This window comes from Carcharodon carcharias, chromosome 4 (genome assembly GCF_017639515.1).
Source record: "Carcharodon carcharias isolate sCarCar2 chromosome 4, sCarCar2.pri, whole genome shotgun sequence".
NCBI lineage: Eukaryota > Metazoa > Chordata > Chondrichthyes > Lamniformes > Lamnidae > Carcharodon > Carcharodon carcharias.
In genome coordinates this window covers 170,444,653-170,588,831 of record NC_054470.1, presented here as the reverse complement: position 1 = coordinate 170,588,831, position 144,179 = coordinate 170,444,653, and the positions used below count along the sequence as shown (strand labels likewise).

The following is a 144,179-nucleotide window of genomic DNA, read 5'->3' as shown; positions in this document are numbered from 1 at the left end:
CAGCAAGCAGTCAGCTATTTGACTTTGGAAGCATCAAAACCAAGACCAATCCTGGTTTCACCCAACCACTCTGTTAGCAGGGATCAACAATGATGAGTGGAGACCAGGGCCCAATTCTCCTTCCCGAACACTGCCAGGCGAATTTAACTGGAAAGCTTGGTGCAATAGGTAAGAAGGATTTCCCAGAGATCCAAATCTTTAAATCATGTCAAGCTATTGAGAGGGACATTTCATACCTTGGTGTTGGAAACCTTTTCTATCTCTGTGAGGACTGAGAGAGAGGCTATTTAAAAAAAACAAACCAAGAGGGAAATTAAGGAGCAACAAGTTGCTTGAAAAACTATGAGGCCGCGATGGCTTTGCTACCGGACCAGTGATCTGAAGACATGAGTTAAATCCAACCATGGCAGCTATGGAATTTAAATTCCATTATTTAAATAAATCAAGAAGGAAAAAAGTGACCTTGAAGCTACAGATTTGTGGTAAAAACCCACCTGCTTCATTGTGTCCTTTAGAGAAGGAAAGGGTGAATTGTGTTACTTGACATAAGATAATGATAAGATAATAACTGTGGAGAAATGCTGCATTTTGAATAATTCATTCATGGGATGCCAGCTACGGTGGCTGGGCCAGCATTTACTGCCCATTCCTAGTTGCCCCTGAGAAGGTGGTAGTGAGCTGCCTTCTTGAACTGCTGCAGTCCATGAGGTGTAGGCACACCCATAGTGCTGTGAGGAAGAGAGTTCCAGGATTTTGACCCTGTGACAGTGAAGGAACAGTGATATATTTCCAAGTCAGGATGGTGAGTGACTTGGAGGGGAACTTCCAGGTGATGGTGTTCCCATCTATCTGCTGCCCTTGCCCTTCTAGATGGTAGTGGTCGTGGGTTTGGAAGGTGCTGTCGAAGAAGCCTTGATGAATTCCTGCAGTGCATCTTGTAGATGGTACACACTGCTGTTGCTGTGCGTTGGTGATGGAGGGAGTGAATGTTTGTGGATGTGGTGCCATTCAAGCGGGCTGCTTTGTCCTGGATGGCTTCAAGCTTCTTCAGTGTTGCGGGAGCTGCACTCATCCAGGCAAGTGGGGAGTATTCCATCACACTCCTGACTTATTCCTTGTAGATTGTGGACAGGCTTTGGGGAGTCAGGAGGTGGGTTATTTGTCATATGATTGCTAGCCTCTGATCTGCACTTGTAGCCACAGTATGTATATGGCTAGTCCAGTTCAGTTTCTGGTCAATGGTAACCCCCAGGATGTTGATCATGGGGGATTCATCGATGGTAATACCATTGGACATCAAGGGGCGATGGTTGGATTCTCTCTTATTGGAGATGGTAATTGCCTGACACTTGTGTGGTGCCAATGTTTCTTGCCATTTGTCGCCCAAGCCTGGATATTGTCCAGGTCTTGCTGTATTTGGACATAGACTGCTTCAGTGTCCGAGGAGTCACGAATGGTGCTGAACATTGTGCAGTCATTAGCAAACATCCCCACTTCTGACCTCATGATGGAAGGAAGGTCATTGATCAAGCAGCTGAAGATGGTTAGGCTGAGGAACACCTGCAGTGAGTCCTGGAGCTGAAGTGACCGACCTCCAACAACCACAACCATCTTCCTTTGTGCTACGTATGACTCCAACCAGCGGAGAGTTTTCCCCGATTCCCATTGGCTCCAGTTTAGCTAAGATTCCTTGAAGCCACACTCGGTCAAATGCTGCCTTGATGCCAAGGGCAGTCACTCTCACCTCACCTCAGGAGTTCAGCTCTTTTGTCCATGTTTGAACCAAAGCTGTGATGAGGTCAGAAGCTGAGTTGCCCTGGCAGAACCCAAACTGGGCGTCAGCAAGCAGGTTATTGTTAAGCACATGCACCTTGATTGCACTGTTGATGATCCTTTCCATTACTTCACTGATAATCGAGAGTAGGCTGATGGGGTGGTAATTGGCCGTGTTGGATTTGTCCTGCTTTGTGTGTACAGGACATATATGGGCAATTTTCCACATAGCCGGGTAGATGCCAGTGTTGTAGCTGTACTGGAAGAACTTGGCTGGGGGCGCAGTTCTGGAGCTGAAGTCTTCAGTACTATTGCCAGAATATTGTCAGGGCCCATAGCCTTTGCAGTATCCGGTGCCTTCAGCTGTTTCCTGATATCACGTGGAGTGAATCAAATTAGCTGAAGACTGGCATCTATGATGCTGGGGACCTCCGGAGGAGACCAAGATGGATCATCCACTCAGTACTTCTGGCTGAAGGTAGGTTGGGGAATATGCCGGGCCTTATCTTTTGCACTGATGTGCGGTGCTCCTCCAGTGAGTTGTTTAATTGTCCACCACCATTCACGACTGGATGTGGCAGGACTGCAGAGCTTAAAGTCATTAGCAACCAGGATTAAGGAAAATCCCAAGGCCTTTTATACATATGTAAAAAGCAAGAGGGTAGCCAGGGAAAGGGTGGGCCCACTCAGGAACAGAGGTGGGAATGTGTGTGTGGAGCCAGAAGAAATGGGAGAGATACTAAATGAGTACTTCTCATCAGTATTCACCAAAGAGAAGGACTTAGCGGTCGATTTGTCTAGAGAAGAGTGTGTGGATAGCCTGGATCATGTTGAGATCAAAAAAGAGGTGTTGGGCGTCTTGAAGAATATTAAGGTGGATAAGTCCACAGGGCCAGATGGGATCTACCCCAGAGTACTGAGGGAGGCAAGGGAGGAGATTGCTGGGGCCTTGACAGAAATCTTTGTATCCTCATTGGCTATAGGTGAGGTCCCAGGGGACTGCAGAATGGCCAATGTTGTTCCATTGAGGGTAGCAGGGATAATCCAGGAAATTACAGGCCGGTGAGCCTTACATCAGTGGTACGGAAATTATTGGAGAAGATTCTTCGTGACAGGACTTACTACCATTTGGAAGCAAATGGGTGTATTAGTGAGAGGCAGCATGGTTTTGTGAAGGGGAGGTCGTGTCTCACTAACTTGATTGAGTTTTTCAAGGAAGTGACAAAGATGATCGACGATGGAAGGGCAGTGGATGTTATCTACATCGATTTTAGTAAGGCCTTTGTCAAAGTCCCTCATGGCAGACTGGTACAGAAGGTAAAGTCGCATGGGATCAGAGGTGAGCTGGCCAAATGGATACAGAATTGGCTTGGTCATAGAAGACAGAGGGTAGCAGTGGAAGGGTGCTTTTCTGAATGGAGAGCTGTGACTAGTGGTGTTCCACAGGGATCAGTGCTGGGACCTTTGCTGTTTGTAGTATTTGTAGTAAATGATTTGGAGGAAAATGTAACTGGGCTAATTAGTAAGTTTGTAGACGACACTAAAGTTGGAGGAGTTGCAGATAGTGAAGAGGATTGTCTAAAGATATAACGGGATATAGATCGGTTGGAGAGTTGGGCGGAAAAATGGCAGATGGAATTTAATCCGGACAAATGCGAGGTAATGCATTTTGGATGGTCTAATACAGGTAGGAATTATATAGTAAATGGCAGAACCCTTAAGTGCATCGACGGGCAGAGTGATCTGAGTGTACAGGTCCACAGGACACTGAAAATGGCAACGCAGATGGATAAGATAGTCAGGGAGGCATATGGCACGCTTGCCTTCATCGGCAGGGGTATTGAGTATAAAAGCTGGGAAGTCATGCTGCGGCTGTATAGAACCTAGGCCACACTTGGAATATTGCATCCAATTCTGGTCGCCACATTACCAGAAGGATATGGAGGCACTGGAGAGGCTGCAGAGGAGGTTGACCAGGATGCTGCCTGGTCTGGAGGTTATTAGCTATGAGGAGAGGTTGGAGAAACTCGGATTGTTCTCACTAGAGCGACGGAGATTGAGGGGCGACCTGATAGAAGTTTACAAAATTATGGGTGGCATGGACAGAGTAGATAGTCAGAAGCTTTTTCCCATGGTGGAAGAGTCAATTACTAGGGGACATAGATTTAAGGTGAGAGGAGGAAACTTTATAGGAGATGTACGGGGCAAGTTTTTTTACGCAGAGGGTAGAGTGTATTTGGAATGCGCTGCCAGAGGAGGTGGTGGAAGCAGGTACAATAGTGGTGTTTAAGGGGCAGCTTGACAAATACATGAATAGGATGGGAAGAGAGGGATACGGACCCTGAAATGTTTTAGTTTGAAAAGGCAACATAATCGGTGCAGGCTTGGAAGCCGAAAGGCCTGTTCCTGTGCTGTACTTTTCTTTGTTCTTGTTCTTTGTTCTTAGATCTGATCCATTGGTTGTGGGGTTGTTTAGCTCTGTCACTTGCTGTTTATGCTGTTTAGCATGCAAGTAATCCTGTGTTACAGCTTCACCAGGTTGGCACCTCATTTTTAGGTATGCCTGACGCTGCTTCTGGCATGCCCTCCTGCATTCTTCATTGAACCAGGGCTGATCACCTGGCTTGACGGTAATGGTAGGGTGGGGGATATGCCAGGCCATGAGGTTACAGATTGTGTTCGAGTACAATTCTGCTGCTGATGGACCACAGTGCCGCATGATCTTGAGTTGCTAGATCTGTTTGAAATCTATCTCATTTAGCCAGGTTTTTATTGAATTTAAATTCCACCATCCCGTGGCGGGATTCAAACCCAGGTCCCCAGAGCATTACCCTGGGTCTCTCGATTACTAGTCCATCAACAATACCATGCGGTCATCACCTCCCCAACAGATAACCAGAATACCGTACATCAAAACATCTTGGCCCCATCCTTTTGCATTGCAGGGGAAGCGAAAAAGGCTGCACAGCCTTAGCTTCATTCATTTGTATGCACACAGCAGTTACTAATTTTAAGCCTTCAAAACAACATTCCAAACCTGTCTTATCAGCCAATTTCTTCTTTTGGGATTTTGACAGCTGTTCTTTTTTCTCCTTTTTCTTAGCCACAGAAGTATTAGATGTTACAGTATTTTCAGTTACTGATATGGTCTGTAGGGAACCCCAAAAATATACATTGGCTTAAATTCAATATTTTTATGCTAATTATTTTAACCTCTTCTGTAACAGAACATATAGTACAGAGGAACTATTCTTGTAGCTATAAGCATCTTATGTCTGGAAACAGCTGACTGAATATCAATCATTTGGTTAAATGATTCATAAAAGATCCTGTGGCACTTTTCAAAAAGAGTAGAGGCATTCTGTTCCTGCTTAACATTTATCCCTCGACCAACACATCTGAAAACAGATCTCATAATTTATATCAATACTGTTTACGGGACTCTGCTGCATTCAGATTGGGCGCAGTTTCCCAAACTACAACAGTGACCCCACTTCAAAAGGATATCACTGGCTATGAAGTGTTTTGGAACATCCCAAGGTCATGAAAGACACTATGTAAATGCAAGTTTGTTTGTTCATGTTAAAATGCCAGCTAACTTGGTTACAACCTGCAGCTACCCCCTCCACCTTTTCCTGACTTCCTGTCCATCCTAAATATCATGTACCCTTCCATATTCAGGTCTCACTTTATGTCAACCTGCAGCCATCTCTCTGTAATGGCTATCAGATCGTACATATTTATTTTTATTTGTGCTCTCAGTTCATCTGTTTTGTTTTGAATGCTACGTGCAATTAGATACAGAGCCTTCGGTTTTTTTGTCCTTTTATTATTTTTGTAACCTCTAGCCTTATCTCTGATTTAGTCATAGATTTGTACTCCCTGCCATGGTCTGTTTATCATTTCCCACATTCATACCTGTCTCTCTTGTCTTTTCTCAACTTTTTGATTTACCAAATGTTCCAAATTTGATCCTTTGCCCCCACTATTTAGTTTAAAACTAGAAAATGGAAGCTGATCCTCTATCTCAACTCCATGCTCCCGCTCTGTCCCCATACCCCTTGACGCCTTTAGAGTCTAGAAATCTATATAGCTTGCTAGAACACCAGTCCCAGCACAGTTAAGGTATAGAATGTCCCAGCAGTGCAGCCCCCACTTTCCTCAATACTGGTGCCAGTGCCCATAAACCAGAACCCATTTCTCCCACACCAGTGTTTGAGCCATGTACTCACCTCTCTAATTTTATGTACCCTATGCTAATTTGCACGTGGTTTTGATGCTCTGCTTTTTAATTTAGTGCCTAGCTCCTCATACACTATACAGAACCTGTTTCTTAGTTCTACCTATGCCATTGGTACCTACATGGACCATGACAACTGGATCCTCCCCCTACCACTGCAAGTTCCTCTTCAGTCCTAAGGAGATGTCCTGAACCCTGGCTCTGGGCAGGCAACATAGCCATCTGGACTCTTGTTTTTTGCTACAGAGAAGAGTGTCAATCCCCCTCACTATACTGTCTACTACAATTACTACTACTACTACTACCTTTTTGCTCCCCTAGTTGAATGGCTCCCTGTACCATGGTGCCATAGTCGGTTTGCTCATCCATCCTGTAGCCCCCACTCTCATCCAAACAAGCTGAAAACACCTCAAACCTAATGGACAATTGCAAAGGCCGAGGCTCCTGCCCTCTGTGTCCCCTTACCTTCCTCACTTGCAGTCACACCCTCCTGTCCCTGACCACTGTCCAAATCAGGGGACCCTATCCTAATTGGTGTGACTGCCTGAAGAGGTGACTAACAGAAGACAACATTCAAGATTCAAAAAGGTTTAAAAATCTTGAAGGTATTTTAAAACAAATTAAATTTTAATATTAATTCAACTATGAACATGAATGCACAATAGCTTCCTTATATTGCAGCTGCATAGTCACAATTCAAAAGATTAAATTCAAAATGCAGCATTTTAGTAGAAACGGAACACTTAGGAATTAAGCATCTCAAAGTTAGAACATTCTTTAATATCAGACTTACCACTGCATTAACTTTTGGGTGGTGATTTTCCATGAGCTGCTCTTGGTTCTCTTTAGCCCATTCAAAGAGTGTGTACACCATGGCCGTCCCCAGGTTTGCTTCAACCTGTTCATGCAGCTTGGCTGATATATTCTGTTTTACTGATGAAGAACTGAAGAGCACACAAACACAACAAAAAAGATGTAACCAGATTGTTTACCAAAACGAAGAATTGAGTGTGGTTAAAACTTTAGTTATCAGTTTTACTGAAAAATATGATCCAATACATTGTACCAGTTCTTTACCTATCTAATTGGAACTTTTCAACTAAAAGTATTAGGTGAGACATAGGTCATTAATAATGGAACCAGCTAGCAAAGCAAGGTCTTGCTTTCATTGGCTGGTGAGGGGGTGGGGGGAGAGAAAAAAATAAGACTTTTAATTAAAGCTTCATGGTCAACTGTTTGTTTTTGCCACAATGTACATAGGGTAAAAGTATGGGAATTAGTGTTAGTTTATTAGCTGTCTTAGCTAAGTTTGCATTAACTTCTCTGTTTAGGCTTTCTTTTATAGGTTGGCTATGAGGCACCTTTCTGGGACAGTCCTATGGCACATCAAAAATAGCTCAACAAAATCTGGCAATATAGAATCACAGAACACTTACAGCACAGGGAACGGACCTTCAGCCTATCATGTCTGCGCCAGCTGTCCATGGGAGCAATTTACCTGCTGCTACTCTCCTGCCTTCTCTCCATAATCCTGCACATTCTTTCTTTTCAGATAAGAAATCAATTCCCTCTCGAATGCCTTGATTGAATCTCCCTCCACCATACTCTCAGGCAGTGGGTTCCAGATCCTAACCATTCGCTGTGTGAAAACATTTTTCCTCATGAGGCCATTGTTTGCTTTGCCAATTAACTTAAATCTGAGGCCTCTTGTCCTTGATCCTTCCATCAATGGGAATAGTTCCTCCCTATCTACTCTGTCCAGAATCCTCATGATTTTGAACACCGCTATCAAATCTCTTCTCAACCTTCTCTTCTGCAAGGAAAACAGTGCCAACTTCTCCAATCTATATAGCATAGTTCCTCATCCCTGGCACCATTCTCATGAATCTTTTCTGCACTCTCTTTAATGCCTTCACATCCTTCCTAAAGTGTGGTGCCTAGAACTGTATGCAATACACCAATTGAGGTCAAACCAGTTTAACATAACTTCCTTGCTTTTATACTCTATGCCCTATTAATAAAATCTAGGATGCTGTGTGTTTTTTTAACGACTCTCTCAACCGGTTCTGACACTTTTAATGATGTACATATACACCCAGGTCTCCCAGCTCCTACAACCCCTTTAGAGTTGTACCCTTTATTTTATATTGTGTCTCTCTCTGAATTCTTATCAAAATGAATCACTTCACACTTTTCTGCATTACATTTCATCTGCCACCTGTCTGCCCATCCCAACAATGTGTCTATGTCCTTTTGAAATTCTACGTTATCCTCCTCACAGTTCACAATGCTTCCAAGTTTCATATCATGCACAAATTTTAAAATTTGTGCCCTTTACACTAAGGTTTAAGTCATTAATATACATCAGGAAGAGCAAAGGTCCCAACACTGACCCCTGGGGAACTCCACTACAAACCTTCCTCCAGCCCGAGAAACAATCATTAACCACTACTCTCTGTGTCTTGTCACTCAGTCAATTCCATACCCAGGTTGCTACTGTCCTTTTTATTCTATGAGCTAAAATTTTGCCCACAAGTCTGTGTGCAGCACTTTATCAAATGCCTTCTGGAAGTTCATGTACACCACATCAACAGCATTACCCTCATCAGCCTTCTGTTACTTCATTAAAAAACTCCAGCAAGTTAGTTAAACACAATTTGCTGTACCAATATGATTTTAGGCAGAATCAAACTGAAAGAGATCTTGTACCAAAAGGTGTGTGTTATGTGATTTTTTTTAAAATTACAGAAATCTTAAATACAGAGCACTTGTATTCAAAGAATAAAGTTGGATTTTAATTTACAAATCAATTAATTACAGATCTCTTTAAAGTTGCAAGGAGGATAAAATAATTATCCAGCATTTTCTGATAAATAGAATTGGAACTCTTACATGCTATTGTTGAAGAATGCATTCAATGATATGTTTGGGGGCAGTTCTGGATACATTTCAGGCCATGAAATTTCTAGCAAGAAGGCTTTAGGGTCACCAAGGTTACCTACCTAAAATAAAATAGAAAAACAAAAAAAAGATTAAAAACAGTCAACATTCAAGGCTATGGGCCAAGTGCTGGTAAATGGGATTAGGTAGGTAGGTCAGGTGTTTCTCACGTGTCGGTGCAGACTCGATGGGCCGAAGGGCCTCTTCTGCACTGTGATTCTGTGATTCAGTATTGGCAGAGAAGGGAAGACAATCTAAATTCAACATACTTTATAGTTGACTACTGAATACATTGGATATAACTCCTTCAAACATTCAACAATCGCCTCTAGTCATTTGTTTTGCAACTATCATTACTCTAAGTCAAAAGTTACATCTGGCTTCCTTTTTTCAGAAAACAAGGGGCACAAGGGGTAGGTAGAATTTCAACCTCGTCATCTGAGTGACAACACGGTGGAGCTGATCCCCTCCAACATCTGAGCAAATTGCTTCACTAAGTTTATTGCCCTGGCGACAATGCTCAAATTTATCCCCAGTGTCTCAAACGGCTGTGCCAAATTTCCATGGCAAGTTTTGGGGGAAAAAATTACATGTTTTGAGAAAGAGTCAATAACTGTAATAAAACTGCACCAGAAACGTCTTAGAGGAAGAAGATGCCTCTGAGCCTATCAATCACAACCTGGCTTCAAGATCAATCTGCTGACAAATACATTGTGTATATTGTGCATTTTAGCTTCCTATAATTCAGAACACCATTGCACATGTGGATACCACACAGAAAGTCTGCTCTGCAAATGAGTTAATCCCTAATGCTCCTACATCACTCACGTAGAATCCAGGTATAATACTCCAAAGTGCAAAAACATTAACTTCAATGCTAATCAATGCAAACTCAAGTGCACCAAATGGCTTACTATAACTCACCCTGTATTGAAAAGATGCTGGACTAAGTTCCTTAAAACATTCATCTCCTTCATAAATGGAGCGAAGAGCTTCAAGCTCCATCTAAAAAAAAAAGTCCAAAGCCAGTTATAAGGTCATTAAAGCAGAGAGGAAAACACTTTATATTTCAATATGATCTCCTGATACCCTACTCAGGTTAGATGATTAAATGCAAATCTAATTTCATCTGAAAGAATGCTAGAGCAAGCGAGATCATAAGTTCTGACCAGAGGTCAATAACCTGAAGCATTAACTGTTCCTCTCTAAACAGTTACTGCCAGGCCAGCTAAGTATTCCCAGCATTTTCTGTTTTTATCACCAACTGTTGCATTTTGCTTTTGTTGCAAGTTTCCTGGATGTGCAGCAGTATGTGCATAAGCAATGATATCATGAAACAACCGAAGGTTCTGGATACTGCAAATGTTATGGGTGCTGACAACACTCCAGCAATAGTAATGAAGATTTGTGCTCCAGATTGAGCTGCACCCATAGCCAAGCTGTTTCAGTACAGCAACAAAACTGACATCTACCCAGAAATGTAGAAAATTGCTCAGGTATGTCCTGTCTACAAAACAGGACAAATCCAACCCAGTCAATTACTGCCCCATCAGTCTTGCAACTTATCAGACCAAGCCTGACGGCTGTCTTGGCCTTACTGCTTGCGGACATGGACTTCTTCAGTAACTGAGGAGTCATGAATAGACTCCTTTCAAGTGAAGCAGCATTTCACTTGCAATTACCTCAATTCAGTCTACTGCATTCGTTGCTCCCAATGTGGTTTCCTCTACATTGGAGAGACCAAACGCAGACTGGGTGACTGCTTTGCAGAACACCTTTGGTCTGTCTGCAAGCATGACCCAGACCTCCCTGTCGCTTGCCATTTCAACACTCCACCCTGCTCTCATGCCCACATGTCCATCCTTGGCCTGCTGCATTGTTCCAGTGAAGCTCAATGCAAACTGGAGGAACAGCACCTCATCTTCCAACTAGGCACTTTACAGCCTTCCAGACTGAATATTAAGTTCAACAATTTAGAACATGAACTCTCTCCTCCAACCCCATCCGCTTTCCGATACCCCTCCCTTTTTTTTTTCAATATCCCACCTATTTCCATTATTTTTAAATGTATTTCCATCCATTGTTTTATCTCTGCCTTTTAGCTTATTTCATTTCCTTCACCCCACCCCCACTAGGGCTATTGTAAATTGCTTGTCCTGCTTTCTACGCTTAATTAGCACCTTCCTTAGATAATATCATCACCTTCAACACATCTTTGTCCTTTTGTCTATGACATCTTTTCGTTATCTCCACCTATCACTGGCCCTCTATCCAGCTCTACCTGTCCCACCACCACCCAACCCCCCCCTTAAACTAGCTTATATTTCACTTCTCTTCTATTTTTACTTAGTTCGGTTGAAGAGTCATACAGACTCGAAACGTTAACTGTGTTCCTCTCCACAGATGCTGCTAGACCTGCTGAGTTTTTCCAGGTATTTCTATTCTTGTTTTGGATTTCCAACATCCACAGTTTTTTGCTTTTATCTTAGTGTTTAACTGACTGCCACTTCTCTTCAAGGAATGCCTACCTTAAAGAAGTATTGCTCTTCTCTCTGACAGGATTTCTGTATCTCTCTTTTGCCTTGTTCATTTTCATTGCTTTCCATTTCTCTCCTGGTGTTTGACAAGGTGTTTACCAAAACCCGCTTTCACAGCCATATTTCTTTCCTCAGTGACTGTCTCCATCACTGACTTACCCGATGTGGATTTCAATTGAAGTTCCATCCCTCATGTTTTGAACCCACCCAGGATTGCAGGTATCTCCTGGACATACAACACTCCTCGGACTCTGAAATCCACACTCAGTGCCATGCGCTCCATATGAACGCACTCGACCTCTTCCTCCAGCAGCACCGCCGCACCCTTTTTCTAAGCTGCGCATGCCCCCAGTTTCATTTTATTCTTCGTCTCATCCAATGCCTCAACAAGAAACTTTGTCTCTTCCTTTCAGGTGCAAAGGAACGCAAGCTCCAACAACTCATCGACACCAACACCCATCCAGGAGCCTCCACCCCTGCCTGTCCCTCTGTCCCCATCCCCTCTTCCAATCCCAGCCCTGGCCGTGTATTCACCATAACCCCTGACCTTCCCCTCTTTGATGCTGAACGTTCAGTGCTCAGCAAAGGACTTAGTTTCATACCTTTATGCCCTCATCTCAATGAATTTCGGGCTCGGCACAATGCTGAACTCTTCTTCCGCTGCCTTCGTCTCCGTGCTCACTTCTCTGGGCAGGTGTCCTTTCCCCGTTCAACGGATCCTTTTACCCACCTTCAATATTCCCTCTCCACCTGGACCCCTCCCTCTGGATTCTTATCTTTTGATCTTTTCATTGAGAACTGTCGGCGTGACATTAGTCAACTCAATTTCTCTGCTCCTCTCACCCACTCTAACCTGTCCCTCACTGAACCTGCTGCACTCCATTCTCTCAGGTCCAACCCTGACATTGTCATCAAACCTGCTGACAAGAGTGGTGCTGTTGTTGTCTGGCGCACTGACCTCGAACTCGCAGACACTTCCTCCTACCTCCCCCTGGACCATGACCCCACCACTGAACATCAAGCCATGTTCCCAGGGCTGTTACTGACCTCATCTCCTCTGGAGATCTTCCTTCCACCGCTTCCAACCTGATAGTCTCCCAATCTCGGATGGCCCGCTTGTAATTCCTACCCAAAATCCACAAAGAGGACTGTCCCGGCAGACTGATCGTGTCAGCCTGTTCCTGCCCTACGGAACTCATTTCTTGCTATCTTGACTCCATTCTCTCTCCCCTTGTCCAGCCCCTTCCCACCTACATCAGTGATTCCTCTGACTCCCTACATCATAACAACAATTTCCAGTTCCCTGGCCACAACCACCTCCTCTTCACCATGGACGTCCAATCCCTCTACACCTCCATCCCCCACCGGGATGGTCTGAGGGCTCTCCGCTTCTTCCTCGAACAGAGGCCCGAACAATCCCCATCCACCACTACTCTCCTCCATCTGCCCGAACTTGTTCTCATACTGAACAATTTCTCCTTAAACTCCTCTCACTTCCTCCAAATAAAAGGTGTGGCTATGGGCACTCGCATGGGCCCCAGTTATGCCTGTCTCTTTATGGGGTATGTGGAACATTCCTTGTTCCAGTCCTACTCAGGCCCCCTCCCACAACTCTTTCTCCGGTACATCGATGATTGCTTGGGTGCTGCTTCATGCTCTCGCCTGGACCTGGAAAAATTTATTAATTTCGCTTCCAATTTCCAGCCCCCACACCCCCCATCATTTTCACATGGTCCATCTCTGACACTTCCCTTCCCTTTCTTGACCTCTCTGACTCAATTTCTGGTGATAGACTGTCCACCAATATCCCTTACAAGCCTACCGACTCCCACAGCTCCGCACACCCCGCTTCCTGTAAGTACTCCATCCCATTCTCTCAGTTCCTTCGCCTCCGTCACATCTGTTCTGATGATGCCACTTTCAAAAATAGTTCCTCTGACATGTCTTCCTTCTTCCTCAGCCATGTCCGGCCCAACTCCCGCACATCCGCCCTCACACCTTCCTCTCCCTCCCAGAAACATGATAGGGTCCCCCTTATCCTCATTTATCACCCCACCAGCCTCCGCAATCAAAGGATCATCCTCCGCCATTTCTGCCAACTCCAGCATGATGTCACCACCAAACACATCATCCCTTCACCACCCCCCCCCCCCCCGCCCCACTGGCATTCCACAGGGATTGTTCCCTCCGGGACACCCTGGTCCACTCCTCCATCACCCCCTACACCTCAACCCCTTCCCACCAACCGCAGAAGATGCAACACCTGCCCCTTTACTTCCCCTCTCCTCACCATCCAAGGGCCCAAACACTCCTTTCAAGTGAAGCAGCATTTCACTTGCACTTCCCTCAACTTAGTCTACTGCATTCGCTGCCCCTAATGCAGTTTCCTCTACATTGGAGAGACCAAACGCAGACTGGGTGACCGCTTTGCAGAACACCTTCGGTCTGTCTGCAAGCATGACCCAGACCTCCCTGTCGCTTGCCATTTCAACACTCCACCCTGCTCTCATGCCCACATGTCCATCCTTGGCCTGCTGCATTGTTCCTGTGAAGCTCAACACAAACCGGAGGAACAGCACCTCATCTTCCGACTAGGCACTTTACAGCCTTCCGGCCTGAATACTGAGTTCAACAATTTCGGATCATGAACTCTCTCCTCCATCCCCAACCCATTTCCGACCCCCCCCCCAACTTTTCTTTCCAATATCCCACCTATTGCATTATTTTTAAATGTATTTCCATCGTTTTATCTCTGCCTTTTAGCCTATTTCAATTCCTTCACCCCACCCCCACTAGGGCTACCTGTACCTTGCTTGTCCTGCTTTCTACGCTTAATTAGCACATTCCTTCGATGATATCATCACCTTCAACACCTCTTTGTCCTTTTGTCAATGACAACTTTTGGTTATCTCCATCTATCACTGACCCTCTATCCAGCTGTACCTGTCCCCCCCACCCCTTAAACCTGCTTATATTTCGCCTCTTCTATTTTTACTTAGTTCTATCGAAGAGTCTTATGGACTCGAAACGTTAACTGTGTTCCTCTCCGCAGATGCTGCCAGACCTGCTGAGTTTCTCCAGGTATTTTCATTTGTTTTGGATTTCCAGCATCCGCAGTTTTTTGCTTTTATGAATAGAGTGGATTTTTTTCTGGACCCTCAAATACAGAATGTAGTTTCATGGGTCCTTCACTTCAGGAATAGTAAAGGATAATGCAGAAAATGAAAGAGCCATATTAACTCAATTTCCATGTGATCCAAATAGGTTTCAAAAAGTCAGAGACACACACGCACACGGAGACTTTTACTATATATGCCCATTATGTATTTTCATTTATTCACTCACAGGGTTTGGGCACCATTGGCTAGGCCAACATTTATTACCCATCCTAAATTGTCTTCTAGAAGATGGTGATCAGAGTCGCCTTCTTGCATTGGCTAGGCCAACATTTATTACCCATTCCGAACTGTCTCCTAGAAGGCGGTCATCATAGAACTTTCTTCTTGTACTGCTCCCGCCTATGTGGTAAAGATATTTCTACAGTGGTATCAGGTTGGGAATTTCAGGATTTTGACTCAACAATAAAAGTGGATCAGCAATCTATTTCCGTTGGTGGGATAATAATCACCGACGTACTCTGTGAGCATTGGGCATTCCATAGGCCAAATTTATTGCATTTCAAATGTCCTATGCGTCAATGCACCAGTCTCAGGAACAGCATTTGTACTGAGACAAGCGTGAAAATCTACAACACACCTACTCCAATGCTTCTCCTGCTCCATACCGTCACAGTTGTCAATGCTACCCCGCCACTATTTGGTAAGAAATAAGAAAGCCTCAACATTCACATTCCTGGCTCATGCCGGGTAGCTTCATCATTTCCAATGACCGGGGCCATTAGTTTACAAGGACTCAACCTTCAACAGCTTTAGTCATGGGCTCGGGCATGATGTTTGCCCAGGTGTCAAATTCCTGCCTCCCTCAGGAACCCCCCCTCCCCTTAAAGCCGCCACAAGGCTGGACAGAGCCACCCACTTTCCGCGCCCCCCGATCCACAGGTCCCTCGCTCTCCGGCACAGCCTGTTAAACACGGCCCCCGGCCCTGCTCACCGTCTGCTCCTCGTTGGCCGCCATCGCGGTTACCCCGGCTTTTGAGGAGCGAAAAATTCACGCGGCCAGCCTTAAAACCAAGCGGCCTCCATCCAGGCTCCAACCCCCGAGGGAGGGCAAACTCTCCGCTGCCGTTAACACCAACCAACCAACCACCCCCCCCCCCCTCCTCTTCCTCCTCCTCCTCCTCCAGCCCCGCGTTCAACTCTCACCCTTCCCCTACGACCTCCCAGGCCATTGGTCGGGCCGCACGATCAATCCGTTGCCTCAAGCCACGTGACACGCGCCGCCCCCAAACCCACCTCCCGACCAGGCGACGGGGGGAAGGGTCTGCGCAGGCGCATTTTGTTCAGCGACGTCTCCGGGATTGCCTTTGCCAGGGCGTTTCCGAAATGGCCGTTGCGTAGCCTGCCGTGACGCCATCACGCAGCAAGGAACTCCACGTTGACCACCGCATACGGACTCTTGCGGGGTGACGTCACCCCCACACGCACCGTGTCCTTCCTCAGCAGCCCTGGGGAGAGGTGGGGTAGGTGGGATATTGAAAGAAAAACAGAATTACCTGGAAAAACTCAGCAGGTCTGGCAGCATCGGCGGAGAAGAAAAGAGTTGACGTTTCGAGTCCTCATGACCCTTCGACAGAACTTGGGTTCGGAGTTCTGACCTCTTAGAACCTAAGCAATAGGAACAGGAGTAGACCATTCGGCCCTTTGACCCTGCTCCGCTATTCAATAAGATCTTCTTGCGTTTCGATTTCCCCATTCCCATCTAACCTCGATAACCTTTGATTCCCTTGCCTAACAAGAATCCATTTGAAGAGTCATACGGACTTGAAAGGTTGACTGTCTTTCTCTCCACAGATGCTGCCAGACCTGCTGAGTTTTTCCAGCATTCTTTGCTTTTGTTTTCAGAATCTAGCCACCCCCAGTGTAGTTTAAGGGACAGCATCTCGTCTTCCAGTAAGGCATTTTACAGCCTTCTGGACTCAACTCAAATTGAATTCAACAATTTCAGACCAATTAACTCTGTCCCCGGTTTTGATTCTGATTTTTTTGCTATGTGCTGATCTGAATCTTGTTCTTCATCTTTTTGCTTTTAGACAGACTATTCATTATTCTGGCATTCACACACTCTGGACAAATGCTTTGTTTCTCTACCGCAACCATTACCATTCCCTTTGCCTTTTGTTCATGACAACTTTGTTTTTTAACCTCTCCTGCCTTCTACCCAATCCCACACCATACCTAAACAGAATTACCTGGAAAAACTCAGCATGTCTGACAGCATCGGCGGAGAAGAAAAGAGTTGACGTTTCGAGTCCTCATGACCCTTCGACACCATACCTTTTGTTCTTCCTCCCCCATCAATGGCATAAATCTCATCCCATTTCTACCTTCCTTCAGTTCTGAAGAGTCAATGTAGACTTGAAAAGTTAACTCTTTCTCACCACAGATGCTGCCAGACCTGCTGAGTATTTCCAACATTTTCTGTTTTTATTTCAGATTTCCAGCAACTTTAGTATTTTACTTTTATTCCACAATGGCTACAATGGTCTAGAAAACAAAGCAAATCGGCACCACCCCTTCCTCCCTCCTTCCCCACCCCAAACTGCCCCTCCCTCTCCCTCCTTTCCCCATCGCCCTTGATCCATCCTTTCTTCTCCAACCCCTCATTTCCTCTACCTGTCTTCGTTCCTCTCTCTCTGTCTCCCTCTTCTCATCCCTCTCTACCATCCCCACCATCCCCTCTGGGATGCATTATGTGCCCCCCCCCCCCCCCCCCCCCGCAATCCTGGACACCCCTGCCCCCCTCTGTGATGTCCCCCCCAACTCTCTCCGGCTTGGCTTCCACTCTCCATCTGGCTCCGCCCCCTCTCACTGGCTCCAACCCCCTCCCTCAGCTCCTCCCCCTCCCTCCGGCCCCACCCACACCACTCCATCTGGCTCTGCGCCTTCTCTCCCTTTGGCTCCATCTGCCACCCCTCTATCAGGCTCTGCTGTCCTGTCCCACCGGCTCTGTCCACCCTCTCCCTCTGGCTTCACCTCCCCCCACACCTACTGGCTGCAGCCACCACTCCCTCATCTCCGACCCCTCTTCCTCCAGCTTCCCTCCCCCTGCAGCTCCACCTCCACACCCCTCGGTCCAGCTCCACCACCCAACCCCCACCCCTGTCCCAGCTTTGCCAACCACCCTCTCCCTCCGGCTCCACCCCCTCCCACACCAGCTCTGCCATCTCAACTCCCTCTCCCGCACTGCCACCCAACCTCCCTCCCCATCCCCCTCTCTCCCTTGCCCGCGTTCCTCTCTCCCTCCCTCTCCCACCTCCCTTCCCTCTCCAGCCGCCCCTCCCGCACTCCCCCCACCCTCCCTCCAACTCCGCCCAAGCTCTCTCCCAACCTCCCCTGATCCCCCCTACTCCACCTTCCCTACTGCACCCCGTCCCACCCATCCCTGCCCCCCCACACTCTCTCCATCTCCCACCCCTCCACCTCCCCCTGCTTCCTCACACCTTCCCCTATTTCCCCACCGTCTCTCCCATCCCCCCTACTTCCCACTCTCCCTCTCACCTTGTCCCACAAACTCCACCCTCCTTCACCCCACTTCCACAACCTTCCTCCCTCCCTCTCCCGATCTGCCACCCTCCCTCCTCCCCCCACCCTCCCTCATTCCCTCCTTCACCCCCCACCCTCCCTCATTCCCTTCTCCACCCCCCACCCTCCCTCATTCCCTCCTCCACCCTCCCTCATTCCCTCCTCCGCCCCCACCTTCCCTCATTCCCTCCTCCGACCCCCACCTTCCCTCATTACCTCTCTTGCCTCCCCACGCTCCCTCATTCCCTCTCCCACCTCCCCACCCTCTGTCCCTCTCCCTTTCCTCCCTCTCTTTCCCACTCCTCCCATCCCCCTCCCTCTCCCTCCCTCCCACTGGCCTGTCCCAACCCTCCATCCCTCCCCAGACCCACACCCTCCCCCCTCTCTCCCACTCACTCACCCTCCCTCTGCCACTCCCTTACCCTCCCTCCCTCTCCCACTACCTCACCCTCCCTCCCTCCCCCACTCCCTCCCTCTCCCACTCCCTCACCCTTCCTCTCCCACCATCCTCACCCTGCTGCTGTCCCTCTCCTACTCCCTCTCCTGTCCTCCCTCTCTCGGTCCCTACAGCCCCCTCCCTCTCACGCCCCCTCCCTCTCTCTCCCTCTCCTCCCTTCCCTCTCTCTCCTTCGCTACCTCCCGGCCCCACCTCTCTCCCTCTCCCACCCTGCCGCCCTCCCCACCCTGCTATTGTCCCCCTCCTATTCAGTCTCCTGTCCTTCCTCTCCTGCCCCCTCCCTCTATCTCCTCCCTCTCTCCCGTGCCTGTCCCCACTTCTTCCCCTTCTCTCCTCCTCTCCACCCCCTCTCCGCTCCCTCTCCACCCACCTTCTTCCCCCTCTCCACTTCACCTTCTCCCCACGTGCCACCCCCCCTACCCCCTCATCCCCCCTTCCTCCCCACCTCTTCCTCCTTCTCCAGCATCCTCCACCCAATCATCCACCACCCCTCCCCCCCACTCCGTTCCGGCTCTCTCTTGCTGCATCTGGCTTCCCTACCTCACTACCTGTCCCTCAATCCTCCCTCCCTCACTCCCCCATACCCTCTGGAACCCATCCCTCTCTCACTAATCCCTGGACTCTCTTCCTCTCTCATTTGCCCCTGGACACTCTCCTCTCTTGTTCACCTACCCGTGCCCCCCCCCCGGATTCCTTCCCCCTCCTGACCCCACCCCCTCGACGTCTTCCCTGTTCCCACCCACCCCACTCCCACACCCGTAGACCCAGTTCCTTTGCCCCCTTTCCTTCACCTCCCAATCCGTGAGGTTGTCCTGTTCCTGCTCTTCCACCCCACCCCCACCCCACCACTGTCCCCTGCAGATTCTCTCTCCGCAACACCCCCATCCTTGTCCCTGTCTCCACCGCAGAATGCAGCTAACCAATTTGTTTGCTGATGCGGATCCCACCCCCATTGTTCAAGACAGTGAACTTCCTGGCAAGATCAAAGTTAGAGGTCAGCAGTAGTTCAGGATACCACCGCCCATTCTGGGAGGTTATAGAACATGAGAACTTTCCTCTTAAAGGCAATACAAAACAAAGGATACATTTCCCAAAGGGATGTGGGAGCAGCGAGACCAGGGTGTACATGTGTGCAGTTCATTAAAGGAGGCATGGCAGGCTGAGAAAGCAAGGAATAAAGTGCATGGGATACTGGGCTTTATAAATAGGGGCATAAATTGAATACAAAAACAAGGTAGTTATGGTGAACCTTTAGAAAACCACTGGTTTGGACTCAACTGGAGCCTTGTGTCCAATTCTAGGCATCACACTGGAGAAGGGTTTGAAAGTGTGCAGAATAGATGCTTGAGAATAATTCCAGTGATGAGGAACTTCAGTTATGAGGATAGATTAGAGAAGCTGGGTTATTCTCCTTTGAGTAGAAAAGATCGAGAGGAGATTTGAAAGAGCTGTTCAAAATCATGAGGGGTCTGGACAGAGTAAATAGGGAGAAACTTCCCATTAACGGAGGGGTCGGGAATGAGTGGACACTGATTTAAGGTGGATGATAAAAGAACTAAAAGCAAGTTGAGGAGAACCCTTTTTAATGCAACGAGTAGTTAGTGTCTGGAAAACACTGCCCGGGATTCAATTGTGCCTTTCAAAAGAGAAAAAGAATTGCAGGGCTACAGGGAAAGGGTAGGTCAGTGAAGCTAACTGAAATTCCCTTCCAGGGAGCTGGCACAGCGTAAGCAGACCGAAGGCCCTCCTTGTGTGCTGTAACCATTCTGTGATTTTCAAGCTGAGCTCCATATCTGATTGCAATTTATTTTCCAGATACCCCACAGTGGGCTGCACTACTTTCAAGCTCATTGAAGACTCACATGCAGGTCTACAGGCATTCGATGCAAATTTTACCAATGAGGCTGTGAAGAAGATGCGGAAAAATCAGTGTAGCCTGCGTGCAGTGATCATCAGCAGTCTCCACTGACTTTTCCTCTCCATGTCTGCCCACTTCTCAACAGCAGCCCTTTTCTCAAAAGCATGCCACATTGCGGGGAGCCAGACAGCTGAAGGACAATGATGGAGGAAAGCATTGCTGCTTGCAGACAACCACCAGCTTCTTCACAAACTCTGGAACGCAAGACAACCATGCAAAGTCTTTGAAGCTCCATGGTTCTTGGCTGGTGTATGCCAACTGGCAAGAATGCCTAAAGGGGTCGAAGACCTCAGGAACAATCATGAAAAAGAATCAGCTTGGTGGGGTGGGGCGAATTCACAAGGTACACCCTGAAGTTTCTGCCTACCTGGGAAATGTAGCTGATGCCTTTTCATTTACACTTGAAAGAAATGTTGGATTTAAACTTTGATGTAACAGAAAATAAATTAATTTTGAAATTAAAGTGTATTGGGAATTGTCATTTTGATACAAATGTGGATATTTTTCCCCCGCAGTGAATGGCCCCGTCAACTGATGGGCATATGTAAGAAGTTGGGCAGAAGGGGATTTTTCTCTGTTTTCAGGAGCTGTATCTAGCCCTGGAGATAAGAAGAAATTAGTTCCATGAGGCAAGAACAGACTAAACTGATGGCTCTACCAGGGCAGCCCTCTTGGGAAGGAGGGAAAGGCGGGCTGTGCTGAGTTGGAAGACTGAGATTGGAGGTTGTGGAGATCTCCAGAGGAGGTGAGGTTAGTGCCTGTCTAGGAAATTATGCCTGGATGTTTGGTGGTGGGGCCATGTTCCAGGGGGAGGCAGGAGGTGTCATCACAGAGTTAACATTCAGCCTCTCAAAGGCAGAGGTAGGTCTGCTGAACAACAACACCCTTGTTGGCAGGTTTAATGACAATCTTAGAGTTGGACCTGAGAACAGAGTGCTGTAAGTTTGAAGGGTTCGGTTAATCCAGAATGTGTGTGCAGAGTAGAAAAATTGATAGAGCTGATGACACCCTGGCAGTTCCCAATAAAAGATCTAGAGAGGGTAAGTAGCTAGAGGAAGCGGTACAGATGGAATGGGAATTCTGAAGATGGAAGAAAGGGTCCACTGTGCAGTTGGGGAACTTCTGGCCAAAAGAGGGTGTAGGGGCGATGATCATGGGGGAAGCTCAGCACTGGGCCGAGATCACAATTCATTGAGGCGGGGCTGTAAGGGGATGAAGTGGAGACCTTTCCCGATGACTGATCACCTGGATTCAGAGAGCAGAAGGTCAGAGAGCTCAGAGAAAACATGGCAAAGAATGAGATTGCAAGTAGGGATGGGGCCAATAGGAAAGTGGAGAGGTAGAAGGAGTGCCTATGTAAATATATCTGGATAAGGACAGGATCAGTACTGACTGATGCCTTCAATAGATGGATATTATGCTGACACTGCCAAGGTTTACACATGAATAATGCCCACTTGGGTAAGGTACTGGAGGGTGACACACCCCATTTAATTGTACTGCATTTTTGCATTCAGAAAAGAGGGGAATGGGTAAAATCATTTATGTTTATTTGTTGAAACAGACAATTTTTCAAATATCAAGTTATTGTTTTAAGTAGCATTTTGAAGTAGAAATGATTTTATTGGCGTCCCTGCCCCCTTTCCTTCATATGGCATTAATATCTATAACACTCTTTGTTTTTGTGAGTACAGTATTCTTGCACATGAATGCCATAAATGTTGATTAATTCACGTATTTCCTCAGTTATTGTTCAGCATTTCTAGAATCACCTTTTCATATATAGTTCAAATCTGAATTAGTAACAGGGTTGCCAATTTTTGGCAAATCCTAAACCAAATGGGTTGAAAGTTCTTTTTGAAGTTCAGCGAACATGGAAGGAATGTTTGTTAGCTGCATACAATAGTTCAGTAAGAATTCATGATGATGCAAGACTTCCTGAATACATGGTGGGCCATGAAAGGAAGGAATATTGTTCAATCATAATGTCTGTTCCTCTTTGCCTTTAGTGTTTTTGTTAACCCTATTTTAAAGGTATGAAGGAGAGGGATATCTGTGCTAAGCAAAATTACATTGTTTTTCAATTTTTTTCACCCTTTGTCACTATTGAGTGCTTCTTGATTCAATGCAGGATAAAACTTTCCCCAAAATATCATCTCAATCATTCCCTGTGACCTAAGCAAGCCTGCCAATTATAGCCCACAAAACTTATTTATGTGGCATAAGCAAGACCGGCAATCAAATATGATAAGTGCAAAATCACTGATCAATTTGGTGCTGTGGATTTATGATCAGTAGAAAATTGATTAAGACTATCCAAGCTCTGTTGCTTTAGGATTTGCAGGCGCAATCACCTGTTTAAAAACCTCTTTCCTTTAGTCTTGAAAGTAGACAATTGGGATCCTTTTGAAACATACAAGATATTAGATGGTATTGATATCCTAAATCCAGGGTTCTACATTAAGGTAGTCAAGATGATGACCTATGCCCATATGGCTCACCAATCCCTCAAGGGCAATTAGAGATGAGCAATGAGCGCTGGCCTAGCCAGTGATGGCCACATCCAATGAATGAATAAATGAAAAAAAGATACTAAATATGTAATGGTCATGCATGAAATCATATTCAGTGGAGAAGGTGGCATAGTAGTAATGACACTGAACTAGTAATCCAGAGTCCCAGGCCCTGGGGACATAAGTTCAAATTCCACCATGGCAGCTGGTGGAATTTAAATTCAATTAATAAATCTAGAATATGTGTTGCGAAAATTCATCCAGCTTACTCATGTCCTTTAGGAAAGGAAATTACCATCCTTACCCGGTCTGGCCTACAGCAATGTGGTTGACTCTTAACTGCCCCCTGAAATGGCTGAGCAAGCCACTCATTTCAAGGGCAAGAATCCATATTCTATGCCATTCTAATGGCATTACCATCGCTGAATCCCCCACTATCAACATCCTGGGAGTTACCATTGACCAGAGACTGAACTGGACTAGCTACATAAATACTGTGGCTACAAGAGCAAGTCAGAAGCTAGGAATCCTGCAATGAGTAACTCATCTCCTGACGCCCCAAAGCCTGTCCACCATCGACAATTAAGGCACAAGTCAGCAGTGCGAAGGAATACTCTCCACTTGCTTGAATGAGTACAGCCCCCACACTCAAAAAGGTGGGCATCATCCAGGACAAAGCAGCCTGCTTGATTAGCAACCGTTCCACAAACATTCACTCCCTCCATCATCAACGAACAGTGGCAGCAGTGTGTACCATCTACGAGATACACTGCAGAAACTCACCAAGGCTCCTTAGGCAGCACCTTCCAAACCTAGGACCACTACCATCGAGAGGGACAAGGGCAGCAGATAAATGGAATATCACCACCTGGAAGTTCCCCTCCAAGTCACTCACCCATAAGACGATAAGACGTGGGAGCAGAAGTAGGCCATTTGGCCCATTGAGTCTGCTCTGCCATTCAATGAGATAATTGTTGATCTGATAATCCTCAACTCCACTCTCCACTTTCCTGCCTTTTCCCCATAACCATTGATTCCCTTACTGATGAAAAATCTGTCTAGCTCAGCCTTCAATATAAAGACCCGCCCTCTTTGGTGAAGAAAACCGCAGATTCACTACCTACTTAGAGAAGAAATTCTTTCTCATCTCGGTCTTAAATGGGCGACCCCTTACTCTGAGATTATGCCTTTTGGTCCTAGACTCTCCCATAAGGGGAAACCACCTCTCAGCATCTACCCTGTCAAGCTCCCCTAAGAATCTTATATGTTTCAATAAGGTCATCTCTCATTCTTCTAAACTCCAATGAGTACAGGCCCAACCTACTCAACCTCTCCTCATAAGAAAATCTCCCCATACCTGGGATCAACCTAGTGAACCTTTTCTGGACTGCCTTCAATACCAGTATATCTTTCCTTAGATAAGGGGACCAAAACTGTTCACAGTATTCTCACCATCCTGACTTGGAACTATATTGTTGTTCCTGTCGCTGCGTTAAAATCCTGGAACTCCCTCCCTAACAGCACTGGGTGTGCCTACATCACATGGACTACAGTGGTTCAAGAAGGCAGTTCACCACCACCTTCTCAAGGGCAACTAGGGGTGGAAAATAAATGCTAACCTAGCCAACATCCTGCAACTGAATAAATAAAATTCCATGAAAGAATAACAAAAACAAAATTAAATAATCACACACAAACTGAAAATGATGATGGAAAGGATATGCCCAAAACATTAACTTCTCTTTTCTATAGATCAAAGCAAAATATTGCGGAAGCTGGAAATCTGAAGCAGAAATACAAACTGTTGGAAAAACTCAGCAGCATCTGTTGAGAGAGAAACAGAGTCAACATTTCGAGCCTGTATGACCCTTCCTCACAGCAGGACTTCAGAACTTATCTTTTCTTCTTACTTATGTGTATTTCCAGGACATTCTAGTTTCATATTTGCAGTTTTCTATTCTTTTTCGTTTTTAAAATAATAGAACCATAGAAAAGTTACAGCACAGAAGGAGGCCATTCGGCCCATCTTGTCCATGCCAGCCTGAGGACACCCAGGTGCCCTTTCTAATCCAACCTTCCTGCACCCGGCCCATAGCCCTGCAGCTTACAGCACTTTAGGTGCAGATCCAGGTATTTTTTAAGATTTAAAATTTTTGCCTCTACCACCAACTTAGTCAGCAAATTCCAGACACCCACTACCCTCTGCGTAAAAAAATTCTTCCTCATGTCCCGCTACACCTTCTGCCATTTACCTTGAATCTATGTCCCCTGGTTCTAACATTATATCCTTACTTTTATATTCTATACCTCTACCAATGAAGGAGAACATTCCATATGCCTTCTTTACAACCTTGTCTACTTGAATTGCTGCCTTTAGGGACCTGCATACTTGTACGCCAAGATCTCTCATTATATTGCTATTTATTGTGTAATCCCTGTAACTGTTTGACCTCCCTAAATGAATTACCTCACACTTCTCTATGTTAAAATCCATCTGCCACTTTACTGCCCACTCCACCAACCCATCTATATCATTTCGGAGATTATGGCTATCCTCTACACCATCCACTAGTCGGCCAATCTTTGTGTCATCTGCCATTTCCCAATCGTGCCCCCCACATTCATGTCCAAATCGTTAATACATAACACAAACAGCAAGGGTCCCAACACTGAGCCCTGTGGAACACCACTTGAGACAACTTTCCATTTGCAAGGGCATCCATCGACTATTACCCTTTGTTTCCTGTTACAAAGCCAACCATTTATCCAGTTTGCCACATTACCCTCAATCCCATGGGCTTTTACTTTCCTGACCAATCTGCCATGTGGGACCTTGTCAAACGCCTTGCTAAAATCCATGTACACAACATCCACTGCACTACCTTCATCAACCCTTCTTGTCACTTCCTCAAAGAATTCAATCAAATTTGTGAGGCAAGACATTCCTTTAACAAATCCATGCTGACCATCCCTGACTAAGTCCATGCTTTTCCACATGACAGTTAGTCCTATCTCTCAGGATTGATTCTACTAATTTGCTCAACACCGACGTAAGACTAACTGGCCTATAATTGTTTGGAATTTCCTTTGATCCCTTTTTAAACAATGGAACATATGCATTTCTTCAGTCCTCCGTTACCTCCCCTATATCTAGTGAAGATTGGAAAATCATCCTCAGAGCATCTGCTATCTCCTCCTTGACTTCCTTTTAAATGATACAAGTGAATAGGTCAAATCTGACCTAATTCGTGAGGCCCTTAACTCATGTAAAGTAATTTTCACTCCTGAGTTAACTCATTAAGTTAACTTACTTCAGAGTCTACTGCATTTGTTGCTCCCAATGCGGTTTCCTCTACATTGGAGAGACCAAACGCAGACTGGGTGACCGCTTTGCAGAACACCTTCGGTCTGGCAAGCATTACCCAGACCTCCCTGTCGCTTGCCATTTCAACACTCCACCCTGCTCTCATGCCCACATGTCCGTCCTTGGCCTGCTGCATAGTTCCAGTGAAGCTCAATGCAAACTGGAGGAACAGCATCTCATCTTCCGACTAGGCACTTTACAGCCTTCTGGACTGAATATTGAGCTCAACAATTTTAGATCATAAACTGTCTCCTCCATCCCTACCCCCTTTCCGATCCGCCCTTTTTTCCCAATAATTTATATAGATTTTTCTTTTCCCACCTATTTCCATTATTTTTAAATGTATTTCCATCCATTGTTTTATCTCTACCTTTTAGCCTTTTTCGATTCCTTCACCCCACCCCACCCCCACTAGGGCTATCTGTACCTTGCTTGTCCTGCTTTCTACCCTTAATTAGCACATTCCTTAGATAATATCACCACCTTCAACACCTCTTTGTCCTTTTGTCTGTGACATCTTTTGGTTATCTCCACCGATCACTGACCCTCTATCCACCTCTACTTGCCCCCCCCCCCCCCTTAAACTAGCTTATATTTCACCTTTCTTTTATTTTACTTAGTTCTGTTGAAGGGTCATTCGGTCTTGAAACATTAACTGTGTTCCTCTCCGCAGATGCTGCCAGACCTGCTGAGTTTTTCCACGTATTTTTGTTTTTGTCTTGCTGTTACACATTCTGTTTATGACAGCTTCGTTTCATAGAAAGGAAAAGCCAGGAAAAAGACCCTGCACAATGCATTAGTTTTGTCAGCCTGTATTGACAGTGCCCCACCGACGACCTCCCAGCACCAGATGGCGAAGGTGAGAAAGCCTGTTCAAAGGATTGCATCATGATTTGCGACGTCACAGCGTTTTAAATCACCTAATCCCCAGTGTACAGTGAGCGAGTGGCAGAGCCTTCTGGCTGCTGATTGGACAAATCTGCCAAGGCGCGGCCGTGAAGGCCTACGCGCTGATTGGTTAGTTCTGCAGTCAATCAAAGAAGGACAGCTATGCATAATTGCGTCATGACGCAGTGTTTTGAGGGGATTGCAGTTCGAGCCTGGGGAAGTGAGAAGCGGTGACTTGGTCCGTCTGGGTAAAGTATCCGGGCTGCAGGGCGGGTTGGATTGGGCCTCAGTGCCGGTGACTGTTCCTGTGGGTTGGGGGAGTTAGACTGTTGTCTTCTATAACCATAGTCAGTTTAGTTACCACAACACAGGCCATGACACCAGCTGTCAGATAATAGTAAGAACTTAATGCGTCTGATCAGCAGCTTCCTCTATAAAGCACCGCCCTAGCTCTGAATTCAAGTTGCTCTAGTTTCTCTCATTGCCACCAAACTACTGACTGTCCAACTTCCTTCTTGATCCCCAAGTTAGCAAGTATGGCCATCGCTCCCTGCAAACTGGTTATCTCTTTCTCCCACCCCCTAAACACCCTTGACTCCTCCCTCTTTTTGAAGTATTACCCCATGTCCAACTCCCATTCCTCTCAAATCCTTGAACGTGTTGCCTCTCAAACTGCATATCCAGTTAGCCTCCAATTCCATGTTTGAATCCCTCCAATCAGGTTCCCCTCCCTGCCATAGCACTGAAGTGGCCCTTATCAAAGTTACATTACATTTGATGTGACTGTGGTAAGATATCCATCCTCCTCCTCATTCTTGACTTGTCTGCAGCCTTCAACACAGTTGACAACACCATCTCCACTAGTGCCTCCCTACTGGTGCCCAGGTGGATGAGGCTTCCCTCACTTAGTTCCATTCATATCTGTCAAATTGCAGTCAGAGAATCAGCTGCAATGGCTTCTCTTCCTGTTCCCACATTTGCCTCAGATGTACTCCAAGGATCTACCCTTGCCCCCACCTATTTCTTATCTACTTGTTCCCTCTGGGGACATCAGAAAATTTGTTGGATTCAACATGTATGCTGACAACAGCTCTACCTCACCACCACCTCTCAATTCTCATCTTCCGAAATTCCTTAGATTCTGCAAGGGTCCCAGGGGTTTGAGAAATAGCAAATGTAAGACTTCCCTTCAAGAAAGGTCTGTTAGCCTAGCATTTGTCATGGGAAAATTGCTGTAATCCATTATTAAGGAGGTTATAGCAGGATGCTTAGGAGGAAATCGTAATGTGATCAGGCAGAGTCAAATGGTTTGTGAAAGGGAAATAGTGCTTAACTAAATTATTAGAGTTTTTCTAAAGGAGTAACATGCAAGGTGGATAAAGGGGAACCTGTGGATGTGGTGTACTTGGATTTCCAAAAGACATTTGATAAGTTGGCACATCAAAGGTTACTACACAAGATAAGAGAACATACTGTAAGGGGTAACATATTAGCATGGATAAAGGATTGGTTAGCTAATAGGAAGCAGAGAGTAAGGATAATTGGGTCTTTTTCAGATTGGCAAGCTTTAACTATTGGGAGTACCAAAGGGATTACTGCTGGGGCCTCAACTATTTGCAACATATATCAATGATTTGGATGTAGGAACTAACTGTATGGTAGTTAAATGTACTGATGACACCAAGATAGGTAGGAAAGTAAGTTGTCATGAGGAGGTAGTGTCTGCAAAGGGACATAAGATAGGTTCAGTGAGTAAGCAAAAATTTGGCAGATGGAATATAATGTAGGAAAATGTGAACTTGTCCACTTTAGTAGGAAGAATAGAAAAGCAGTATACTATTTAAATGGAGAAAGATTGCAGAACTTGGGAGTTCTGGTACATGAATCACAAAAAGTTAGTATGCAGGTACAGCACTTGATTAGAAAGGTAAATGGAGTGTTGTTTTTTTTTGCAAGGGGAATGGGATATAAAAGTAGGAAGGTTTTTCTGCAGTTGCACGGAGCCTTGGTGGGACCACATCTGGAGTACTGTGTACAGTTTTGGTCTCCTTTTTTAAAAAAAAAGGATATAATTGCAGTTCAAAGAATTTACACTCAACATTTGCTGGGATCAAGGGCTTGCTTTATGAAAAAAGGTTGAACAGGTTAAGTCAATTGGCGTTTAGAAGAATGAGAGGTGATCCTAATGAAACATAGAAGATCTAGAGGGGACTTGATAGGATAGATACTGGGAAGATGTTTCATATGGTGATGAGGAAAATTAATTTTCTGAGGGTAGTTTGTATGTAGAATTCTCTATCCAAAAAGCATTGCAGGCTGGGTCATTGAATTTTTATTCAAGGCAGAGATAGACAGATTTTTGATAGACAAGAGAGTCAAGGGTTATGGGCAAGACTGGAAAGTGGAGTTGACGCCATAACCAAGTCAGCGATGATCTTATTGAATGGTGGAGTAGGCTTGAAGGGCCTAATAGCCTATTCCTGCTCTTATGTCCTATGTTTAAGCTCAGCAATTTATTTGAGGCTATACTTGCAGCTTCCCTTCCAGTCCCTGGCCCTCAGTTTCAATTGCCTGCAGTGTGGCAGTGAGTGGGTGAATAATGCACCCTAACTGTTGCTTGCATTTGAAGGCATTTGTTGTTCCATCCTTCACAGAACTGTTTCAAGAAAGCATTGGGATTGACAACAGGTTTAACTGGGGTCATCTTCAGTGTCTGTCAAACTTCTTTCTCAGCCAAAAGAAAACTTCAAAAAAAAACAGCCATGTGATGCCATCTAGGATGATAACTGTACCTAGCCAATAACTCAGTGTTGAAGTGGTGATTAGACTCTTCTGAAGGGTTATCACAATTGTACCAATACCTAGAGCTTTGGCTTCAGGTATTGGAGCCTTAACTCTGCCTCCAGGCTCCTGAGGACTCGGGCAAACAAAAAGAACAGAAAAGAAAGTGTAGGAGCAACATTAAAAATGAAAACGACGGGGAAAAAATGGAGGAAAACTAAAGATAAAGAGGGGGAGACAAGCAGAGGAAAGAGGAGGCAGGAAAGGAGACAAGTACACAAAGATCTAGAGGACAGTGAGAGACTAACAGCCAGAGCGAAGTGTCTACATGCACATGGAGTTCTAGAAAGGGACAACCTCATTATTTTTATCCATGTGCAATGCTACTGGAAATTAACATGACAAAATAGGAAGCGTTCCAAGACTGGTTGTTGGAATGCCATCCAGCCAGTAGCTGCAGCATGGTCAAACCTACTGCATTCTCACCTGACATTCGAATACATGACCTTTCCAGCATGCATCACTAGATAGCAATCAGGAGTGGTCACCTTGACTTTTTTTTGCACCCTTAAGTGCAAAAATGTTCCCATGCATCGGGAATGTCCCCTGCATGACACAATCAAGCCACAACAAACAGCAGTCCCTATTTCCATCATTGTAACATGGCCCAACTGCGCCCATGTCTCAGCTGATCTGCTGCTGTAACCCTAATTTGTGCTTTTCTTACCTTTGGACTTGGCTATTCCAGTGCACTCCTGGCTGGTCTCTCTCATTCTACCCTTTGTAAACTTGAGGTCAACCAAAACTCTGTTGCCTTGTGCCTAAACTTGCAGGGTTCCATTCCCCTATCACCCCTGACCTACGTAGGTCAAGCAATGTGTTAATTTTTAAATTCTCATTCCTGTTTTTCAAATCTCCATGGCCTCACCCACCCCTATCGCTGTAAGCTCCACAGCTCCATAAACTTCTGAGATATTTGCACTTCTCTAATTCTCCATCATTCCTTTGCTTGCTTAGGTCCCAAGCTCTGGAATTTCCTCTCTACCTCACTTTTTTATCTTTTAAGACGCTCCCTAAAGCCTACCTCTTTGATCAAGCTTTTGTTTATCTGACCTAATACCTCATTATGTGGCTCGGTGTTGTACTTTGTTTTATAGTGTTCCTGTGAAGCACAGAATGGGTGTTTCATTATGTTAAAGATGCTATATAAATATAAGTTGTTGTTGTTCAGATGTGTGGCCGCATGGAAACCTTAAAGGGAACGCACAGTGCAACAGATGAGCCATACACAGCAAAGGGGAATTAGAGGGGAAGTCAATAGCGATATCCTTTCAGCTACCCTGATTAAGAGTTAATCCAGTAACTCAAATTCATTGACAAGAGCAGTGAGCACATTGCTCACATGTAAGTTGCATGCAGAGGGAGATTCCTTCTCATTTCCTGAAATCGTGCAGGTGAGCCTTTGGTTCCCAGTTAAGAGTGCCTGCTTCGCTGGTATATCATTGAGGCTTTGAGTCAGATACGTGCTGACAGCTCGATACTCATAAGTAAGCTTCAAGCAGGATTCAAACCTGCTCATCGAAGCTTGATTGGATTTTAAGGCACCTTGGTCTTTTGACCATCGCAGCTGTCTAATTCAGGAATGATTGTTGAATAGAATCGGAAACCTTGTTTGTATGGCTCATTTGCATGCTTTCTTCACCAACTGAGTCATGGGGCATAAATATCAGAAAGCTTTATTTCATGGAATATAAAATGTATTCACTGCCCATTTAGCTGCCCTAATCCAGAAATGATCGAATCAGGAAATGTAGATTTGTTTAAAACTCTTACAGTGCAGAAAAAACTTTATGGCTGATCAGTGATGCTGCCTAGCCTCCGCTCTGCTAACAGTGTCACTCTGTCTTTTATTTCAGCTTATGTTTCATTAGTCTGCACAATGAACTCAATGCAATGGGATTTTCCTTTGGAGCTTTGTTGCCGGCCTATGGCCTTTGTAGCTCTCACAGGCCTTGATGTGACTTATAATGCCGTACATCGAGCTATTTGGGATGCATTTTGTGCTAACAGACGGGCTGACAGAGTCCCTATATCGTTTAAAGTACTTCCTGGAGATCATGAATACCCGAAATGCAGACAAAAGGTAAGCAACTTTAGCAGTAGGATTATCTTTAGTTTGTAAGTTGCAAAATGGGAAGTTTGGTATAGAGGTATGCGGACGTCATTGATGAGACTGAGTATTATGAAGTGAGGTTGAATCTATATACCATGAATGCAATATTGTGCTGAAAAGGTACACTTGTTAAAACAAAAAATATATAGCTGTGATTTTTTTCCTGACATTAAGGGAATAGTGTATTTAAGTTTAACTCTCTTCTTTTATATACAAAACCTAAACCGTTGGATCCCTTGATCGGTCATCGGGTTAATCCATTACACAGAACCACAGTTTAACCAATGTCAACTAGTGTGCCAAGGGGGATTTAACTTGGACTCCATGCCCCCAAGCTTGGAAGTGGAGAATCCCTACTCCTGATTATTTTCTAGTGTCCTTGTCCTAAGTGGGCATGTACATCATTCTACTTGGGATAATAATTCTAGCTTGGGATAATAATGAGGCAGTAATAGTAGGTGATTTTAACTGCCCAAATATTAACTGGGATAGTTTTAGTGTGCAATGTAGGGAGGGAGCAAAATTATTAGCTGGCATCCAGGAGAACTTTTGTAGCCAGTACTAGAAAGCCCAACAAAGGAGAAGGCAGTACTGGACCTAATATTCAGAAATGAGCCTGGGTGGTGGAAGGCCTATCAGCAGGGGAGCATTTTGGAGGTAGTGACCATAACTCAGCTAGCTTTAGGAATAGTTATGGAAAAGGATAAGGTTGGGCCAGGAATAAAAGTTCTAAACTGGGGAAAGGCTAAATTTACTAGGATGTGATACGGTTTGGACCGAGTAGACTGGGAGCAGCTACTTGCAGGTAAAACTGTCAGAGCAGTGGGAGGCAATTAAGGACGAAATAGCAAGAGTACAGGGACAATATCTTCCCATAAAGACAAAGGGGCAAAAGTGGGCACCAAGTCTGGAGAACCCTGGATGTCAAGGGACATAGAGGTTAGGATTAAGGAAAGAAGTGAAGCTTATGGCAGATACCAATGGCTCAATACAGCAGAGTCCCTAGAGGAGTATTAAAAGGAGCAGGGGGGAAATTAGGAAAACTAAAAGAGCGCATGAGAAAGCATTGGTGGGTAGAATAAAGGAAATCCCAAAGGTTTTTTAAATATATGAAGAGCAAGAGAATAACTAGGGAAAGAGTAGGCCCAGTTAGGGACCATGGTGGTAATCTGTGCGGACCCGGAAGATGTGGGTACAGTCCTCAATGAATACTTTGCGTTGGTCTTCACAATGGAAAAGGACGGCGCAGGCATAGACATCAGGACTATGAAATATTAAGAGGAAATTAACGTAGAGAGAGAGAGAGAGGAGGTACTAGAGGGTTTAGCGACCTTAAAAGTGGATAAATCCACAGCCCCGGATGAGATGTATCCCAGGCTGTTGAGGGAGGCAAGGGAAGAGATATTAGGGGCCCTGGCAGTAAATTTCAAATACACTATGGCCACAGGTGAGGTGCAGAGGACTGGAGGACTGCTAACGTTGTCCCATTATTTAAAAAAAATGGAGGAAGAGATAGTCCAGGAAATCACAGACCAGTCAGTCTAACCTCAGTGGTAGGGAAATTACTAGAAAGAATTAAGGGACAGAATATATCTGCACTTGGAGAAACACAGATTAATCAAGGATAGTCAGCATGGATTTGTTAAGGGAAGGTAGTGTTTGACAAATTTGATTGAATTTCTTGAGGAGGTAACCAGGTGTGATAGGGTAATGCATTTGATGTGGTCTACATGGATTTCAACAAGGCTTTTGATATGGTTCCTCATGGCAGACTGATCAAGACAGTAAGAGCCCATGAGATCCAAGGCAAAGTGGCATGTTGGATCCAAAGTTGGCTGAGGCAGGAAGCAGAGGTCAATGGTAGAGGGATGTTTCTGACTGGAAGTCTGTTTCTAGTGGGGTTCTGCAGGGCTTGGTGCTGGAGCCTATGCTGTTTGTGGTGTACTTAAATGATTTGGACTTAAATGTGGGGGATATGATCAAGAAGTTTACGGATGACACGAAAATTGGTAGGGTTTTAACTAGTGAGGAGGATAGCTGTAAACTGCAGGAGGATATCAATGAATTGGTCAGGTGGGCAGAGCAGTGGCAAATGGAATTCAACCCGGAAAAGTATGAGGTAATGCATTTGGGGAGGGCTAACAAGGCAAGGGATTACACTATGAATGGTAGGACCCTGGCGAGTACTGAAGATCAGAGGGACCTTGGTGTGCATATCCACAGATCCCTGAAGGTAGCAGGGCAGGTAGATAAGGTGGTTAAGAAGGCATATGGGATACTTGCCTTTATTAGCTGAGGTACAGTGTACAAGAGCAGGGAGGTTATACTGGAACTGAATAAAATGTTGGTCAGGCCGCAACTGGAGTACTGCGTGCAGTTCTGGTCACCACATTTTAGGAGGGATGTGACTGCCCTGGAGAGAGTGCAGAGGAGATTTACTAGGATGCTGTCTGGGCTGGAGGATATGAGCTATGAGGAAAGATTGGATAGGGTGGGGTTGTTTTCCTTAGAGTAGTGAAGGTTGAGAGGGGACCTGAAAGAGGTGTATAAGATTGAGGGGCATGGATAGGGTGGATAGGAAGGCACTTTTTCCATTAGTAGAGGGTCAATAACCAGCGGTCATAAACTTAAGGTAAGAGGCAGAAGGCTAAGAGGGGAGATGAGCAGAATTTTTTTCACTCAGAGGGTGGTGGGAATCTAGAACTCACTGCCTGAAAGAGTGGTTGAGTCAAATACTCTCTTAACATTTAAAAAATGTTTAGATATTCACTTGCATTGCAGTAGCCTTCAAGCGCTGGAAAACGGGATTAGTGTAGTCAGATCTTTGTTGATGTGATGGGCTGAATGGCCTCCTTCTGTGCTGTAGACATCTGAGTCTGAGATCTCCATTGTTAAATAGACAGCCATAGGTAAAATTGGCCGGTAAAGACTACTTGGGCTGCTGGTGTACTAATATTGTGGAAACATGCTCCCAGCATGATGTATCCAAGGCATAATGGCTAGAAGGAGAAAATTGTGTTGGCAAAGTAGAAGGGACGGAAAAGGGGTATGGTGGTAACAGGCCTTTTCTGAAATACCTTCATGCTACATATATGCATGTTGACAGCATTGCCACAAGTTGTTATAAAGGGAAGAAAAGCTCTAAGTTTTGTTTTCCAGTCTTACTATACTTCTGGTTCCTGCAGTCAACAGTAATCTTAAATCCAAGATTGATAGATTTTTGCTGGCAAGGACATTAAGGGATTTGGAGCAAAATGGGTTAATGGAATTAGAATGCAGATCAGCCATGATCTAATTAAATGATAGAATAGGCTTCATGTTGAATGGCCTACTCCTGTTTCAATATATAAAAAAAAACTTGCATTTTACAGAGCCTTAAGAAATCCTGAATTTCTCAAAAGTGCTTCAATGAGTCATTTTAGAATTAAATTACTATTGGGTAGGTAAATTTGACTGTTTGTTTTTCTCATTACAAATTTCTCCAACAGCAGTGAAGAAGTCCCAAAGTATGTCAGAATCAATGAATTAGTTCCAGAGGGAAGCATGGCAAATACTCTAGCAAACAGCAAAAGAAACAGCACCAGGAAGAATTACTAGTTAGTCTGTTTTCATATTGTTGGTTGGGGGAAGAATGTTGACCTGGACACCAAGAACTTGTTACTTAACATCTGCTGAAACCATTGCGACAGGCAGATAGGGCTTCTTGTGAATGAGCAGGCCCTAATAATACAGTTACTTTCCCAGTATAGCACACGAGTGTCTCTCCAGATTGAATGTTCATACAACTCTCAGCCTTCTGATGCCTGTTTTCCCCATCCACTCAAGTTCTTGTAACTGTTGTCACCCTCCCAACAATTCTCAGTTAAATCATTCAGTCTGATTTCTGCCCTGCCCATGACATGTAGGCTGTAAGTCATTAATGGTTTCTTGGGATGAATGTAATCATGACGCTTGATCCTCCTTGACCTCTGTGGTCTTTGATCAGGTGGAATTCCCCTCCACAGTTTACTTCCATGACAACACGCTCATTTGATTCCATTTGTAGCTGTTCCATTGCTTGCAAGTTCTATCCTTGTATTCCCCTTCTATATGTTGCTCTGCAGTGACATGTTCCCAAGCTTTCTTATGAATCTCTACCTCCACCCTTTGTTCCAGGACTGTTGCTGTGTAGTCTATTTGACATCAATTTATAAATGAGCCAAATTTCTTGCAACAAAACCAAAACTTTACCCTGTTAAGTTCCCCACCATAAATTCATCGTCCTAGCTCCTGATGCCATTGCCATTTTTGAATTTTCACTTAAGTTCCATCCCACTAAGCTGTACCTCAAACTCTATACCTAGTCCATTGCCAAAATTGCCTGCTTTGTCACTGAAGTATTGTCTGTATCCACTGTGGCACCCAGCTTCTGCTTAAATCCTCATACATAACTTCACTTCAGGACATGTCTTTCCAATACTCCCCTTGTTGACCTCCAAAATTGCATATTACAGGGCTTTAGCTTGTCTGGAACTCCAGCACCTGGATGTTATACTGCACAAAATCCTGCCCATCTGTCTGCTGGCTTTGTTCTCAAATTCCTTTGTTGTCTTGGCCCTTCTTATTTCTACAGCCACCTTCAGCCTTGCATGCTGACCTGCACCCATTACTGCATTTTTACTCTCTCTCTCTCTGTGACATCACTGGCAGAGACTTCAACAGTCTTGTCCCCAATCTGACACACGGGATTGGCATGTGTCAATGTATTATTAATTACATTAAGGTTTAATGGCAATTACATTTTTAAACAGGTGATGGGTATTTGTTCGCCAATAAATGGGGATAGCTGGGACATGGGGCCGGGATGGTGGTGGTTGGAATAGTGTTGATTGTGAACTATGTCAATAAACTCTCTCCAGCAAAGAAAGTAGTGTGTCTTTTAACTTCGCCAATTGGGATGGATCTGATTAACAGCAAGATTTAAGAATGTATGAAATAGAAGTGGAACATTTGGCCGTTTGAGCCTGCTCTGACATTCAAAAGATTAACCACCCTCTGAGAGAAGAAATTCCTCCGTATCTCTGTCTTAACTGGAGACCCCCTATTCTGAAACTGTGGTGCCTAGTTCTAAATTCCCCCAAGAGGGGAAACATCCTCTCAATATCTACCCTGTCAAGCCCCTCAAAATTTTGTATATTTCAATAAGATAAGGCCATAAGATGTAAGAGCAGAAGTAGGCCATTCGGCCCTTTGAGCCGCCATTCAATATGATCATGGCTGATCCTCTATCTAAATGCCATATTCCCGTCTTATCTCCATACCCTTTAATACCCACAATAACCAAAAAAAAACCTATCAATTTGTCTCTTGAATATACTCAGTATATTCAGCCTCCACAGCCTTCTGTGGTAGAGAATTCCACAGTTTGACCATTGTCTGATTGAAGAAATTTTTCCTCATCTCAGTCCTAAATGGCCTGCCTCGTAGCCTGAGACTGTGGCCCCTGGTTCTAGACTCTCCAACCAGGAGAAACATCCTCCCTGCATCTAGTCTGTCCAGCCCTGCTAGAATTTTATACGTTTCAATCAGATCCCCTCATTCTTCTGAACTCTAGTGAATACAGGCCCAGTCGAACCAATCTCTCCTCATACAACAGTTCTGCCATCCCCAGTATCAGCCTAGTGAACCTTCGCTGCATTCCCTCTATGGCAAGTGTATCCTTTCTTAGGTAGGGAGACCAAAACTGCATGCAATACTCCAGATGTGGTCTCACCAAGACCTTGTATAACTGCAGTAAGACAACCCTTCTTTTGAACTCAAATCCTCTTGCAATGAAGGCCAACATACCATACCATTTGCCTTCCTAATTGCTTGGGATCGAATAGACTTGGCCATATTCTCTGGAGTTTAGAAAAATGAGAGGTGTTGGGTGAGGTTAGAGGGTCAGAGGGCCGTGGAGGAGAGAGTCGGTGATGTCAGTTATATAGTTACCCAGGAGCTTGCCCTGGTTTTTCTGTCTAAAGTTTCCTGTGCAGTTACTATTAATATTATGCAATTAAGTAAGTCAGAATCCTCCAAAAGAGTTGGAGACTTTTTCGGAGGCTCCCATGGAGCAGGGGAATTGCCCATCGGAAGTTGAAACTTACTGACCAATTACTGTGGAGTCAGTCCGTTTGGACTTCTGAGGAGTCCTAGTGCATCTTCCGTGTTACATACGGTCTCTGACCATCTGGAGACTGGAAGATCTGGGTCATAGAATTCTCAGAGTTGACAGGGTGGATGCTGAGAAATTGTTTCCTCTGGCTGGGAATCTAGAACAAGGGTTCAACTGTTTAGGACTGAGATGAGAAATTTCTTCAACAATGGGTCAGATTCTTTGGAATTCTCTACCTCAGAGCTGTGGATGCTCAGTTGTTGAACACATTCAAGGCAGAGGTTGATTTTTTTTCTGGATACTGAGGGAATTAAGGGACATAAGGATCTTGTAGGAAGTTGGAGTTGAGGTAGAAGATAAGCCATGATCTTTTGAATGGCGGAGTAGGCTCAAAGGGCTAAATGGTCTACTGCAGTTTATAGATAAAAGCAAAGTACTGAGGATGTTGAAACTCTGAAATAAAAACAGAAAGTGCTGGAAATACTCAGCAGGTCCACAGATGCTGCCAAACCTGATGAGTATTTCCAGCACTATCAATTTTTATTCCAGCTCCTAGATCTTGCGTTCTTTACTTTGCTGCATCTCTTGCCCCCTCACCCCCTTCAGAAGCTTCCTTAAAATCTACTCTCTGCTGTACTTTTGGCCAGCTCCATTTCCTACATTAGTTTGGGTCTGACTCTGAAGCTCCCTAGGACTTGATTAAATGCACCATATAAATGGAAGTAGTTCCTTTTAGCAAGATGAACAGCAAAGGTTGCCCTCTACTTCAACAACAAGAACTTGTATTTATATATCACCTTTAACTTAAAGAATCGCCCCAAGATGCTTCACAGGAGCATTATAAAACAGATTATCATACCGAGCCAAATAAGGAGCTATCAGGTCAGATGACGGAAAGCTTGGTCAAAGAAGTAGGCTTTAAAGACTGTCTTAAAGGAGGAAAGCAAGGAAGAGAGGCAGAGTGGTGTAGGAAAAGAATTCCAGAGTTTAAGACCTAGGAAACTAAAAGCATGGCCACCAATGGTAGAGTGTTTAAAATCGGGGATGCTCAAGAGGCCAGACTTAGAGGACTAGAGATATCAAGGAGGATTGTAGGGCTGGAGGAGATTAGAGATGGTGAGGCCGAGGAGCGATTTGAAAACCAGGATGAGAATTTTAAAATTGAGATGTTGCTTGGCCGTGATCCAGCGTAAGTCAGCGAGCACAGGATGATGGGGGAACAGGACTTAGTGTGAGTTAAGACTTGGGCAGCAGAGCTTTGAATGACCTCAAGATTACGGAGGGTAGAATGTGAAAGACTAGCCAGGTGTATGTTGAGATAGTCGAGTCTAGAGGCAACAAAAGCAAGAATGGGGGTTTCAGCAGCAGATGAGCTGAGATGGGGTGAAGTCGGGTGATGTTCCAGAGGTGGAAATATGTAATTTCAGAGATGGCATGATCATGTGGCCTGAAGCTCATCTTGAGGTCAAATAAAACACCAAGTTTGCAAACAGACATCAGACGGTTGGAGTCAACAGCTAGGGAAAAGAGTTTGGAGTGCGGGCCAAAAGCAATGGTTTTCAGTCTTCTCAATATTTAATTGGAAGAAATTTCTGCTGTTGCAGTACTGGATTTGAATAAGCAGTCTGATAATTTAGCAACAGTGGAGAAGTCAAGAGAGGTGGTGGCGAGGTATAGCTGGGTGTCGCAACTTGCAAGTGAAAACTATGCTGCACTTTCGGATGGTGTCTCTGAGAGGCAGCATGTAGATGATAAATAGTACAAGACCAGGGATAGATCTTTGGGAGATACCAAAGGGAGCAGGAAGAGAAATCAATGCAAGTGATAACCTGCTTATGATCGGATAAGAATGGAACCACGTGAGAGCAGTTCCACCCAGCTGGATGACAGTGGTGAGGCATTGGAGGAAGGTCCACTGTGTTAGAGGCTGCAGACGGAATAAGCTGGACCTGGAGGAATCGTTTATTGTTGTCACAATCACATTGGATGTACTGCACTGTAACGGTGTACTTTTCTCAAATTATTGAATTTTCCCTTTTATAGAGGACTTCTTATGAGTGGTACATTCCAAAAGGAATCCTTAAAACTGGCTGGATGAACAAACATCTAAACCTTGTTCCTGCACTGGTAGTAGTATTCTATGAACTGGACTGGGATGAAGCTCAGTGGAAGGAGAAACAGTCAGAGTGTGCTACCAGAGTAGAAATTGTCAGGTTTGTAATTGAATATTCTTTTAAGAATCTGTTTAAGAAAAAATCTGTAAGGAATGTGCCTACATAAATAACTCCTTGGGTGTTTAACATCTCTTCGGATGATTTGAAAGAGAATCTAACCTGTGAATTATAATGTCTTGACCAGGAAATGCTACAGATCTACTTCTAAGTATCTAAGAACTACCAAATCACCATAATCTAAAAAAGAACATAAGAAATAGGAGCAGGAGTAGGCCATTCGGCACCTCAACCCTACCCCACCATTCAGTAAGATCATGGCTGGTCTGCCCCAAGCCTCAACTCCTCTTTCGTGCCAGCCCCTCATAGCTCTCAACTCCCTGATATTTCAAAAATCTACCTACCTCCCTTTTAAATACTTTCAGTGATCTAGCCTCCACGACTCTCTGGGGTAGAGAATTCCAGACATTCACTATCCTCTGAGAGAAGAAATTCCTTCGCATCTCAGTTTTAATTGAGTGTCTCTTTATTCAGTAACTACGTCCCCTAGTTTGAGATTCCACCACTTGTGGAAACACCTTCTCAACATCTAGCCTGTCAAGACCTCTCAGCATTTTGTATGTTTCAATAAGATCACTTCTCATCCTTCTAAACTCTAATGAATAAAGGCTTAACCTGTTTAGCTGTTCTTGATAAGTCAAGCCCTTCATCCCAGGAATCAGCCTACTGAATCTCTGTCGAACTGCCTCCAATAAGTATATCCTTTCTTAAATACGGGGATATAAACTGTCACAGTACTCCAGGTGCGGCCTCACCAACACCCTGTACAGTTGTAACAAGACTTCGTTGTTTTTAAACTCCAAGTCCCTAGCAATACAGGCCAAAGTTCCATTTGCTGCCTTAATTACTTGCTGCACCTGCATGCAAATTTTTTGTGTTTCATACATAAGAACGCCCAAGATCCTCCTCTGCCGCACTTTTTTGGAGTTTCTTTCCATTTAAATAATAGTATGCCATTTGATTCTTCCTATCAAAGTGCATGACCTTACACTTTCCTACATTAAACTCCAAGTTTTTACCCACTCACTCAACTTATCGATATTCCTTGTGTCATTGTCACAACATGTGCTCCCACCTATATTTCTATACTCAGCAAATTTGGATACATTACACTCTGCCCCCTCCTCCAAGTCATTAATATAGATAGTAAATAAATGAGGCCCTAGGACTGATCCTTGTGGCACTCATTCCAACATCTTTCCAGCCTGAAAAAGACCCATTAACCTGACTCTGTCTTCTGTGTGTTAACCAATCCTCAACCCATGCTAATACATTACCCCCCAATACCGTGGGCTCCTATCTTGTGCACTAACCTTTTATGTGGCACCTTATCGAATGCCTTCTGAAAATCCAAATACACTACATCTACCGGTTCCCCTTTATCAACTCTGCTTGTTATATCCTCAAAGAACTTCAGCAAATTTGACAAACATGATTTCCCTTTCACAAAACCATGTTGACTCTGTTTGATTGCGTTAAGCTTTTCTAAATGTCCTGTTATTTCTTCCTTGATAATGGACTCTAGCATTTTCCCAATGACAGATGCTAGGCTGACAGGCCTATAGTTTCCTGTTTTTTATCTCCCTCTTTTCTTGAACACGTTCATCACATTAGTGGTTTTCCAATTCGCCGGGGCCCTCAGGAATCTAGTGAGTTCTGGAATATTTTGACCAATGCCTCGATTATCTCTGCAGGCATTTCCTATAACATCCTTGGATGCAGGCTAGCAACTTACCTGCCTTAAGTCCCATTAGTTTGTCAAATACAGTGCCCCTCGTGATAGAGACTGTTACAAGATTTTTCCTTCCATTAGCTCCTTGCTTATTTGATATCTTTGGGATGTTTAGTGTCTTCCACCGTGAAGACGATGCAAAATATCGGCTTAAATTATCTGCCATTTCCCTGTTCCCTGTTATCAATTCTCCAGTTGCATCCTCCAAGGGTCCCATGCTCACTTTGGCTACTTTTTCTTTTTATATATCGACAGAAGCTCTTGCTGTTTGTTTTTATATTTCTTGCCAATTTACTTTCATAACCAGTTTCTCCCTCTTTATTAGCTTTTTAGTCATCTGCTGTTGGTTCCTTAAAAAAAAATTCCCAATCCCCTGGCCCAACATTAGTTTTTGCTGCTTAGGATGTCTTAGTTTTTGATTGGATACCCTCCTTGACCACCTTTGTTAAACATGGGTGGTTCATCTTTCTCATTGAGTTCTTCTTTTTGATCGGGATAAATTTTAGCTGAGTGTTTTGAAATATCTGCTTAAATGTCTGACAAATGCTCATCCACTGACCTTCCCCTTAATCTATTTTCCCAGCCCACCTTAGACAGCTCTTTCTTCATACCTCCTGTAATTGCCCTTATTTAAGTTGAGGACACTGGTTTGAGACTGGAGTTGCTAGCCCTTAAACTGAATTTGAAATTCTACAATGTTGTGGTCGCTACCCTTGAGAGGATCCCTAACCACGATATCTCTTAATCTTACCTCATTACACACTATTAGTTCTAAAATAGCCTGTTCCTGGGTAGGTTCTGCAATGTATTGCTCTAAGAAACAATCCTTGAAGCAACCCTTGTGCCGAAGAGTCGTAGGAATTTAATTCAATTAGATTTATAACCCAAACACAGTTGTGTAGTGTAATTCAACCGAATATATAATTCATTTCATTTCCTGCTGTGTTATATCCAAATGTATTTCTTAGTCTAATGTTAGTTTTCACTCGCAAGCTCTTTATTCTAAAAGGTTGTAAAATTGAACTGTTCCTTGAAAATATGACGATATATTTAAAAAAAAATCCAGAAATTGAAATGAGATTTTATGCTGAGGCCTATTTGTGAAATAAATTTGTTGTATTGCTTTGTTGTAAAGATGATACTTTTAGCATCTTCCTTTTCTGAAGGGAGATATTGGGGAGAGTGGGTGATTTGTTGAGGTTGGTTTGTTGGAATGCAGACTTTTCTGCTCTTGTATTTTGCTGTACTATAATTTATAATTTGCAAACTTCTGTGCTATGGGATACACAGACAGTATTTTCATCCTAAACCTTAGGAAAATAAGGCATTCTTCTTTTGTCCAGAGTAAAGGACCTAAATCAGACTCTTTACCTTATGTGCACAATTCTATCAGGTTGCTTGATTTCTTTCTTTTGTACTTTTTTCTATCCTGCTCTGAATTGTTTTATCATTGCAGGCAAAGTTTACAGGGAAGAAACACAAAGGTTGCTGTTGTACTGATACAGAAGAAAACTCCCTTACCTCCAGGTACTTTCATTGCAAGGTCTTTTAAAAGGAAAAAACAATTTTTAAAAAATTCATTCATGGGATGTGGGTGTCACAGGCTGGGCCAGCATTTATTGCCCATCTCTAGTTGCCCTTGAGAAGGTGGTGGTGAGCTGCTTCCTTGAACCGTTGCAGTCCATGTGGTGTAGGTACACCCACAATGCTGCTAGGGAAGGAGTTCCAGGATTTCGAGCCAGTGACAGCGAAGGAACGGCGATATATTTCCAAGTCAGGATCATGAGTGGCTTGGAGGGGACCTTCCAGGTGGTGGTGTTCTCATGTGTCTGCTGCCCTTGCCCTACTAGATGGCAGTAGTTGTGAGTTTGGAAGGTGCTGTCGAAGGAAGTGGTGAATTCCTGCAGTGCCTCTTGTAGATGGTGTACACTGCTGCCACTGTGAATCGGTGGTGGAGGGAGTGAAGTTTTGTGGATGTGGTGCCAATCAAGTGAGCTGCTTTGTCCTGGGCGGTGTTGAGCTTCTTGAGTGTTGTGGGAGCTGCACTCATCCAGGCAAGTGGGGAATATTCCATCATACTCCTGACTTGTGCCTGGTAGATGGTGGACAGGCTTTGGGGAGTTTGGAGGTGGGTTACCCATTGCACAATTCCTAGCCCCTGACCTGCTCTTGAACTACAGTATTTATATGGCTAGACCAGTTCAGTTTGTGGTCAGCGGTAACCCCCGGGATGTTGATAGTGGAGTATTCAGTGATGTTAATGCCATTGAACATCAAGGGGCGATGGTTGGATTTCTCTTGCTGGAGATGGTCATTGCCTGACACTTGAGTGGCGCGAATGTTACTTGCCACTTGTCAGCCCAAGGCTGGATATTGTCTGGGTCTTGCTGCATTTGGACATGGACTGCTTCAGTGTCTGAGGAGTCGTAACATTGCTGAACATTGTGCAATCATCAGTGAACATACCCACTTCTGACCTTATGGAAGGAAGGTCTTTGATGAAACAGCTGTAGATGGTTGGGCCGAGGACACTATCCTGAGGCACTCCTGCAGTGATGTCCTGGAGCTGAGATGATTGATCTCCAACAACCATAACCATCTTCCTTTGTGCTAGGTATGACTTGAACCAGTGGAGAGTTTTCCCCCTGATTCCCATTGACTCCAGTTTTGCTAAGGCTCCTTGATGCCAAACTCTGTCAAGGGCAGTCACTCTTACCTCACCTCGGGAGTTCAGCTTTTTTGTCCATGGTTGAACCAAGGCTGCAATGAGGTCAGGAGCTGAGTGGCCCCTGGCGGACCCCAAACTGGGTGTCAGTGAGCAGGCTATTGCTAAACAAGTGCAGCATGATAGCACAGTTGATGACCCCAACCATTACTTTACTGGTGATCGAGAGTAGACTGATGGGGCGGTAATTGGCCGGGTTGGATTTGTCCTGTTTTTTGTGTACCGGGCATACCTGGGCAATTTTCCACATAGTTGGGTAGATGCCAGTGTTGTAGCTGTACTGAAACAGCTTGGCTAGGGGTGCGGAAAATCCTGGAGCACAAGCCTTTAGTACTATAGCTGGAGTATTGTCAGGGCGCATAGCCTTTGCAGTATCCAGTGCCTTCAGTCGTTTCTTGATTTACATGTAGTGAATCAAATTGGCTGAAGACTGGCACTGTGATGCTGGGGACCTTCGGAAGAGGCTGGGATGGATCATCCACTCTGCACTTCTCGCTGAAGATTGTTGCGAATGCTTCAGCCTTATCTTTTGCACTGGTGTGATGGGCTCCTCCATCATTGAGGATGGGGATATTTGTGGAGCCTCCACCAGTGAGTTGTTTAATTGTCTTCCACCATTCATGACTGCATGTGGCAGGACTGCAGAGCTCAGATCTGAGCCTTTGGTTGTGGGATCACTTAGCTCTGTCTATCACTTGCTGCTAATGCTGTTTGACATGCAAGTAGTCTTATGTATAGCTTCATCAGGCTGACACCTCATTTTTAGGTATGCCCGATGCTGCTCCTGGCATGCCCTCCTGCACTCTTCAATGAAATAAGGGTTGATCCCTGGCTTGATGGTAACGGTAGAGTGGGGGTTATACTGGGCCATGAGGTTACAGATCGTGTTAGAGTACAATTCTTCTGCTGCTGCTGATGGCCCACAGTGCCTCATGGATGCCCAGTCTTGAGGTGCCAGATCTGTTCGAAATCAATCCTATTTAGCACGCTGGTAGTGCCACACAACACGATGGAGGCAATCCTCAATGTGAAGGCACAACTTTGTCTCCACAACTACTGTGTGGTGGTCATTCCTACCGATATTGTCATAGACAGATGAATCTACGGCAGGTTGGTTGGTGAGGACGAGGTCAAGTATGTTTTCCCTCTTGGTTCCCTCACCACCTGCCACGGACCCAGTCTAGCAGCTATGTCGTTTAGGACTCGGCCAGCTCGGTCTGTAGTGGTGCCACTGAGCCACTCTTGGTGATGGATGTTGAAGTCCCCCTCCCAGAGCACATTCTGCACCCTTTCCACCCTCAGTGCTTCCTCCAAGTGGTGTTCAACAAGGAGAGGCACTGATTCATCAGCTGAGGGAGGGTGGTACGTGGTAACCAGCAGGAGTTTTCCTTGCCCATGTTTGACCTGATGTCATGAGACTTCATGGGAGCTGGAGCCGATGTTGAGGACTCCCAGGGCAACTCCCTCCCGACTGTATACCACCGTGCCACCATATCTGTCCTGCTGGTGGGACAGGACATACCCAGGGATGGTGATGGTGGTGTCTGGGACATTATCTGTAAGGTATGATTCCGTGAGGATGACTATGTCAGGCTGTTGCTTGACTAGTCTGTGAGACAGCTCTCCCAATTTTGGCACAAGCCCCCAGATGTTAGTAAGGAGGACTTTGCAGGGTCGGCAGGGCTGCGACTGCCATTGTCGTTTCCAGTGCCTAGGTCAATGCCAAGCCATATCAGAGGGCATTTAAGAATTCACCACATTGCTGTGGGTCTGGAGTCACATGTAGGCCAGACCAGGAAAGGACGGCATATTTCCTTCCCTAAAGGACATTGGTGAACCAGGTGGGTTTTTACAACAATCAACAATAGTTTCATGATCATCATTAAACTTTTAATTCCAGATTTTTATTGAATTCAAAATTCCACCATCTGCCATGTTGGGATTTGAACCCAAGTTTTTTTTATTATGCAGAGGATGCGGGCTTCGCTGGCTGGGCCAGCATTTATTGCCCATCCCTAGTTGACCTTGAGAAGGCGGTGGTGAGCTGTCTTCTTGAACCGCTGCAGTCCATGTGGTGTAGGTACACCTACAGTGCTGTTTGGAAGAGAGTTCCAGGATTTTGACCCAGCGACAGTGAAGGAACGGTGATATATTTCCAAGTCCTCAGAGCATTTCCCTGGGCCTCTGGATTACTAGTCCAGTGACAATACAACTACGGCATCGCCTCGCCATCAATGAAACGGAAAATGCTGGAAACGTACGACGACGTCAGCATCCATGGAAAGAACAGACAAATTTATATGTAGGTTGCAAACCATTGTTCAGAACTGTTCGAAAGAAGCGTCTACATCCAAAATGTTAACTTGTCTGATTTTGCTATGGATGCTGACTAAGCATTTCCAGTATTTCTGTTTTCATTTCTTTTCAAATAACTTTACTTTAGTGTTTCTGTAAGTAAGTTATAAATATTTTAAATTACTTTAAAGTAAGTATTTACCAATGCAGTTATTCTATGATTTCAATATTTTATTTGAAACTTAAATGGCAAGAAATAGGATTTAGAAAAGTTTTTGACTGTGGATATATTACTTTGCGGTCATTGCATTTTTTTGTTCAGGATTTTGTTTTGAAATAAAATGTTTAACTTCCCAATGTTGCTTTCTGTGATGTCTGATGAAACTAGTCCTTCTGTTTTAGTGAAGGAAGTACAAATTCTGTCACTATTCATACAATGTTAAAATGGAGTTCTGATGAAGAGTCGTACGAACTCAAAACGTTACCTGTATTCCTCTCTGTAGATGCTGTCAGACCTGCTGAGTTTTTCCAGCCATTTTTGTTTGTTTAAAATGGTTCACTTTATTTTGTTAGCTTTATAAATTGTTTCAACTACCCCATCCCCCCAAAAAACTGTTTGAAAATAGTTGGCTGTAACACATTCAGAAATCCAAAGTGTGTAAAGCTTTAATTGTGGAACTGTATTATAATTTTCATGGCGAGGATTTGGGGGAATGTGATTTCAGTGCATGCTTTTAGTTTTTTACTTTCAATGCTCCCCGCACCTCCGCTAGCCCACTACCACCCAATCAGTTTTCTCTTTTGGGGGTACTAGCTCTTGCTGCAGCCATTCTTCATACATGAGTCTAAATGATGAGTGTTGCAGGACTATTTTATCATGACTGACGTTGCAGCCCGACCCCATCCAGAATTGACCTGATGCACATGGTTTCCTGTGGGAGTTACTAGATAGTTATCTGAAGTGGGAACTTAAGTTACATTATTTAGTTACTTTATCTTGCTTTGCCATTTCTTAGTTGCTGATTCTTTTCCGCTACTAGCTGATATTAGCATTAACCGCAGTGGTTTGATGAAAGCTGCCTTTAACCACTAAAGCATCAGATGATTGAAACTTACTTGGTCACAGCCATACATCGAATTTAATCTAATATGGATATTTCAATGAAGCAATCAGGTTTCTTAATGATGCATTTTGTTGCTGGCCTTCCCTGTTTGCCTGGAACACGAGGTAGTTGTTTGCCTTCCTGCTACAACAATCCAGAAGGTGTTACCAGGCATCACAAGTCAGCTGATCTGCGTGGTTTCATGTTATACAATTTCTCCTGACCAAAATATAAAGACTATCCTCTGCTCTCCCCACAGTGCATCTTGAGTAGATGTGAAGGCAAAATGTACTTTATGCATCGCTAATTATTCTGTTAATTTTGTTTTGATCAAGTTTTACGACTGATAGTTAAGCTTTAGAATGGAGCTATAATTTGTTTAAGTATTCGGTTAGTAGGAAGTTTGTTTACAGTGTCCAAGTGATTGCTCCGTTCTGTTGTTCGCTGGAGTCTGGACTTGATCACTTCTATAACAAAACATAAAACGCTGAAAGACACTCAGCAAGTTGGTCAGCATCTATAGAGAGAGAAACAGAGTTAACATCAAATGTTAAAGCTGTCTCTCTCTCTCTTCACAGGTGCTGTCTGACCTGCTGAATGTTTTCTAGCAATTTCTGTTTTTGTTTTAGATTTCCAGCTCTGCAGTGTTTTTTACTTTTTATTATTTCCATTTTGGTTTTCTTTTCTGAAAATAAAGTTACTATAATGGAAAAGTGAAAGAATGCTTCTGTTTGAAATGGTTGGCTTATTGCATGAGGTGAACTACATCAATATGAATTATTAAATGTGTGATCTGCCAAAACTCCAAGATTCAACCACATTTTACACTTTTTTTGTATTCTTTCATGATATATTAATGTTGAGAGTGGAATGAAGGCTGCCAGCTGTTTACCAAACAAGCTAAGCTAAATTAAACAAGTCTCTTAAGTGCACTAGAGAAAACTGGGGTGACTGGGATGACATACACACTGAGAAGGCTTGTGTTTTTATTTTCTTTATGTGGGATGTGAGCATTGCTGGCAAGGCCGCAATTTGTTGTTCATTCCTAATTGCCCTCAAAGTTGGGGGTGAGCCACCTCCTTGAATCCCTGCAGTCCATGTGGCTTAGTTACACACCCAGTGCTGTCGGGAAAGGAGTTCCAGGATTTTGATACAGCCAGTGAAGGAATGGTGATATAGTTCCAAGTCAGGATGGTGAGAGTTGGAGGGGAACTTGCAAATTGTGGTAGCGTTCCCATGCATCTGCTGCCCTCATCCTTCTAGGTGATAGAGGTGCAGGTTTGGAAGTTATTATAGAAGGAGTGAGTTGCTGCAACACATCTTGTAGATGGTACACACTGCTGCCTCTGTGAGGTGGTGGAGGAAGTGAATGTTTTAGATGGTAGATGGGGTGCCAGCTGCTTTGTCCTGGGCAGTGCAAGCTGCTTGAGTGTTGTGTGAGCTGCACTCGCATCCAGGCAAGTGGGGAGTATTCCATCATACTCCTGACTTGTGCCTAGTAGATGGTGGACAGACTTTGGGGAGTCAGGAGGTGAGATACCCACTGCAGAATTTCAGCCTCTGACCTTCCCTTGTAGTTACGGTATTTATATCGCTGGTCTAGTTCAGTTTGTGGTCAGTGTTAATGCCTCAGTATGTTGATAGTGGAGGATTCAGGATTCATTGAATGTCATGAGAAGATGGTTGGATTCTCTCTTGTTGTGATGGTCATATCCTGACACTTAAGTCGCAGGTTACATCCGTACCATATATCAGCCCAAGCTTTGAATATTGTCCAGGTCTTGCTGCATATGGACATGTACTGAACATTGTGTGGTCATCAGCAAACATCCCCAACTCTGACCTTATGATGGAGGGAAAACCATTGATGAAGCAGCTGAAGATGGTTGAACCTGGGACACTACCCTGAGGAGCTCCTGCAGCAATGTTCTGGGGTTCAGATTATTGGGCTCCAACAACATTTTTCTTTGTGCTAGGTATTACTTCAAACAGTGGAAAGCTTTAACCCCTGACTTCCATTGACTTCAATTTGCTGGGGCATCATGCCAGCTTGGTCTAGTACTACCTTGATCTCAAGAGCAGTCACTCTCGCCTCACCCTCGAGTTCCGCTCTTTGTCCATATTTGGATCAAAGCTGTAATGAGTCAGGAGCTGACTGATCTTGGTAACCCAAAGTGAGCGTCAGTGAGCCAGTTGTTGCATTATAAGTGCAGCTTGTCAATGATACTTTCCATCACTTTGATGACGATGATCGAGAGTAGACTGATGGTGTGGTATTGGCAGGGTTGGATTTGTCCTGGGGATGGGACATACGGGTGCAATCTTTCACAGCTGCCAGTATTTTCACTGGAACAGCTTGGCTAGGGGCACAGCTAGTTCTGCAGCACAAGGCAGGGCCCATAGTGTACTAAACTGTATTGTGATATTTAGGTAGCAGTTTGCACTGCATGCAAGTAATTTTAAAATCTATAATTTAAAATGTTTCTTCTTTTCATTACAGACCTTGCACAATACAGCAGCTAACAAGAAATAATGTTTCAATGAGCAGCAACAGAGCAGTGAAATATCCCCTTGCATAGCTACTTTGACTGATTTTCTTTCCAAGCTTATTTTTAATAAATATTTTTAGCCTATTTTTTTTTCTTCACCCTGGACTGCTTTTTAAAAAAAATCCAGCTTAAGCCTGGTTCAGGTGTTTAATTTTGTTTTTATCCATTTGAACATTCACTTTGTCTTGAAACATTCGAGAAGAGACTTTCTGCTAATTTCTGATGCTCAAGCATAATGAATGGACGAAAAATACAAAGAGAAGTGGACCTTTTGCTGCTTTATAGTATTTTTAGAATAAAATCCGAAATGTAATCCGGTTAAAATATTTCAGTTGTACTCTAAGATCTATCCAGTGCTATGTGGCTCATCAGCCTTTCTGCAATTCATTACCACACAGTTTTTATGCGGTTATAAAAAGTTTCTCACTTCATCACCACCTCATTTTGGATTAAATGTTTTTTTCTATTTATTGTTTCTTAGGTGAGGACTTAATTGCTTCAGAGAGAGCAGCGGCACTGTGCAATGCCTGTGACTTGTCAGGAAAGTCTTTGTTTGTGCTACCACATACTGATCATCTCGTGGGATACATTATCAGGTAAGTGCTTTACATTTTTGACTATACCCCTCTTGCTAGACCTAAAGTTTAAATGTTTTCAGAAAGGTTTTCTTATAACCTTGCTTTTGGTGTACTAGTTTAAAATAATTGTCCTCCTAAGCTGTTGTTTTGCTTTAAATTGCAACTAAGACTATGTTTGATTCAAATGGGTTAAACATTTCCCCTGTTTTAACAATACTGTATCCAACACGTGAAGAACAATTTGGGTGTGTGGATAGTTTTTATTTTGTCTACAGGGGCTACGCGGCAGCTCCCTACTGAATGTCAATGGGCAAGCACTTAAAGCCGAAATCATACATGACACCTAGGAAGATGAGTGTGTTTTCTGGGTAGCTTTGTGCTGCTTATAACCTCATTGGGACCTCACCCGCGATGCCACACTGCTGCTCCATGCTGCTTTAACTTGTTTGGGATCCCTCATTTTATTGAAGTTCATGAAGCTGTTTAATAAAAAAGCTAATGGAATTCTTGGTTTCATTTATGTTTTATCTAGAGGTATAGAATATAAAAGTGAAGAGGTAATCATGAACCTGTACAAGTTAGGATGTTGTGTGCGGCATTGGAATTCACAATATAGGAAGGATATGGTGATCTGTTTTTAACGAGGGTGCCATAACGCTTAATCAGGATGCTACCTTCTATGAGGAGATGCTAATATGAATAAAACTTGAAAAATTGGAGCTTTTTCTAGCTGATTTATTGGTTTTAAAACTAAGAAAGGATAGGGCAGAGTAGCAGTTTAGGATCATTGGCACAAAATTTATTGTACGAGATTTGGAACTGAGGAGACGCTTCTTTCACAGACTTTTGAGGTTGGAATTGACTTTCATGGTTAGTGCTTGAGGCATACTATTAACATTCAATCTTAGATTAAATCGGTGCATGAAGAAAAGAGGGATTAAGGGATATGGTAACAAGGTGGGTAAATGTGATTAAGATTATTTGTTGAGTTGAGTGGTAAATGCTGACATGGACTGGTTGGGCTGAACATCCTGTTTCCATGTTGTAACTTCTATATATTTTTGTACAGTAGAGGTTTATGGAGAATGCCTATACAGTTCAGGTGGCTAAGGGTATCATATCAATGGGGCTTTGTCAGTATCACCCATGTCCTGAGATCAAATTGCAAATAAATTCAGTTTATATTCTTTCGGGGTCCTTCATTTAGAATTCCACAATCTTGGGGCTGTGTTTTTTTAATGTAGTTAAAAGCTCTTGAAGTTTAGCAGGCTGTCTTTTTATTTAAACAGTTTGCTTGGTATTCATAAACCATGTTAACTCTCCATTATGGCCTTAAACTGATAACCTTGTACCATGGCCAAACTAAGTCCAGAAAGAATTATGGTTGAATAAAATTAATGTTTCTAGCATATTAGTGTCTCCCACAGTTTTAATATAATGCTTCATTGCTGATAGACTTTGCTTGCTGGGAAGTTGATGTTAAATCATATCAAGTATTTACATTTTTATTGCATTTTTTTACACATTAACAATACACATTTTTGTTTTGTCATTTTGTAGGTTAGAGAATGCTTTTTATGAGCATGCACAGACATATTATTACACGGAGATCCGGAGAGTTAAATCTCACAAAGAATTCTTGAACAAGACAACTCATCAGGTAAGTAGAGTTGAGGGCATGGGCAGGGGAGTGGAGTGGAAGTGGTGGCATGTCCTGTCATTCCCAGTCTGAATGCATTAATACTTGTATGGTTTCCTCTGATTTAGGGTGGGGACTGTTCGTTTTAGACTAGCTATTGTTAATAATGTAGAGCACTAGATGGTTGGGAGTATTTTACAAAGCTGTAGCTCTGATGCCAACCACAGTTCAGCATCAAAATTTCAAAACTTCTCCCTGGCCTTAGACATGAGAGTTTTCACAGAATGCTTACAGTTACTGCGTAGGAGGAAACCATTTGTTATACTTTACTGCAGCCCAAAGTAACTCCACCCTGATCCTTTTAAATTCCTCCTGTTCAATTTATCCCATTCCCTTTTAAATGATCTAGTCTCTGTCTTAATCACAATTTGTGGTGAAATATCCTATAGCCTAATAGCCCTCAGTGGCAAAACCATCACCACCTTCCCCATTTGCCCACCAGTGGATGCCATCTTTTACTAGCTACCTGCACTAAAGCCCCCAGATTTCTCTTGCTCCTTTGTCTCGATTCCACTTCCATTCACCATGTTGCTGTCCACTTGGCTTTGTCGGAAATGCTGGGCCTCACGTGTACCTCGTTCCCCAGTCTCCCTCCCTCTTGCCTGTCTGAGCCCCAATGACCTAACTTCTCTCTTCTCACCACTCCCCAACCACTCATTCTTCTGGTTCCCAAACAGCTGTCACTCTTTCCCTACTCCCACTAAACAGCCAGTGTTATTTTTGGTCACCATTAAATACAGGCTGGCTCTCTGCAGCAAGTGGATGTGAGGTGACACTTCTGTGGCAGCAGCATGTAATGGTTGGTGTTACAGAGCAGTGGGAATCCATTCAAACACACACTTCTAGGCAATCTGGTAGGGGTGGCAATCTTAATTATGATTGGAAGAGTAGTCAAAGGGTTGTTTTGCTTTGTTAATTGCATTACATAATTAGATGTTTTGGAAAGCTTCAATCATTGACTATTTTATATAAAAGGGTTCAGTTATTACTAAGGGATCTCCCATGCACCTGGTGTTGCTCAGTGGGCAACCTGGGGTCTGGAGTACAAAGGCCAAGCATGCCTTTTTAAGATCAATGATGTGCACATTTGCTATTTGAATTCCCATAATGGAAGTAAATTAGAGGCAAGTTAACTGCTTGAAAACTTCAGATCCAGATCAGTGGCTTTATTTTGTAAATTATTTTGCATCTGTAGAGAAATGGGACATATGGGAAGCAATAATAAATTATTTGGATTTATTACTTTGGGGCTGTGTAATACCTGTTCATTTGCAAACTGTATATCAAAGTAATTTTGGAATTATTGCACTTCATATAACCAATTAAAACTCCTTGGAAATAATTAATACATTAACAGCATGCATCTAAAATTGAAATGTGACCCCATTGTGGAATCTATTCACAGTTAACAGGCCAGTAAGCAGTGCGTTGCATTGTACAATCTGATTAGGTCAGATCTTTCTGATTTGATGAATGTCAACATTCTTTCTTTGTAGTTTAAACATGTTCCTATTTTTTGATAGCTTTTATTTGTGAGACATCAATTCAAAACGGCTTTCTTCAGCGAATTGAAACAGGACACACAAAATGCATTAAAGTAAGGCTTTTATTAATTGGTAATATTCTTAGTTTTTGTTATATTTACTATTATAATTGGTTTCTATTTATTTTGTCTAACTGTCTGGGTTGTAATTGACCTGAACAAAAACCTGACTGGGGGAGGAAAAATTATTTGTCGTTTTTTTTCCCATTATTTTTTTCCCCAGTTTTAGAGGCAGTGGCTTGTTCATGAGTGGTAGTGGATGCAAGAAGACGCCCAATAACTTACCCAAGTGACAGTTGATAAGTCAGCCTACATGGTGATTGTCAAATACCTATTTGAGGTGAAAAGGGGTGTATAACAACTAAGAACAGATCAGCCCTCAATGGACATTCAGTCTAAGGGGCGATGAGATGAAATGAAATTCTTCACTATTTATATCTGTATTGAAGTCATTGTAAACCAGCAATTAATCTTGGAACCTTTTGGTTTAATGTAGCTCATTACCATAGCATTCAGTATATTTAATTACTTCCAAATTGGGGAATTTTTTTGATTTTAATTACCTCCAATCATCTTTCATTCTTCACTAGAAGCTAAATCATTTTCATACTTTGGAACTTGTGGACCTTTGCAGAGAAATAAACAGGAGCAACTATAAGTTCCATCTCTATCCAGTGAACAAACATTAATAAAAACGCATGTCTTCATTCAGAGTTTGGAGTGGAAATAGCATTCAGCTTTTCATCTTTTCAGTTGCCAACGTGACAATTTGTTGCATCTTCTCTCCACTCTTCTAGCACAATGCAGAATTAAATTAGTATGTTTGAATGTTCGGCTTTGTGTTATGTCAGCATTACGCCTGACAAAAACTTGGCAATTGTTATAACACTGCTTCCTAACAAAATACTTGCTGAATGTTCATTCTAACCGCGTCGTACCTCGGATATCTGTTTATTTGAAGGTATCTTCATTTTCAGGAACTACAGAACGGCCTATAACCTTGTACATGAACTGAGAGCCCATGAGACCAACATGCTTGAAATCAAGACCATGGCTGGATTCATCAACTATAAGGTGATTATGCAAATGATTAATTATAGTGTTATTTTGCCAGCTGATTATGGAGTTAACCACATTGCCATAGGTGAATGTAATAGTTAGAAGTAACTAATGTTTATTTATTACAGCAGTTTTGAAACTTTCTGCCTGCTTTTCAAAAGAAAGCAGTGGTATTAATCTTGAAAGCATTGAAAGGTGACAAAAACAACTCTTTTGTAAGTTAATGTGCGGAGAATCTGCAATCTAATGACCTTGTGGATTTTTAACGTTTGAGTAGTCTGTTTTGAAAATCTAGCATCTATGACACAATCTCCATTGTTGCTTGCCTAGTTCATTTTAGTTCTATTTTATCTTGCATAGACCAGTTTCAAATTCTATAGCCTGTTTTACTATTTGATGCAAGCATGTATTCTATCATGAACTAGATGTTCCTTAGGAATGTGCTCAATTGGAAATTATTATAATTGCTTTTATGGAAAACAAAAGTAAATAGTGAAGCAAGCATTCAGTGGTTGGATAAAGTAAAGTTGGGAAGATTTATATTTTTCACTCAACGGTTTATCTCTAATTACTTTCAAAAATAAAATTCATTTCATTCATTAATATATTGCCTTCCCACTGTAAGCTGAACAAAATTTCATCTTGTGAAATTTTGGCCAGGAATCTGGTTTAGCAAGTTTTATTTAAACAGTAACAAGGGAGCACAAGTACATCTATTTAAAGCATGAGTCGTGATTGATGTATTTACTTGCTTTGATGTGGTACCAAACCTAAAACAGAGATAGGAGTTAGGATCACAAACAATTTGTGAATATTGTGAGTGCCTGGAATACCTTGGGATACAATTGACAAGGGTGTGAAGATTTCATTTTTCTTTCTGCTTCTTCCCCCACCACCCCTCACCAGATTTGTCGTTTATGTTTCCAACACAATGCTCCATTGGATGCCATCGCGCAGTTTCGTAAGCATGTGGATTTATGCAAAAAGAAGATAGGAAGTGCAGAACTGGCATTTGAACACACAGCCTGGATGTCTAAACAGTATGATCCTAGTGAATTTTTGACTTGTTATTGTTCCCTTTACCATGGATGGTTATGTGCATAAATTGTGGTGTGTGTGATAAACAAAAGTTTATTTCTTTATGTGCGTGTTCCTCACCTACCACTATTTATAGATTTATTGATGAAACCAGCCACTGGATGTTTTCTGGGAACTTATTTGTAATGCTTCCCTTTCTCCCCTTTGTAAGATTTCAAGCATTTGGAGATTTGTTTGATGAAGCCATTAAACTTGGCCTCACAGCAATTCAGACCCAGAACCCTGGCTTCTATTACCAGCAGGCGGCATACTATGCACAAGAACGCAAACAACTGGCGAATCATCTCTGCAATCATGATGTATGTAAACTTTCCAAGAAATATGGGGTCAAGCTATCTATGGTAGTTTGTGATTTATTAATAAAATGTGTTCATGCTCCATTATTTCATAGAATGTGCTTTGCCCTGCCATTGTGAGCCATTTTTTGAATATCAAATTTGTGGCTGGTTAGAATATAAGATTGAAATGTTTTTTTTACTTATGCTGAAGGTACTCATAGATTTTTGTGTGGGGAGGGAAGAGATCATTAACCACGAGGAAATAAATTTGTGGCTTAAATTAACTGTTTCGAAGGATTTAATTTGTGTTTCAAGAGAATTCTATTCTAAAACATCACCTACTGGAGGGAAGATTTCTCTTTATTGAGCATTTGACCCATGCATATTTTTGACTTTACAAAGACAGTCAGTGGGATCACAGCATAGTGCATAATACTTCTGAATTACTTAATGCTTGTAACGTCAGGTATGTGAAATCCATAGGGCAGAATTTTCTGCCTGTCGGGCGGGCGGGCCCGACCCAATTGCCGGCAGCTGCGGAGCTGATTGCCGCCAGCGAAGCGAGCCACACTGCCATTTTATGTGGGCGGGCCAGTTAAGGTGTGACGTCCACCGGGAAGTGCTGTGTGCTCTCTGTGTGGACGGGGGTGATTTCCTAAAATCAAGAGTGCGCTCTTTCGCGCATGCGCACGAAAGAGCGCACATCCCCCTGAGGCTAAGCGCAGCCTCAGGGAGATCGCTTCGACTTTTAAAACTATTAAAAATAGAGAAAAGAAAAATCCCTTACATTTCCCCTCATGTGACAATGTCACGAGTTGGGACATGTTCATAATTCACAGAATAACTTCATTACAATTTTTTAAAACCCTGCATGAAACCTCATCCCACCGCTGGATGAGGGTTCATGTTTTCTCTATTTGTTGCCAGAGCTTCTGGCCTGCCCGCCAGCCTTAAGGTTGGACGGGCAGGTCCTTTAATTGGTTACATGATCCTGTCAATGGTCTCAAGTGGCCATTGACAGGACGGCGGGTCCGCAGCTGATTTTGCTGCGCCCCCGCCTTCCTGAAAATTTAAAATGGGGCAGGATGACATCGGTTCTGCCCGACATCATCCTGCTTCATTTTACGCATCGGTGAGCGGGCCCCACCCTCTGCTCACTGATGGCAAAATTCTGTGCATAGCATTTGTTTGTATCCTAAATATTTTGTAAATTGCAATAGCTGTATAGTGGCACATTAATTTTCTTGTGCTCCTGCTATCCATGTTCTTGATTATTTGCAATCATTTTGTGACTAATGGTAGACCCGTGCAAGTTAGGCCAGAGTGTTACTTTCTTCACTCACCTTCGCCAAGCTCTTGCAACTTGTAGAGCACTGATCTCAAAGAGCTACCGATGTGGCCGTTTAAATGAACACCTGCAGAAGCAGAGCACTTTCAGATTCAAACTTATTCCACTTGCCTTGTTTAACATGAATGTGTACAGTTTTGGCCCCTGTATTTAAGAGAGGATATACTGGCAGTGGAGGTAGTTCAAAAGAGATTCATTAGGCTGATTCCTGGGATGAAGTGGTTGACTTATCAAGAATGGCTAATTAGGTTAGGCCTTTATTCATTCGAGTTTAGAAGAATGAGGAGTGATCTTATTGAAACTACAAGATTCTGAGGGGGCTTGACAGGGTGGGTGGATGTTGAGAAAATGTTTCTACTGGTGGGGGAATCTCGAACTGGGTACATAGTTACTGAATAAGGGGGCACTCAATTAAAACTGAGATGCGAAAGAATTTCTTCTCAGAGGGTAGTGAATGTCTGGAATTCTTTACCCCCAAGAGAGTTGTGGAGGCTAGATCACTGAAATATCTAAAGAGGAGGTAGATAGATTTTAAAAAACTTGGGGAGTTGAGGGCAATGAGGAGCTGGCATGAAAGAGGAGCTGAGGCCTGGGGCAGATCAGCCATGATCTTATTGAATGGCGGAGCAGGCTTGAGGGGCTGAATGGCCCACTCCTCCTATTGCTTATGTTCTTATGTTACCTATTAAATTTAAAATCCATTCCACTGAGGAGGCTGCCAAATAAGTCATTGGGGCTGAGGAATAAGGAAAGGATATGGTTGGCAGTTAAAGGAACATTTTTATCCAACTGAGTTCAAAGGTCTTCGATCTGGAAGATTAATTGTTCATTCAGCAGTTCCAGCTCCATTTGATTTTGCTGGGAAGAGCTGGGCAACCAAGGAATTTGCTGATTTGGAGAGACCAACAGGGGGATAGAGACAGGATATTCGGAGTCCAGCAGCAATTGTTCATACAGTTTAGGTACTTTCAGTTATCTGCAGGTGACTTACCTCCTGGTGGATTATCAAGGCTCCACTCTATATGCACATGGATGCACCTCTGTTGCTTTGCTTATTAACTAATGTAAAGCATATCCTAGTTCCTAAGTAAGGTCCCATTTGGGTGTGTAACTGAGATGCATATTGATAGCTACACGTGAATTGGAGTACTTCAGTCCAATGTCTATAAACTATTCAATTTATATTGCATGTTTATGTTGAGAGTCCATGATATTTTGTAGGCTGCCAGCAACTTAACTGAATGTAAAGCATTTAAGATTGAGGGAGTCAAATGGAATTCTCTTGTTTGACATTTTCACATTTTGTCACTTGAAATATTTGAATGGATAGTTTCTTGTGTATTTATTCTGTTGTATTATGTTTATTCTTTGTAGTCCTCTACCACCTATCCTAGTCCTGACCCGTTGGAGACGCCTGCTGGAGTGTTGGACTTTTTTGGGCAAAGACCTTGGAGGCAAAGTCACCAAAGTAAGGCAAGAATTACCATCAAAATAATTTAATGAAGTGAAAAGTTTTGGTGTGTGCAAACTGTGATCTAGGAAAGATTTTTTTTTTTAAATCTTATGGTCAAAACATGATGAATTCCTCTCATTGCTCTTAATTGCCCTAGTTTTAAATGTATGTTCTGGTCAGAGATGAAGCAAGTTTAGTGCGTTTGTTTGGCTTGTGAGGCTGTCCCAACATGCTCAAAGTGTTCTGTCACCATTAGTTATTGTGTATTTAATTATGTGCCACTGCTGGCCAAGACCTCATTGGCTCATTGCTTAGATTTTATCAGATGTCAAAAGTTGTTTTGTTAACGAGTCAAACCTCTAAGCTATATCATAGCTCAAAAAAAGCCTTTCATGTTTTTGTTGAATCTGAAAGCCCTGTTATTTACTAAAAGAAGGAAGCCACAGGGTTTATGGTATATATCAAAAAGATTTTAACACAAAAATCAATCAGATACTTTAAAGATATTAAAAGTACAATGAACTCGGTTACTTGTAATCTAAACCAAATTATTAAATCACATTTCCTTCTACCCCCATTGTACTTACATCTCCAATAAACTCAAGTCAAATACTTATCAAAAATTGGAAGATTAGCCACTTGATCTGAGTACTGCTTCGAAGATTCATGTAAGGGTTGAGATTTCTTGGATCCTTTGTTTACACCTGGCAAAGGTGTCACTTCAAGCCTTTTCCAACCTCCTTATGTTTGCAAACTCTCCGTTCAGCTCAGGTATCTTAAGTGCAACCACCGTGGGTCAGAACTGTCCTGGTTCTAATACTCTTTTTAACTCTGGAGTTTGCATCTAAAACTCTCACTGTCCTCAGCTTGGCTATGCTTGAAGTCCAACTTGCTGTTTGGAGTAAAAGCAAAATATTGCAGATGCTGGAAATCTGAAATAAAAACAGAAAATGCTGGAAAAATTCAGCTCTGAAGAAGGGTCATACAGACTCTAAAAGTTAACCATGTTTCCCTCTCCATAGGTGCTGTCAGATCTGAGTTTTCCCAGCATTTTCTGTTTTTATCATCTCTGTTAAAAGTCCTTCAGTTAACAAGAGTTTTAAACTCCTTTAACCAACACACAAAATGTCAACTAAACTCCTTAGAGAGATGCTTTCTGTAACCTGCTTATAAACTTAAAACTAAGCTGTTCAAACACAGAACCACCCACAGGGACTACTTGCCCTATAATTAACTTCTTGACCCTTTTTTTTTATTAGTTACCTCCCAGGCAACTTGGTTACACAATCATTTACTGGAAACCAGCTGCTTTTTTTTTTACCAGAAATCAGATCCTAGAGAAACCTAATTCTTGAAGGGACCAGATGGATTCTCCCTTTGCTTCGATGGATGAATGTTCAGCAAACTATACTCTAGGCTAATATTGTCTCGTGTGACACTAGGCCCTGTCTTGATTTGTATAACCAATTGCAAATATTGCACATGAAGTCAGTGTTGGAAGGATGGATGGACATCTGTGTTTCTGGGATTTTGTCTTGCCACCTGATGTTGCAAATAGATCTCAGACAGTGAAGATGAAATGCTTCTAGTTGTTTTATGTGAGCTGGTAGGTTGTCCAAGTCTCGCATCCATAATGAAGTCATGTAAGAACCACTGCCTGGTAGGCTTTGATCTTTGTTCTGAGACAAACTCCATGCTCTTTACAAATTTTGTAGTGAGCCTGCAAAACGCTGAACTTGCTTTTGCCAGTTGATGGTTGCTTTCGTCAGCCAACGAAGTGTTATTGGAGAGGATACGCCCAAGTTAGCAAAACTTCTAGAATAGAGGAGTGTGTTGTTGATAGTGATTGTAGGGTCTTGGAGTATGTGGCCAGGGGTGGGTTGATTAAAGATCTTGGTCGTCTTCAAAATTAATGTCCGGCCAAAGGCTAGGGCAAAATGATCAGTAAGCAACTGAGTGTACTTGAGTTTGTGTTATGAGAGCTCAGTTGTCTGAACAAGCGCTCATTCAGTAGCTGTTCAGTAAGCTAAGAGGTTGCCATCTGTCCTGAATTTAATGTGTACCCCTGTGTCAAGGTCTTTGAGTACATACTGGAGCATGGCTGAGAAGTATATGGCAAACAGAACCGGAAACAATGCACAGCCTTGCTTAGTGGGCGTTGATAACAGGAAAGGCATCCAATGACATACCACTTTGCATCATGCTGACCATCGTGCCGTAGTAAAACGAGCGAATGACACTGATCATCTTTTCAGGGCAACCATATTTGCACAGGGCCTTTCTGGTTGACTGTGTCAAGAACTTTGGTCAGGTCAACGAACACCATATTGAGGGGCCATTACCCCACGTGAAATATAGGGTTTTCTCCCCAAAAGCACATGGGCCATCACATCACATCCAACAGACATCTCAAAGCACTTTTCAGCCAATTAGGTACTTTTGAAGTGCAGAGGAGGTGATGGTATAGTGGTATTGTCACTGGACTGGTAATCCAGAGACCCAGGGTAATGCTCTGGGGACCTGGGTTCAAATCCCACCATGGCGGATGGTGGAATTTGAATTCAATAAAAATCTGGAATTAGAAGTCTGATGATGACCATGAAACCATCGCCGATTGTCATAAAAACCCATCTGGTTCACTAATGTCCTTTTAGGGAAGGAAATCTGCTGTCCTTACCTGGTATTCCAGACCCACATAAATGTAGTTGACTCCTAAATTCCCTCTAAACAAGGGCAATTAGGGATGGGCAGTAAATGCTGGCCTAGCCAGCAATGCTCACATCCCATGAATGAATACAAAAAAGGACTTATAGGAACTTAGGGAGTAATAAATAATAACTCAGTACTTTTTTCTTTCAAAATTTTACTAACCACTTTTCCAATGTTTTTAAAGTCTTAAACAAGAAAGGTTGTATGGGGAAGTATTTCATCACCCACAAGTTATTGAATATCAAAGACAGTTAGATTGTAGTCTCTCTCTTCTAAATGTTGAATCTTTACCGCCCTCCTCCCCCAAACTCCCATGCCCCCCATCCCCAGCACTCCTGAGATATGTTGTTTACAGTCTACTTTGGACTAACAATTAGATCAGAGTCAATTACATCAGAAAGCAACCTGAAATTTTGTGATAAATGACAATCCACAGATATCACATAGGAAAGCATCAATTGCATGTGTTACGTACCCAGCTGACCTTTAACGTTTTTCTGGTCTGGATATCTTTGGATCAGGATTGGGATAATTTTCTGGCTTCAAAGAAAACTATTCCCCAAGATTATTATGGACTTCGCTTTCATGCACACAGGTTGTGAGCACCTCAAACCTGTTTGACAATTGCAAAGCCTGAGGCTCCTCCGCTACTGCCTACTTAGTCCCATTATCTGCCTCACTGACAGTCACATCCTCCTGTCCCTCACTGCTGACCAAAACAGATGACCCTATTTTAAGAGGTGTGACTGTCTTCTGGAAAAAAGTATCCAGGTATTTCTCCCCCTCCCTTATGTTGCGCAGTGTCTGCTGGAGTTCTTTGAGTGACAAATCAATGGGTGAGGCTATTCAGTGGATATATTTCATGTGTATTTTGAATAAAGCATTTTGACAAAGCTTTGCTGTGGGCCTTTTCAAGAATTGTGGAATTCATAAGCCATGTTACCAGCCTGAAAACTGGCAACAGAAAGCAGAAACTGGTGATAATGCAAGATTGATATGGGGAGGGACAGCAGAATAAATATGTTTGAAGAACCAAATTGAATGCTATAATAGGCCAACATCATTGTAGTTGCATTGCACGATCTGTTACAATGCTAAACAGGCCTGAATGGTACAAAATTCCCTGTTTTTTTTTCAGTTATCTTTCTATTCTTAGGAGGTTTTAACTCCTAATCATTGCCAGTGACCACTAGTGAATGCCTAACACCTTACGTAGAGGATCCAGTTGTGCTTTTGATGTTGCTTGAACAGCCTGTCAAAATTCACTCACTAACGACTCACCTGGAGGCTCTTGGAGGAGCTGATGGTTACCGGTGGCCAGAGAACCTTGCTCTGCATGAACCTTCAGGAGACCATAACTAGAGAAGACATTAGACAAAGCTCTCATTACCAAAGACATTTCCTTTGTACTTGGGACATGCTTGTTTTCTTTTGTGGAAAACAATCAGTTGGATTGAACAGTTCTATTGAAGGTCTACATTTGTTTATATTTGATTTGAATGGCGTGAGTCTGTAGTTTTGCTTAATTATTTTTGGTTGTCATGGGGAAATTGAATAGAAAGATAACTTCAAAAAGCAGGGAATTTTGAACACCAAGGTCTGTTTAGTCGTGTAACATGGATCATGCAACAATATATTAAATAGTTTGACGAGAATCACAGATAAGGAAACTTATGCATCCTCTTTGGAAAGGATGAGAAGAAAACTGTAAATTCTGGAAATGCATTGGAGGCATGAATCTAAAATACAGGCACACTAGGCTGGGACTCATGATCAGAACTGCTGTCTAAAAGAGATCATCATTTATAGTAGGATATTAAACAAAGATCAGAAGTACAGAAACATTAATAACCTTCAAACAGAACCAGTAGCATTTTTTGTTTTTTAAATGAATCACAGAATTATTACAATGCAAAAAGAAGCCATTTGGCCCATCATGTCTTTGTCGACTCTCAATGAGCAACTTGCCTAGTTCCATTCTCTTCATAATCCTGCACATTTTTCTTTTTCAAATAACATTTAATTCCCTTTCAAATGCTTCAATTGAACCTCCCTCCACCACAGTCTCAGGCAGTGCATTCCAGACCCTAACTACTATTGCTTGTTATACTAATTACTTTAAATCTGTGCCATCTCGTTTTCGACCCTTTTCCGAGTGAGAACTGTTTCTCCCTATCTGTTCTAAAGGAAGTTTTTTAATAGCATTTTGGCAATGGTTTCATGGTCATTGTCAGACTTTTAATTCCAGCTTTTTATTGAATTCAAATTTCACCATCTGCCATGGTGCGATTCGAACCCTGGTCCCCAGAGCGTTAACCTGGGTCTCTGAAATACTAGTTCAGTGACAATACCACTATGCCACCACCTCCCCCTTCTCCAGTCTATCTTTGTAATTGAAGTTCGTCTTCTCAGGAACTATTATTGTGAATCTTTTCTGCACTATCTCTAATGTCTTCATATCCTTCCTAAAGTGTAGCAGCCAGAACTGAACACAATACTCAAGCTGAGGTCAAACTAGTGATTTACACAAGTTCAAAATGCTCAAAGGGTTGTGTATTATTGAAAGCACATGATGGATGTAAAGTTAAATATGTACAATTTTAAATTTGTTTACCCCTTTTAAAAGATAATGATGGTATGTTGAGTGCATTTTGTTTTTAGAACTTTTAAGGTGATAACAATGGAAATGAGAAATCGCCCTGAGTTCCTAAAAATTAATGCATTCCATCCCCACGGCAACAGTGGTTGTCATTGAATTTGAATGGGCTGCAGTGTAACTGAAGCCCAGCTTTTACTAATGGTGAAATTGTCCCACTGTGATAGTATGACCACCCAGTAGGTTCCCCCCACTCTATTTCTTTCCAATGCCGTTGATTGTTCACATGTAATGGATTACAAACTGTCTTATTCAGGTATTGAACCACCAGATCCTGAGAAAGAGAAAGTTGGCATCCTGGCCCTTCAGCTCAAAGAAAGAGATGTTGACCACTCTGTAAGTATACTTTTCCTCAACGTAGTCTACAATGAATACAGTATGATTTAGACACCAGATTTAAACTATTTTGATGTGCAGGAACAATACCTGATTGCGAGTATTATTAATTGTCAGGAATTGATAATTACCCTCCTGAGCAATGCAGTGGCTCAATTCAAGAAATATAAGTGTCCTCGAATGAAGAGCCATTTGAGTGAGTAGTGCACGCCAAATAGTTTTGGAACCAGAGCTGGCTCATGCTGGCCTTTTTGAATATGTTTTTGAGCGGGTTACTTGTCTGTGAAAACCATTTGTATGTCACAATGCTGTTCTGTGTTGACAGTGGTTCAAATGGGAGAGGAGTATTATTATGCCAAAGACTACAGCAAAGCGTTGAAGTGAGTACCTTCAGTTATCTGTTATGTAAAATTAACTTAAAAGACAGGCATGGCCACATTTTAACGTATTTCAAGTTTCCGCAACTATATTTGCATCACTGCACTGCTGTATTTTTGTGTAATGTGTATGCCTTTGTACTTTCAGTGCTGGTGTGATATGAAACATTGTTCGGTGCACAAATTTCTGTGTAATTATTTCCAAAATTGTGATGTAGAGCATAATCCAATATAAAGACTGTTTTATCTCCAGTCAGTCCAATATCGGAAAACATCTCTCACTGTAGGGACATGATTTGTTTATTTCTAACACCTCTATCTGGATTATCTGGGTGAATTATTAAAGCTCAAATTCTGGAAGTTCTTCAGTCCATTCCAATGGAAACTGCATGGGGTTGCCTTGTTTCCTTTTCTTGCTTGTCTCTTAACAGACATTGTTCTGAATTAAATTTTTGTTTTTTTTTACTGAAATATATGTAAAGAAAAACACCTGATTTGCTGTATGCTCAAATGTATAAATGCAGTAAGAACTTTCAACCTGTAAGTGTTTATAAAAATATGTATAAATCGAAAATGTTCAAAAGGCATTTACAAAAACTTTTAACGTAAATATTTTTTTGCCAAATTGGACATGCTAATGGTGTTAATTGATGCAATTGGTAACGCTCCAGTTTTGTTTACTTGGTTTCATTTTTAAAAATCCAGTTGTATCAACAACTGTAATTCAAAGAATTTATATTTAAACATAGGAGAAATTTGTTGGCCTTAGCATCGCTTCCATGAGGGCAAGCAGTGCCATGGGCTTTACCTGTGTTGTCAGCATGATGTGCTTCATTAGTACCATTGAAGAACATCATGAGCATCACACAGGTAATAGCTCAAGTCACTGCCTGCTCTGGTGAAATGGAGGTGAGTTTGCGTAGTGTTGCTGGAAGTAGCACTATGCATGCACATTTTTCCACCTACTGTCTTATATTTTAAGGATCTCTCAAAGTGCTTCATCTGGTAGCTTATTTTGAGCAGAAAAATCAAATGAGATACTCCATGTATTTATCTATGATAATTATACTGAAGTGCTGTACCGGTAGATGGGTGAATGGGCTGCCTTGCTGCTGGTTTAATGAAGTGTTGGCACCAAGAGGTTCTTTCTTATGCAGTATGTAACACAAAATACTATGCAGCTCATCCTGTTTAATTTGCATTCCATAGAATGTCAGCAACTATTATTCTTGAATTTAATTTTGGTATTAGTAAAACAGATGAAATATTACATAGGTACTAAAATAAAGCAGGTGCTGGATTGAAACACCGAAAAGAATTATACGAGAAAGTGCCCTTACTGCAAAATTGCAATATTTCCACATGGAGTCATAGAGTCACTACCACACATCGGCTTTTCCGTCCATTGAATCCATACCGGCTCCCTGTAGAGCAATTCGGTCAGTCTAATTCCCCCACTCTATGCCCATAGCTCTGCAACTTTACTTTGTTAAGTATCCACACTGTTTCTTTTTGAAAACTTTGGTCTCTGTTTCTGCCACCCTCAGCAAGTTCCAGAATATTAACACTTAGTGCGTATGTTTTTTAAAAAAAGTATTCCTCACATCTGCTCTGCATCTCTTGCATAAAATCTTAAAATTTATTGCTCCCTAGTCCTTGCATGATCAGCTGTTGGGAAAACATTTTGTTTGTCTATCAATCTAAAGTTATCATAAGCTGCTGCACCTCTATCAAATAGAGTATAAAAATAGGGGAGGCTTGCTATAACTACAGGGCATTGGTAAGACTGCATCTAGAGGACTGCATACAGTTTTGGTGTCGTTACTCAATGAGGGATATACTGACATTGAAAGCAATTCAGAGAAGGTTCACTAGGCTGTTTCTGGGAAGAAAGGATTATCCTGTGAGGGAAGATTGAGCAGGTTGGGCCTGTACTCATTAGAATTTACAAGAACGAGAGGTGACCTTGTTGAAACACGCAAGATGCTGAGGGGGCGTTTCCCGACATGGGGGAATCTAGAACTAGGGGGCACAGTTTGAAAATAAGGGATCCCCTTTTAAGACTCAGGTTGATGACTCGGGGGGTGGTTAATCTTTGGAACTCTCTACCCCAGAGAGTATTGGAGACTGGGTCATTGAATATGCACAAGGCTACATTAGACAGATTTTGATCTACAAGGAATCAAGAATTATGGGGGAAGGCCGGAAAGTGGAGTTAAGGCCACAATTAAGTCAGCCATGGTCTTATTGAATGGTGAAACAGGCTCAAGGGTCTGCAACTGCTCCTATTTCTTACATTCTATGTTCCTTCAATCTCCTTTCCTCCAAGGAGAATAACCTCAGCTTTTCCAACCTAGCCTTGTACTAAAATCTCATCCCAGAAATCATTCTGGTAAATCTCCACTGCATCCACTGAAGGTCCTTCACAACCTTTCTAAATAGTGGGAACCAGAACTGGATGTAATGTTCTAGCTTGGCCTAACCTGTGCTTTATACAGGTTCAACATAACTTGCTTGTTTTTGTACTGAATACTTCCATTTATGAAGTCCAAGATCCCCTATGCTTTTTTAATTACTCTGTGTGTCTGTCACCTTCAAAGAGCCATGCATATGAACCCCCTGTTCCCTCTGTCCCTGCACATTCTGAAGCTGTATGATTGTTTATATTGCCTCTCCCACTCCCTTCTGCCAAAATGCATCATCTCACACTTGTTTGTCACATCTCCAAGTTGGGTTATCATTGGCAAATTTTGAAATTTTACTCTTTCAATATCCAAGTATGTATAATATATAAAGCAGTGGTCCAAGCACGAACATTGGAGGACACTATTTTCTACCTTCCTTCAGTCTGAAAAATAACCATTTATCGTAACTTGCTGTTTTCCATTCTTAAGCCAATTTTTTATCCAAGCTGGTACTGACCCTCCTACCCTGTAAACCTCAATTTTGTTAACCAGCCTTATATGGGGTACTTTGTCAAATGTTTTTTTAAACTCCACATAGACAACATCCATTATATTCCCTTTTTCAGCCTTCTTTGTTACTTAATCAAAAAAATTCAAATAGATTATTTGAGCATAATTTGCCTTTTACAAATCTACCCTGATGCTCCTTAATTACCTCAAGCTTCCCCAATGTCTGATTTTTTTTCCCCCTGATTATTGTTTCTAAAAACCTACCCAGCACTCATGCTAAACTGACTGGCCTGTAGTTATGTTCTTGTACCCTTCCTTGAATAAGGATGTCACTTCTTTAGTGAAGAACAATACAAAGTACTCATTAAGTATCCTAGCCTTGCCCTGTGTCTCTAACGATATATTATCCCCTTTGTCCCTTTTGGACCTCTTTTTGCTTCCTTCAGTGCAGTCAAGTAGACATACTTCTGCTTTGTGTAGTGTTTGATAATGGGACACAGATCTGCAACTCTCTTCATGGCCAATCCCACTCTACCTTGAGTGGTGGAGTGTCTAATTATTTTGTTATCATGTGATGGATCATTTCCTCTCATCATTTCCCCTTCCTCCTGTTGGAATCTATCTTTTTCTCAATGCCTTTGATTTTTGGCTTCTGTTTTTATGTTAACTGCTGTCCTATTCTCCTCTTTCTTTACCAGTCTTATTTTCCTCTTTACTTTCCCTCCCAACTTACTGTTGAATATTTTTCCTCCCTTATAGGTTGCTGGATTATGTGATGTGTGATTACCGCAGTGAACGCTGGTGGAAGCTGCTTACCTTTATTCTGACCACTGCACTCAAATGTGCTTACCTGATGGGTCAAATCAAAGATTACATCACCTACTCCCTGGAGCTACTTGGGAGGTGTATCCTTGCTTCTCCAAAGCTACTGTTCCCAATAATTTTATGTTACTGGATATTCCTATATTGGGCACCTCTTGATAACAATTTGGTTGGGTTGTAAGTGTTGTCTCTTTAATTTTTGGTGCCCCAGGGAATTGAGTGATTTGGGGAGAGGGCAGGCAAGTGGAATTGAAACCCAAGATCAGCCATGAATCGTATTAAATGGTGGAGCAGACTCGAAAGGCCATCTGATCTATTCCTATTCCTTGTGTGGATAGTGAGAGCAGAGTTCAAACTTTTTTTCCCTGTTCTTTTTAATCTCTCTAATATATCCTGAGTTATACAACCAGAGGTGCAGGTGAGAGCATAGACCTGTGGCTATTGTGGTGATCTGCACAACTTCTGTCAGTGCAGTTCTGCCCTGCTAGAAAGAATAGCCTGATGTGAACACCACTTTGCTTCCTTCAATCCAGTCAGGTGGATATACTTCTGCTTTGTGTAGTGCTTGACAATGAGATACAGATCTGCAACACTGTTCATGGCCAATCCCACTCTACCTTGAGTGATAGTTTGTCCAATTATTTTGTTACCACATGATGGATCATTTCCTCTCATCATTTTACCTTTCTTCCTCCTTTTAAAATCTTTTTCTCTCAGCCTTCGATCACCTTCCGCACTCATTTCCCACCACAACATGACACCTGAGCTGCTTTGAGACATTTTTTGTTGCCTGGTTTAATATAAATCAAATTGTAGCTGTCTTCAAAACTTCTGCATCTTCTCCAGATCAGCGAGTACCCAGCTGGCAATCTTTTCCATCTAATGTTGACCCTGACTCATGTGAATAAGGCTTTGCCCTACTTAACTTGCGTTTTCTGTGGCCTGGATCTTATTCATTATCTAGACTAGAATTGACTTGCTCTGTTCAGTCAGTGTGGGAAGTGTGTTACCACTGGCTGTTTATGTATCTGTTAAACAATTTGTTTTTCCCTTAAATATTGAGCTGAATGGTAAATGTTAATTTATTCAGGTAATAATACACTGCATGCACACTTGAATCTTCTGCTCTTTTTTTTAACTTTTTCTTCAGTTTTCTCCTGAACATAATAGGGACAGGAGAAAGCCATTTGGCCCCTCGAACCTGCTCCGCCATTCAATAAAATCATGGCTGATCTGATCGTGGCCTCAACTACAGTTTCCTGCCTGTCCCCCATCACCCTTGACTCGCTTGTAGATTAAAAACCTGTCTAATTCAGCTTCGAATATATTCAATGGCTCTGCCTGCACTGCTTTTTGAGGAAGAGAATTCCAAAGATTAATGCCCCTCAGAAGAAATTGCTCCTCTCCGTTTTGATACTTCTTATCCTGAAGCTATGCCCCCTAGTTCTAGATAATTCCTGAATTGTTGACTTGCTGGGATCCAGTTCCACTGATACTGGAAGCCCTTTGGTATCTCACCTAAGTGAACCAAGACAGGATATTAGATCATAAAGAGAAATGCGCCAATCCCACTGCTATTCTCTTATATGACTCTTAACTGCCCTCTGAAATGGCCTAGCAAGCCACTCAACCCAAAGAATGCCCCTTCCAGGTTCCTGTAGATTTCAGGGTATATGGGGATAATGGCGTTGAGGTAGGAGATCAGCCATGATGTAGTTGTATGGCGGGGCAAGCTTAAGCAGCCGAATGGCCTATCCCTGCTCCTATGTTCCTGTCTGCAGTACATGGACTGCAGCTGTTAAATAAGGCGGTTCACCACCACCTTCTCAAGGGCAATCAGGAATTGACTTTGCCGGTGACGCTCACGTCCCATGAAAAGATTTTTAAAAATCGTTGAATACTTGTAGATATGCAGACTTTACAGCAGAGGTCGCTGGATAGCAAGCTGAAACACAACCTTGGCCAGATTTGAATCGATGGCAGGGTTTACCGCCCCTCCATTCGAAGGGTTGGCAAAGAATGCATCCCTGCTGATGCTGGCTGCCTTTCAGCTATTCAATGCTCCGAGGAGCATTAATTGGCTGAAGGTGAGACGTCTGCCCCTCGCTCGGGAGGAAGCGCCGTGTCAGAGAGCTGCCGGCCGAGTACGTTGTGGGAGCAGTGGCTACTGGCTGGGACCACAAGCGGTCTCGCGCTTCAGTCCCAGAGCCACGATGCATGTGCATGCTGGGGGTGCATCGTGATGGGGTTGGGAGGGGAGGCTGGGTGGGAAGCAGCCCTTAAGTGGCCATTAATTGGCCTCAATTTGGGGCGGGTAGGAAGGCGGCCAAGGCCACCTGTAGAATTTGATGGGCCTCATTTACCTCCCCCCTGCCCCCCGGCCTGCAAACTGCCAGCGGAGCTTGTCGAATTCTACCTTTTTTATTTTGTTCATTTTTTTATCGTTTAGAGTGACCAAATGATGTTGCGGCCAATTGTAAGGCCCCAGTGGTTGCCCTAGCTAAGTTTAGCTAACTTTGCCCATATCATGAAATTACTGTTCTTTCCTTGCTTGAAAAATGCTGCCAAGTTTGTATAACAGTTGATACTGTTCTGAGATTATTCCTTTACTGAAGTGACAGCTTCCACACTGAGTGATGAGCAGAAATCTCGTATAGAGAAGAATTTGATAAAAGTGTTGATGGTTAGTATTTGTCGTAACAGTTTTAAAAGTCTTTTAAAGGGAAGAAAAAATAAATTACATTACCCCTACTTTCACTCTTTCATATATATGTGTATAGAATGAGAGCCCTGCACCAGAACCTGATTGTGACTCCAAGGCCATCAAAGCTGCTCAAAAGGTGTGGACAGATCGTATTTCTTTAGCTGGAAGTAACATATTTACTATCGAGATGCAAGATTATGTGCCATTTGGTAAGTTTAATTTTTTTAATGAAATTGAAATATAGAAACATAGAAAATAGGAGCAGGAGTAGGTCATTCGACCCTTTGAGCCTGCTCCGCTATTCATTATGATCATGGCTGATCATACAACTCAATAGCCTGCTCCTGCTTTCTCCCCATATCCTTTGACCCCTTTCACCCCAAGACCTATATCTAACTCCTTGAAATCATACAATGTTTCGGCCTCAACTACTTTCTGTGGTAGTGAATTCCACAGGCTCACCACTCTCTGGATGAAGAAATTTCTCCTCAGCTCAGTCCTAAATGGTCTACTCTGTATCTTCAGACTGTGACCCCTGGTTCTGGACTCCCCCACCATCGGGAACATCCTTCCTGCATCTACTCTGTCTAGTCCTGTTAGAATTTTATAGGTTTCTATGAGATCCCTCCCCCCCTCATTCTTTTGAACTCCAGTGAATGTAATCCTAACCGACTCAATCTCTCTTCGTATGTCAGTCTCGCCATCCTAGGAATCAGTCTGGTAAATCTTCGCTGCACTCCCTCTATAGCAGGAATATCCTTCCACAGACAAGGAGACCAAAACTGCGCACAATATTCCAGGTGTGGTCTCACCAAGGCACTGTATAATTGCAGCAAGACATCACTGCTCCTGTACTTGAATCCTCTCGCTATGAAGGCCAACATACTATCTGCCTCCTTTATCGCCTGCTGCACCTGCATGCTTACCTTCAGTGACTGGTGTACGAGGACACCCAGGCCTCATTGCACAATCCCCTCTCTCAATTTATAGCCATTTAGATAATCTGCCTTCCTGTTTTTGCTAGCTACCAAAGTGGATAACCTAATTTATCCACATTACATTGCATCTGCCATGCATTTTCCCACTCACTCAGCTTGTCTAAATCACACTGAAGCATCTCTGCATCCTCCTCACAGCTCACCATCTCACCCAGCTTTGTGTCATCTGCAAATTTGGAGATTTTACATTTAGCTCCCTCTTCCAAATCGTTAATATGTATTGTGAATAACTGGGGTCCCAGCATCGATCCCTGTGGTACCCCACTAGTCACTGCCTGCCATTCGGAAAAAGACCCATTTATTCCTACTCTTTGCTTCCTGTCTGCCAACCAGTTTTCTATCCATCTCAATACACTACCCCCAATCCCATGTGCTTTAATTTTACATGCTAATCTCTTATGTGGAACTTTGTCGAAAGCCTTCTGAAAGGCCAAATAAATGACATTCACTGGCCCCCCTCATCAACTCCAACAGTTACATCCTCAAAATTCCAGGAGATTTATCAAGCATGATTTCCCTTTCATAAATCCATGCTGACTGTTAGATTCTGCCACTGTTATTCAAGTACTCAGCTATTAAATCTTTTATAATGGACTCTAGAATTTTCCCCACAACCGACGTCAGGCTGACTGGTCTATAATTCCCTGTTTTCTCTCTACCTCCCTTTTTAAATAGTGGAGTTACATTAGCTACCTTCCAATCTGTAGGAACTGTTCCAGAGTCTATAGAGTCGCAGAAGATAAGTGGAGTTCAGTGTGGGTCAGAGAGAGAAGATAGGGATTTTAAGTTCCCAGAAGAAAACTGCAACACCAGTGGGACAGTAATTACCTAAATAATCAGTTATAGGACTCGGTAAAGTGATAAGTTTAGCAGAGGTGCTACTGGAAGACTGAGTTTAGGGAACTCATTTGTTTGCCCTGCAGTTGAAGGAACAGTGAGCTTAGAGTGCAGTTTTGGGTGTCTGAGAGACACGAGTTGGGTGACAAGCATCAAGTGAATGCTCGAATTCACTAGAAGCAAACAGTTTTCAAGTGTGCCAGTCCCAAGCGAGAAGCCCTTGTCAAGCTAGTAACTCTTCACTAGTTTGTGTGTCTGTAAAGATATTGCTGGAGTAAAGGAATAGTGGGAATTTGAATTGTAATATTGTGTTTGTATTGAGATCTTTACAACTTTTTTGTCTGGCGTAATATAGTTCACTTGTTTTAATATTTTTTTCTTCGTATTAAAAGTTCATCAGCATCTTAGTGACACCTTTGAATTTGTTCAGTAACTTTCCTCCACTGTTTAAAAAAAAAGGGTTAGGATCTATCAAGCCAGGTTTCACTCTGGAATCAGACTTGTCTGACATTAACAGCAGCTGGGATCATAAATGCAGCAAGATTAAATTACTTCAAGTTTAGCTTTTCAATTAAAAATGAAGGGTTGTCATATTGTGCACTTTTTTGTTATAATTTAACGAACATCCCACTGGCTCATAACTTCCGAGCTTCTGGAAGTCTTAACTGTGGGGTACCCCAAAAATGAGCTGCGGGACCCCCACCTCACACCCTGGAAGTCCCAGGTAAGAATTGCCTAGGAAGTTCAAACTTCCATTGGGCAACTGCCTTGCAATCAGAACCATCGGTAAGTATGATATAAATTGAAAACTTTGGATGGTTCTGACTGTTTGACAGTAATAATTATCCAGGGATAGTTAAAAGAATTGTAACTCCTGGGTAACTATAGTGCTGACCTCCTATGAGACTCCCTGCACCCACCACCCCCTCCCACCCACCAAAAGCAGGGACCTTCCCTGAACACCTGATACCCCCCACAATAATTCCCACTCCTTATAAACCTACCTTCTCCCTGGCTTGAAAGTGGCTGTACTTTTAAGCTTAACTGCTTTACGGCAGCTAATGCTGTAAAAAAGGGAGCATGGCTTCCATGTCTATGACTTTCCCTTGACTAAGGCCTCAGGAGAATGCTGCCCTATCAGTTCTCACATGGCCTGAGTTGGAAATTCAGGTGAGCAAGGATTGCTTGGATTTCGAGGTAGGAAACTAGAGGCAGAGTGGCAATCTGACTTTGATTGCCATTCTGTGGAAGTTCAGGCCCATTGATTGTTAAGCATGAAACCCATCTCAAATTTGTGCTTGCTCACTGAGCAAAGTTGCTGCTTGTTTCTTCCCTTCTTATATCTATTTTTGCTTTATGTAGTTGAATGTAAAGCCCGCTTCCTGGCTCCAAGTTTCCACGTTGATGTCCCCGTGCAACTCCATGTGTACCTCCGAGCTGACTGCCCTCATCCATTCAGATTTACAAAGCTCTGTGTCTGTTTTAACAACCAGGTGAGAGAACTATAGATCCATCCTGAGGTAAGGCTTATCTGCCTGTAAAGACGAGATTTTCACCCCAGTGTTTGCTTGGGTCAGTAGTAGCACACTTGCTTCCGAATCAGAAAATTGTAAATTTACAGTCTGCACTACAAGTTAATGGTTAAATGTGGTGTGACGTTAGGATGTATAACTGACCTTCATCAGGAAAGTGCTAATGGTTCTGTAGCTTGTTTTCCTATCCTTTTGACAGGAAGAGAAAAATTAGACAAATCTTGACTACTTCACACTACTGCAGAAAAACCTAGGCTTAAATGAAATTGCCTTGTTGGGTAAAGTACTAGACCTGCTGAGTCCTCTGGACATCTCCCTTCGAGAATATGGTTTCAAAGTATTGCTGATGAAACTTTGACTAAGGACCTCAACTGCTGGTAGCTGCTATCTGGAGGGATAGTGTTATGCTCTAGGATTCCTCCAACTCTGCTTCAGATAACCTTGCAAGCCAATACCTCAATGAATAGGATGGTCCCAACTGGTCAGAAGCAGGGAGTTCTGTTGGTGAGCTGTGTTGTTTTACCTTGGTAATTTTCTAAATATCCCTGTTTGCCCTTGTAAGGGTGTGGGGTTGGTGTGTGGAGTGGTGCTTCTAAGCTTTGGCTCTGACAGTTTGTGCCCAAGGCCTCTGAAATAGAAACTGAAATTGCTGGAACTACACTGAAAGGATATGCACCCAATATATTAACCTGTCTTGTTTCTTCATTACAAATGTTGACTGACATTCATATTTCTGGTTTTATTTTATATTTCCACTACCTACCTGCTCTCTCAACTTAGTTTGGTGGAATGTATCCCTTTATGTGTATTATAAAGGGTGTGCAGGAATTGCGGGACCTTGGTACATATGTACACAAGTCATTGTGGATGGCAGGGTATGTTGAGAGAGCAGTTAGTAAAGCATACAGTATCTTAGGCTTTATTAATAGAGGCATGGAGTACAAGAGTAAGGAAGTCACGTTGAACTTGTATAAGACACTAGTTAGGCCTCATATGGAGTCCTGCGTCCAGTTCTGTGTGCCATACTTTAGGAAGAATGTGAAGACATTGAAGAGATTACAGAGGAGGTTCACAAGCTGATTCCAGGGAAGAAGAACTGTAGCTATGAGCTAGATTTGAGGGGTTGGGACTGTTTTCCTTGGAGAAAAGAAGGCTGATAAAGGTATTCAAGATCCTGAGGACAGGCTAAATAGTAAGAAACTGTTCCCCCTCAAGATAACATCAGAACTAGAGGATATAGATTCAAAATAATTGGTGAAAGTGATGTGAAGAAAAATCTTTTCATCAAGATAGTGGTTGGAGTCTGGAATGAATTTCCTGAGACGGTGGTGGAGGCAGGTTCGATTGAGTTACTTAAAAATCAATTGGATTCCTATCTGAAAAGAGAATGTGCACAGTTACGGGGTTAGGTCAAGAGAGTGGGACTAGGTTGAATGCCCTTTCAGAGAGCCAGTGCAGACTCGATGAGCCGAATGGCCACCTTCTGCACTGTAAAGATTGTGAGTCTATATTGGGCAAAAAAACATTCTACATAGAATAGAATTTACTGCCCAGAAACAGGCCGTTTAGCCCAGCTGCTCCACGCCAGTGTTCATGAACCTTCTTCCAACCCTGTTCATATAATCCTTCTATTTCCTTCTCCCTTGTGTTAATCTAGATATCCTTTATATGCACCTCAGCTGATCCTTGAGGTCCACATTCTAATCACTTACTAGTAGATGTTTCTGTGTTCTTGGTAGCGACACTCCTAATCATCAGAGCAGACCTAATTGCAATCTCGGTTTTGTAATTAACTTATTTTTTTTCTTAAGGAGTATAACCAGCACTGTGTAGTAGAAGAAACGTACCAAACATCTGACATCTTAGAAGCTTCATCACAGGGGACCATGTGCTTAGTCCCTGGCAAAACCAGGAAGTATGTGTTCAAGTTTGTTGCCAGGACTGAAGATGTTGGAAAGAAAGTGGAGGTAAATTTTTATATAGCCTTTATTTGCCCGTTTAAAATATCCTTGGTTCCTGAAAAAGAGTAGTATAATTAAGAAGGACTGTATACTAGTAGAGTTATACTATTACGTTGCAATAAGTTTTCTTGCATTTATAGTGAAGCTTTCATTTTTTTTGTGTCCTATGTATTGAAAAAATCACAGGCTGTAAAACCCTGTATATTTTGATAGCAATTGGTCTTTTTTAAAATTCGTTCCTGGGATGTGGATTTTGCTGGCTAGGCCAGCATTTATTGCCCATCCCCAAATGCCCTTGAGAAGATGGCAGTGAGCTGCTGCCTTGAGCCGCTGTAGTCCATGTGGTGTAGGTATGTTAGGGAGGGAGTTCTAGGATCTTGATCCAGCAACAGTAAAAGAACAGCAATATATTTCCAAGTCAGGATGGTGTGTGGTTTGGAGGGGAACATCCAGGTGGTGGTGTTCCCACGTGCCTGCTGTCCTTGCCCTTCCAGATGGTAGCGATCGTGGGTTTGGAAGGTGCTGCCTAAGGAGCCTTGGTGAGTTTCTGCAGTGCATCTTGTAGATGGTACACACTGCTGCTACTGTGCATTGGTGGTAGAGGGAGTGAATGTTTGTGGATACAGTGCCAATCAAGTGAGCTACTTTGTCCTGGATGGTATCAAGCTCTTGACTGCTGTTGAGCTGCACTCATCCAGGCTAGTGGAGGGTATTCCATTACATTCCTGACTTGTGCCTTATAGATGGTGGACAGTTTTTGAGGAGTCAGGAGGTGAGTTACTCATCACAGGATTCTTAGCCTGTGACCTACTCTTGTAGCCACAGTATTTATATGGTTAGTCCAGTTCAGGTTCTGGTCAATGGTAACCCCCAGGATGTTGATAGTGGGGCGTTCAGTGATGGTAATGCCATTGAATGTCAAGGGGCGATGGTTGGATTCTGTCTTGTTGGAGATGGTCATTATCTGGCACTTGTGTGGCGCAAACGTTCCTTGCCACTTGTCAGCCCAAGTGATATTGTCCAGGTCTTGCTGCATTTGGACATGGACTGTTTGTGTCTGAGGAGTTGTGAATGGTGCTGAACATTGTGTAATCATAGCGAACATTCCTCCCTTTTGACCTTTATGATGGAAATAATGTCATTGATGAAGCAGCTGAAGATGGTACAGCCTAGGACACTACCCTGAGGAATTGAGATGATTGACCTCTGACAGCCACAGCCCATCTTCCTTTATGCTACGACTCCAACCAGCGCGGAGTTTTTTCCCTGATTCCCATTGACTCCAGTTTTCCATGGCTCCTTGATGTTGCACTCGGCCAAATGCTGCCCTGATGTCAAGGGCTATTGCTCTCACCTACCCACTGGAGTTTAGCTCTTTTGTCCATGTTTGAACCAAGGCTGCCAGGAGGTCAGGAGCTGAGTGGCCCTTACGGAACCCAAACTGGGCACCAGTGAGCAGATTATTACTAAGCTTGTACCACTTGATAGCACTTCTGATGATCCTTTCCATCACTTTACTGATGTGGCAGTAATTGGCCAAATTGGCTTTGTCCTGCTTTTTGTGTACAGGACGTAGCTGGGCAATTTTCCACATTGCCAGGTAGATGCCAGTGTTGTAGCTGTACTGAACAGCTTGGCTAGGGGCTCAGCAAGCTCTGGAGCACTGTCTTCAGTACTATTGTTACAATATTATCAGGGCCCATAGCCTTTGCAATATCCAGTGCATTCTGCTGTTTCTTGATATCACATGGAGTGAATCGAGTTGGCTGAAAACTGACGTCTGTAATGCTAGGGACTTCCAGAGGAGGACGAGATGGATCATCTACTCAACACTTCTGGCAGAAGATTCTTGCAAATGCCTCAGCCTTATCTTTTGTGCTGATGTGCTGGGCTCCCCCATCATTGAGGATGGGACTATTTGTGGAGCTGCCACCTGCAGTGTGTTGTTTAATCGCCGACCACCATTCACGACTGGATGTGACAGGACTGCCGAACTTTGGTTTGATCCATTGGATATGGAATCACTTATCCCTGTCTATCACTTGCTGCTTATGCTGTTTGGCAGGCAAGTGGTTCTGTTATGTAGCTTCACTAGGTTGACACTTCATTTTTAGGAAGCCTGGTGCTGCTCCTGGCATGCCCTCCCACACTCTTCATTGAACCATTGAGGGGAGGCTGTGGCTTAGTGGTATTGTCACTGAGCTAGTATTCCAGAGATCCAAGGTAATGCTCTGGGGACTCAGGTTCAAATTCCACCACGTTAGGTGGTGAAATTTTAATTCCATAAAAAAAATCTGGAATTAATAGTCTGATGGCTATTGTTGTAAAATACCCATCTGGTTCACTAATGTCGTTTTAGGGAAGGAAATCTGCTGTCCTTACCTTGGCTGGCCTACATGTGACTCCAGACCCACAGCAATGTGGCTGACTTTTAAATGCCTTCTGAACAAGGCCAATTAGGGATGGGCAATGAATGCTGGCCTAGCCAATGATGCCCACATCCAATGAATAAAAAAATCCCTTGGTTTCTGGTAATGTTAGAGTAAGGATACAGATTGTGGTTAAGTACAATTCTGCTGCTGCTGATGTCCCGTGGTTGCCCATTTAGCACGGTGGAGGGCATCCTCCATGTGAAGACAGAACTTGTCTCCACCAGGACTGTGTGGTGGTCACTCCTACCAATATGTCATGGACAGATGCATCTGTGGCAGGCAGGTTGGTGAGGATGAGGTCAAGTATGTTTTTCCCTCTAGTTGGTTCCTTCCCCACCTGCCACAGAGCCATTCTAGCAATTATGTCCTTTTGGACTTGGGCATCTCGGTCAGCAGTGGTGCTACTGAGCCACTCTTGATGATGGACATTGAACTCCCACACCCAGAGAACATTCTGCGCCCATGCCATCCTCAGTGCTTCCTCCAAGTGGTACTCAACAAGGAGGAGTACTGATTTATCAGCTGAGGGGGCGCGGCACGTGGTAATCAGCAAGTGTTTTCTTGCCCATGTTTGACCTGATGCCGTGAGACTTCATGGGGTTGTAGTTTTGGTTTTTAAAATTGAGATTGTATTGACTTGTGATGAGAAACATTCCAAAAATCTTCAAAAAGGCAATGTTTGCTGAATAAGTTCTCCTATTAAAATTTGGTGCTATTTCTTCTGCCTGTGCTATTAGATAACTTCTGTAGACCTGGTCCTCGGTAGTGATAGTGGCAGGTGTGTGATACTTAACTGGAGGGGTGGAGGAGGAGATGCTGCATCGTGCCAGGAGGCCTTGCAGGCCACTCGATCCTTTAGACGACGACCAAAGATGCCTGACAATGAAGTATGCTGGGACAATGTGACAATACAGGCAAGCACCATGTGAGTACAGGAAAGGATTAATTTCTATAATGCAGTTACTCCAGTGAAAGTCCATTATTCACAGTTTTGATGCTAATAACAGATGCTGTTCAATGTCAGAGGCAAAGAGCAGTAGTGCTAATCTGCAGTTGCATCCCCAGAGTTGATCTGAAGAATTTGCTCAGAGTGACATGGGTTAGAATAAATGTATCATGCAAGGAGAATAGAACCTTTGCCTGAGGGTGTGATTTATTTTTATTTTTATTGTTGGTCGGACAAGAGCAATGAGCTAACACCATTCTTATCCTGAATAAGATTCATGCTTACATCAGCATGCATGTTTTAAACTTCTTTTCTTTGGCACAAAACTACATTAGAGTGTTTCTTAATTTTTTTTTCATCTTCCTCCCTTGTCCTCCATTAGTATAGATTTTTAATGGAACCAAGTGATAAGATCAACTGGATTTAAGTGTATTTCACTTTCTTTATTTAGAGTGCATGTGGACAGTTCGAAAAATAGTCCTAATTTCTGTTGGAAAGGATCACTCCTACAATGAGGATTGGCTGACAGAGAAATGTTAATGAGACTTTCACTCATTATAGAGAAAATCAGTGCTGGTTTGAGCACTGGAATCACCGAATCTTAATGGCACAGAAGAAGGCCATTCGGTCCATCGTGTCTGCACAGGCTCTCCAAATAAGCATTCTGACCTAGTGCCATTGCCTTGCCTTTTCCCCGTACGCTTGCACATTGTTTATATTCAAATAATGATCTAATGTCCTCTTCAATGCCTTGATTGAGCCTGCCTCCACCATATTTCCAGGCAGTGCATTCTGGACCCGAACAACTCGTGTGGAATTGTTTTCTCATGTCACACTTGCTTCTTTTGCAAATCACTTTAAATCTGTGTCCTCTCGTTCTTCATCATTTTACGAGTGGGAACAGCTTCTCCCTATCTGCTCTGTCCAGCCGCCTCATGATTTCGAACATCTGTCAAATCTCCTCTCAACTACCTTCTCTCCAAGAAGAACAGTCCCAACCTTTCCAGTCTACTCTCATAGCTGAAGTTCCTCATGCCTGGAATCATTCTTATAAACCTCTTCTGCATTCTCGCTAATGTGTTCACATCCTTCCTATAATATAGCGTCCAGAACTGTACACAATATTTCAGCTGAGGTCTAATGAGTGTCTTATATAAGTTCAGCAAAATCTCCTTGCTCTTGTACACTATGCCTCTATTAGTAAAGCTCAGGATACTATGTGCTTTATTAACTGCTCTGTCCACCTGTCCTTCCACCTTCAATGCCTGTGCAGACATGATGGACTGAATGGCCTTCTTCTGTGCCATTAAGATTCAGTGATTCCAGTGCTCAAACCAGCACTGATTTTTCACCCGTCTTTCTGCTCCTGCACCCCCTTCAAAATTTCACCCCTTATTTTATATTTTCTGCCCATGTCCTTCCTACCAAAATGCATCACTTCACCTTCTCTGCATTGAACTTCATCTGCCACCTATCTGCCCACTCCACCAACTTATCTATGTCCTCTTGAAGTTCCACACCATCCTCCTCGCAGTTCACAACACTGCCAAGCTTTGTGTCATCCACAGACTTTCAAATTGCCCCTTGCACCCCAAGATCTAGATCATTAATGTATTACCAGGAACAGCAAGGGTCCCAATACCGACCCCTGGGGAACTCCACTGCAAACCTTCCTCCAACCTGAAAAATATCCATTGATCTTTACTCTCTTTATTTTTCGGCCAATTTCGTAACCACATTTCTACTGTCCCTTTTATTCCATAAACAATAATTTTTCTCAAGTCGGTTATGTGGTACTATGTCAAATGCCTTTTCAAAGTCCATGTACATCACATCAACAGCATTATCCTCATCAACCTTTTCTGTTACTTCTTCAAAAGCTCCAGCAAGTTAGTTAAACATTATTTCCCCTTTAGAAATCCATGCTGGGAGGAATGTTTCATCCTTTTTCAAAGGCTGTCATATGTAGGCAATTTTTTCCACGAGTGCCCATCCAATTTCCTTTGAAATCATTAAACATCTCTGCTTCCACCACATCATTGTAGGCATCAAGTTGAAGGTCATTACCGCATGTTGCGTTGGGGAAAAAAAGCTTTTTCTCATATTCTCCCCACCCCCCAACGCAATCTTAAAAAACACAGTGGACATAGATTTTTTGTTTTGTCTACCTTATCTAACCCTGGTCTGATCTTGCCCACTTATCCAATCTTCCCTCGATCTCCTTTGCTGCATGGCAAACAGCCCCTGCTTCACCAACATAACCTTGTAGCTAAAATACCTCATCTTTGGAACCATTCTGGTAAATCCTCTCTCTACCCTCTTAAGAACTTTGCATCCTTCCTGTAGGATTTGGCAAAGGAGTCCCAGGTTACCCAAAAATGGTGGTCAAGCTCCTAAGAGATTTTAAAGCAGTTTATTAAAAGGCAGGAGTTTAAGTATGATGCATAAGCCAAATAGAGAAGGCATATGATCCATGATAGATGAGAATGATTTACTAGCCCTGGAAGACAAATGGACGCAATGTGAATGCTGATCTCTGAAGCTGCTGGTGGCTATCCCTTCTACTCTTAACACTGGCTAGCTCAAGAAAATTATGCAGCACAGCTCTCCTCTGATCTTCCATCCAAAGAAGTGGCAATTTCCCTCCTGAACACCTGTTTATATACCTTGCTTCTAGAAGTTGGTGGATATTCCATATCAATTACTTATTCCCTTTTATCCAATCACGGAGGTAACCCCTCTTCTGCCCATCACTCAGCTCTGAAGTCATCTTCCAGTTTATCTCATGCTTGGTACCATTTTTTAACTTCTGCCGGATACTTCTCTAGATAAGAGGGTACGAGGCTCTATCTTTTCAACTCCGAAAGGGTCTTGTTTCAGATCCTATGCTAGAGGCATGTTTTTGGCAAAGAAAATGGGCCTACACTGTTTTTTGTCAGCCCAGTAGCCTGCTAAGGGATTTTTCTTGGTAAGAAGGAGAGAGATTTTGATAACATTAATTTTTTTTAATGATTATTAGAAATCTATTTCTTACACTCAAGTGTTTTGACCAAAGCTGAATGCAACATTCTAGTTGTCACCTAACCAGAGCTTTATAATGGCTCCCTGCATATGTACTTAATACCTCTACTTATGAAGGCCAAGATCGCATTTGCATTGTTAACTACTCTCTCAATATGCCCTGCCACAAGGACCTGTGTGCATGAACCCTAATGTACCTTATGATCCCCATAGAGACTGATAACTTTAAAAAATATATTTGAATTCCAGTGACTGACTCAAAGGAGTTGAACAACAAGATTTCAAGTTTTAAGACTTTTACTGTAAGAACCAAATTTAAAAAAAGTGACTAAGCAGTACTTAGTAGGTAATTAATACAATAAGCTACAGCAAAGATATCCCCTATTAGTTTCTAAACATGACTGATACCCCCACACCATTTATATTACATGCTCTCCACAGAATTGCAGTCTTTACAGGACCCAGTCCAAGGTTGCTTCCAGCTTCCAATGGGCTTATTTGTCCCCATTTTGTTGAGTTATAACGTCCAGTGACTGTCGAAAGTCCTTTTCCCTCAGTCTTCCCTGAGACCACGAATCAACCTCGGCAGCACAAGTTACTCTGATGATCCTTCCCTGGCTATGCCAGGATGAATCTTTTAAAGTTCCTTATATGCCTACTGGTTCAATCTTCTCGACCAAAGGGCAAGTTGCCATCACCATTCTTCCTAGTAGCTAAGAGAGAACAGCCTTTACTATGCTACTTGCAGTTGATATTGTCTCTCTCTTCCTCTGTTGGCCGACACTGGAGACAGAAAGTCTGCAATAGCAAAACCATCCACCTCTTCCTTTGTGTTTGGGTGTTAAACCTGGCATGTGCATTTCAATTCACATTTGACCTGGGCCCCTGGCCTCATGGTAACAAGGCCATCCATGCCGGTTGTAGGCAGAATTTGTACCAGATCTCTCTCCATTACTCCATTTTACCTTGAATTAAGGAAAACAGTTTAAAATGTAACCATCTTACAAAGCCTCACCGTCATAACACACTGTCCTTGCACTCTATTTAGAATTGCTCAACTTATTCTATATTACCTCTCCCTAACCCTTCTGCTAAAATGCATCATCTCGTACCTCTCTGTAGCAACTTGCACCTGTCACTTGCCTGCCCTTTTGCTAGACTATCCATGTCTTGTTAAAGTCGATTGCTATTATCCCCACTGTTTGCTACATCTCCAGTTTTGATATGATTGGCAAATTTTGAAATTTTACTCTGTATTCCAACACCTAGACATTTGAATATATCCAAAAAAAGCAGTAGCCCCAGCCCTGAACCTTGGGGATCACCACTATCATGGTCTACCATCCTGCGGTCTGCAAACAGTCATTTACTCCTGTCCTCAGTTTTATATCCAAACTGACACTGACCCTCCTATTCCATGACCCTCAATGTCAACACTTCCTTAAAATCCATATAGACAACATCTATTGCATTCTCTTCATCAACCTTCTGTTACTCCATCAAAATATTCAATTAGATTAGCTAAATACATCTGCCTTTTACAAATCAATCCTTACTTTCCTTCATTAACTTGAACCTCTCCAAGTGCTTGTTGAATTACCACCACTGATGTTGAACTGATTTGTCTGTATATTGCTTAATTTGATTTGCTTTCAAGTCAGCCAACTCGCTTTGAGGCCCATGTAACTATTGATTTCTGCAAAGATATCAATGCAGAGTAGAATTCCATGGGCACCCAGAAATTTGTTTATTACACTGTTTCTAGCATTTGAAAATTAGATGGGGAATAGCTAGTTTAATTTTCAGGAACTTTGTTCCAGAATCATAGCATGTTAACTATGTTTGACACAGCACACTATAACCCAGTGCAGGAATGCAATCTCGCAGCTGGTGCTTATTTAGCCTTCATGTAGCATATCAACAAGGTTCAGTTTTGAAGATTATAATACATGCTTATCAAAGTTTTAATATATAAATTAACAAGTAGTAATCCTGCTTTTTCTGTTTAAACCTCGAACAAATTTAACAACATAAAATCTTTTTCAGCCTTCCTCGCTGGTATGCTGTTTCCACATTGTCTTTAACTGCCCTTGTTTGTCTTCTAATGCACAATAACACCCTTCTCATTTATACTGTTATAATATTTACTTTGATGACTTATAACTGACATTGGACTTGGAATTGAATCATTCAAGCTACCTTAGTACTTTGTCCAAACTCTAAAGCTGAGAGATTTTTGATCTTTTAGTGAATCAAGGGAAATGGCGAGCAGGTGGGAAAGTGGAATTTAAGAGGAGTTCAGCCGTGACTGTATTGAATGGCTAGAGGAGTTGTATGGTGTACTCCTGCTAGTGTTTCTTATTTTGTATATTCTTATCTGTTAACTTCCTCCAAATATATTAACGTGCTTCCATGATGTTAGTGGTGTTGGCTCTTGATGTAAGTGTCCCATTCAGGCAGAGTGCATTGTCAAGGAGCTGAGCATAGACCAGGGATGGAATCTGGGCACATTTTCCACTATTGAACTCAGAGTGGATAGCCCAGCAGCTATCTGGTGGAATCAGGGACCTTTGCCTTTCATCCCACAAACATTGTGCAAACCGGAGTATGGAACGTGCTAAAATGCTCATTATGTTATGTTATTTGACACAAGTACCTCTCCAAATGTTCACTTATACATTATGAATCTGATTTTAAGTTTTTCTTGTCAGAGTCTTTATTAGATTGGCCAGGTTTAACTATAGGGCAGCAAATTGAGCTTCTAAGAAATTAGTCAGCAAAACATTGTTAACACTCCTTAGGCTGACAGCATTTTATGTGCAGTTTGCCAATTCTATTGGAATGCATGTGGAACGCATTTTGCGGCTGTAACTTGGAAAATCTCTTCTAAAACTTTTTCTACCTTAATTTTCACCAGATCAAAGAAGGAGATTTTTCAATATGAATATAGCTTGTAGGGCAGCAAACTATCTCTGTGAGTCTAAAGAGATAATTTGTCTCCAGTTCAGCAATATAGAGATGAACTTGCACTATTTTTGCCAGTTTCTCTGGTTCTTCTGCCAGTTATAGTGAATAGGTGGAAGACCTCCTGCAAAAATTGACCCTTTGTGTATTTTGTAAGTTATCTGATGATTGGCATAGCTTGTGTTCTGTGTAGAGCTACTGCTTTGGAGTAAGTACTTGCAGCTTAAAATGTTCACTTCTGTCAATGATGGACTTTCGTAACTTTTCTCTTTTCAATTTTAGGGTGATTTCTCGAGTTCCAAGAATATTGGTGCAGCTGCAACATGAACCCCCTGCATTAACCAATGAAATGTATTGCTTAGCAGTCACTGTTCAGTCACAAGAAGCTACCATTGCAAGAGATGTCAAGCTCACAGCAGGTTTAAAACCAGGTATGCATGTATGTACATGTGATGCACCAGCACTACTTTTTAGGATTTATGCCTATAATGAAATAAATAGTCTAGGGTGTCAGTATGTGCTCTGGTTCAAAAGTGGTGACTCAATAGGCTAGCGCCATGCTAACTCTATTGTAACAGCTAGAGTTGACCCATCATCCTGGAAATCAAAAGTGTGTCATGAGTTTTTTCTCATTTATATAGAATTGCTGCTTGTATAGCTTCTTAGGTCCAACCCCTCTTTGGGCTGTGTGCATTTGAAGCTAAATTAAGCTCCACATTAGGTATTCCAGTTTTGTCTGATACGTACTCATGAGTGTGCTGTGTCATGCAATGTGTTGTGGAAGTGTAAGACATTTTGCATTTTGTAATGAAGCAGAGTGAAGTTGTTGTAATTTGCTAGTAGATGTGTGGTGGAGTATGTCAATGCACCTCGTTCAAACTGGTCCATAACCATGAGGATAACACTAAAGTATGTCAGTTGTGGAAAACAACAATTTTGTGTTGAGAATAACGGCAAGGCTAATAGCAATCACCATTGCTGTGGAGTAAATTGGACAGCAACTTCTAGAATACTCTCATACGAAGTTGATTTCAGAAATCCTAAAGTTGCAGCCCAAGTTACCCTATTCCTTCACCTGCTGCACCAAAACAGTGACTCGGCATTGGAACACAAAGGGCATGAAGTTGCTGTATTTGACCACTATTTGGCTTAAAAAGTTAGGGCTGTTGTATTCGGGTGTAAGAGAATATTTATCAATATGGTAAGTCATAAAAACTGTCAAGCAACTTCTCTGGTCCTGAAAATTTAATTTTACAAGTGCGGAGTCTAATTCCTTCAGAGTTTAATGAATGTTGGATATTTCAAAATAGAAATAAATTTGTTTTTTTCACTTTTTTGTATGTAATTTTTAGCGCATTCTCAATCCCAAATGTCTTTCCCAGTGTATAATTTACTTTTTGTACTGGATTAAAGTCTAATTGATACATCCTGGTTTAGACTTTGCATGTCACAGTGAGGTTTCTTCAATCTGGTTGGTTGAAGCACCTTGTTATGGCTTGCCCTGCCCACAGATCACCAGTAGAGGGTGCCATGTTGAATCAAGTGTTCGATGCCAAGATGCCTGCTGTGAGGGAATCTATATTTTTGGATTTTTGTGAGAGGTTTTGGTGTGGAGCCATGGTAAGTTTAGCACCTTTGGTTGACTGGAGATGGTAAAATTTAAGGTACAGAATGTACCAAGGTTGATATATTAGACAATAGATAAAAACAAAAAAACTGCGGATGCTGGAAATCCAAAACAAAAACAGAATTACCTGGAAAAACTCAGCAGGTCTGGCAGCATCGGCGGAGAAGAAAAGAGTTGACGTTTCGAGTCCTCATGACCCTTCGACCGAACCCCTCAGTTCGGTCGAAGGGTCATGAGGACTCGAAACGTCAACTCTTTTCTTCTCCGCCGATGCTGCCAGACCTGCTGAGTTTTTCCAGGTAATTCTGTTTTTGATATATTAGACCCTGCCTCAGAGCAGGGGATGACGGTTGTAAGATTTAACAGAACAGTTTTCAGCCTGAGCTGAGGAGACCGCAGAAGGTTGCTAGCCCTGTAAAGCTGAAATGCTGGCGTTAGCTCGGAGAAGCTGAAGCTCAGAAGCCTGGCAAGAGGTGGGGGTTAATTGATAACTCCGAAAAGCTGGAAGATGGGGCAAAGGAAAGCCTCTGAACAGTGGGATTCTGCGCCGAGCAGCTAGGAAGCTGGGATTATGTTGCTGATTAGATCCTACAGTGCACCCTTGTGAATCCAGTGGAATGCTGAATCATATGAGTTATGAGCAGGAGTAGGCCACTCTGCCTCTCGAGCCTGCTCTATCATTCAATAAGATCATGGCTGATCTGAATGTAACCTTAACCCCACACTCCTGCCTACCCAATAACATTTCACCCCCTTGTTAATCAAGAATCCATCTAGCTCTGCCTTAAAAATATTCAAAGATTCTGCTTCCACTGTCTTTTGAGGAAGAGAGTTCCAAAGACTCTCAACCCTTTGAGAGAAAAATTTCTCCTCATCTCCCTTAAGTGAGCAACCCTTCATTTTTAAACAGTGACCCTTAGTCCTAGATCCTCCCACAAGAGGAAACATCCTCTCCACATCCACACTGTCAAGACCCCTCAGGATCTTAAAGGTTTCAATTAAGTCATCTCTTGTTCTTCTAAATTCCAGTGGAAACAAGCCTAACCTGCCCAGCCTTTCCTCATAAGACAACCTGCCCATTCCTGGTATTAGTGTAGTAAACTTTCTCTGAACTGCTAATGTATTTACATCTTTCTTTAAATAAGGAGACCGGTACTGTTCACAGTACTCCAGATGTGGTTTCACTAATGCCTTGTACAACTGAAGCATAACCTCCCTACTTTTGTAATCAATTCCTCTCTCAATAAATGATAGCATTCTATTAGCTTTCTTAATTACCAGCAGTACCTGTGTACTAACCTTTTGTGATTCATACATTAGGACACCCAGTCCCTCTGAATCTGAGCTCTGAAATCTCTCTCTATTTAGATAATAAGCTCCTTTTTTATTCTTCGTGCCAAAGTGAACGGTTTCATATTTGCTTACATTATACTCCATTTGCCATATCTTTGCCTTCTCACTTAACCCACCTGTGTCACTTTTTTACCTCCTTACGTCCTCTTCACAATTCACTTTCCTACCTATCTTTGTGTCGTCTCGGGAGAAGCGATTAAACAGATGGGCGGTGAGCAATCCCTGGGGCATTCTAAAGTTTGGATTCTGTTGCCTGACAATTATTTGCAGGCCAAGGAAGAAGCAGGAAGGCCTCTAGTCTGAATTGGAGCTGTGGTTGAGGGAAATCAGAGGCTAGATCCTCTAAAGAGAGGAGCTGAAATCCCTCGTGGGGAGACAGTTTTGAAGATTCCTGTGACTTAGTGTTCACTGTCTGGGTGGATAGTTGAGAAATTTGTGGGATTTGTTTTAGTTGTACTGCCATTTAATGTGCAGTTTGTGATGTGTTCGACCAAAGTTTTGCCTGTTAATTCCTGCTTACCTTGTTAACTCTGTATGTTAGAGTATAACATAAATAAAAACAAAAAAAAACTGCGGATGCTGGAAATCCAAAACAAAAACAGAATTACCTGGAAAAACTCAGCAGGTCTGGCAGCATCGGCGGAGAAGAAAAGAGTTGACGTTTCGAGTCCTCATGACCCTTCGACAGAACTTGTTCTGTCAAAGGGTCATGAGGACTTGAAACGTCAACTCTTTTCTTCTCCGCCGATGCTGCCAGACCTGCTGAGTTTTTCCAGGTAATTCTGTTTTTGTTTTATAACATAAATAATATTGACTGCTTGTTTTGGTGGCTCTCATATAGTAAAATTTCTTTTTGTTTAAAACTGGAATCTCATGGCTTTATTCACTTAGTAAACACCTGGGTATTCAAATTTTGTCTACTTTACAGAAAAAAAAGTTTTGGGTCCCTAACCAGATTGTAACAAAATTGGGGGTCTGTTCTGGAATAGTAACACCGCAAAAACTCTGTGGGCATCTGTCATGTTGTGAATGTGAGTGGTGTTCCTTCATTGCAGACCGTAAAAACCAGACCATTAGTATGTATCTTAGACCAGAATCCTAATAAAATTGGAAAGTAAACTCTCAGGCACAAGTGCCTATCTATAATTGATATTTAGCTGGGAAGTTGTTAATATTGCAATGACCGCAGTTGGTTTAGGAATATACAGAATTTGCATCTTGTATGTCTGTTGTTTTAAGATAATGTATTGGGGTTTAGCTCACGTTGAGTTTGTCCTTCAGTAAGCCCATCTAAAAATCATTGCATATCTAGAAACATGCAGTTAATGGAGACTGAAGTGCAACGTGGGTTTATTGTTTGAACTCGGGGCTTGGATCAAGAATGAGCAGCAGTGCAGAGTAGATCTCAAATTCTTAGTTATTTTCCCAATTCCACAAATAGAAAGATGTTGTTATTAGAGCAACTGTTACACAGTGCAATCAGTTACTATAAAAATGAGGTTATCGTAGTTGGTGTGAGCTGTTTCTTGTTTGTTCAAGACCCACAGATGACTCCAGAGAGGAAAGTCATTTGGCCCATCTTTTCTACATCCTTAATCTCGTGTACCTCTAAGATCACCTCTCAACACCACTTTTCCAGGCTGAAAAGCCCACATTTCTCTAGTGTTTTTTCCTAACTCAGTCCTTTGACATTAGGGTTCAGCTTCGTGGCTCTTTCTTTCACTGCTTCTAGTACTTCTGAATGTCTGTTTTGTTTCTTGGGTGCTGGAACTGAACATCGTGCTCAAGATAACGTTTGACCAGAGCATTGTGGTTTTCTCATGACTTCCTGTGACTTGTATCCTGTTTTAGTTACGTGGTACTTTTTTTTGATGATCTGCATGATTAGAAGTCTCGAGACATTCAACATTTTGCCTGCCTCCTTGATTCCACCACCCTGCCTAGTTTGGTACCATCTGCAAATTTGACCAATATGCATTGAGATTGTGAATCTAAGGGCTGAATTTTCCTGTTGGCGAGAGGGGGTGAGGCCTGCTCGCTGACAGTTAAAATGACACGCGGTGACATCGGGCATGCGTCCCGACGGCTGCGTGCCCACCGAACTGTCAAAAGCCTACTAAGGCCGTTATTAAAACGAATTAAAGTTGTTAAGAATGCTGCCCGTCCAACCTTAAGGTTGGCGGGCAGGTGAAGAGCCCAGGCGGCCTTCGCATTTTTCATGAAACCTCATCCACTGGCAGGATGAGGTTTCATGAAGGGTTTGTTAATTAAATAAAAAATTTTGAAAAAAATTAATGGACATGTCCCAGCTCATGTGGACAGTTTCACACAAAGGGACGTGTCCTTAAAATTTTTTTCCACATATATTAAACTTAAACTAATCTCACTGAGGCACATCTGTGCCTCAGGGAAATTTCTGCGCTCTTTCACGCGCATATGCAAAAGACCGCAGTCCCCAAGTCTGAAACCCCCCCACCTGCACAGGGAACGCACAGTACTTCTGTGTGTGCATCATGTTGGGTGGGCCTTAATTGGCCCACCAATTAAAATGGTGGTGCACACCCGATTGGGGGCACCGATCGGATTTGCACTTGCACCTGCCCGCCCCCGCACAACCTCCCCAACGAGGGGAATGTTCTTCCCCAAGTCATTGATGTATTTCAGGAATAGTGGTCCAATACCATGCCCTGAGCACCCCACTCCATACTTTAACACACCACCTGCCTTCCACTAACAAACATATCTGGTTTTCTTATCCTTGGCCAGTTTCTTATCCATTCTGACTATTTACCTTAGATTTGAACTTAACTGGGAACTTTTTGTGTGGAATTTTATCCAATGCCATTGGAAATCTAAGTTACAGTATTGTAGGGTTCTTCACAGTCCACTTCAGTTGCCGCCACCTCAAATAAATCAAGGAGGCTGGTCAAGTAGGATCCTCCCCTTCTGAAGCTCTCTGTCATTTACAATACTGCATAAATATTCCTCAAGTTTACTACTGATTGTTCCACTATTTTGCACAGAATTGAAGTACGAATAATGGATCTGTAGTTGTCTCTTTTCTAACTTTAAAAAAAAATATTTGGCACCACAGCCAAATGTTTTCAATCTACTAGTCCCTTCCCAACGTTCCAATCTGGGCCACATACCACAGAGATCCCTGACAGCTTACTTGATTTGAGCTCTTTTAGTCTTCCAAGGACTTTGTTATTTATACCAAAATCACTCATTTTGCTTTGGTGGTCTCTGGGCATATTACTCATGTCACCCCTTGTAAATAAAGAGAAGGTAATCAAGAAGTGTATTTGCTTAAAGTTGCTTAATTCTGGTTATCCATTTGAATTGAAATCATGCACACAAAAATGCCTCTGCTGTTTTTATTCCTTTTTTAATTGCAGCTTAACTCGAACTACTGAAACATAGGGAAGTAGGCCATTCAACCCCTCAAGCCTGATCGTTACTTCAACTCTACCTGTATTTGATCCACCTTCCTTTGTACCATTGTGCTCTTGAAAATGTCAATTAACTCAACAATAATGGGCACGGTAGCTGTAGTAATTAAGTTATTGCACTTGTAATCAAGATATACCATGGTATATCACCGTGGTTTTCGGGAATTTGAATTTAGTTTTTTTTTCAAACATTTGGAAATTTACAAACTCAGGTGTCAAAGTAACCATGGAGTTGTCTGATTGTCATTAAAAATCTAACTGGTTCACTGGTATCCTTGAGGAAAGGAAACTTCACCTGGTCTGACCAATATGTGACTCCAATTTCACACTAACAGGTAGGCACCACTCCTTAATGATCCATGAAGAAGGCCCACTTCTCAGGGCAACCAGAAATATGCAATAAATGTCAGCTTTGCCAGTGGCGCTCACATCCCACAAATAAATTTATTTATTTTTTTTACAAGTCTTTTTGGTGGAGAGAATTCCATTTTTCCACTTTGGGAAACGTGTTTCCTAACTACGCTCCAAAAGGGCCCACCTCTAATTTTAAGATTATACTTCCTTGTTCACCCTTGCATTGCAATCCAGTCCGGCAGCACCTTGTTTTTAAATTCCTTCTCCTTGTTTTTAGATTCCTCCAAAGCCTTGTGCCTCCCTCCTAACTTTATCCAGCGCTACAACCCTCCAACATCTCTGCAATCCTCCAATTCTGGGCTCATGAGCTTTGATTTTGGCGACCATCCCTTTAGCTGCCTGGACCCCTCAGCTCTGGAATTCCTCCCTTAAACCTCTGCATCTCCAGTTCTCCAGACACTGCTGAAAATCTACATATTCAACCAAGCCTTTGGTTATCTGTCCAAGTAATTCCATGTGTGGCTCAGTGTCAAATTTTGTTTGTTCTCGTGAAGCACCGTAGGTCATTTCACTATGTTAAAGACACATAGTCAACAGTAGAGCCATGAAAATTGGATGGGCAAGTGGCTAAAATTGGAGAGCAGAGACCTCATAGGGTTTATATTGCTGGAAGTTGTTAGGGATGGGCAGGGATGAGGCTATGGTGGGATTTGAAAACCTGGGTGAGAATTTTAAAATCAAGCCACTGCCTGATAGGGAACTCGGTGTAGGTCAGCGAGCAACAACAAAGTATTTATATCGTGCTTTTTCATCTGGTAAAATATTCCAAAATGCTTCACAAAAGTGTTATCAAACAATTTTTTTTTTCCACAGGGTTGATGGTGAATAGGATTTGGTGCAAGTTGGGATAAGAGTTTGAGTTTTAGGTATTTACGGAGTGTGCGAGGTGGGAGGATGGCAAGAAGAGCATTAGAATAGCCTAGTCTAGAGGTGACAAGCATGGATGAGGCTTTCAGCAGCTGAGTAGAGGAGAGTGAAAGACGGATGATTTTACAGGTGTAAAATCAAATAAACCAAGACATTTTATTTCCTTTTAGAATGAACATTTGCACTCTAAACGATTCTTAAAATTCAATATCTTACATACAGCATGCTGTTAATAGAAATCCAGTTATAAATTTATCCTACTATTTGACCTAGCTGCTGTTTCATATGAAAGTAAAATAAATACCTGCATGTATAAAGCACTTACTGCATTTCTCAAATACCTCTCATCACATGCAGTGAATGATTTTTGATGTATAGTAACTATATTTAGATGAACTTCTTCTGAATTGAAACAAGATGGATGCAACACATGTCTTGATGTCTTGTCCTCTTTCTCTTCTGTCTTTTTATTTGCAAGGTAAGGGAAACAAACATATATTCTACAGTCATAAATCGCTATGGGCCTCAATTGCATTAGAGCTCCTGAAGCTTGTGCTCTATTATAGAGTTTGCCTTATTCAAGCTAATAATTTGAGTCCTGTATCTAAAATGGCGGCAAACTTTTATCAGATTTCTACGAACCAACATTGAAAATTGTTTTCTGTACCATTTTCAGGCCAGGATGCCAACCTCACTCAAACAACTCACGTCACCCTTGATGGTACCGAGATGTGTGATGATTCTCATCCTGCTTTGCTTCCTGATATTCCCATTGGAGACTTGCACCCAGGGGAAATGGTAAACTTCCTTAATGGGCCTATATGTAAAGTTTAGATCGTACTGTACTTGGAGAGAGGAGGATTTTACAATGCATACTCTAGATGAGGAGCCTCTCCTGTCTTGCTTCTAACCATTTCTTGCACCTGAATTTCAATAAATGACAAATCATAGGTACAGTGCCTGTAATTTCTTTATATTTTCTCTGGCAGGTGAAGCTCCTGCTTGGTTCACTCTTTCCAAATATTAACCTCATCAGTAATTGCCTTCAATAACAAGATTGTTCTTTTCAAAAATAATGTATTTTTAATAAAATAATAATCGTAAGCTTTTCATACTTATGGACACAGGGTTTATGTTCTTTTCTCTTTGCCAGTAACTAGGTTCCCCCCTGATATTTAATACCTCATTAAAGGTACAGCATAGAGCAAAAGAGCAACGTGAAAGGGCAACTTGTCTGTTTCAGCCTCACTGCAGCATGGGTGCATCAACCAGTGTTGCGGTGCTGAGCCATTATCTGTCGTGCTTTTTCTCATGTTCGCTATTGTCTGTAATTCTTCCAACTCCTTTCAAAATGCTTTTAAAAGCAGTCTCTGCTGATACTTATGGAAGGTTTGTTTCTTGCAGTGTTCACGACACACATGCAAAGCAAACAGAAGTTTGGGTACTCTGGACTTATAATAGTTTATGTTCTGATCCCATTTAGTTAACCATTTTTACTTCCTATATGTTGCATTTGCAGCAAATTACAGTATCAATTTGGATGTTGCATACTAAGGCAATTTGTCTTGCCAGCTTTTAAATTGCATGGGTATCATTGGCTATCTACATATACGGCAGTCTCTTTTTACGATAGATTTTTTTTTCCAAGGTCATCTTCACTTCTGACCTTGAAAATTTTGTTGGAGACTTTATCTCCTATTCCTTCAGCTCCTGCAGATCCCTGTGTTTGCAACCAGATTATTGCCTTCATGCATACTATACTTACTGCTTTGTTTATTAGTGCATTGCTCTTTCACACCATTCAGAGTGGTTACGTTCACCCCAAATAATCAACCATGATCTGCAAACCTTGGTCAGCATGTCGTATAGTTTTCAATGTCTGTGCTATTCCTTTATCTTATTATGCACTCCACAGCTGCCTTGGCCCTGTTGAACACTTGCGGTTGGCCAATTGGGCAGCATTCTCGTGATGCTTTCTGATTGACCATTCAGTTAAGTGTTACTTTTAGTAGAAATTAATATATCTGGAATCCTGAGAAGCCCATTGCAAACTTTTTGTTAATATTTAAACTCATTTATTGCCCTGCCTGTATCTTGTATTTGATGCTGGGTATTGCTGCAAAGCATCTCTATCTGTTTCTGATGAGCAATACGCATGTTTTAGCGGTGGTTGTTTGTTCATAATTAAAAGCTGCTTCCGATGTTTGATAAAAAATGAGAGAAATCTAATTTCGGTATCAATTTAAAAAATGGAAAGTGAGAGGCATATGACAGCAGGATTTGCTTTGTTTACAGAAGGATTGTCTAGGTGTTTTATGCGGAAGTTGTGTTGACGGACACCTGCCACAGTAGATTGTATAACTTGCAAAGATTTCATGAATTATGGCAGACAGAAGTTCATTTTTAAATAATTAGTTGATTCATAAATTATTTAACTTTGGATGATGTTTCATACAGTTTAGACTATATATTTATATTAAACATTTTTATTTTGGCCATAATCAAATTGAATGGTAGAGCAAGCCGACGGGACAAATGGCCTACTCCTGTTCCTATGTTCTTAGATATTTAATCATAAACTAATTGTCTGAACCTTGTGTAGGTGGAGAAACCTCTGCACATCCGATGTGGGCAAGTTGGATCGAGAATTTTTTTGGTTCATGTTTCTTATGCTGTTACTACTGTCGTTGAAGGCAAAGAGATCGTTTGCAAATGCCACAAGGTTGGTGACAGTTTCCTGAACCTTGCTGATGTTATAGATTGTTTGGGTTTTTCTTTTCCCCCATATATAAACCTTCCAATGTCTTCAGCGTAGTTAAGCTGAAGGATAAGAAATACATTTTTAATACGCCCGTCTTTGTAGCTCAGAGGTAGCACTCTAGCTTCCAAGTCAACTTCCAAGTTCAAACTTCATTCCAAAGTCATGAGCACAAAATCCAGTCTGCCCTCAAGCGGCTGTAAAAGATTCCATGCCACTAGTTTGAAGCAGAGCAGAGGGGAGTTCTCCGTAGTGTCCTATACATTATTTATCCTTCAACCAATATCACTAATATAAAAATAAAAACAAAAAACTGCGGATGCTGGCAATCCAAAACAAAAACAGAATTAACTGGAAAAACTCAGCAGGTATGGCAGCATCGGCGGAGAAGAAAAGAGTTGATGTTTCGAGTCACTAACACCCACATTCCTTGAACGCATAAAAAAAAAATGATTGCACATTAAAAGCCAAAGGGATGCAATGATATTAATGTTCAAAATAGAAAATCTAATAGTATAATGTATAATCACTAATATAAATTATTTTGTTATTATTTCATTGCTGTTCACACAACTTTTTACACAAATTGGCTTCCCAATCTCCTTCCTTCAGTAGTAAGGTGTGTTAGGATGTTTGTGGGTTGTGAAAGGCTGCCTTTATGTCCATACTTATAATGTTGCCTGTCACTTACAACTTGGTTTATGAAAGTACAAGCTATCCTATTAAAAGTGCAAGTTCTATGTTGTCTTAGTACAACGCTTAGAGTTGTTTTAGAATGCTTATCTGGGGATTTCTTAAACAATGTAATGCCCAATTATCTAAACATATTATGTAATTCTCCTTTTTTGAGGAAATACTGTTGAGATAATTTTTCTTGTATTTTGAAAAATGATACTTGGATTGCCACGTGGACTGCAGCAGATCAAAAAGGCGGTCACCGCCACCAATCAAGGGCAATTAGGAATGAGCAATATGTTGCTGGCCTAGCCAGCAACACCCACATTCTATGAATGAATAAAAAAAAAATGATTGCACATTAAAAGCCAAAGGGATGCAATGATATTAATGTTCAAAATAGAAAATCTAATAGTATAATGTATAAAATAGTGTTTATTATATTATTGATAAAAGCAAAATACTGCAGATGCTGGAAATCTGAAGCAAAAACAGAGCCATATGGACTCAAAACGCTAACTCTGTCTTTCTCTCCACAGATGCTGTTAGACCTGCTGAGTTTTTCCAACATTTTCTGCTTTTGTTTCCATATTATTGATTTGTTACTGACAAAGTACTAAAACATTGTGTAAAATTTCAGAATTTTGGGTTATCCTCAAATGTATCTCTGGATTCATAATGAAATATTTTTATGCACTTAGCCCAACTGTAGAAATTCTGCTTCAGGTAGTGGTAAGGCAATTGGATATGTTTTTCAAGGAACTAACTTACAGGGTTATAGGGGAAAAGCTTGGAGGTGGCACTAAATTGGACAGGTTTGACAAAGAGCTGGCACAGGTTCGATGGGCCAATGGCCTCCTTCTGTATTTTAAGATTCTATGATTCAAGGTCTGTTTTGTAAATGTTTGATTCTAGCAATGCAAAGTTGTTAAAGTTCTCTTTGCCTTTTAGGATGAGACCATCACTATTGAAACGGTTGTGCCATTTGATGTTGCGGCAAAATTTGTTTCTACAAAGGTAAGTGCAAGAGTAAATTTAGTTATTTGTTTTCTTGAGTTTAACTTTAACTTGGAAGATTTAAACATATCCTCAGGCAAATATATCCAAACTATACCTAATGGCATTGTGAGGGCCTGGTTACTGACTGTAAAGCAGCTTTCATTTCTCTTCTATCTCTCTTGCTCTCCTGCAATGCTGCTGCTTACTTGGTTTCTCTGTTCCAATTAAATTTTGCTTCAAGAAAACTGTTTCACAATATTTGTGAAATAAATAAATTTATATATTTGTTCAACTTTACCACATTTTGGTTAGGACTGATTGAGAATCTCACCAGATGGGAGGAAGTGGTGGAGGTCATTGCATGTTTACCCAGCTCACCCTTTTTGCAAAGCTGAAAAAAAAATCATCTTAGCTTGTCTAGAGCGAGAGCAGCGAGACACTGAATTTTTTCACCATCCACTCTTCAAGGCACCTCTTCTGCAGGTGCTGAACATCACCTGGTACCAAACCCAAGTAGTTACTATTTATGTGAGCCTTGATGGTGAGTGTCAGCAAGCTATTGGACGGTGGGGTCATCAGGGTTGATGCTTTTCTTACTTGGCATCCATGCATTCACACTTCCAGCAGGAGTTACTAGATAGTAATCAGAAGTGAGAACTCTGTTGACATGCCCTCCCTAATCCAGGACCACTAAGACTCTGGATGGTATCAACTAACTTGGCACAGAGTAAGGATCAGTCTTGGAATCTTCGTGATTTTGTGTTACTCGGCTGTTCACAAGATATTCCAACTAAGTCATCAAAGGATCTTGGGACTTTTAACTATTGCCCTGTTTACATGAGGTACCCATGATATTTTGAGCATGCAGATTGGCCAGATGTAAATTGTACTCATTGGATAGCAGATAGTACCAAAACCAGTATCAGTAACTCTTTCAGAAGAAGGAGGAATATTGCTGAAAAAGAGACATGTTAAGCTTTTCGTCTTGCACTCACCAGGACACTTCACAAGAATACCAACATAAGGGGAAAACGACAATTTATACTGTGTGAGGAGAGTGCTGATTGGTTAGCTGCAAGTGGACCCTGGTAGAGATATTGCCATGGAGAGTGCACCAGTGATGGTGAGTGACAGTTAAATGCCAAGCATTGTTGTCTTAACAGCGTTGTGAGGCTTTAAAACCAACCTGGACATGCACCAGTAAACCTGACAAAGGGATGGGAATAGTCATCCTTAACATGCATGACTATATCAACTAAATGCATGCCATTCTTAATGGCAGATCCAAAGTCTTGGACTTGCCGCTCAACATGACTGGACAGCCTTGCTCGAAAGTAAGCTTAAAAAAAAATGCTCGCTGGACTTGTGTAATAGCGATGAGCTACCACGTGATATGTTTGACAAGCTTCATCCTCACGTTTTGCTATGTCCGTGTATGTATGTATGCCCAAGACACATACACTGATGACCCTTTATGCCCGATCTTATCTATGACCAGTTTTGCACAACATGAATTGCTCAAATGGTTGGGCAAATTGTCACAACCAATTTTAACCAAGTTTCCCACATATATGGTGAAGGACTCCTTCACATTTATAAAGACCATATAGGACTTGCACATTGATAGCAATCCTGTGTCCATGTGCTCATTTGACATTGCCAGCCTATTAACCATTGTTCCACTTAAGGAAGCCATAGATATGTGCGCTGCAGCACTATATCATGGTGATTTAGACCCGCCACCATGTGAATCAGTTTTCATTGAACTTCTGAACTCGACAACTCGTGCAATTGAGTTCAATTTTAACAACACCATGTATGCCCAAATAGATGGTGTTGCCATGGGATCCAGTCTAGGCCCAGCTCTCGCAAGCATTTTTGTTGGGTTCCGTGATAAACGTGCCTTTGTTGGAATGACACCTAACCCCCTACTCCTTGCATATTTCAGATGTGGATGATATGTTTGCTATATTTAAATCCTCAACTGCATGTAATAATTTCCTTACATGTCTTAATGGGCTCCATCCTGTGCCCAAATTCACCTTTGAAATGGAGCAGTCAAATGAACTCCCTTGATTTACTAGTTGAGAAATCTGCCGAGAGTTCTCTACCATGGTCTACCGCAAGGCTACCTTCACAGGTCAGTGTACATGTTGGGATTCTTATAGCTCCACACACCATAAGATTGGTTTTATCGGCAACCTTGTAAATAGGGCCCGAGCCATTTGCTCACTATGCACGCTCAATGCTGAATTAGGATGCATCAAAGACATCCTGCAAGATAATGGCTATCCTGTTCGAATCATTTTGAGCTGTATGCCACGTAAGCTCATGAATGGGCCTAAGGCCATCACTTTCAGCCCTGAAAAGTGCCCACTCTGCCTCAGATTACTCTGGAAGGGGAAGGTATCTCAAAAATTTGGGCAACAGGTGAAGCTAGCTGTTTCACACTGCTACTATGCAGTAGCAACAAGAGTGGTACGTGCAATTAAAACGATGCTGCCTTCAAGCCAAAAAGACGTTCTGCCTATCACACAAATGAGTAATGTGGTATATGAATTTCAGTGCCAGTGTGATGCTAGGTATGAAGGCTGTATGTCCCAAAGACTGGCGGATCGTATCAAACAGCATATCCCGGCCACTGTTCGCAATGGGCAGGGTACAGACCGTACCCAACCAGCCCGTGCTTGCAAAGCTCAAAACACTGTCCAACATTAGATGTGATTTCACGGTTGGACAACATTTGCTATATAATCTTCAATATGCTAAGAATTACTCTGGCAACTAATTTAAGATTCTGTCAGGCTTGCAGTGTGGTGCATTTGTGTGTACTAGAATTTACATATATTTAATACCCAGGGCCCTACTCTTTGCAGACAGGAAGAACATGTAAACACATTGCGCTTGTTTCAGCTAAATAAAAGTAATAGCTATTTGCTGACTTATTCCTCACGTCAATACTTTGACCAATCAGGGTCAAGCTGCCTGGTTTAAATTTCAAATTATGCTTGGTAGTTAACTGTCAGCCACCATCACTGGTACATTCTACATGGCAATGTTTCTACAAATCAGAGCCCATTTGCCAACCAATCAGCACTCTCTTCACATACAGTATAAATTATTGTTTTCCCTTTATATTGGTATTCTTGTGAAGTGCCCAGTGAGTGCAAGACGAAAAGCTTTGACATGTCTCCTTTTTCAGAAATACTCAATTCCTCGGGGAATATATTCATCCTTTTGTCTTATTGGCCTTTTTTTGGCACTTCCTATATAAAATCATCGTTATTCAGTGATAAATGTTTGAAACAACCTTATAATATAAATACTGGGAGGAGAAGTATTGATGAAGATATTAAAAAGGTAATTAAATGCCATACAAAAACAGAATTACCTGGAAAAACTCAGCAGGTCTGGCAGCATCGGCGGAGAAGAAAAGAGTTGACGTTTCGAGTCCTCATGACCCTTCGACAGAACTTGAGTTCGAGTCCAGGAAAGAGCTGAAATATAAGCTGGTTTAAGGTGTGTGTGTGGGGGGCGGAGAGATAGAGAGACAGAGAGGTGGAGGGGGTTGGTGTGGTTGTAGCGACAAACAAGCAGTGATAGAAGCAGATCATCAAAAGATGTCAACAACAATAGTACAATAGAACACATAGGTGTTAAAGTTAAAGTTGGTGATATTATCTAAACGAATGTGCTAATTAAGAATGGATGGTAGGGCACTCAAGGTATAGCTCTAGTGGGTTTTTTTTTATTTTATATAATGGAAATAGGTGGGAAAAGGAAAATCTTTATAATTTATTGGGAAAAAAAAGAAGGGGGAAACAGAAAGGGGGTGGGGATGGGGGAGGGGACTCACGACCTAAAGTTGTTGAATTCAATATTCAGTCCGGAAGGCTGTAAAGTCCCTAGTCGGAAGATGAGGTGTTGTTCCTCCAGTTTGCGTTGGGCTTCACTGGAACAATGCAGCAAGCCAAGGACAGACATGTGGGCAAGAGAGCAGGGTGGAGTGTTAAAATGGCAAGCGACAGGGAGGTTTGGGTCATTCTTGCGGACAGACCGCAGGTGTTCTGCAAAGCGGTCGCCCAGTTTACGTTTGGTCTCTCCAATGTAGAGGAGACCACATTGGGAGCAACGAATGCAGTAGACTAAGTTGGGGGAAATGCAAGTGAAATGCTGCTTCACTTGAAAGGAGTGTTTGGGTCCTTGGACGGTGAGGAGAGAGGAAGTAAAGGGGCAGGTGTTGCATCTTTTGCGTGGGCAAGGGGTTGTGCCATAGGAGGGGGTTGAGGAGTAGGGGGTGATGGAGGAGTGGACCAGGGTGTCCCGGAGGGAGCAATCCCTACGGAATGCCGATAAGGGGGGTGAAGGGAAGATGTGTTTGGTAGTGGCATCATGCTGGAGTTGGCGGAAATGGCGGAGGATGATCCTTTGAATGCGGAGGCTGGTGGGGTGATAAGTGAGGACAAGGGGGACCCTATCATGTTTCTGGGAGGGAGGAGAAGGAGTGAGGGCGGATGCGCGGGAGATGGGCCGGACACGGTTGAGGGCCCTGTCAACGACCGTGGGTGGAAAACCTCGGTTAAGGAAGAAGGAGGACATGTCAGAGGAACTGTTTTTGAATGTAGCATCATCGGAACAGATGCGACGGAGGCGAAGGAACTGAGAGAATGGGATGGAGTCCTTACAGGAAGTGGGGTGTGAGGAGCTGTAGTCGAGATAGCTGTGGGTGTCGGTGGGTTTGTAATGGATATTGGTGGACAGTCTATCACCAGAGATTGAGACAGAGAGGTCAAGGAAGGGAAGGGAAGTGTCAGAGATGGACCACGTGAAAATGATGGAGGGGTGGAGATTGGAAGCAAAATTAATAAATTTTTCCAAGTCCTGACGAGAGCATGAAGCAGCACCAAAGTAATCATCGATGTACCGGAGAAAGAGTTGTGGAAGGGGGCCGGAGTAGGACTGCAACAAGGAATGTTCCACATACCCCATAAAGAGACAGGCATAGCTGGGGCCCATGCGGGTACCCATAGCCACACCTTTTATTTGGAGGAAGTGAGAGGAGTTGAAGGAGAAATTGTTCAGCGTGAGAACAAGTTCAGCCAGACGGAGGAGAGTAGTGGTGGATGGGGATTGTTCGGGCCTCTGTTCGAGGAAGAAGCTAAGGGCCCTCAGACCATCCTGGTGGGGGATGGAGGTGTAGAGGGATTGGACGTCCATGGTGAAGAGGAAGCGGTAGGGGCCAGGGAACTGGAAATTGTTGATGTGACGTAAGGTGTCAGAGGAATCACGGATGTAGGTGGGAAGGGACTGGACGAGGGGAGAGAGAAGGGAGTCAAGATAACGAGAAATGAGTTCTGTGGGGCAGGAGCAAGCTGAGACGATCGGTCTACCGGGGCAGTTCTGTTTGTGGATTTTGGGTAGGAGATAGAAGCGGGCCGTCCGAGGTTGGGCAACTATCAGGTTGGAAGCTGTGGGAGGGAGATCCCCAGAGGAGATGAGGTCAGTGACAGTCCTGGAAACAGTGGCTTGATGTTCAGTGGTGGGGTCATGGTCCAGGGAGAGGTAGGAGGAAGTGTCTGCGAGTTGACGCTCAGCCTCCGCGTGGTAGAGGTCAGTGCGCCAGACAACAACAGCACCACCCTTGTCAGCAGGTTTGATGACAATGTCAGGGTTGGACCTGAGAGAATGGAGTGCAGTAAGTTCAGAGAGAGACAGGTTAGAATGGGTGAGAGGAGCAGAGAAATTGAGACGACTAATGTCGCGCCGACAGTTCTCAATGAAAAGATCGAGAGAAGGTAAGAATCCAGAGGGAGGGGTCCAGGTGGAGGGAGAATATTGAAGATGGGTAAAAGGATCCGTTGAACTGGGAGAGGACTCCTGCCCAAAGAAGTGAGCCCGGAGACGAAGACGGCGGAAGAAGAGTTCAGTATCATGCCGAGCCTGAAATTCATTGAGGTGAGGGCGTAAGGGTATGAAACTAAGTCCTTTGCTGAGCACTGAACGTTCAGCATCGGAGAGGGGAAGGTCAGGGGGTATAGTGAATACACGGCTGGGGCTGGGATTGGAAGATGGGGTGGGGACGGAGGGACAGGCAGGGGTGGAGGGTCCTAGATGGGTGTTGGTGTCGATGAGTTGTTGGAGCTTGCGTTCCTTAGCACTTGAGAGAAACAGAAAAAGTTTCTTGTTGAGGCGTCGGATGAGCCGAAGAATAAAATGAAACTGGGGGCACGCGCAGCTTTGAAAAAGGGTACGGCGGTGCTGCTGGAGGGAGAGGTCGAGTGTGTTCATATGGCGGCGCATGGCACTGAGAGTGGATTTCAGAATGTGACGGGAACAGCAGTCCGAGAAACAGTCCCCCTTTCTGTTTCCCCCTTCTCTCTTTTTTTTCCCAATAAATTATAAAGATTTTCCTTTTCCCACCTATTTCCATTATATAAAATAAAAAAAACCCCACTAGAGCTATACCTTGAGTGCCCTACCATCCATTCTTAATTAGCACATTCGTTTAGATAATATCACCAACTTTAACTTTAACACCTATGTGTTCTATTGTACTATTGTTGTTGACATCTTTTGATGATCTGCTTCTATCACTGCTTGTTTGTCGCTACAACCACACCAACCCCCTCCACCTCTCTGTCTCTCTATCTCTCCGCCCCCCACACACACACCTTAAACCAGCTTATATTTCAGCTCTTTCCTGGACTCGAACTCAAGTTCTGTCGAAGGGTCATGAGGACTCGAAACGTCAACTCTTTTCTTCGCCGCCGATGCTGCCAGACCTGCTGAGTTTTTCCAGGTAATTCTGTTTTTGTTTTGGATTTCCAGCATCCGCAGTTTTTTTGTTTTTAATTAAATGCCATGATGTAAGTTAATGTACCACACATATAACAGCAAAAAAAATGCTGGAAATATTCAGCAGGTTAGGCAGCAGCTGTAGAGAGAAATGGAATTAATATTTTGGGTTGTGACTTGCTAAGTTTTTCCAGCCTTTTCTATCACTGATAAATGGTTTTTAGAGAGTAATTTTTCACCTGAGGCAGCCTTCATGGCATCTACAAGGGGATCCAGTTCAGTATTGGCTAATGTGCAGAATGTCCAATTTCGTTTTCTCTCCGTGTTTGTAAATCTCCTAATACTAGCAACGACATCTTTGAGCAATCCTCTGTGTGGTACAAAATGGATGACACCACTGCTGGACAATCACTCCCTCTATCTTCTGAAGGAATGTCCCATTCAGCAAAAAGTTTGGTGGTCTACTTAATGCCATGGAGGTCCGTACCAACATTCAAAGTGTTTCTGATCAGTGGCAATTTAGTTATGATTATTCTCAATTAAATTCCACCCAGGTTATGACCAAACCTAAAGCAAAGAATTATTGATCAGATATCCAGCATCTGTGGTATTTTCCTTTTGTAATGTACCTCAGTTTGATTTTTGGGCCAATTGCCTTTTCATCCTTTCACTTCTCCAAATTTGAGCTAGGTCATGTAGAATAAAATGTTCTTTGCTATAAGTCACAGAAGTTTATACGCTACAACTTTTTGTGGAGTTGGTGCTAAACTTGTCAGCTTCCTGTTGCAAGCTTGTGTTCACTTGGGATTGTATATAAAAGGCGAATTCCCATAATTCCGGGCAGTATGGTATTCGGATAGGCTGATATAGCCCAGATTCCTACCACCAAACAAATTTTCATCACATTGGTCTGGAATTGAGCCTGAATACCAGTTTCAAATTAACTGCACTGACTGGTAATTTCCTTCAGCTGGCAAACATTGATTGACAGTGGTAATTAAGTATACCATTTCAAATTCCTGTCCTCAAGCATATACTCATTGAGCAGACTAAGGTTATGGATTAAGAAATGTTTGTAAAAATTGATACAATAGGTTAAGTATTACTAAAGATCAGGAAGGAGAAGCATACTAAAGGGAGGACAAGGCAACCACAGCTGACAAGGGAATCAGGGACAGCATAAAAGCTAAAGAGAAAGCATACAATGCGGCGAAGAGCAGTGGGAAACGAGGGGATTGGGAAGCCTACAAAGACCAACAGAGGACAACTAAAAGAGAAATAAGGAGGGAGAAGATTAAATATGAGGGTAAACTAGCCAGTAATATAAAAGAAGATTGCAAGAGTATTTTTAGATATATAAAGGGTAAGAGAGAGGCAAAAGTGGTCCTTGGGCCGCTGGAAAACGATGCTGGAGAAGTAGTGGGGAACAAAGAAATGGCGGAGGAACTGAATAGGTACTTTGCGTCAGTCTTCATGGTGGAAGATATGAGTAACATCTCCAAAATTCAAGAAAGTCGGGGGGCAAAGGTGAGTATGGTGGCCATTACCAAGGAGAAGGTGCTAGGAAAACTGAAAGGTCTGAAGGTGGATAAATCACCTGGGCCAGATGGATTACACCCCAGAGTTCTGAAGGAGATAGCTGAAGAGATAGTGGAGGCGTTAGTCGTGATCTTTCAGGAATTACTGGAGTCAGGGGACTGGGAAATCCAGAGGACTGGAAAATCGCTAATGTAACCCCCCTGTTTAAGAAGTGTGTGAGGCAAAAGACGGGAAATTACAGGCCGATTAGCCTGACCTTGGTCGTTGGTAAGATTTTAGAGTCCATTATTAAGGATGAGATTTCAGAATACTTGGAAGTGCATGGTAGAATTGGGCAAAGTCAGCATGGTTTCATCAAGGGGAGGTCATGCCTGACAAATCTGTTAGAATTCTTTGAGGAGGTAACGAGTAGGTTAGACAAAGGAGAGCCAATGGATGTTACCTACTTGGACTTCCAGAAGGCCTTTGACAAGGTGTTGCACAGGAGGCTGCTCAGTAAGATAAGAGCCCATGGTGTTAGAGGCAAGGTACTAGCATGGATAGAAGATTGGCTGTCTGGCAGGAGGCAGAGAGTGGGAATAAGGGGGTCCTTCTCGGGATGGTGGCCGGTGACTAGTGAAGTTCCTCAGGGGTCAGTGTTGGGACCACAACTTTTCACTTTATACATTAATGATCTAGATGAAGGAACTAAGGGAATCCTGGCTAAGTTTGCAGATGATACAAAGATAGGTGGAGGGACAGGTAATATTGAGGAGGCGGGGAGGTTGCAGAAGGATTTGGACAGGTTAGAAGAATGGGCAAAGAAATGGCAGATGGAATACAACATGTGGAAGTGTGAGGTCATGCACTTTGGTAGGAAGAATAGAGGCATAGAATATTTTCTAAATAGGGGGAGAATTCAGAAATTTGGAGTGCAAAGGGACTTGGGAGTCCTAGTCCAGGATTCTCTTAAGGTTAAAACAAAAACAGAATTACCTGGAAAAACTCAGCAGGTCTGGCAGCATCGGCGGAGAAGAAAAGAGTTGACGCAGTTTTTCTCCGCCGATGCTGCCAGACCTGCTGAGTTTTTCCAAGTAATTCTGTTTTTGTTTTGTATTTCCAGCATCCGCAGTTTTTTGTTTTTTGTTTTTATTTCTTAAGGTTAACTTGCAGGTTGAGTCAGTAGGAAGGCAAATGCAATGTTGGCACTTATTTCGAAAGGACTAGAATATAAAAGCTGGGATGTGCTGCTGAGGCTTTATAAGGCTCTGGTCAGACCACATTTAGAATATTGTGAGCAATTTTGGGCCCCGTATCTCAGGAACGATGTGCCGGCCCTGGAGAGGGTCCAGAGGAGGTTCACGAGAACGATCCCAGGAATGAAAGGCTTAACATATGAGGAACGTTTGAGGACTCTGGGTGTATACTCCATGGAGTTTAGAAGGATAAGAGGAGACCTGATTGAAACTTACAGAATACTGAAAGGCCTGGATAAAGTGGACGTGGGGAAGATGTTTCCATTAGTAGGAGAGACTAAGTCCCGAGGTCACAGCCTCAGAGTAAAGGGAAGACCTTTTAGAACAGAGATGAGGAGAAACTTCTTTAGCCAGAGTGGTGAATCTATGGAATTCATTGGCACAGAAGGCTGTGGAGGCCAGGTCATTGAGTGTATTTAAGACAGAGACAGATAGGTTCTTGATTGGTAAAGGTTACGGGGAGAAAGTGGGAGGATGGGGTTGAGAAACTTATCAGCCATGATTGAATGGTGGAGCAGACTCGATGGGCCGAATGGCCTAATTTCTGCTCCTAGGTCTTATGGTCTTCAAATTCTACAATAGAATAACTACAATTATTTGTTTTATGTTGTTAAAGGAGAGTTCCAACTCTTCCATTGCGAAGTTCTATGTATCTTTATTGTTATTGCTCAATAATTGTGATTTTGCATCATTCATAATATTTCACCAAGTCTCCTTCGACAGCACCATCCAAACCCACAGCCACAACTATGTAGAAGGACAAGGGCAGCAGATATATGGGAACACCACCACCTGGAAGTTCCCCCCGTCAAGTCACTCATCATCCCTGACTTGGAACTATATCGCCACTCCTTCACTACCGCTGGATCAAAATCCTGGAACTCCCTTCCTAACAGCACAATGGGTGTAACTACACCACATGGATGCAGTGGTTCAAGAAGGCAGCTCACCATCACCTTCTTAAGGGCAACTAGGGATGGGCAATAAATGCTAGCACAGCCGGCGAAGCCCACATCCCATGAATGAATTTTTAAAAAATTATTTTAATTCTCAGCTGTTTGGTAATCTGCTTATCTTTTTAAGTAAAATATGTTTTGCAGTTTGAACACATGGATCGGGTGTATGCAGACATTCCATTTCTTTTGATGATGGACATCCTGAGTGCATCTCCATGGTCACTCACTATAGTAAACAGCAAGCTGGAACTTGCACATTCCATGACTTCAGTTGACCAGATGGAGTCACAGCTAGCACAAGGTACAATTGTGTTTATTCATGAGGCTCTTTTTTTTAACTATTCATTTTTATTTCTGGATTTAATGCATTCTTCATTTTAACACTGGGGTGTATGTCCTCTAGCACTAATAAGTGGTTTTTGGAGGGTAATTGTTCATCTGAGGCAGCACTCATGGCTTCTGCAAGGGGAACTAGTTCAGTATTGGCTAATGTGCAAAATGTCCAACTTTTTATTTTCTATCCATGCTTCTAACCTCCTCGTACTAGCAGCAAAATCTTTGAGCAATCAGCTGAGTGGTATAAAATGGATGACTCCACTGCTGGACAATCATTCCATCTATCCACTGAAGGAATGTCCCATTCACCAAAAAGTTTGGAGGTCTATTTGATGTTATGGAGGTTCATACCAACATTCAAAGTGTTTCTGATCAGTGGAAATTTAGTTATAATTATTCTTGATCATATTGTGTCCAGGGTTTCACCACCCCTAAAGCAAAGAATTGTTGATGTAATGTTGGTCCCCTATGGGCGAAAAAAAGACAGACTTGCATTTATATAATGCATTTCATAACCTAAGGATATCACAAAGACCTTTACTGGCGATCAAGTATTCAGAAGTGCAATCACTGTAATGTAAGGAAATGCTACAGCAAATGTATGCACAGCAAGCTGATACTGTTCAGGTAATCTGTTTTGATAGTGGTTGAGAGATTTTTATTTGTCAGGACATCGGGGAGAACTTACTTGCTTTCCTTTGACATACTGCCACGGGGTCTTTTTCTCCCATCTTAAGGGGGCATATGGGGCCACAGTTTAATGCCTTGTCCAAATTGGGGCATCAATGAAAGCGCAGCATGCTTTCAGTATATCACTGCAGTGTCGACCTAGATTTTGTGCTCAAGTCTTTGGTGTTGAACTTGAATCCACAACCTCCTGACTCAGAGATGCGACTGTTACCACTGGCTATGGCCTTGCATCTCCCTTTGGGCCTATTTATCACTCCAGCAGCTGCTGCACATGCATCACTATTAAGTGACCTTGTCTGTGTTTGATCTTCAAGCTTAATGACCTGTTCTTGACTCTTAGGGTTCCTGCTTTAATTTCAGCTATAGGACAGCTTTGCGTGTAAGCAAGATCTGGTATATGTAAGTGCCAGCGTTCAGATCACTATTGTCTCCCCATGAGTCATCTTTCTCAATGTGTAAGGACTGGTCTTTGAACAAGAAGGCAGAAGCAGGTGCTCGTCATCACCCTTTAGTTCCTCCATGGCTGCCATGTTTGTCTTGTCTCATGAAAGATTGTCTGAGACCCTTGATATTGAACTTGAAAATGGGTCTCCATTTACATTATTCACAGCAGATAAACCAATGTAGAACAAAATATTCTGTCTATTATAGACTTACGTTGGCAGTCTCAGGAATACGCTGGCAGTCTCAGGAATAGAATGCTCTAGTAGGGTTTGTACTACAGGCTGTCCACTCTGGTCTTTCTCCCACTCGGCAACTAAATTAATGCACATTTTCCTACATGAGATAATTTCAAGCATGTATACACCAATCAAATGCAGCAAAGTGAATTTTAATCCCCCAAAACTGTTGGGGTTGAATGATTTGCTAAAGTTTTCAAAATCTCAAACCTGCCTCCAACATGCCCACATCTGAGTTTCATGGCAGTGAGCAGCCAACCTCCATCCCAGGGTATGGGTTGGTGATTTAAATATTCTAATGAGGCTGCCAATCTCTGATTTTAAAACCAAAAAATGCTGGAAGTACTCAATGGACCTTTGGAGAAAAACAGTGTTAACATTTCAAGTTACTGAACTTTCATCTGCTCTGAAATGCTAACTCTGTTTCTCTCTCTGCAACTCCCATTTGACCTGCTGTGTATTTTTAGCATTTTCTGTTTCTATTTCAGATGTCCAGCATCTGCAGTATTTTGCTTTTGTATTAGCCTCCAATTTAACCTGCCTTGTAGATTTAATCCTGGGTATCTGGGTTCTCCAGGCCTTGGGAAACCCTGCTGTTGAAAGGAGGCAAGAACAGCTTTAAGGAGAAGATAAGTGCCTTTACACTTTAATCTCCTACTTGTGGGCCAGGAGGAATAGGAGTGCTCGACCTCACACGCAAACATCAATGATCGGAGCCTGATTCCAATCCACGTTCCTAGTAGCAGCTGCAGGCACACGGCCTGCTCCAAAACCTCTTCATGCCCACTTACCCTACCTACCTCTGTCAATATCTGGGCTGTCATCTTGTATTTGCATGTATTAAAAGACATCTTCCAGAGCTGAAATGCATTTTTCTTATCCAAGTTCTTTATACCCCTGCATATCCTCATGTCACCTGCAAGATTGTGGACAGCTGTCCAATGCTTCATTCAGATCATTGATAAAGACTATGTGAGCAGTGGCCCTAACACTGATCCCTCCAGGACCGTAGTAGTAAGTGGTCCCCATAAAAATTCCACTATGATAAGCACCCACTTTCTACCTGAGAATGCAAATGGTTCCACATCCAATCTAAACTCAACTGCCAATCAGATGGGACGTGACCTTATTTTGTAGCCTCCTGTGTGGCACCATGATGCAGCAAGCCCTGCTAGAACTGCAGATGTAAGTGTTGGCAGAGGAGGAATATCAGTCTGCAGTGATGACTCCATGAAAAAATGGCGCCACACCAGGAAGGTTAGGGAGTGGGGTGCAGAAATTGGGACGATTTTTTAAAATTAAAGTTAGCCTGCTCAAGCTAAGGTTCATTTTTTTGTTTGCTACAAAATGAACGAGATTGAAAAAACTGAGTAACAGCCAGTCAGTGATGCATATAAAATAGCAATAATTCAATTGTAATTTGATATTTTGATATAGTTGATGAGCATTTAAAAAAAAAAATCTTTTTTGTTCAGTGATTTTACAGACAGGAGAAAGTGCCAGTGAGTGCTTCTGCTTGCAGTGTCCACCAGCACCTACTAATCAGAGTGGAGTTGCCTCAGGTCGTTATATAATCTCCTGGAAAAGGCAAAGTATATTTTATTTAAAACAGCAGCTTTGACTCCATATATGAAAATGACAATATTTTGTTTTGTGGAACAGAAATCAATCTTTAATTGGATAATGGGGAAGTTGCTTTCTTCTACTTAGTTGCAATTCAAACCACAAACCCATGTTGCTAAGCATTTACTTGTGTTTTTTTTTAATAGGACCTCCGCTGCTGAAAGTATACCTGTTGTCAACACGGTGATTACGTTGCCCCATGTGATCGTGGAGGCAATTCCGCTCTATGTTCATGCAGGTGAACTAAGTTTTTGAACTGCTCTTTACATGTACATAGCCAAACTTAGAAGTTTTAAGAGTTAAGTGTAAAATGCAACAACAACACTGAAACCAGCGAGAATTCGTAATTAGCGATTAATTTGAAGACCCAATCCAATGTCCAAAGGAGGAAGCAAGTAAGTGTTTATTAAAAAGGAGCTATTATCTAAAGCAGTACGTACCACATGTACTCGAGTAATAGTCTAGTCACCCCCCAACTTTTGGCCAAAAAAAATCCTTAATTCTTCAGATACATTGTGTAAAAGTCGACCCTAGACTTTCCAAGGACACTTCACTCCAAATCGGCCCATTGCCCCATTCTGCGTTTGGAGTAACACAGCAGAGACCAGGATTTGAAGCAGCAGTTTTCTATTCTTTCTTCATCAGTGCTAGATCACAGAGTGCAATTTGGCCACTGAGATATTGGGGAACTTCAGTAAAAGTTCTTGTTGAAATGATGGCGGTAAGATTGGAACAAACTGCAGAATCGATGTGCACCAGCCCAAGGGTTATCTATGTGGAGTAACTAGTTGGCTGTGTGAGCCGCAAATGTTGATAGTTGAAAGTAAGGCCCTCGAGCAAATTGGAACAGAGAACTGAAAACCTAGCACAGTTCTTTGCTGGCTGTATGAGCTGTGAGTGTGGGTAGTTGAAAGTAAGCTCCTCAAAAATGTTATGTGTGAGAGTTGATGGTTTAATTTTTTGACTAAAAAAATGGGTCTCAAAATTTCAGCTTTTACAAGAGTATATTTGGCACTGATGCCTAGTGTCCAAGTCATCACTGTTGAAAAGTTCTGATTCTGATTCATTCAAAAAATGCTTGGCACGCAGAATTACAATTATGCACAATATTTTAAGAAGTATAAACATTCGCTCATTATACTTTTGGGTCAAATGTTGGATGTACCTCTTTGCCAGTCAAATATTGGTTGCAAAATAGGACCAAATTAGTGGTAAATGTTGGAGGGTGGGACATTCAAAGCTTATCATTTGCTGATAATTCAAAATTTCTAATTAAAGTTGTTCCTTAACTTTCATCAAATTAGCATTGTGTGCATGTTCCTATACTAGTCTACAATGAATTTTGTATACATAAATTATGCAGTTGTTCTGCTTTAATGGAGGTGCTTACAATAGTTTAAACTAAATTTGCAAGCCTGTTACTGACACTTTATTTTCTTTCTTTGAAAGATCTTCCATCATTTGGTAGAGTTCGTGAGTCTTTGCCAGTCAAATATTGGTTGCAAAATAGGACCAAATTAGTGCAGGATGTGGAGATTTTTGTGGAGCCCAATGATGCATTCATGTTTTCTGGACTTAAACAGGTATGAATTGTAGCTGCTGAAGCACTTAAAGTGTGTAGGTAGGTCCATATATTTTTTTGGGGCTGGGGAATGGAATTACAATGTAGACATTTGTTGTTTATAGATAATTCAAGTAATTATCTAAATAGCAATTGCTTTTTGTCTCAGCCCTCAAAGTCACTTCCTTTTTATTTTCTGACTCTTTTTTTCTTTTGCTCTCTTTCCAAGGTCCGGTTGCGAATTCTGCCTGACACTGAACAAGAGTTATTGTACAACTTCTATCCACTCATGGCTGGGTATCAACAACTGCCAGGTCTCAACATAAGCTTGTCACGGTTTCCCGCAGTCTCCACCCAGCTGCTGCGCAGATTCCTTCCCACACACATTTTTGTGAAGGTACACTGAATCTAGACACTTAAACCTTATTTTACTTCAGTCATGCAAAGGTTTACCCATATACATTCTGTATGAATGTCATAGGGAAGAATTATTCTATTTTTTCCAAAAATTGCTCTGACATTTAATCATCCTTTAATATGACTTTTTATGTTTTTGGTTTCATTTTAGCCACAGGGTCGGCAAGCGGATGAAGTAATTGTTGTAGCTGCTTGATGGAGAAGTTATCTTGTGGAAGAAAAGTCAAACTTGTGGCTAGAAAGGAAAAGAATAAAATCATCACCCTTATTCATGGGTGTATAAAATGAACTGGCTATGTGAACTAGAGCTGCAGCATTTACAACAGTTAAATGTTTCTTAATTGCTGTACATTTGCATGTAATTGGCCAGGGAGGTGTAAAAGCTTAACATTTCTAGATGTTGAAATTAGTGTTCTGTAAACACCAGTAGGTTGATAATGAACTAAGAATTATTAAGATTGTTACATGATTTCTATGAGCTTTGTATTGTTAAAGTTCAAAGTGATACGATCTTTGTTTAGAATATGTGCTATTGTAAATTTTCCATTTATGTTATCTTGCAGCCTTGATGTTTGGGAGAAGCTGCTACAAAATATTTCAGTAAATCATGTATGAGCATGATTTGTTTGTACAAGTTATTTGACCAAACTGCTGCAGTGTTAACTAAATCAAGATTTTGATTTTATAATAGAATTTGCACATAACTGCTCTCAGGAAAATTGTTCAAGCATCCAGAATGTCAGATTCAAAATCCATAATGATGTGCCTCCAAAAAATAGCATCGTGAAATTGTAAGAACAAAACTTAATTCCATAACTTTAGACAGCACAGCCATCAATAAGATGATAAAAGAAGTGGAGGATGGATCAGAATCGGAAGATTGCAGAATTGGAACAGAACGTTAGGAGATTAAGAGTGGCCGTAGAAGAATTTAAACACACAGGTGGAATTTTAAAAAAATTTTGGGGACTATGTAATGTCAGCTTGCCCTCGTTTGTTGCGCTCTTGCCTCTTAAGTCGCAAGATTCTGGGTTCAAGTCCCATTCCAGGACATGAGCACAAAAATCAAAGCTGACGTTCCAATGCAGTACCGATGGAGTGCTGCACTGTTGAAGGTGCCATCTGTCTGATGAGAAGTTGAACCAATGCTGCGTCTGTCCCCACAGGTGAATGTATAAGATCCCATGGTGCCATTTGAAGAAGAGCAACGGAGTTATCCTTGGTGCTCTGGCCAATATTTATCTCTCAATCACCATCACAAAAATGCAGATTATCTCATTGCTGTTTGTGGGAGTTTGCTGTGTGCAATTTAGCTGCCCCGTTTCCTACATTCCACCAGTGACTACACTTCAAGAAGTATTTGGTTGGCTGTAAAGCACTCTGAGATGTCCAGTAGTTGTGAAAACTGGTATGTGAAAACAAGCAGAGCCGTGAAGAAGGGTCATATGGACTTGAAATATTGGGCGGAATTTTCTGAGCCTGCTGGCAGTGGACATGATAGGTGGCGTGCGTGGAAAATATGACGGGATCCACTTCGCGATGGCGTGAAGACAGGTTGCTATCTTCTGCTTAGCCCACCAATGGGCAGGCCACGTTTTCCACCATTAATTGGCGGAGCTAATTGTAATACATTGGTATATAATTAAAAGGCCACCCCCCCAGGCTCTTGAAACCCTGCCGTATTGTCCATCCACATCGGTGGGAAAACACACCAACGTGTTTCACACCACGCACGACATGTGCATTTGACAGCCTTCACTTTGGGGGAACTGAGGCTAGCAAACAGCAGTGTTCTCCGCAGCTCACCTGTTGTTTACAGGTCGGGGTGGGGGGTTGGGAGGGGGGGGTTGACGGCAGTGGGGGAAACTGATGTCTGGCCTCAGGCGACTACTTGAGGGGTGGGGGTGTCTGGGGCAAATGCTGGATGGCATCGAAGGCAACTGCTGAAGGGTGGGGGAGTCTGGGGGCGAGTGCTGGCCAGCCTTGGAGATGACTGCTGAGGGTGGGGGGATGTCAAGTGCTGCCCTGGCGCTGCATCCTGCACACAGGCAATTGAGGTGGAGGGTCAGGGTAAGCAAGGGGGGATGACCACGCATTAGGAACACCTGTATAAACTGACCATGCCTCCGCAGCTAAGACAGATCAGGCGCAGCCACGGTGATATGATTGGGGTCAGGGTCCTAGTCAGCTGGCCGATGCAGGCAACGCACACACCAAAGGAAACCTTGGTTCAGGACGTCACTCCTGCACTCCATACCTTATCTCTTCTCCCACCACCCACTCCCCCCTCCCTCCCCCCAGGCCCAAGTACAGACGTTTTCAATCCGCCACCACTTTATTGGACCGCGGAGCAGTTGGACTGCATATGTTGTACAATCTCCTTGCCAACTCTGGCCATGTGGCTGTCACTGCTAGAGGTGCTCACAGCCCCTTGCAATCTCAGCATCCTGATTTGGACCAGTGTCCCTCATGTTGCAGGTTGACAGGGCAGCCATGCAGCGCACTCATCTCTGGCCGTCCGAGGGGTGATCAGCACTCTCCAGGAAGCATTAAGGAGCGGTCACATAAGGTCAGGAAAAGTGCTAAGTACAATGATAACAACGTCTCGCTCTCCCTCTCGTTCTCGCTCCCCCTCTCCCCCTCTCATGCTGCAGGAGGACCACGTCATGGATCTTGGTGAGCTAGCTGTATGCCTGATGGCCTACAGAGACTGTAGAAGACAGAGGAGAGAGCGACTGAGGCACCTGGCTGTGCAAAGGCAGGAGCAGCAACCTCACGAAAGGGGCTCCCGCACACGCTGCCCAGGAGCGACAGCGAGCCGTGGCTGGTTGGCGCCTAGTGACACCCAGGGTCTATAGACGCCACCTGCCATTCCTGCAGATGACTGAGAATCAGTGTCGCCGACGACTGTGCATGTCTAGGGACCTGGTGGCTCACATCTGCTACTTACTGCAGGACTGGCGTCAAGGAGACATGGAGGCCATCCACTGCCAGTGGCTGTGAAAGTGACTGCGGGGCTCAATTTCTATGCCAGTGGCTCCTTTCGGGGCACCATAGGTGAACTCTAGGATTTCACAATCCGCCATCCACAAATGCATCCATGAGTTCATGGATGCCATCTTCCCCATGGCACACAACTTTGTGCATTTCACCCGGAACCAGGACAGCCAGGATGCAAGGGCCATTGGATTTGCCCAGATCTCGTTATTCCCACAGGTACAGGGTATGATTGACTGCACTCATGTGGTGCTCAGGTCTCCATCGCTACACCCAGTGGACTTCATCAACCACAAGGGCTTCCACTCACTGAATGTGCAGCTGCTATATGACCAGCAGAAACGCACCCTGTAGGTATGTGCACGGTTTCCAGGGAGTGTGCATAATGCCTACATCCTGAGTCGCTCGCAGATCCCTGGAACCTTCCAGGGTTCACAGAAACTGCAGAGTTGGCTTCTTGGGGAAGAGGGGTAGCAGAGGCCGTGGCTGATGACACCCGTGTGGCGGCCTCAGACTGCAGCAGAGCGACGCTATAATGAGGCTCATAGAAACATAGAAACTAGGAGCAGGAGTAGGCCATTCGGCCCTTCAAGCCTGCTCTGCCATTCATTATGATCATGGATGATCATCCAACTCGATAGCCTGCTCCCTCTTTCTCCCCCTACCCTTTGATCCCTTTCGCCCCAAGAACTATATCTAACTCCTTGAAAACACACAATGTTTTGGCCTCAACTACTTTCTGTGGTAACGAATTCCAGAGGCTCACCACTCTCTGGGTGAAGAAATTTCTCCTCATCTCAGTCCTAAATGGTCTATCCCATATCCTCAAACTGTGACCCCTGGTTCTGCACACCTCCACCATGGGGAACATCCTTCCAGCATCTACCCTGTCTAGTCATGTTAGAATTTAAAGGTTTCTAAGCGATTCCCCCTCATTCTTCTGAACTCCAGCGAATATAATCCTAATCCACTCAATCTCTCCTCATATGTCAGTCCCACCATCCCAGGAATCAGTCGGGTAAACCTTCGCTGCACTCCCCTTAAAGCAACAATGTACTGCCTCAGATAAGGAGACCAAAGCTGCACACAATATTCCAGGTGTGTTCTCACCAAGTGCAACTGCAGCAAGACATCCCTGTTTCTGTACTCGAATCCTCTGGCTATAAAGGCCAACCATCCCATTTGCCATCTTTATCGCCTGCTGCACCTGCATGCTTACCTTCAGCAACTGGTGTACAAGGACACCCGGGTTTCATTGCACATTTTCCCCCCTCTCAATTTATAGCCATTCAGATAAACTGCCTTCCTGTTTTTGCTACCAAAATTGATAACCTCACATTTATCCACATTATACTGCATCTGCCATGCATTTGCCCACTCACTCAGCTTGTCCAAGTCACACTGAGGCATCTCTGCATCCTCCTCACAGCTCACCCTCCCACCCAGCTTTGTGTCATCTGCAAATTTGGAGATATTACATTTAATTCCCTCATCTAAAATTGTGAATAACTGGGGTCCCAGCACCGATCCCTGCAGTACCCCACTAGTCACTGCCTGCCATTCGGAAAAAGACCCGTTATTCCTACTCTTTGTTTCCTGTCTGCCAATCAGTTTTCTATCATCTCAATACACTACCCGCAATACCAGGCGTTTTAATTTTACACGCCAATCTCTTATGTGGGACTTTGTCAAAAGCCTTCTGAAAGTCCAAATAAACCACATCCACTGACTCCCCATCATCAACTCTACTAGTTACACCCTCGAAAAATTCCAGTAGATTTGTCAAGCATGATTTCCCTTTCATAAATCCATGCTGACTCTGTCCGATTCTGCCACTGTTTTCCATGTGCTCAGCTATTTATTTCTTTTCATAATGGACTCGAGAATTTTCCCCACTACTGACGTCAGGCTGACTGGTCTATAATCCCCTGTTTTCTCTCTGCCTCCCTTTTCAAATAGTGGGGTTACATTAGCTATCCTCCAATCTGTAGGAACTGTTTGAGTTTATAATATCTCAGAAGATGACTACCAATGCATCCACAATTTCTAGGGTCACTTCCTAAGTACTCTGGGATGTAGATTATCCGGCCCCGGGGATTTATCAGCCTTCAATCCCATCAATTTCCCCAAAACCATTTCCCTACTAACACTGATTTCTTTCAGTTCCTCCCTCTCACTAAACCCTGTGTTCCCCAATATTTCTGGTATGTTATTCGTGTCCTCCTTTGTGAAGACAGAATCAAAGTATGTATTTAGTTGGTCAGCCATTTTTTTGTTCCCCATTATAAATTCCCGTTTCAGATGGTAAGGGACCTACTTTTGTCTTCACCAATCTTTTTCTCTTCACATACCTATCGAAACCTTTACAGTCAGTTTTTATGTTCCCTGCAAGCTTACTCTCATACTCTCTTTTCCCCTCTTAATCAATCCCTTGGTCCTCCTTTGCTGAATTCTAAACTGCTCCCAATCCTCAGGTCTGTTGTTTTTTCTGACCAATTTGTATGCCTCTTCCTTGTATCTAATACTATCTCTGATTTCCCTTGTAAACCATGGTTTGGCTATCTTTCCTGTTTTACTTTTGCGCCAGACAGGAATAAACAATTGTTGCAGTTCACCCATGCGCTCTTTGAATGTTTGCCATTGCCTATCCACTGTCATCCCTTTAAAGTTTCTCAATCTATCATAGACACCTCACGCCTCATACCATTGTAGTTTCCTTTATTCAGATTCAGGACCCAAGTCTCAGAATCAACTACGTCACTCTCCATCTTGCTGGAGAATTCTATCATATTATGCTCGCTCATCCCCAAGGGGCCTCGCACAACTAGATTGCCAATTATTCCTTTCTCATTACACAATACCCAGCCGAGGATGGCCTGTTCTCTCATTGGTTCCTCAATGTATTGGTTCAGAAAAACATCCCATATACACTCCAGGAACTCCTCTACGGTATTGTTACCAATTTGATTTGCCAATCTATATGCATATTAAAGTCACCCATAATTACAGATGTTCCTTTATTACATGCATCTTTAATTTCCTGTTTAATGCCATTCGCAAAATCACCACTACAGTTTGGGGGTCTATATACAACCCCCACTAACGTTTTTTGCCCTTGGTGTTTCTCAGCTCTACCCATACAGATTCCACATCGTCGGAGCTAATATCTTTCCTCTCTATTGCGTTAACTTCCTCTTTAACCAGCAATGCAACTCCACTGCCTTTTCCTTTTTTGTCTGTCTTTCCTAAATACTGAATACCCCTGGATGTTCAGTTTCCATCTCTGGTCACCCTGCAGCCATATCTTCGTGATCCCGACTCTATCGTACCTGTTTACATCTGTTTGCACTGCTAATTCATCCACTTTATTGCGAATGCTCCTCGCGTTAAGGCACAAAACCTTAAGCTTGTCTTTTTAACATTACTTGCCCTGTTCCCACTATTTTTCACTGAGGCCGTTTGATTCTTGCCCTTGATTTCTCTGACTATCACTTTTCTTCTTCCGCTTTCTGTCTTTTGTTCTTGCCTTTGATTCCCCTTCCTCTGACGCCTTGCATAGGTTCCCATCCCCCTGCCATTTTAGTTTAAAACCTGCCCAATCACTCTAGCAAATGTTCCCTCTAGGACATCAGTCCTGGTCCTGCCCAGGTGTAACCCGTCCAGTATATCCACCTCCCCCAGAACTGGTCCCAATGCCCCAGGAATTTGAAACCTTCCCCTTCACACCATCTCTTCAGTCACACATTCATCCGATGTATCACAGAATCATAGTGCAGAAGAGGCCCTTCAGCCCATCAAGTCTGCCCTGACACATGAGAAACACCTGGCCTACCTACCTAATCCCATATACCAACACTTGGCCCATAGCCTTGAATGTTATGACGTACCAAGTGATCATCCAGGTACTTTTTAAAGGATGTGAGGCAACCCGCCTCCATCACCCTCCCAAGCAGTGCATTCCAGACCGTCACCACCCTCTGGGTAAAAAAGTTTTTCCTCACATTAACCACCCCCCCTCCCTCCCTCCCCCAAACCTCCTGCCCTTCACCTTGAACTTATGCCCCCTTGTGACTGACCCTTCAACTAAGGGGAACAGCTGCTCACTTTCCATGCCCCTCATAATCTTGTACACCTCGATCAGGTCGCCCCTCAGTCTTCTTTGCTGCAATGAAAACAACCCAAATCTATCCAACCTCTCTTCATAACTTAAATGTTTCATCCCAGGCAACATCCCGGTGAATCTCCTCTGCACCCCCTCCAGTGCAATCACATCCTTATATCCTGCTATTTCTACTCTGGCACTGCTGTGCGGCACCAGGCTACATCTTGGAAGAAGAGGATCTTTGTGAGGAAGACAGAGTTTTGAAAGACTTTGTAACTGAGAATGATGACATATATACTGTCTGGACAGCTGAGCCAAATCGTAAGATCAATCTTACTTGTATCAGCTATCTAATATATAATTCATAGCTTATAATTGACCACAATTTGCCTGTTAATTCATGTTAAATTTATGTTGATTCTGGGTATTAGAGTATAGGTTGTTACCCAAGATAGTATTTAGTGTTTGCTTTGTTTGACCCTTGTACAGTAAACATGCACCTACACCACATGGACTGCAGCGGTTCAAGAAGGCAGCTCACCACCACCTTCTCTAGGGCAACTAGGGATGGGCAATAAATACTGGCCCAGCCAGCAATGCCCACATGCCAGGAATGAATAAAAAAATTCTCTTTTCCAATCTTGTGGCTATTCTTTCAGTAAGCAACTGGGATTTCTGTTTTTTTTTTGGAAGAATTACTGGTCTGGACAAAATCCAGAATCAAGAGTTAGATAACACAGCCTGAACAGAGTTTTGATGGAGAGGGAAACTTGCCTTTAAAAATGTTCCAAACACGTGGTTCCCATCTGAAAATGTATCAAAAAGTCTCCCTCCCCATACACATGTGTATTTAAGTAGTGCCAGAAGACGTATTGAGAAAGTCTTATGAGCTGTTGTCAGTATTTGAAGATTTGGCGGGGGGAATCCTAATTATTAACGTTGTCTTTGCTTTGCTGGTTTTCTTGGACTCGAAGTCTTTGCATGACTTGTTGGGAGTGGCGATACGTGATCAGGAGGGTCCCATTTTGCAAGGAAGGACAGGCAGGACTATGATGAATTGACTGCTTTCTTGGGGGCATGGGGTCCCTTCCATAAAACCACGTTCTTCTTGCTGAGCCTTACCATTTTCCCGAACGGCTACACCAGCCTCTCTATGGTATTCGTGGCAGACACCCCGCAGCACCGCTGTCGTCTGTCCGACTCCTCAAATGTCACCGCAGGAGGAAGGTCCTCGGCTAACCTGAGTGAACGGCTGCCTGTGGAGGAAAGGCATGGTGAGCAAGTGTACAGCAAATGCACCAAATTCAAAACTCGTGCGGGAGACGGCTTCAATGACAGAACTCGTGAAGCAGAGCCCTGCACAGACGGCTGGGTATACAGTACAGACAGATACATCTCTACCATTGTCAACGAGGTAAGAAATGTCAAGGTCTTTTTGAGTTTACAAGATGATCTTCCATGGGGCTTGCTGTTAATGAAAGCCAAGCGCTTTTGGAAGACCCGTGCTGTTGTGCAAATTGGTATTACTAGAGGCATGGGCTTGGAATTTGACAATACTGGAATGGGGTTTTAAAGCAATATTTTTGCGTTCCTGCAACCACTGGAAAGGGGTCCTAGGGTTTCGTGGTATATAGTTAGGATTTGAAAATGCTAGAAAATGAATTTGGGGCAGGAGATCAAAAATCTTAGAAACATTGTGAGGTTATGTGATGAAGGAACACTGGGATGTAGTCTAGAGCCTTGTGAGCACTTAAAGGAGATGTGTGACTTTTGAATTGGGTAGGGAAGGATGAGTTGGAAAATCATAGGATGTAGCAGGACCTTGGGATATGGCAGTAATGGGGGGTGGGCGGGGTAAAGGGACACCCCCTCCCTGAACACTGCTTGTTCCATCATAAGAACTAGGAGCAGGAGTAGGCAATTCTGCCCCACCATTCGTTACAATCATGGCTGATCTCATTTCGGCCTCAACTCCAATTTCCGCCCTCTCCCCATAACCTTTCAACCCATTACCAATTAAAAAACTGTCTATTCCTCCTTAAATTTATTCAGCGCCCCGGCATCCACTGCACTCTGAGGTAGTGAATTCCACAGATTCAGGACCCTTTGAGAAAAGTAATTCCTCCTTTTCTCTGATTTAAATCTACCACCCCTTAGCCTAAAATTATGGCCTCTCATTCTAGAATGCCCCAGAAGCGGAAACATCTGCTCCACGTCTACTTTATCTAACCCCTTTAGCATTTTATATACCTAAATTAGATCTCCTCTCATCCTTCTAAACTCTAGCGAGTATAGGCCTTAACTGCTCAATCTCGCCTCATAAGACAAGCCCCGCATCTCTGGAATCAATCTAGTGAACCTCTTCTGAACCGCCTCCAATGCAGCTACATCCTTCCTCAAGTAAGGGGACCAAAACTATGCACAGCACTGCAGGTGCAGTCTCACCAATGCCTTGTACAATTGCAACAACACTTCCCTATTTTTATACTCTATTCCTTTAGCAATAAATGCCAAAATTCCATTTGCCTTCCTTATTATCTGCTGTACCTGCATACTAGCTTTCAGCAATTCATGCACAAGGACACCCAGATCCCTCTGCACTGAAGCATTCTGACGTTTCTCTCCATTTAAGTAATAAGTCGTCTTTTTATTCTTCCAACCAAAATGGATAACCTCACACTTATCCATGTTAAACTCCATCTGCCAAATTTTGGCCCTTTCACCTAACCTGTCCGTATCCATTTGTAAATTTCATATTTCTTCATTGCAACTTATTTTCCCACCTATTTTGGTGTCATCTGCAAATTTAGCTATAGTACCTTCTATCCCTGAATCCAAGTCATTAATATAGATTGTAAATAGTTGGGGCCCAAGGACCGAACCCTGTGGCACCCCACTAGTTACAGCTTGCCATCCAGAAGAAGACCCGTTTATCCCGACTCTCTGCTTTCTGTTGGTTAGTCAATCCTCTATCCCAAGCTAACATATTACCCCTAACTCCATGTGAACTACCTGTCATCAGGTGGTTCCTATTCTTAACCCTGGAGGTTTTAAATGTATGTTTTACCAAGTAAACTTAATTGATGCAATTATATGATGTGCATTGCTGGTGTGAGTTATTCAGGCTAACAATAGTTTTCCACAAATACACAACTGTTACCTCATGAAACACTTAATTCATAGCTTTATGCAGGTTCCAAGTTTTATAGCAAAAAAAAATCTCATGCTTCGGGAATGATTTTCAAAAAAAAGAATTTACTTACACACAGCTTGATTTTTTAAAGAATTAAGCCAATCAACAATCCGCAATAGCAGCTGTTACTGGTTTCATATGCTGCTCTGTTTTACTGTGAGGAACCTGTAACAAGCCTGTAATATATTTATGTAAATTTATAATGTGCCTGACGCAACAGCTTTGAGGGTTCATTGTCAGAGCTTGGCATACCTGCACACTTTTGTGTTGAGCTCCTTTCTCACTAGTTTAAATTTAAAATAATATTAGTGAATGTGGATGGGAGCATCTCTGCTTTCTGAGCATTTAATTTGACTTTGGGTGGTATTTAAGAAGCCCATATTTTTATGATTTCTTTTTGGGATGTGGGCATTGCCGGCAAAGGCAGCATTTTGTTTTTTGTCCATCCCTGGTTACCTTTGAAAGTGCTAGTGAACTCCCCTAGTTGAACCAGTACAGTCTGTGTGGTGAAAATATTAACCAATATGCTATTAGATAGGGAGTTACAGGATTTTGATCCAGTGATAATAAGGAACTACCATTGAAGGGGAACATGCAGGTGATGGTTTTCCCATGCATCATCTGTCCTGGTCCTCCTGGGTGATGGAGGTTACAGCTTTGGAGAATGCTACTGAAAAAGCCTTATAATGCATTGTGTAATTAGTACTCATAGTAGCCACCATGTGCTGGGTGTTTGAGCTGGTGCTGATCAAGTGGACTACTTTGTCCTGAATAGTGTCAAGTTTGAGTTTCAACTGCACGACCTTTATGTGGTAGTTGGCTGATCTAATTAAGCTTATTGGCCCCCAACTACCCACATGCATCTTCCTTTGTGCTTCCTTATGACACCACTATATGTATCATACTTTCCTCAAATCCCTCAATACTTAATTGACATACATATTTTTACCATATTATTAAATATCTGACTTGTGTTCTAACACCTAAATGTTCTAATAAAGGCCTTAGCCTTTCTCAAATATGGGCTTTGACGAGATAATTTTGCTGACCACTCTTGTATTGAGTTTTCAACAGCATCTGTGTGTTCTGAGGATTATTCAGTTTTGTATGATTTCCTCACATGCAACCTGTGTGCAGCAGTGTGGTTAAAGGATTAAAAGTTCTGTGTTGTTTTTTCAAAAGACTTTCAAACAAAGCCTGAATTTTACAAATTTCATTTTAGGCAAGTGATGACATTTATATAAAAATAATGATTTTCTATTGTGAACCAATCAACAGCTGTGATTGTGGTTTGTTTTGTGTTTTTCCCCTAATTAACAAGGAGGCTGTTTTATCGGTTTGTTTTCTACCCCACGAGATTTTTTTTTTAACCTGAATAATTTGAAGCTTAAAAGAATCTTTTTCTAAAAAAACTTGGAAATTTGTTTTTAATGTTTTTAATGTTTTGAGGATCTATGAAATAAATGTTATTCGTTGATGAAAATGCATTTTACAATATGCATGTTGGCAAAATTGCCAATAGTGCTCTAAAGAATAAATTTTCCTTGGCTTCAGAGTGCAGATTGGCAAGATCCACACGCATTTCCACTTTGTTTCAAGCAGAATATTTACCATTAAATACGTTGAGGCAGGACCATAATAGCACAAATCGTCTAACAATGAAGAGAAAGACTTGCATTTATTTCAGGACTTTTCACAACCACTGGACGTCACAAAGTGCTTTGCAGCCAATGAAGTACTTTTGAAGTGTAGCCACTGTTCTAATGTAGGGAACATGGAGCCAATATATGCTCAGCAAACTCCCACACACAGCATTGTGATAATGATCAAATAATCTCTCTTATTTTAGTGATGTTGACTGCGGGATAAATATTAGTCAAGGCACCGAGGATAACTCCCCTGCTCTTCTTTGAAGTAGGTCCGTGGGATATTTTACATGCCCCAAAGCAGGCAGCTGGGGCCTTGGTTTAACGCCTCATCCAAAAGATGGCACCTTCGATAGTGCAGCATTTCCCAGTATTCCACTGGCAAGTCAGTCTTGATTTTTGTGCTTAAGCCCTGGAGTGGGGACTTGAGGTGGGGGAAAATATCTTTGGCCACAAAAAGGGCTGTGGATTGTTGAGAAGGAGTCTGACTGAGTAAAGCATCATTGCTTGAGCTGGAGGACATGGGAACGGGTTGGTAACTTTGGACTCCATTGTCTTAGGGGACCCCATCTCCTTATTTGCTACTAGTTTGTGGCGCCTTCCCCAATTCTCTTAGATCCTTGCAACCTTGGGTGCTGATAAATTGTGCCCTCCAAAATGTTGATAACATCTTCTTCAAGACCCTGTCCCCAGACTTTCCATACCCCAATAATCCCCCTTAGTGGTCACCAACTTAGGCTGCATTGCTTGTGTTCCTTTCCCATTGCATTCCCAGCAATCTGGAACCTACTTTCAGACCCTGGGACCACCTCAAAACATTGCAAGACCTTGAGACAAGACCTTTGATCCCCTTCCAGTTGCTCTCTTATTCCAGGACTAAGGATGAGGTCTACCATTTAAGGTTGAGATGAGGCGAAACTTTTTCGCTCAAAAAGTCGTTAGTATTTTTTTTATTTGTTTGTGGGCTGTAGGCGTTGCTGGCTAGGCCAGCATTTATTGCCCATTCCTAATTGCCCTTGTTCAGAGGGCATTTAAAAGTCAACCACATTGCTGTGGGCCCAGAGTCATGTGTAGGCCAGACCAGGTAAGGACAGCAGGCTTCCTTTCCTATAGTACATTAGTGAGCCAGATGGGTTTTTGCAACAATCAGCAATGGTCACCGTCAGATTTTTAATTCCAGATTTTTGCTGAATTCAAATTTCACCATCTGCTGTGGCGGGATTTGAACCTGGGTCCCCAGAGTGTTCTGCAGAAGTGGTGGAGGCTGGGTTGTTGAATTTATTCAAGGCAGAGTAAGATAGTTTTTTGATAGACAAAGGAGTCTAGGTTTATGGGGGGACAGATAGGAAAGTGGAATTGAGACCACAACCAGATCAACCATGACCTTATTGAATGGCAGGGCAGGCTCGAAGGGCTGAATGGCCTCCTCTTACTCCTTAAACCCTATGCTCCCGTGTCCATTTTTTTTATTAACACAGCAGCCTTGTTGTGAGAAAATCTCTTAACTTCAAATTACCATCAAATTGTCAATTACCACCAAATCTGACATGACATGACATGAAATCAGAGGCTACACATTACAAGGGCAGGGCCATTATATAAGCTTACATGATATACTCTCTGCTGCTAAACGGGGTGCTGTGACGTAGTGCTGGTGCTCCGGCATTTCCTCTAACCAGCGACAACTCCACGGTTTCCCATGAACAGTCCCGGTTCTCTCCCACCCCGAACAGCCCTGACTCCCAGTGAGCCTGAGGAACTTGCTGCTGCTGCTGTGGAACTACATTTCCTGGCAGGCTGCAGCCTCTCCAAAATCTTTTGCACACCAGTGGCGGTCCCTCCGAATCTAAGGTGATGTCCATCAGGCTTGGTGAGACTTCAGATAACTGAGGAGCCCAATTCTGGATCCACATGTTCTTCCGCAGTGGGGCGCATTATTCCGGAGGGAGTGGAAATCACAGCCCCAGGTCAGCTTCCTTCTCCTTCCTCTGGTGCTGCCATTACCATGCACTAGCTGGGAACTGGCTGGCACATGTACAATTTGTCTTCTATCGTTCCTTTGGCTTGGGGACAGCCCTGCGCACATGCGTAGAAGGAAGGGCCTAAAAGGGCCCAAACTCCAGACAAACAGCATGAAACTACAGGTCAGGTAACCTGAGCAGGAGTGCCATTACAAAGGAGGTGGCCCACTGAGTGGGACACAGCAAGGGAGACAGGAGAAAGGTCCCAGAACTTCCAGAAGTAAAGTTAAAGAAAGAGCCGCAAAAGGAGAAGCAAAGTTGGAAGAGCAAATGCCCCAGAACTGTCAAGGCTTTTCACACGTTACCTGTTTACTATTACACTATTATGCCAATAAGAGCCTGGGTAACGAGGCACATGTGCATTGTTGGGTAGCTGTGTAAAATCATGTTGCTCCTGGACAATTGTTAGTACATCACCCCGCTCAAAACTCTTGGTGAAGAACAATGTTTTCACTGTTTACTCCCCTCACCCCATGACTACCACCAAAGTAATGTGATTAATTCTACTGATTGACCCAGGCAATTTTTGGGTCATGAAATGTAAATGATTAAAAACAGTGATGATGAGGATGATATTGTGAATCTGGTAGAGAAGGTGCCCATAGGCAATATTATTAAGATGTGTGACAGGTTGATGGATGCATTCAAGCAACATGCATTTATAATTGAGCAAGAAATAGTGTCAATCTATAAAATAAAAGACAAACAAATATTGAAGAGGAAGATGAAGCTGAAAGAACAATTCAAGAAATCCTCCCTCGACACTCTGAAACCTCTCCTGCAAGCAGAAATTAAGATGGTGCCATGGGTGGTACCCTGCATTTATTATTCAATGATATATCTTACTTTTCTAGTTATTTTATCGACTTTAGATTATAGCTAGCCTAGGCTTAGACTATGGTAATGTAATTAGGCCTTGTCTGATATGTCGTATCTGAAATGTGAAACACGATCAGCCCCGAGGATTTTAAATAATAGACACTTGACCTGTAAAACATTGCTTAATGAAATTCTAGCTACTCTAAAGACTAATGATTCAAAATACCACAATTCAAAATAAAATGCCTACTGGCATTAGTATTTTTCACTGAAAAAGCATGGTTTACTGATTTTTGGGGGCACAAATGATTAATACGTAGGAAAACAATGCACTAGTAGATTTATAAATGATGTGGCCAACACATTTTCTTAGAGTTCCTACACCTCAAAATTTCCCACCGCACCACTGAACAGGTTCATGTACTTTTTACAAGGTACAAAGCCCAATTGATAGATAAAGACATTATGGTTCCTGTAGGTTCTTTGTTGAAGAAGTTGTCCAGTCTTCCAAGTTGCTTCCTTTTTATTTTGTACCTCTTCCCAAAGTGTAACATGGAAACTCCATTTGATGATGGCGTGACATACGGACAGGTTTAATAACACTAGTGGAAATTCTGTTTGATTACTTAGTGAGTCAGGGAAATTATGCCAGATGGGGTGGGGCAGGGCAGGGTGATGTCATAGTAGGCAGTTCTGGGAGACAGTGATGGACTTTTGCAATAGCGTGAATGATAGAAATGTTGAGAATTTTGAATATCTAGGAATGGAAAAACCCTGGGAGGCAGCTCTAATGACAGAGAAAAAGACTAGCATTATAGAGCACCTCATGCGATGCAGGATGTCCCAAAGCACTTTAAAGCCAATGAAGTGTAGTCACTGTTGTAATGTAGTGGCTTATTTGTGCACAGCAAGCTCCCACAAGTAGCGATGTATGATGGCCAGATGATCTGTTTTTGTGATGTTGGTTGAGGGATAAATATTGGCCAGGACACAAGGGAGGATTGTCCTGCTCTTCTTCGAAGTAGTGCCATGGGGTCATTTACACTCACCTGAGACCTTTGTTTATTAGATGACATATTAAACAGCACCTCTGACAGTGCATCATTCCTTTAGTACTGCACTGGGGGTTTGCCTACATTTTTGTGCTCAAGTCCTGAAGTGAGACTTGAACCCCAGAACCTTCTCACTTCAGGTGAGAGTGCTATCAACTGAGCTTATGGCTGAGGGCAGCAAATAATCCATAGTTGAAAATAGTTTTAATGTGTAACTTTTTTTTTAACTTGCAAAATGCTTAAATTCAGCTGCCAGGTTCTTTTCCAATGATTTGAAAATCTTTGCAAACTCAAAATACTGTTCCATTCTGAGCAAAGGCAACATTTGATTTTTAAATTGAAATATAGGTACATATTCTGTCATTTATGATTTCTGTGTGGAAAGCAAATGCTGGTAACCATCTCCTGCCAGCAGCCCCCACCCTTACCTTTTTGAAAAAAAAAGATAGCATTTGAACACCATTTAAATGTGAAACATTACCAGATAACTTTTTAAGAAGTTCTGCAATGTTTTCAAATAATTAAAAGTCAGAAGCCTTGCTCCTGAATGATTGAGGAAAGAACAATACAAGAGTGGCTGACTTTTGTTTTTTCAAAAATTCAAAACATCATTTGAATTGTTGGCTGGTTTTACTACTTGTCATCCAGGATTGTTGCATTTAAGTTTATTCCAATCAATACAACCTTGTTCTCTGGATTAACTGAAGAGACAAATTTGAAATTGATATCAGAAAAATTGTGACCCAGAAATGTGAGATGGGACAGGAAGGGAATGCAATTCTTGTACAAGCACAGTGCCTCAGAATTGGCAACCTCGGGAACATGGCCTTGCTGGATTTTGGTTTGTGCCAGATCTCGGGTAGGGCAGTTTGGGCCTACCTGGGTCGGGTGGAGTCAAGGATTGTTTGGAGAGCACAAGTAGACCGGTGTGCAAGTTGATAACTAGTTGTTATCATACTGCACCAATGCATCAACGAGCCGAATTGTCCAGCTAAGTTTTTTTTTATTTTACTCAGTTAAAATTGATGTATGGCAGGTTCTAAAATGTGGACAACTCCAGTTTTTGGCCAGCTGGATTTGAGACATTACCTGTAATAGTGGATTTATCATGACTTCTTGAGTTGGATGATGGATGTTTTATAATTTTCAGCATGTTGTGCAAACTGCCAAAGGTGACTGATTTACATTAAGATAAAAGTAAAAAACTGTGGATGCTGGAAATCCAAAACAAAAATAAGAATACCTGGAAAAACTCAGCAGGTCTGGCAACATCTGCGGAGAGGAACACAGTTAACGTTTCGAGTCTGTATGACTTGGAGTCATACAGACTCGAAATGTTAACTGTGTTCCTCTCCGCAGATGTTGCCAGATCTGCTGAGTTTTTCCAGGGTTTTTTTTTAATGATTTACATGATTTAAGAAGTCAAATTATGACAGAATTAAGCTCAAGAGAACAGCACCTTGTCTTTCGATTAGGCACTTCACAGCATTCTGGACTTAATATTGAATTCAGCAATTTCAGATCATTACTGCTGCGATTATTTTCTTTTGGACAACTGGTTATAATCCTGTTGTTTCCATTAACACCACCTGAAGGCCAGGCCTCCACTTTGGCAGCCACAACGGCAGTTTGGATAGCTGCTGATGCTGCATTTAGCAATGGAGACACTTTATCTGGAATCTACTCGAGGAAGCAGTGCTGTCAGTCGAGAACATCATCTGGCTGGGGTGGGGAGCAGGCATGTAAATGCTACGTTGCTGGCAAGGTACTTGGATCAGCTTGATGGAATCTTGACATATACAACAGATTGAGATGCTTTAGCCCCTTAAGAAAAATAGTGACTCCAAAGTTCCTAGCTAGGGAAGGGCCCAAGTCAGGATTTGCACCTCTCCAGGCCAGGAGCGTCCAATGCACCCGATTTTTGCACCTTCTCCTGGGGCATCAGCCTGTTTGCTTCAGCCATCCTTGAACCCCGTGCCTGTCACCACAGTGACATACAACTCACTGAGCTAGCACAGGACTTGTGCCTTTTTGTCAGCTGTCCCTGACAGCCAGCACCACTGCTTAGAAGGCACAAATTACTAGGACAAACTTATCAAGGCAGAAGCTTTGCTAAAGGGACACTGTTCATTATGATTACTTGGGAAATGTTTAGCGATAACTATGAACTCATCTTATCCATTAATACTAAAAGTTTCTCCTACAGTCTGCATCGAGGACATTTTTATTTGGAAAAACTGAGCTAGAATCTAAGCTTTGCTGAACCTCTAAACAGGAGGAGGCCATTCAGCCCCTCGAACCTGTTCTGCCACTCACTTATAAGATGGATCATTTAGAAGATGGATGATCTGTATCTTCTCTCCAGTTACCTTGGCTCCATAACACTTTCTATCCTTGCCTATCAAAAATCTATCAATTTCAGTTTTGAAATCTTCAAATGAACCCCTCAGTTTCAAGTGTAGTTTGAGAAGAGAGTTCCAGAATTTCACTACCTTTTGCATGTGCAGAAACGCTTCCTGACATCACCCCTGAGCGGTATAGCTCTAATTACAAGGTTATGCCCCCTTGTGGACTTTTTCTTGAGGGGGAATGGTTTTTCTCTATCTACCCTATCACATTAATTATCTTAAGCACCTCAATTAAATCATGCGTTAGTTCTCTATATTCAAGAGAGTCCAACTCTGTAAGGCCCAGTGTATTTCTGGTGCTATCAAAGGGAATCCTACCTAATATGATGGGCGTGCAGGAGGAAGAAATGTTCAAGTAGGAGACTGTGTGGATGATCAGATTCATTAGGCAGCACCAAAGGAGAGCTAAACTTTATAGAACCAGATGTACTTTGAGACCTTTATCTGGAGCTCTGTTTCTGGAGACTGCTTTCTTCACAAATCAGCTCTATTTGCTGTTGGGGCTTGATCTGTGATCAAAGTCAACAAAACAGACAACTCTCTCACTAGGGACCAGAGAGTGACCACAGCTCTCATGTTCGTGCCATAGGCTTGTTCTGGGAATCCACACCATTATTTAATGTTGAAGCACAATTTGACAGGAGATTTTAGGGCAGATGACCAAAAGGTTGGTCAGAAGTAGGGTTTCAGGAGCAGGCTAAAGGTGGAAGAGAGGCGGAAAGGTTTCAAGAGGTTATTCAAGTCATAAATGTTGGTGGACAATTAAACAACTAGCTGGAGAAGGGGGCTCCACCAATATCCCCATCCTCAGTGATGGTGGAGCCCAGCACATCATTGTATAAGACATTTCCAGCTATCTTCAGCCAGAGGTGCTGAGTGGATGATCCATGACTGCCTCCTCCTGGGGTCCCTAGCATCACAGATGCCAATCTTCAGCCAATTTAATTCACTTCGTGTGACAGGCTGAAGACAGTAGATACTGCAAAGGCTATGGGCCCTGGCAACATTCTGGCAACAGTACTGAAGACTTGTACTCTAGCCAAGCTGTTCTAATACAGTCACAACGCTGGCATCTACCCAATAGTGTGGAAAATTGTCCAGGTATGCCCTGTTCACAAAAAGCAGGGCAAATCCAACCTGGCCACTTACTGCCCATCAGTCTACTCTCCATCAGCAAAGTGATGGAAGGTGTCGTTGACACTGTTATCAAGTTGCACTTACTCAGCAATAACCTGCTGAGTGGCACACAGTTTGGGTTCTGCGAGGTCCACTCAGCTGCTGACCTCATGACCACCTTGGTCCAAACATGGACAGAAGAGCTGAATTCTAGAGGTGAGAGTGACTGTCCTTGACTTTTTTTCATTCATTTACGGGATCTGGGCTTCGCTAGCTGGGCCAGCATTTATTGCCCATCCCTAGTTGCCCTTGAAAAGGTGGTGATGAGCTGCCTTCTTGAACCACCGCAGTCCATATGGTGTAGGTACACTCACAGTGCTGTTAGAGAGGGAGTTCCAGGATTTTGACCCAATGACAGTGAAGGAACGGCGTTATATTTCCAAGTCAGGATGGTAAGTGACTTGGAGGGGAGCTTCCAGGTGGTGGTGTTCCCATCTATCTGCTGCCCTTGTCCTTCTAGGTTGTAGTGGTTGTGGGTTTGGAAGATGCTGTCTAAGGAGCTTTGGTGAATTCCTGCACTGCATCTTGTAGGTGGTACACACTGCTGCTACTGTGCGTCGGTGGTGGTGGGAGTGAATGTTTGTGGATGTGCTGCCAATCAAGCAGACTGCCTTTTCCTGGACGGTGTCAAGCTTCTTCAGTGTTGTAGGAGCTGCACTCATCCAGGCAAGTGGGGAGTATTCCATCACATTCCTCACTTGTGCCTTGCAGATGGTGGACAGGCTTTGGGCTGTCAGGAGGTGAGTCACTCATCACACGATTCCTAGCTTCTGACCTGCTCTTGCAGCCACAGTATTTATATGGCTAGTTCAGTTCACTTTCTGGTCAATGGTAACCCCCAGTATGTTGATAATGGGGGATACAGTGATTGTAATGCCATTGAACATCAAGGAGTGATGGTTGGATTCTCTTTTGTTGGAGATGGTCATTGCCTGAAATTTGTGTGGTGCGAATGTTACTTGCCACTTGTCAGCCCAAGCCTAGATATTGTCCAGGTCTTGCTTCATTTAGACATGGACTGCTTAAATATCTGAAGAGTCACAAATGGTGCTGAATATTGTGCAATCATCAGCGAGCATCCCCACTTCTGACCTTATGATGAAAGGAAGGTTATTGATGAAGCAGCTAAAGATGGTTGGGCCGAGGACACTGTTGGGTAGATGCCAGCATTGTCACTGTACTGGAACAGCTTGGCTAGAGCGCGGCAAGTTCTGGAGCACAAGTCTTCAGTACTATTGCCAGAATATTGTCAGGTACCATAGCCCTTGCAGTATCCGGTGCCTTAAGCCGTTTCTTGGTATTACATGGAGTGAATCGAATTGGCTGAAGGCTGGCATCTATGATGCTGGGGACCTCCGGATGAGGCTGAGATGGATCATCCGCTCGGCACTTCTGGCTGAAGATTGTAGCAAATGCTTCAGCCTTATCTTTTGCACTGCTGTGCTGGGCTCTTCCATCATTGAGGATGGGGATATTCGTAGGACCACCTCCTCCAGTGAGTTGTTTGATTATCCACCACCATGCACAACTGGATGTGGCAGGACTGTAGAGCTTAGATCTGATCTGCTGATTGTGGGATTGCTTAACTCTTGGCTATCACTTGCTGCTTGTGCTGTTTGGCACGCAAGTAGTCCTGGTTTATAGCTTCACCAGGCTGACACCTCATTTTTAGGTATGCCTGGTGCTGCTCCTGGCATGCTCTCCTGCACTCTTCATTGAACCAGTGTTGATCCCCTGCCTTGATGGTAATGGTAGAGTGGGGGATGTGCCAGGCCGTGAGGTCACAGCTCGTGTTTGTGTACAGTTCTGCTACTGCTGATGGCCCACAGTGCCTCATGGATGTCCAGTCTTGAGTTGCTAGGTCTGTTCAAAATCTATCCCACTTAGCACGGTGATAGTGCTACACAACACGCTGGAGGGTATCCTCAATGTGAAGGCAGGACTTTGTCTCCACAATGACTAACTGTACACTGGTCACTCCCGCCGATACTGTCAAGGACAGATGCATCTGTGGTAGGCAGATTGGTGAGGATGGAGGTCAGGTATGTTTTTCCCTCTTGTTGGTTCCCTCACCACCTGCTGCAGACCCAGTCTAGCAGCTATGTAATTTAGGACTCAGCCAGCTCAGTCAATAGTGGTGCTCCCGAGCCACACTTGGTGATGGACATTGGAGTCCCCCATCCAGAGTACATTCTGCATCCTTACCACCCTCAGTGCTTCCTCCAAGTGATGTTCAACATGGAGGAGTACTGATTCATCGACTGAGGGAGGGTGGTACGTGGTAATCAATAGGAGGTTTCCTTGCCCATGTTTGACCTGATGCCATGAGACTTCATGGGGTCCGGAGTCAATGTTGAGGACTCCCAGGGCAACCCCCTCCCAACTGTGTAGCACTGTGCTGCCACTTCTGTTGGGTCTGTCCTGCCGGTGGGACAGGACATACCCAGGGATGGTGATAGTGGTGTCTGGGACATTATCTCTAAGGTATGATTCCGTGAGGATGACTATGTCAGGCTGTTTCTTGACTAGTCTGTGAGACAGGTCTCCCAATTTTGGCACTCCAGATGTTAATAAGGAGCACTTTGCAGCACTTTGATAGGGTTGCGATTGCAGTTGTTTTTTCCAGTGCCTAGGTCAATGCCGGGTGGTCCATCCGGTTTCATTCCTTTTTTGTGTCTTTGTAGCAGTGTGTTACAACTGAGTGGCTTGCTAGACCATTTCAGAGGGCATGTAAGTGTCAACCACATTGCTGTAGTTCTGGAGTCACATGTTGGCCAGACCAGGTAAGAACGGCAGATTTCCTTCCTTAAAGGACATTCCTGAACTACAACTGTTGACAATGGTTATCACTGGACATGCCTCAAATCAGGCCAGAGAAGATAGTGATTATAATGGGCAACACTCATCCTAGGTACTATAGGGGAAGTAAGGTCAGCGGGAAATTGTCAAAATGTCCACAGAATTCCCCAGTTAACTGTATGCAGCTGACCCACCCTCTGATTTTGAAGGGCAGAAATTTTTCATCTGGTGGGCACATGCCCGATCCGATCGGGAGTAAAATAGTGCGCTATGACATCAGGCGAACGTCCTGGCGTCATTGTGGACTTGGGTGATATTTGGTCGGCAGGGCACGTGAGAGCTGGCAGCACGCCCGCTGATAATTAAGAGGCTTATTAAGGCCCTTTAGCAAGTAATTGAAAGCTATCTTTCACTGCTTGTCCAACCTTATGTTTGGCGGATGGGCGAATAGGCCAGGCGGCCTTTGCATTTTTTACAAAACGTCATCCACGGGTGGGATGGGGTTTCCAACAGTGAATAAAAAAACAAAAAAAATTTCAACACTTTTTAACATGTGACTCAGTCACATGAAGAGGGACATATGGGAACATGTTTTATATCATTTGTAAAATGTTTGTTTTTCATTTTAAAATTCTTCAGCTCCCTGAGGCAGCTCTATGCCTACAGGGAGCTTTCAGTGCGCGCTCCCTTGCGCATGCACAGACTTCAGCGCTTGCACTCCTCCTACCGTTCCAGCAGCACTAAGGTTCTTAGCACATGTTTCATACTGGCTGGCCATTAATTGGCCATTGAGCAGGAAATTGCGGGCAGTGGTCCATTTCAAGGCTGTTCCCAGGCCCGCCCGACAAGGGAAAATCCTGCCCAAAAAGTTTAAACAGCATACAGAGCTATGGTTTCTTGATTCAGATATGTCTGAACCAGACAAGCAAGCCACAGCAGCATGACAATAGAAGATGGTTGTGGTTGTTGGAGGTCAATTATCTCAGTTCCAGGGCATGACTGCAGGAGTTTCTCGGGGTAGTGTCCTAGGCTCAGCCATCTTCAGCTGCTTCATCAGTGATCTTCCTTCCATTATAAGGTCAGAAGTGGCGACCTGCAATCGTCAGTGTACAATGTTCAGCACCATTTGCGACTGCTCAGATGCTGAAGCAGTCTGAGTCCATATGCAGTAGGCTTAGGCTGATAGGTGGCAAGTAACATTCGTGTCACACAAGTGCCAGGCAATGACCATCTCCAGCAAGAGAGAATCTAACCAAATCCCCTTGATATTCAATGACATTACCATTGCTGAATCCCCCACTATCAATATCCTGGTTGGGTGGGGGGGTGTTGCACTCAGTGCCTGATCGAAGGACCCACATTGGGAAGGGGGTGGGGGGAAAGGGTGGTCTGCTGAAAGTCAGGCCTTGCCTTTGCTGTTGACTGCTCCCCGCCCCACCCCCACCATCAGAAAAGTAGAAAGCAAAAGTGGAAGGCAGAAGAAACAAGGGCTAGCAGCAATTAGGGCCATAGTATAAAAAATGTTTAAAAATGTTAAAAAGACAACTCTAAAGGCAGTGTATCTGCATGCACAGAACATTCGCAATAAGGTAGGCAAATTAACAGCGCAAATAGAAGTAAATGTGTACCACATGATTGTGATTACGGAGACATAGCTGTAGGGTGACCAAGGCTGGGAACTGAATAACCAAGGATGCTTGATATTTATGACAGACAGGCAAAAAGGAAATGGAGGTGGTGTGGCGTTGTTAGTTACAGATGAAATCAGTACGATAATGAGAGGGGATTTTGGCTCAGAGAACCTAGAAGTAGAATCGATCTAGGTGGAGCTAAGAAGCAACAAAGGCAGAAAACATTAGTGGGAGTTAGTAGGCTTCCAAACAGTACTAATATGGTAGTGGGCAGCATTAAACAAGAAAGTAGAGATGTATGTAACAAGGGTGTTACAATAATCATGGGTGACTTAATCAACAAATAGACTAGGCAAACCAAATTAGCAATAATACAATGGCAGGTGAATTCCTGGAGTGTGTACGAGATGGCTTTTTTAGACCAGTATGTTGAGGAACCAACTCGGGAGTAGGCTATCCTAGATTTGGTATTGTGCAATGAGAACAGTTTAATTAATAATCTTGTTGTGTGGGGTCCTTTAGGGAACAATGACCACAACATGATAGAATTCTTCATTAGGATGGAAAGTGAAGTAGTCTGATCTGAAACTAGCGCCCTAAATCTTGACAAAGGAAACTAAGAAGGTTTGAGACGTGAGTTGGCTAAGATAGATTGGGGAACTTCATTAAAAGGCATGATGGTGGATAGACAATGGCTAATATTTAAAGAATTTTACTCAGGAAACTGGCATAATGTATAAGGAAGGAAGGGAAACAAGCAGTAATGTCATGGAACATATAGAGACTAAAGAGGAGGAGGTGCTTGCTATCTTACAGCGAATAAAGGTAGATAAATCCCCCGGGACTGACATGATATTCCCTCGGACCTTGAGGGAGACTAGTGTAGAAATTGCAGGGGCCCTGGCAGAAATATTTAAAATGTCCTTAGCCACGGATGAGATACCAGAGGATTGGAGGGTAGCTCATGTTGTTCCGTTGTTTAAAAAAGGCTCCAAAAGTAAACCCGGTAATTACAGGCCAGTGAGCCTGATGTCAGTAGTAGGTAAATTATTGGAAAGTGTTCTGAGAGATCGGATATATAATTATTTGGACAGCCAAGGGCTGATTAACGATAGTCAGCATGGCTTTGTGCATGGTAGGTCGTGTTTAACGAACCTGGTAGAGTTTTTGGAGGAGGTTACCAAGAAAGTAGATGAAGGAAAGGCTGTGGATGTTGTCTACATGGACTTTAGTAAGGCCTTTGACAAGGTCCCATATGGGAGGTTAGTTTAGAAGGTTCAGACACTTGGTATCCATGGAGAGGTTGTAAACTGGATTCAAAATTGGCTGTGTGGGAGAAGAGAGAGAGTGTTAGTGGATGATTGCTTCTCAGACTGGAGGTCTGTGACTAGTGGTAAGCCTCAGGGATCTGTGCTGGGACCATTGTTGTTTGTTGTCTATATCAATGATTTGGATGATAATGTGGTAAATTGGATCAGCAAGTTTGCTGATGACACTAAGATTGGACGCGTTGTGGACAGAGAGGAAGGTTTTCAAAGCTTGCAGAAGGATCTGGACCAACTGGAAAAAAAGGTCAGAAAATGGCAGATGGAATTTAATGTGGAAAAGTGTGAGGTGTTGCATTTTGGGAGGACAAACCAAGGTAGGACATACACTGTAAATGGTAGGGCACTGAGGAGTGCAGAGGGACAAAGGGATCTGGGAGTTCAGATACATAATTCCCTGAAAGTGGCATCACAGGTAGACAGGGTTGCAAAGAAAGCTTTTGGCATACTGGCCTTCATAAATCAAAGTATTGAGTATAGGAGTTGGGATGTTATGGTGAGGTTGTATAAGACATTGGTGAGGCCAACTTTGGAGTATTGTGTGCAGTTCTGGTCACCTAACTACAGGAAGGATATCAGTAAGATTGAAAGAGTGCAGAGAAGATTTACTAGGATGTTGCTGGGTCTTCAGGAGTTGAGTTACAGGGAAAGATTAAACAGGTTAGGACTTTATTCCTTGGAGTGTAGAAGAATGAGGGGAGATATGATAGAAGTTTACAAAATTATGAGGGGTATAGACAGAGTAAGTGCGAGTAGGCTCTTTCCAATTAGATTAGGAGAGATAAACACGAGAGGACATGGCTTTAGGGTGAAAGGAGAAAGGTTTATGGGGAACATTAGGAGGAACTTCTTCACTCAGAGAGTGGTGGGAGTGTGGAACGAGCTGCCATATGACGTGGTAAATGCAGGCTCACTCTTAAGTTTTAAGAATCAATTGGATAGATACATGGATGGGAGAGGTCTGGAGGGTTATGGACTAGGTGCAGGTCAATGGGACTAGCAGAATAATATTTCAGCACAGACTAGAAGGCCGAATGGCCTGTTCTATGGCGCTATGGTTCTATGAATGAACGTATGCATTGCAACAGCCATACATTCTGGTGCAAAAACACAACAGGAAAAACAGCCCAACCTTGGCTAACAAAAGAAATTAAGGATAGTATTAGATCCAAAGAGGAGTCATATAAAGTTGCTAGAAAAAGCAGCAAACATGAGGATTGGGAGCAATTTATAATTCAGGGAGGACCAGGAGATTGATTAAACAGAGAAAAATAGAGTATGAGAGTAAACTTGCAAGGACATAAAAACAGACTGTAAAAGCTTCTATAAGCAGAAAAGAAAAGAAAAAAGATTAATGAAGAAACATGTAGAGAAAAATGGGAGAACTTGTAATAGAAAACAAGGAAATGGCAGAGCAACTTCTTTAGTTCTGTCTTCATGGAGGAAGACACAAATAACTTCCCAGGAATATTAGGGAACCAAAGGCCTAGTGTGGAGGAATTGAAGGAAATTAGTATCACTAAAATAATAGTGCTCGAGAAATTAATGGAACTGAGAGCCAATAAATCCCCAGGGCCCGATAGTCTACATCCCAGGGTGATAAAGGAAATAGTGGATGTGTTGCTTGTCATCTTCCAAAATCCTGTAGATTCTGGAACAGTCCCGGTAGATTGGTGGGTGGTAAATGAAACCCCTCTATTTAAAAAAGGAGGGAGTGAGAAAACTGTGAATTACAGACCTGTTAGCCTAACATCAGTGGTAGGGAAAATAATAGTCTATTATAAAGGATGCGATAACAGCATACTTAGAAAATCTCAACAGGATTAGACAAAGTCAGCGTGGATTTATGAAAGGGAAATCATGTTTGACAAGTCGACTGGAGTTCTTTGAGGATGTAATTAGCAGAATAGATAAGGGAGAACCAGTGGATGTGGTGTATTTGGACTTTCAAAAAGCTTCTGATAAAATCCTGCATAAGAGGTTAGTGTGTAAAATTAAAGCACCTGGGATTGGGGGTAATATATTGACAAGGATTGAGAATTGGTTAGCAGACAGGAAACAGAGTAGGAATAAATGGGTCTTTTTCGGAGTGAGAGTGGTGACTAGTCGGGTACAGCAGGGATCAGTGCTTGGGCCCTAGACGTTCACGATATATATCAATGATTTGGATGAGGGAACCAAATGTAATATTTCCAAGTTTGCTGACGACAGAAAACTTGGTGCGAATGTGAGTGGTCAGGAGGGTGTTAAGAGGCTTCAAGGTGATTTAAACAGGTTGAGTGAGTGGGAAAATACATGGCAGATGCAGTATGATGTGGATAAGTGTGAAGTTATCTACATTGGTATGAAAACAGAATGGCAGAGTATTATTTAAATGGTGATAGATTGGGAAATGTTGATGTACAAAGAGACCTGAGTGTCCTTGTACACCTGTCACTGAAAGCAAGCATGCAGGTACAGCAAGCAGTTAAGACAAATAGTATGTTGGCCTTCATTGCGAGGGGACTTGAGTACAGGAGCAAGGATGTCTTACTGCAGCTGTACAGGGCCTTGGTGAGAACACACCTGGAGTATTGTGCGCAGTTTTGGTCTCCCTACCTAAGAAAGGATATACTTGCCATCGAGGGAGTGCAGTGAAGGTTCACCAGACCGATTCCTGGGATGGCACGATTGTTGTATGAGGAAACATTGGGCCAAAGAGGCCTGTATTCACTTGAGTTTAGAAGAATGAGAGGAGATCTCATTGAAACATAAAATTCTGACAGGGCTGGACAGACTGGATGCAGGGATCATAATACCTCTGGCCGGGTGGGGCTTCTAGAACAAGGGGTCACAGTCTCAGGATATGGGGTAGACCATTTAGGAATAAGATAAGGGGAAACTCCTTCATTCACAGGGTGGTGAACCTATGGAATTCTCTCCCATAGAAATCTGTGGAGGCAAAGTCACTGAATATATTTAAGAAGGAAATAGATAGATTTCAGGACTCTAAAGGCACCAAGGGGTATGGGGAGACCGCAGGAGTATGTGTTGAGATAAAGGATGAAGCATGATCATATTGAATGGTGGAGCAGGCTGGAAGGGCCAAATGACCTACTCCTCCTCTTTTCTATGTGTCTCTGTTTCTATCAAAATCCTGGGGTGGGTGTAGCACTGGTAGCAGCCACCAAGCCTGACCAGCAGGTATTGGCAGGTGGGTCTTCCACCCCTGGGATCTATGATTCTGGGGGAAGGCCTGCATCCGTCCTGTCAAGTGCCTGAGTGGAACAAGATACAGCAGGCCTTCTCAAAGAACTGACGCGGTGGGGGGGGGGGGGGGTGATCCACTGGTAGCCAAGATCCCTGTCACCCTCAAGACTCCGCCCACCTTTATAGAATGGGCATTACCACTTTATCGAAGAAAAATTATTGTACCATGCCTTTTAATGCAGCTGAATTCCAAAGCAACATTTCTATCCAAAAGCATCAAAGCAGCTTGCACTTATATGGTGCCTTTAACTCAGCGAAGCATCCCTGGATACTTGGGTCAGAAGGCAAAATTTCGCACCAGAACACAAAGTCATAGTATGGCATCTGACCTCCAGCTTTGTCAGAGAGGCAGGTTTTCTGGAGGGTCTTGGAGAAAACAGACATGGAGAGATTTCTGGGGGGATTTCCAAAGCTTTGGGATTAGGCAACAGAAGGCACAGCAATCATTGGTAGAGCAATTAAAAG

The 144,179-nt window shown here is 42.9% G+C and overlaps 2 protein-coding genes across 5 annotated transcripts in view; one reads left to right on the top strand and one right to left on the bottom strand.

Moving 5' to 3' along the window:
- Nucleotides 1-15,781, bottom strand: part of rwdd (RWD domain containing 4) — a 19,299-nt gene extending 3,518 nt beyond the window's left edge. Inside the window, exons 1-5 of one of the 2 annotated variants that reach the window (XM_041185438.1) lie at nucleotides 15,601-15,781; nucleotides 9,878-9,958; nucleotides 8,906-9,015; nucleotides 6,807-6,957; nucleotides 4,811-4,922 (exon numbers count right to left, since the gene is read on the bottom strand). In XM_041185438.1, the coding sequence (XP_041041372.1) occupies nucleotides 4,811-4,922; nucleotides 6,807-6,957; nucleotides 8,906-9,015; nucleotides 9,878-9,958; nucleotides 15,601-15,624 (478 nt within the window). In that variant the 5' untranslated portion in view covers nucleotides 15,625-15,781. The remainder of the gene's footprint in view (nucleotides 1-4,810; nucleotides 4,923-6,806; nucleotides 6,958-8,905; nucleotides 9,016-9,877; nucleotides 9,959-15,600) is intronic. The other variant, XM_041185439.1, reaches the window with a different exon arrangement.
- An 11,705-nt stretch (nucleotides 15,782-27,486) lies between these two features.
- Nucleotides 27,487-115,917, top strand: trappc11 (trafficking protein particle complex subunit 11). 3 transcript variants are annotated; one of them, XM_041186424.1, is made up of 30 exons: nucleotides 27,487-27,569; nucleotides 32,029-32,255; nucleotides 40,462-40,631; nucleotides 43,838-43,908; nucleotides 51,535-51,649; nucleotides 53,192-53,291; nucleotides 54,854-54,927; nucleotides 55,851-55,947; nucleotides 56,839-56,972; nucleotides 57,182-57,329; nucleotides 60,031-60,124; nucleotides 65,731-65,810; nucleotides 65,928-66,006; nucleotides 66,136-66,190; nucleotides 69,862-70,007; nucleotides 72,546-72,607; nucleotides 72,705-72,837; nucleotides 75,826-75,956; nucleotides 77,807-77,962; nucleotides 81,126-81,313; nucleotides 87,602-87,750; nucleotides 95,709-95,830; nucleotides 97,635-97,754; nucleotides 99,417-99,482; nucleotides 110,134-110,290; nucleotides 113,171-113,282; nucleotides 113,465-113,556; nucleotides 114,768-114,901; nucleotides 115,109-115,276; nucleotides 115,448-115,917. In XM_041186424.1, the coding sequence occupies exons 2-30, from the start codon at nucleotides 32,052-32,054 to the stop codon at nucleotides 115,490-115,492; spliced, it is 3,402 nt and encodes a 1,133-aa protein (XP_041042358.1). In that variant the 5' UTR covers nucleotides 27,487-27,569; nucleotides 32,029-32,051; the 3' UTR covers nucleotides 115,493-115,917. The 3 variants fall into 3 exon arrangements, with proteins under 3 accessions (XP_041042358.1, XP_041042359.1, XP_041042360.1); XM_041186425.1 differs by having other exon boundaries at nucleotides 27,517-27,579; XM_041186426.1 differs by lacking the exon at nucleotides 27,487-27,569 and adding an exon at nucleotides 27,710-27,728.
- The last annotated feature ends 28,262 nt before the right edge of the window (nucleotides 115,918-144,179 follow it).

Bases quoted from the DNA above. Each gene is read 5' to 3' on its own strand.
- trappc11 (XM_041186424.1), top strand. From the start codon at position 32,052: ATGAACTCAATGCAATGGGATTTTCCTTTGGAGCTTTGTTGCCGGCCT. The intron at 72,838-75,825 runs GTAAGTTTAATT...TGCTTTATGTAG, and splicing joins GCAAGATTATGTGCCATTTG to TTGAATGTAAAGCCCGCTTC. The intron at 77,963-81,125 runs GTAAATTTTTAT...CTGTGCTATTAG, and splicing joins ATGTTGGAAAGAAAGTGGAG to ATAACTTCTGTAGACCTGGT.